Below are 144,179 nucleotides of genomic sequence, written 5' to 3'. Positions count from 1 at the left end.
CCGGTCGTGACGCTTATGTCCTTAAACAAGTGATGATTGATTCGAAAAGTTGGGGAGGTAGTCCTTTCTGCTCTACCAGCCAGTCTTCGGATTGATGATACCCAAGCCTACATCCGTATGAACTGTATTTCAGCCACAGGAGTATTAGTGGCAACGGCCCCTGGGTGGCAAAAATAAATTGTAGCCCACACCTTAAAGTGGCCTTCACACCTTGTGTGTCTGGCGACTTAAAAAAAAATGAAATTGCTGTAGCATTTATCATGATCTTTAACGACTATACATAATATTCGTTGATCACAAACTGTACAGATACGTGTGGCCCTTCCGAAATTTGGTTGACTTCAGACGCACCAATGAACGTACTAATCCGTTCATATGGAGATGTATTTTGGGCCAGAGAATGGGTCGTATATCTTGACGACATCTTTGCCAGAAGTCATGGCGTCCGCATTACCCTTTACGAAACTCTCGAAAGACTCAACGAAGGTGTGAGCTGCATGTGGCTACTGAAAGGATTAAATTACACAAAATTTCATATCCAAGTGGATGCTTTTACGGCGGATGATATGATATTGATGTTTATCAATGGACATGACTCACTCGTCAATGCAACCCCAGCTTTAGTTGTACATTCAGGTTCTGGAGCACGGAGGAGCATTTTAGGAGACTCAAAAGATTCAAGGATGACGATTGTTGTCAAAAGTAAAGCAGCAAGGTCTATCTTAACACTTTTAAAGTTCAAAGTTACAGCACATGACATCAAAGGTAGGAACCTCATACATGTTGCAGACGTTAATTTGTTTTGTTTTAATGGCAGAATTTGGGGACTTTAGATGGCAACAGACTTACCACGTAAATTCATTGTTTTTGATGAGAAACGTGAACATGCTCGTAAAACTATGTAAACAATTTAAAATTACCTGGTAGGTCTGCTGCCACCTAGCGTTCAAAAGTCTCCCATTGACGAGTTAAATTTGCATCAGGGATAAAACTTATTATATGTTCCACCTATAGCACCGATGAGTGTCGAGTGCGAAAACATCATGCTTGGTGTTGGTGTTGGTGTTGGTGTTGGTGTTGGTGTTGGTGTTGGTGTTGGTGTTGGTGTTGGTGTTGGTGTTGGTGTTGGTGTTGGTGTTGGTGTTGGTGTTGGTGTTGGCTTTGGTGTTGGTGTTGGTGTTGGTGTTGGTGTTGGTGTTGGTGTTGGTGTCGGTGTCGGTGTCGGTGTCGGTGTTGGTGTTGGTGTTGGTGTTGGAGTTGATGTTGGTGTTGGTGTTGGTTTGGTGTTGGTGTTGGTGTTGGTGTTGGTGATGGTGTTGGTGTTGGTGTTGGTGTTGGTGCTGGTGCTGGTGTTGGAGTTGGTGTTGGAGTTGGTGTTGGTGTCGGTGTCGGTGTTGGTGTTGGTGTTGGTGTTGGAGTTGGTGTTGGTGTTGGTGTTGGTGTTGGTTTGGTGTTGGTGTTGGTGTTGGTGTTGGTGTTGGTGTTGGTGATGGTGTTGGTGTTGGTGTTGGTGCTGGTGCTGGTGTTGGAGTTGGTGTTGGAGTTGGTGTTGGTGTTGGTGTTGGTGTTGGTGATGGTGTTAGTCCTTGTCATTGTTGCGTCGTCGTCGTCGTCGTTTGAGTTGTACTTTTGATAGCTCTAATTGATGTTGTTTTTCCAATTAATCATTGCAGAATGCAGTCAGGACGAGTACGCATGCGCATCTGGTACAAAATGCCTGGATCGTTGGAAGGTTTGCGATGCGTTGAAGGATTGCCCTTTCTATGGAGAAGATGAACTGGACTGTGGTAAGCTGCCAATAAAGGGGTACAAATTTGCTTGACAAAATTAACAAGATCACTTGATCTTCAGCTCATTATTATCGTTACTGTTACCGTTACCTTTACCTTTACCTTTACCGTTACCGTTACCGTTACCGTTACCGTTACCGTTACCATTACCGTTACCGTTACCGTTACCGTTACCGTTACCGTTACCGTTATGGTTACCGTTATGGTTATGGTTATGGTTATGGTTATGGTTATCGTTATCGTTATCGTTATCGTTATCGTTATCGTTATCGTTATCGTTATCGTTATCGTTATTGTTATCGTTATTAATATTTTTATTTTTATTATTTTTATTATTTTATGCAAGTCGCCAGACACACATGGCCTGGAGGCTACTGGCAGGTCTCTCTAATTCTAGGATACCGCTCCTCTACAACAATACAAAATTCCACGGCCAGATTAATTACCAGAACGAAATATTGGACGTAACACCCACACCATTCGCTCTATATCCATTGCCTTCCAATCCACCAACGTATGTTCTTCAAAATCATTTGTAAATTCGTTCATAATTTGGCCACTATATCCAAAGACCTCGTAGCCCTTCGTTCTTCTTCACTTTCATCAGATACCCGACGCATTCGCTCTTCTTCCAGCTTACCCTGGGACCGACCTGCGCCCTGACACAATATTATTATGATGACTATGTATTTTCTTAAGGAAAAACAATTGACATGCAAAGCGTAACAGTCGTAATTAAGTGAATGCTTGCGATCTAGAAAAATGTGTAAACCCTTATTTACAAGTGTTGCAGTGAATGTATCATGGGAATGGGTTATCAAGGTGTGGGCTACAATTTTTTTTCAAGAGGCCGTTACCACCTACTCCTAGGGCTGAAACAGGGTTACCCCTTTTACAGTCCATACAGATGCAGGCTTGGGTATCATCAGTCCGGAGCCTGGCCGGTAGAGCAGAAAGCACTACCTCCCCAATTTTACTTAGCAAGCGTCACGACCGGGGCTCAATTTCATGGCACTACTTACCGTAAGCACAGAATCGGCGCTTACGGAAGCAGGGAATTCTGTGCTTACGGCAAGCGTATTTCACGGGTTAGCGGCGAATTTGGGCTTCTGTGCGTGCGTACTTCACGTTACTAGGCATTCTATGCTTACGTACAAGGGTAGCGCAGAAATTCGGCGCTTGCACGTAAGCGGAGAATCGCGATCGTAAGCGCAGAATTCGGCGGTTTGCAGAGCCATGAAATTTGGCCCGGGATTTGAGCCCACACTTAGCTGATCATACACCGGTGCTCTTAACCGCTCGGCCATGACACGCCATAATAGACCCCTTGCAGCTATTGTCCAATGATTGCCATCTTTCTGAGAGTGTGACGTCATATGGGGTCTGTTTTAGGGACTGAAAGTGTAAATCTTGCCCATGATGAGCATTACACTTATGTGGTAATATTATATTAAACACTGGCTCCTTCTTAAAGGCAATGGACACTATTTGGTACTTTACTCAAAATAATTGTTAGCATAAAACCTTACTTGGTAGCGAGTAATGGAGAGAGGTTGATAGTATAAATCATTGTGAGAAACGGCTCCCATTGAAGTGACGTAGTTTTTGAGAAAGAAGCAATTTTCCACCAAAATATTTGAATTTGATTTCGAGACCTCGGAATTAGATTTTGAGGTCTCGAAATCAAGCATAGTACACAACTTTGTGTGACAAGGTTTTTTTTTCATTACTATCTAGCAACTTCGACGACCAGTTGATTTCAAATCTTCACAGGGTATTTTGTGCATAATGTTGAGATACACAAGTGAGAAGACTTGTTTTTGACAACTACCAATAGTGTCCAGTGTCTTTAAATTATTTAAGATTCCATTACTCAATTAGTGAAGATTTAAACCCTCAAATTACATGCGTCCAATGATTGTCATTTCTTCTGTTTCAGATTATTGTGGTTCGCCAGTCATTTTAGTTGGAACAACTCCAGTTTATTTTCCGCCACCAGGCTTTCCATACTACTCTCCTGAACCATTAGCTTGCATGTGGGAGATCTGGGCTCCAGACTGGGTATCTGTGGTGGTGTCCACACAATATTTTTACACAGAGATCAGCCATTACTTTGTTTACATTGAAGGCACCCTTCTTGATGGACACGCGGCGTCCTTTCGACTCAGTGGCAACACACAACTGAGGTCAACTTCATTTACCTCATCGAAGACAACTTATGTCTTCTTTACACCTGTTTCATACGTTCATTCAGGGGCGTTTTCTGTACAATTTCAAGGCTCCAATGGTAATACCACTGATTGTAATAAACACATTATTAGAGTTCAATTGTTATAAACATGGTCATATTTAATTTAATGTTTGGGAAGTGGTGTTATAGATGCAAAGAGGTTAACCCACCTTCGATGACTTGCAGAGTCGGATGCCTTCGTGGGAAAGTGCTCGTGGGGCCAGCGGCGCTCCGTGCCCCACGAGCCTGCAGGGAAGACACGGTCGATCCTGATTGAATGTACAAGTAGTATTAACACAATGCAAAAAAAAGAAGCATTTCATGTATTCAGCACGTTCATATTATCGTCACTGTTTTCTGAGTTAACCCATTTTCTATTTTTAGCCGTTTTGGGGATTGCAGATTTACAAAAAATATTGTAAAAAAAAATTACGCTTTTATTGGGTTATAGACTTCTACTTCGTGAAATCAAGAATTTATATCAAAACATAAGACAACATTTCGATTTTCTTTGTTCGACGAAACTTTCATTTCCTAAAAATGGTGACGACATTGCACATTTTGGTTTCTATTGAATAGATACAACTTCCTGCCACTTGGAGTATGACTTTGATTGTAGGAATGGGATCTGTGTCGCTCTAGAAGCAAGGTGTGATGGTTTTCCTGACTGCCGATTCGGTCCAGAAGACTTATCATCAGCAGACGAAGAGGATTGTGGTGAGGACCATAGACATTTTTGGGCACATACCCATTGCGCAAGCGCTAACTGTTGTATGAGGTGCATGCTGGTCTAGCCAGAGAGCGCTCGCGAGACCAGCATGCACCTCATTGAACGCCTACAGCGCACGTACTGAATATTTGCATTAAGGTCTATAGTGATCAAGTTGCAGTATTCCTGGATGCTCAAAAGCTTAACTGATTGTACAAATGGAATAACATATCTGCAGCACAGTTCATCCGGAGTACATGCCTTTGATTTCGTATAACTCAATACATATAGACGTTTGACTTTAATATCGAGCGCCACCAAGAGTTTGTCCAGGTATCAATTCTTTACACATAATACACACTCATTGTTATCCTCCTGCAATTTCTTCCAGGTGCTTGTGGTGTGGCCAACATTCCCGTTGGAAGTGAACCAATTAACTTCAACTTAACCAGCTACCCAATCGGCTATCCACCGTCTCTCGACTGCAACTGGAAGATCGTTGCTCCGGAATACATGTCATTAGTACACGTTGGAATAAGTGATTTTTCGACAGAAGACGGGAAAGACAAAGCTGTCCTTATGGGCATCAATCTCTACGGAGACGCTGTGTCATTTGTGCTGACTGGATCCATCGATAAACTGATGACTGTAACATTGAAATCATCGGAGGAAGTGTTCTTCAGCTTTAAAAGTGATGCATATGTTAGTGGGCGAGGGTTTCTACTCGAACTTTACAGCAGCATTGGTAAACTCTCTTTACAAATTTGTAAAAATGTATCTTATGGTTTTGCCCAAGATCAATTAATCAATTAAGATAATATTAGGTTTTCCAACAAATTTACATTTGCCCCATTGGTGTTTGTGAAGCGCAACTTAATACTTATTTGTTACAAAACTAAATAATACATAAATATAACTCCCCGTTTTTGAAGGCATCGTTGATGTATCTTGCCCTGACCCTGATGTCTTTGATTGTGGAGACGGCTCTTGTTTGAACACAAGTGGAAGATGTGATGGTTTCGAAGATTGCCAAATCAGTGGAGCAGACGAGTTTGATTGTGGTAAGAACTTTTCCCTTGTATTAAAGCCATTGGACACTTTCGGTTATTAAACAGTATTGTCCAAGGCCCACACTTCGTGTATCACAACTTCGATATAAAAATAACAAACCTGTGAAAATTTAGGCCCAATCGGTCATCGGAGTCGGGAGAAAATAACGGGAAACCCCACCCTTGTTTCCGCACGTTTCGCCGTGTCATGACATGTGTTTAAATAAAATCTGTAATTCTCGATATCGAGATTTGATATTGTTTTAATGTTTTCTCAAAAAGTAAAGCATTTCATGGAATAATATTTTTAAGAGAAGTCTTTCACCATTATCTCTGTAAACCATGTAAGCTATTTATAAATATGTGATTTTTGTTTCTGTACCGAAAGTGTCAAATGGCTTTAATTCGAGGCTACAAGAGTAGTAGACTGGTTCCCTGACTCTGTCCACAAGGATACAGACATGCAAGTACTTGCTTTTCAGATACAGTGATTCCATTGGACAGGATACAATGATATCATTAGATAAAATGTGCAGTGATGTTAGCTTTCCTTTTCCTGTGTTTTGATTGGTCCGATGTGATGTGGGTGTAGCTGACAAACATCACCTCGGACCAATCAAATCACAGATATGAAAAAACAAGATAACACGCCATTTTGTTCAACATATCACAACATCAAGATACTATAATAGATGTTAAATTTGCATCGGGGATGAAGAATCCCACCCGAGTAACATGCCTGTGATATTTTTTCACAGAACTCGGGGGAAGTACTGAGTATACAGTGCTAACACACATCGGAGTAAGGGTAAAAACCCAAAATTAATATTCTTTATCCCCGATGCAAATTTTCAAAACATCTATTATATCGTTGCGGTACCCGCTGCCAAAACACAGGATTCGAACTGCCTCTAGCTACCGGGCAACCTCGGTAGTCTAGTTGGTAAGACACTTCTCTAGAATTGCAAGAGTCGTGGGTTCGAATCCCACCCGAGTAATACGCCTGTGATATTTATTTCCACAGGACTCATCGGTGTATGGGTAAAAAGCGATAATTAATGTCAAGATACTAATTATCGCTTTTTCTAATTGTGTTTATTCCTAGACAATGTGGCATGCCCAAGATCTTTCCCGTGTCAGAATTCGTTAGCCTGTATCCACATGTCCTCAGTCTGTGATGGCAAATCTGACTGTCCGGATGAAGATGACGAAACACCAAAAGCATGTGGTATGTTAGCTTCGGAAATTTTTATAATTATGATTTTAAACTTTGCATGGTGGAAATACGATGTGGAGAAGTTTTAGGTAACACCCATGTAATGCAACTCTCAATGGGTTTGGGTAGTTCTAAAAAAATAACCGTTGGTTTCAACTCAACGTTTACGATCAGAGCATGACACGATCACAGCATACAGATCGTAGAGTCGATTCTCCAGAAGACGATCAGAGCATACTGATCGAAACGTCGAGTTGAAACCAACGGTTTATCAGAACCACCCCAACTCATTAGAGATAGTCATTACATGGTGTTACCGCAAACCTTTCCATAACTTTTATAATATTATTTTTTAACTTTTTATTTAGGAACTTAAAAAGTAGGGCATGTTTATTTCCGGTTTCCAGTTCTCCTAACTGCTCATTTTGTATATTTATCTTGACATAGCTGACCGATGTCCAACAATGTGTTCTTGTATTGTCTCTGATGATGGCTATGTCGTTCAGTGCATCTCGGGATGGAATCAGGAGACTGTAGGTGACATTGTTGTAAGAACGACACACCTGTAAGTACACACAGCTCTCATATCCTCTCTTTCGTTGAAGCTTATTTTTGTCGTTGTTTGCAAAAAAAAACCTCTTTTGGTTTATCTTCATAATTATTACTGTGATGCTGTTTGTGTTGTTTTTATTGCCTTTTCGGTTGTTGTTGTTTTTGTTGTTTTGCCGTTGCGGTTGCTGTTGATTTTGTTGTTTTTGTTGTTCTTTAAGCCATAACTCTCTTATTAAAAATTTTCTTGATTTTCTTTCCCACAGCAAACTTGCCAATGAAAACATAATGCAACTGAGTACGGGAATCTTCAAAAGTTTGTCTTTCTTGAAATCACTGTAAGTCGCTCGCTTATATCTCGTGTCCCTATATTTTAATTAACTTAACTTTGTAATTTCATGCATCTTCTGCTTTCAGCCACTTTTACACTTATGCTCATTGTGTATTTTATCCAACCAGAGTTCTGACAAACAACAGTTTACGGGACTTAAACGCCGGTACATTCTCCGGACTCTTTAATCTCACTTCCCTGTAAGTCATTTTGCTCATTGAAGTTGTAATATATTCAGCAAAGGTCCTTGAGATTCTTGCAAGATTCATCTTTACAAACTGAAAAATCACAAAAACCTCTTCTCTTGTAGTTTGTGTATTGTCATTATGTGGGAGTCATGGTATTATTGTATATTTCCAATGTATTATTGCATATTTTACTTGTATTGTCTTATTCTATAACTGCTTGTAATTTTTTGCATGAGTTTTTTTGCTGATTTTAAACTCATTTTTAAACCTTGATGTTTTTTTTCTGTATATTTTTTTTTTTTACTTTTTAGGGATTTTGTTTTTAAATGTTTCTCTGTATTAAGCACCATGGAACATTGCTTTCGATGGATTCGGCGCTATATAGATGTTTACTGTTATTATTATTATCATTGTTATTATTATGTTTATTATTATGTTTATTATTATGTTTATTATTATGTTTATTATTATGTTTATTATTATGTTTATTATTGTATTTATTAACATGGATTTATTGATAACGATACCTCAAGTAGGATATAAATTCAGCATTTCATTGAAATAAATATCTGTTCCGACCCCACCCCATGTTTCATCACCACCTCTCTTCCCAAGCTCCCAATGTATTTTGCCAATCCTAACCCTAGCCTTTTTTTAATTACGAATCCAGGGACCTCTCACAGAATAATATTTCCATCTTCCAGAATGACATTTTCGAGGATCTTCTCAACTTGAGAACATTGTAAGCAAACTATTATGAGTTCAAGAATAGTTAAACTTAAAAAATAATATTAACAAGAATGAGTGTGGAAAGATTTACCACTTCGTGAAAACGGTGAAGACAATTCGTGAACATGGCAAAATTCACTTTAGTGGCAATGTTAATGTTATGTTGCTTGTTTAAGATGTTACAAACTAATAATAATAATAAATTAATAATAATAAATGAGACTTATAAAGCGAATTTTTTCAAAGGTACAATGCGCTGGAATAAAGAAAGCTACGAAAAATATTGAATGTATGTTCGATGTAGACTGCGTAAAACAATTTTGAAAGTTCATTTAAAAGTTCATTGAACAATTATTTCTAAAAATAAACAAAAATCCGAAATAATAAAAAAATATCAAAGGTATTTATCCTTATTTTAATGTCTCGCCAATAGGTTGGTTATGGATAATCCATTGCTCTTAATAAATAGCGGAGCTTTCAACTCATTGAGCAACTTGACGGAACTGTAAGTAAATACATTTTGTTTATAGCCAAACAATAGAGGACCAATAACCTTCAAGTTATGAGATGTTTTAACCAATGAAAACAGGCAACAGGGCCGATATTACAAAGCGTCAAAGGCACTGGACACTGTTGTACTCAAAATATATGTTAGCATAAAAAACTTACTTGGTAACGTGCAATGGGAGACTTTCTGGGACGATAGAGGTCAGCAGACTTACCGGGTAAATCCATTGTTCTCAGAATTATGCGCATGCTCAGAACTACGTAAACAATGGAAATTTACCCGGTAAGTCTGCTGCCACCTAGCGTTGGAAAGTCTCCTATTGAGAGCTGTTGTATAATAGTATAACACATTGTGAGAAACGGCTCCCTCTGAAGTAACGTAGTTTTCGAGAAAGAACTTCTTACTTTTTATATAAATAATACGTTAGGCCTGAATCCTTCTTTAGGCATCTGAAAGCTCGCTATAGTTTGTGCACTTAAAGGCAGTGGACACTATTGGTAATTACTCAAAATAATTATTAGCATAAAACCTTTCTTGGTGACGAGTAATGGGGAGAGGTTGATGGTATAAAACATTGTGAGAAACAGCTCGAGAAAGAAGTAATTTTCCATGAATTTGATTTCGAGACCTCAGATTTAGAACTTGAGGTCTCGAAATCAACCATCTAAACGCACACAACTTTGTGTGACAAGGGTGTTTTTTCTTTCATTCATATCTCGCAAGTTCTATGACCGATTGAGCTCAATTTGTCACAGGTTCGTTATTTAATGCATATGTTTAGACCCACCAACTGTGAAGGCTAGTCTTTGACAATTACCAATAGTGTCCACTGCCTTTAAGGTTCGTTTTTTTCTTCATTATTCTCTTGCAACTTCGATGTCAATAATGGAGTCAAAATTGTTATAGATTTATTATTTTATGCAATTTTGGGATCACCGAATGAGAATACTGGTCGTCAACAATTACCAAAGGTGTCAAGCCGTCGATTTCACCAAACTCATCCTAACTTAGGATTAATCCTAGGACTTAGGACGAGTTCAGTTCCGTATCCTTTTACGTTAGGACACATTGAAAAATATCCTAAAGTTAGGACGGGTTACTCGTCCTAACTCGAGATGGGATTAATCCTAGCGTTTCGTGAAATCGGCTGCGGTGCCTTTAAGATTGATCTTAACTAAGGAAAGTGTTTATAAAGTCATAATTGCAAATCATTCAACTCTGAATGATATTGACTTTCATTTTTGTTACAGTTTTTTGATCCGAGGTAAATGGGCCAATGGAGGGTCTAGATTGATGATCGATCCTGGGGCTCTTGAAGGTCTGCACAAATTGGATAAATTGTAAGTCTTTTACTTTTTGTCCATATTTCATTATGTTCCGGTTAATTCAGTCTATTACTATAAGAGCCTGTGTGCTCTGTGTTTTGCTTTGAGTGTTTGTGGTGTGTTTCTGGAGATATTTATAGGCTAGTGAGTTTGAATTTGCGAGTATTTAATTTTAGCTAACTCCTTTGAGGTTGGATTAAAATTGTCTTGGGTAGCGCAGCCGTTCTATGCGAAGATGGTGGGAATTACACAGAGAGTGGATGGCTTGTAGGGAAACAAGGTCACGATCATAGAGTTATATATAACTCTATGGTGACAATGTACTTTCCTGATATTCAGTGTCAACCTCGCTACCATGGGCAGCGCGCCGTATAAGGCGCTAGATCTGCGTACGTCTCTATGATCGAGCATTGCATGCTGGGAAAAAAATGGGGCGGCGAGATCGATCACCCCTGGGAACAAGGTTGACGCATTGTTCTTTGTAACGGGCGCTTGCTCAGAACTGCACAAACTGTATATACTTTTTTTGCAAATACGTATTGCGCAAGCGCTACTGTTGAATAAGGTGCATGCTGGTCTAGCTAAAGGGATACCGAGTATTTACGATAAGGTTTCTGACAATTTTGCCAAGCGTTGAAAAGTCTCCTATAGTATAAACTTAATTAATTTGGGTTTTATTCAGAGCACATCTAAATTCATTTAGTTGTTTGGAGCACATAATTTTAATGCAAATCTACAATTGAGTTAATATTCAATTGTATTCTAGATACGTCGATGACTACCGCTTGTGTTGTAGATTTGATGAAGAAGTACCATCCAAAGAGTTTGATTACTCTAAATGTACAACGACTGAGTTGCAACCACCGCTAAACATCTGCGGCAGTCTGATGCGTAATGATCCACTACGAGCGTCCTTGTGGATTCTTGGGTTGAGCGCCCTCATCGGCAACTTCATGGTCATCATCTGGAGATGTAGACGGGGCAAAGAATTACGCGAGAATGAGACGCACTCATTCTTGGTTCTTAATTTAGCTATATCTGACTTGATGATGGGGGTTTATATGTTGATTATTGCAATTGCTGATATCATGTTGGGTAAGAATTATTCCAGTGTTGCTAAGGAATGGCGGTCTAGTGTGGTTTGCAAGATTGCTGGGGCAGTATCAGTGATGTCTAGTGAAGCATCGGTGTTTTTTGTCACCGTCATCAGTTTGGACTGCTTTTTGAGCATTGTGTTCCCCTTCAGTCGTGTCACCATCAGAGGAAAGATAACCAAAGTTCTTGTAGTTGTAATGTGGCTAGTGTCTGCATGTATTAGTATTATCCCGACTGTATTCAGTGGTGATACTGAATCCAAAGTCTACGGTTTGTCTGATGTGTGCATTGGTCTCCCCCTGATAACTAAGGTGTCTAGTTATTCATTTGTAGATAACTCCATCAGTAGTGTGTTTGGTGCAGATTCAATCGCTATACCGGTACCTGATGCAAGAGAACCGGCTTGGATCTACTCAATCGTCTTGTTCCTTGGCGTCAACCTGTTTTGTTTTATCGTTGTGTTGAGCTGCTACATAGCAATCTTTGTCAAAGTAAAACGCTCGTCTAAGCTGGTGAAGGTAACGGCTCACAGACAGAGGGAAGTTAAGATGGCGGTGAAAATGGCTCTGATAGTCGGTACTGATTTCGCATGTTGGATGCCTGTGATCATTATGGGGATTCTATCCCAGGCTGAGATTGTAGAAATTGGTCCTGATATGTATGCCTGGATCGTTGTGTTCATCCTCCCCATAAACTCCTCCCTAAACCCGTATCTGTACACTTTCTACACTAAAATTACAGCACAGAGCAATTTAAAGAAACCTGTACCAAAGACTGAAATGAAATGAAAACAAACAAATCCATTGATACGCTCGACACTCACACTTCTGAGAATAATCAGTCCGTAAAATAAATTTCTTACGAGAAAATCAACTCGGAGTGCTCCTTTAATCAACAAAATTGTTTGTGTTAATATCAAGACCTAGGAGTTGCCACGCCATTAAAGCCATTGGACCCTTTCGGTACAGAAAAAAAAAAGTTCACAGATTTACAAATAATTTACAGGGTTTACAGAAGGTAATGGTGAAAGACTTCTCTTGAAATATTAGTCCATGAAATGCTTTACTTTTTGAGAAAACGGTAAAACAATATAAATTCTCGTTAACGAGAATTACGGATTTGTTATAAACACATGTCATGACACGGCGAAACGCGCTAAAACAGGAGTGAGTTTTCCCGTTATTTTCTCCCGACTCCGATGTCCGACTGAGCCTAAATTTCCACAGGATTGTTATTTTATATAGAAGTTGTGATACACGAAGTGTGGGACTTGGACAATACTGTTTACCGAAAGTGTATAATGGCTTTAAGAAATAATATAATTGAATTACTATAAACTTGGTGTATTGTGGGTAGTTGAAGGAGTCAAATGATCGTCGACAACTATAGCTGTGCATGTAAAGCAGCCACTTAGAAACCCAATCTACTTACACTGCAAAATATACCGTACTACCTTTAATAGATGGTGTGGTAGGAATATTTGCCATTTCGTGGGTTTGCGTTGCTTTAGTTTACCACGCGATTGGCGAATAAAAAGTAATATAAGATGTTATAACGTTTGCATTAGGAATGGTATCTCTTTCACGACACATTATTTGAACGTCACTTATTTTGTTCAAGGTGTACGTCTGCACTTTGCCAGTAGGGTAAACTACACTGTGTTTTTGAGGCGTTGTCAAGGAATTTGTAATCCAAGGGAAAACAAAATAGTGTGTACTTTAGGTTAACATTTTCTTAGTAGAAAGAAGAAACTGGTAAAAAAAACACCAGAAGAATATCTTAATTATTTCCACGTGTATTAGAATAGTTTTACCGTTACAACGCAATAGCAACATACACACAAACAAACGTCACAAAAAGCATTAACAAACATCCAACCTATAGACAAACAATAACCAAACACCCCAAAACAACCAAACGAATGCACATGGTTGTTTAATTATGCTGTAAAAAACAAGCGCCCAACAAAGAAACAAACAAATAAACTTCTCTAAAACATAATAACGAATCATCATTTTGGTACAATCACATGTATAACACATACATTCACAACTACTCTCGACATGCATTCGCTCCACTTGCCTGCAGCACTTTAATCGTGAATTTCTGTCTTTTTACATTTTAGCCTATATATTCAAAGGCCTTTTTTAAGTATTTGATGTAAACTAAATTGGTTTTTTTATTATTAATTGAAGTTTAACATGGTACAGTTGTAGACTTTTGAGGTGTGGGACACTATTGAGAAGAACCAGTGTGGTCTCGACGTTTCGAACAGTCTCGTCTTCTTGTCTTCATGAGAATGGCGAACGTTTCAAACTTTAAAAAGTAGTTTCAAAATATTTTCCGTGTTTTTATTGTATAATGATATATTGTAATATTTTAAATTCAAATTATTATGGCAAACTGCCATTACGCATAAGTTTGGTATTTTTTAGGTTTGCGAAGTGGCACCCAGACGTCTACTAGGTAAACACAGTCTTGGATGTGTTCATAATGAACTAAATGGAATCTCACCTGGGTATGTCTGCTGCCACCTAGCGTTCAAAGTAATAAAATCGCAAGCTGCTGCTATTGTGGCGCTAAAAATTTCGAAATTGTGAATTATTTTAATTTGATTGCTGTTTGTCTGTACCGTAGTATATGCCTTGTGCTCGTCACGAGCCTACGGAAGCTTAAAGTGGCCGTCCACGAATCTACGTTTACGAGCTAGTCGAAGACAGACGCCATCTTAGAAGTTGTGATGCTTTTCGTTTAAAAAGGGGACTTCGATCTGGTTTTCATCGAACAACAGTTAGCTAAGAAACGCAGATGTCATTCGTTAATTTTTCTTCCATGTAACTCTATGGCCCTCGGATCTGTGGGCCTGTTTAAAGAATGGTCCCGCTCCCATCGAAATCTTTATACACTACGCAAAACTACAAGTAATTATTAAAATTGTATATTCTTACAGACATTGTCTTTCTTCGTCGCCGTGGGCTCGTCATTTAAATAAACATATTAATAAATAACTACGCAGTTTTTATGACGTCATGATTTACAATCCATGTCACACTATACAACCAGTAAGCGTCGACTCACACGTAATTGTTTACGTCTTGATCAGCAGTAGGGTTATCACACCGGCTAGAACGATCAATACGTCAGACGTTGTCATGGATCCGCCTGTAAAAAAAAAAAAATCATTTAAACAAATAATTAAACGAATCATTTAAAGACAGTGGACACTATTGGTTATTACTCAAATTAATTGTTAGCACACACAAAACCTTGTTAACGAGTAATGGGGAGAGGTTGATAGTATAAAACGTTGTGAGAAACGACTCCCTCTAAAGTGACGTAGATTTCTAGAAAGAAGTAATTTTCATCGAATTTGATTTCGAGACCTCAGATTTAGAACTTGAGGTCTCGAAATCAAGCATCTGAAAGCACACAACTTTGTATGACAAGGGTGTTTTTTCTTTCATTATTATCTCCCAACTTTGATGATCGATTGAGCTCAAATTTTCACAGGTTTGTTATTTCATGCATATGTTGAGATACAGCAAGTGAGAAGACTGGTCTTTGACAATTACCAATAGTGTCCACTGTCTTTAAAGGCAACGTATTTGGTTTTTGGAACAGTTCGAGAGTTTTAATAATTTATATTAGACATTCAATACAACTAACATGTACGGTTTTCAGAGAAGGCTAACAGAAAATTGGCCAGAAGTGCCGCCCTATAAAAATGATGCACCCCTTGTATCCTACCCATTAAAAGTTATTCCTACTGCACTGAGTGTTAGGCCGTATCCGAATTGGCGGCTACGGCTACGGCTACGGCTGGATCGCCGCGTCACCATGCATTGAAGTACAGGACGCCCTTAGCAACACCCCAGGCAACGGTCGTAGCCGCAGCCGTAGCCACCAATACGGAAACGGCCTTAGTAAAGGTGTGCAGAGGAGGTGTGGCAGGAGATTCTGACGCCCATTATGGAGAATTGTGTGTACAAACTTTCTCTGATAGCGCCCTCTGTTGAATCATCCTCCGACAGCCCGTGTTTCCCATTATGGGGAACATAATCTCCAGGGATACGACATGTGTGCCTCTAACCCACTTTTGAAATAAAAGAAACGATACTTACGACTTTCGCACAATTCACCGCTGAAAGCTGTCCCTTCGCAGTCACATGTTTTAGTGTAGTCCTCCAATCGGCACACACCGTGTACGCATGGGTTGTCAAAGCCGCATTCATCTACGATTATGAATATTGATAATTGAATAATATTATGTATAAAACACATTGATGACAACCATCTCTGGTACCCCCTTTTTGGTATTTTGTTGTCAGCAAATATAATATTAAGGAATAATGGCGTGTCGTGGCCGAACGAAGGCTGTACATGACGCAAGCTCTTGTGTTTCTGATTGACAGAGTGTAGGTTGGAGTCTCGGTCTGGACACGTGTCCTTCAGCAAGTAACAAACCATTATTGCCGTGTCCTTCGGTTGGGACGTAGAGCTGTGGTCCCGTGTATTGTGAATGCACGTAAAAGAACTTAGTTCACTTATTGAAGGTAGAGGGGTGTGCCTTGGTTGATCGGCTGCATATTGAGCCACAGCACCTTGTAAACCAATACTTGGTGCTATAACGATTTTTTGTATACTCCAATACCTTACAGATGTTGAAGCGCTTAGAGACGGACAAGTGCTATTATAACAAGCCATTTTGTTATTAATATTTACATAAAAATAACGTACTTCAAAATTGGAAGGTTTTCAAACTGTTGTTTAAGGCTAGACACACGTGGATGTTTTGGACGCTAGCGGCAGCAAACGCTATACTATTTTGACACCTAACTATGTGAGTCCAAAACAAGACCACTTTATTTAATAGAGGGTTGAAGCAGTATACATGTCAAAGATATTGTTTACCACACGTGACGCGTGTTCCATCAATCAAAATGATAAGGATCCATTTGTGCGGTTAAAAACAAATTAATTTGATTCCACTTCGAGTTTGGTGGAATCTACTTACCCTGCATCACAAAGGTTGTCTCTGCAGACTCGCTCTTGACAACCGGGCTGTTGTCATTCTGTGTGAAAACAACCGAAACCAGATGTAAACCATACCGCATCCCAGAACGTATCCTGTTGAGGGAGTAGCTACTCTTCGTTTTGTCAATCTGATAGATGCGGTCTGGTACCCCGTCTTGACTGACGGTGAACTCGTAGAAATCGACGGGTCCCTCTGACGATGTCCAAGTCAGTAGGGCCGTTGAGTTACCCGTTGTTTGCAGAACTGCGTCTGAGGGGGCGTGTGGTACTAAAGAGAGAGCGTAAACGCAATAATCGATTTATTGTGGCACTGGGTTTAATCAACGTCACAATGACGTCACATGCAGCCCCGTTCCCAAACAGTATGTAATTTGAGAGACTCGAGTTGTAAGTCAAGTTTTGTGATGCGCACTGCCCGTTTTCAATATTACTTCACGACCGACAATAAGACTCGTATGTGTACGAGTCAGCGGGGAATTCATTTGAGACAGCGGACCAGTCTGTGTTGTAAGAAATCCCGCGGATAAACGACCTTGCCTTGGCTACTCAAGCTTTAAATATGTTTTCAGGTGTGTTCTCTTAGACGCAGAGGCAGGATTTTAACTATTTGCTTAAATGCAGAGTGACGTTTGAGACCAGTTGGCTTATTCTAATTCTCACTTTGTAATATCCCAACCATGATGCTGAATTAACATAACAAACCTGTGAACATTTTTGCTCAATTTGTCATCGAAGTTGCAAGAAGTAATGAAAGAAAAAATACCTTTGCTGCACAAAGAAAGCCATCATCAAACATTCTACTTACATGTCCATAGCGTCGCCACAATGTTGAGTTGCACCGTGGTATCCCCTTGAAGAACAGCATCTACGCGTACACCGTACTCCTCAGCCGCGTTTAATTCCTCAAACGTATGAGACGCTCCAGCCTCTGCGTCCACCAGGACGACACGAGAGGGCGTACCTAGCGGATGCTCTAGGGTGACTTTGTACTGCTTGATATTATCGGCTGGGTTGGGTGGGTCGGACCACGTGATTTCGAAGGAGCTTGATGTCTTTCTTCTGATCGAAGCATGGGGTAACTCTGAAAACGAATATTATGCAAAACGGGAAATAATACTTCGGGCTGTATGCCATTTTTTGCAGTGCAATCGGTAGTTTTTTTCAAATTTGTTGTTGAGTTCGGTTTATAACTTTAAAAGTTTCCTTTATTTCCTTCCTTACACTTTTAATCTACCTTGTATCGTCAGCAGCATAAGAGCAATGTCGAAAAAATTGTTAGCCGTCAAACTTTCAGTGGCCACGCCCATTTCCTGGACCAAACCAAGATACTGGGTGCGCTCGTCATCCCTGGTCATCCCCGGTGCGTTCGAGTAGCTTTTGACGTCATTCCAGGGGCTCATCCAGGTCAGCCCACATTTGGGCTTGTGGAGTGGGTCACTTGGGGCTACCCTCAGGTAAACGACGTCACCACGAGAGCGGTGTGTGGTCGTTCGTTTAGCTCTTGACAGGGGCTCACCCAAGTGAGCACCGCGGGGTAGACCCAGGGAAGCTAAATTTTATATACAGTATAATTCAATAACTTACTGATGTTAACGGCAACAGATGGAAGCTGCACAGGCAGTGACCCAATGCTTTTTGTCTCACCCTTCTGTGTGTACAAAACCACAGAATTCACCGCTAAGTCTGTAATCGTGTAACTATACATCGTGGTGGTCTTAGCGATGACTTGACTGTCGATGACGGTAATTTCTGAACCATCGGTGATGGCGAAGACTAGGAGATAGTTGTCAAAGTCGCCGTTAGTGGCGTTCCATTTGCATTCCATGACTGACTGTCTGAACACTTGGATGGTGAATCCTGTTGGCTGAGGGGGGCGCTCTTTTAACAAGAAATATACAAAAAACTGTAATAATTGCAGGGATTCGCAGGGATTCAAAAACAATTATCTTTAAGTGATGTATGCAGCCACAACCAGATCCCAATTGCATAGAGCAGATATAAAAAAGAGTCAAGCACAATATAATTATGCTTACTAGAATAAGGTAACCAGCTAAACTACCATGTCACATGTACAATGTGTGACTGGTACCCTACTCATTTCTGCTTAGAAGACAATTGGTAAGCATTTTTTTGCTGCTGAAGCAGCTTTATGAAATTGGGCTTTTGTTTTATGCTTGTTCTCACCCATATACACCCTTACTTTGATGTGATCTTGAACAACAGCTTTTATTCAGTTATGTTTTGAAGGATTTGTAAACCCTTAAAGGAACACGTTGCCTTGGATCGGACGAGTTGGTCTATAAAAAGCGTTTGAAACCATTTGTTATGAAATGTATATGATTAGAAAGATGTTTTAAAAGTAGAATATAATGTTCCACACAAGTCAAAATTGCACGGTTTTCTTTTTACGTCGCGAACTATCACGGTCGGCCATTTATGGGAGTCAAAATTTTGACTACCATAAATGGCCGACCGTGTTATTGGACGATGTAAAAAGAAAACCACGCAATTTCGAGGCATATTTGTGTAGATCATTGTATTCTACTTTTACATCATCTTTCTAACCATATGCATTTTATAACAAACGATCACAAAACGCTTTTCAAAGACCAACTCGACCGATCCAAGGCAACGTGTTCCTTTAAGAGACCCAGTTCATTTCTGTATAAATCCTCACAAAATGCCCCCCCCCCCGAAAAAAAAAAAATCATTTATTTAAATGTGGGCTATCTTTTTTAATGATAAATATAACTTAATCAATACATGACCTTTAATTTGACCTCTTTGTGTGAATGGAAGTAGGTACAATTTGGTACAAGGCGTTTGTGACCTTAACAAGACAGTGACTGGAGTTGAACCCACCTATTTGTACGAAAGTGATTGCAGCGGATGCGCTTTTGACCACGTGGTGGCTGGGGTAATTGGGCGTGTTCACAACAGACACAAGTTGAAAGCCGATCTGCGTTCCCGATGTCAGATTCTCAAGCACGAACTTTGAGCTCGCGGATGGGATCGGAAACACCATGCCTGCCCTGCCGGCTGTGGTTACCGTTAGCTCGTAGTAATCGACCGGGCCTTGGGCTCTGGTCCAGGTTAGTGTGGCTGAGTTATCACCCGTAAGCTGCAGGACGGCGTCCGTTGGTGAATGTGGCACTAAAACCAAAAGATGAGAGAGTTACAAAGTAGTGGCAACGACAAGGACAATCTGCCGCTAGAGATACCCCCATAATGGGAAATTAACGTGTGTTGGAGGAGGATTCAAAAGAAGGCGTTATTCGAGGTAGTTCGTACACAGTTCGCCATATTGGGGGGACAGAATCTCCTGCCACAGCGGCATTGATGACAAGCTGTGCATGCATGGTTACGATCTAAAAGAGCCTGCACATGACGTCACAGGCTCATACAGTGCCCTCTCTTGGGTAAAAATAACGATAACCAGTCATTGGCTGAGAATTTAACAAGTGTGTTCGGTCTGTTGGCAATGACAGCTGGTGTTGTTGATGGTGTCACTGTCATTGTTGTCGTTGTTGTTGTCGGTGTCGCTGTTTCTGACACTTTAACTGTCACTGTCACTGACATTGTCGCTGCTATTGCTGTCGTTGTGGCTGTCGTGTCGCTGTTGCTGTCGCTTTTGCTAAGCTGTCACTGTAACTGTCAGTGCAATTGCCATTGTAGTTGTGGTTGTTTTGTCGTTGACATTATTGTTGTTGTTAAAGGACAGGTTAAGTAAGGTTAAGCTTTTTGTAATGTTTTTATCTCTTTTTATGATGGTGTTATAATATTATAGTGCATGGACCGTCTGGGCAAAAGTTTATAATCAATGCACTGGCAATACTTACACGTCCAAACCGTTGTGAAGATGTTTAAATCCACTGAGATATCACCGATTAGAACTGCACCCAGCGACACGCCGTACTCCTCAGCCGCGTTTAAATTTTGAAAAGTGCGCGACGCTCCAGCCGCTGCGCCTATTAACAACTGAATGATGGTTGATCCTGGTGGATGTTGAAGTCTGACGTCATATTGCTTGATGCTGTAGGTTGGGTTGGGAGCCTCTGACCATGTGATCTTGAAGGACGAGTCGGTTCTTTCGTTGATAGTTGCGGGAGGCAGTTCTGTAATTAATAGAAGAGAGAATACTTTGGTGCTTTTGGAGTGTCGCTGTATTGTTGTTGTTGTTGTCATTGTTCTGGGGGTTTTTACGCGCAGCAGGAAGGAATTGCGCCATGTAAATGCCTACACCAGTCGACTCGCTTGCCGAGCAACATTTGTTTTTTCTCCCACGGACAATAATCAGTTTGGTAAATTGTTTATACTTTCAATCCTTTTTCTATCTGTCCTTTCGGCCTTTCTCCAGTGTTCTATGTCGAGGAGGTTTAATCATGGAGCTTTAACCCACACCTGTGACGTCATGCTATTGTTAAATCGCTCCATTATTTTGCACGAATGGCGCGATGGGTACATCTATTCACCCATTGTGCATAAAAGAGTTAGGGAACAAGGTAAATCAAGTCAATGACGCCATGGACCATATATTATTTTGTTTTTAATGGTTTTTAACACAGGTTAATAGAGCTACACATGTATTGCAAAATGATCGTTAACACTTTCCACAAGTGAACAGCTACATTATTGAATTATTATTTAGCTGAGATGTTAAAAAATAATTACAGAACTACAACAGTAATTTAAGCAGGTCTTAAAGTCAGATAAATCAATTTCATTTTAACCAGTATTTTTGTTTTTTGTTTTTATTAATTCAAAATGCTTAATTTATCATACACAAACATGGTAAGTGAGTAAAGTCCCTAAAATTTAAGATTGCAAAGATACTTTTTTCAATATCATCATGAAATAACAGGAATTCAACTGAAATTGTTGATCATAAAGGTAGCTTAAATTTGTTTATTAAAAACAAATCTGAAACTACAGGCTTGTACGCGGGTAGGTCACTTGATTTATCTTCACCTTTTGGTTTTTTTGTAGACCGAGAAAGTCGGCTACAACATCATCTGATAATCTGTTTCTATCACTAACTTGTCTAAATTTACTTTAAGTCAAGAAACAAAATCACTTATCTGCTGCCACTTTCGCTCCCGATCTATGATGCCACTATCGAAGGAACGAGAATATTTCCTAAATGTTGGTCTTCGTCCATTGTTCACACACCACCAGTGGTGTTCACTGGAGTGAACAAGCTTACGTAATACATACAAACAATTGACTTAAAAATTAAACAATATCGCGCCATTCGTGCGAAATAATGGAGCGATTTTAACAATAGCATGACGTCACAGGTGTGGGTTAAGTCGCATAATGCCCTCGGTGAACGCGCCATTCGACGAATGGCGCGCACCTCGGGCATTATCCTATACATAAACACAATGGGCTTTCTATCATGGAGCTAACACAATGGGCGTTTTGGAACAGTGATGGTACTTTTGTATTTAAACTCCTCAATTATGTAAAATGTTGATTCGTGTTTGTATATAACACTTACTTCTGAAGAAAAAAAATCTTCTAGTGTTTTTTCAATATCCTTATAGACTAATGATTCTCTCTTCGGTGTATGTATGTGAGAACTCATGGTTTCAATTCAGTTTGCAGAGCATGCAAAACAACAATACAGGCTATAATTATATAAATAAATTATAACAAAAACAAATGAAAAAGCAAAATATCAATTTAATGTTGGCCTTTACTTTAAAACTCACCTATACATGAACTCATTCCGAAGAAAGTCAGGAAAACCAACCCAAGTATTATCAATTTCTTGTACAGTGCCATCTCAAACTAAACAAGTTCACGTGTATGAAGATTCAATTGCAATGCCTTTACTAACGCCTATTGCACAAGTTGATAATAGTCTTATGCCGCCACATTCAAACTAGCAATAGTTCAGAGTTATCCTCAGTAGTTTTATTCCCATAAAATGGGGTACCTTCTGATGAGCAAGTACTGCACAACAATGAACTTGACTTTGTGTTTTGTTTCTCCGTGTCTTGTCTCAATTGTCAGTATACGTTTTATTTGTTTGTTTGTTTTAAAAGGGAGCAGGGCTACATCAGCCTTTTGTCGACGAGGCCTTCGTATAGCGCAATAAGCGGAGCGACTGGAACGAGAGACCATGCGCGTGTGTCGAGTGATGATCGAGTGGCAAAGCCACCTTCGCCACTCGCGTGCGTGGTCTCCCGTTCCAGTCGCTTGGTGATCGCGGCTCTCCAAGCTACGAGGACCTTGACAAAAGGCTAGGTTGGAACCCAGGGTGACAACGGACTTGACTTTGTGTTTTCTTTGTGTGTGTTTTGTCTCATTTTTGTCTGTCTGTGTATTGTTTGTTTTAAACTAGAGTAGGGCTACAAAACAGTGCAAGGCCGCGTTGTTGTAACAACACGAGATTGTAGCATTCCCACGATCGATTTAATTTACAAGGTTAAAGCACAAAATATAATATATAGTAGATATTAGTTTTGGCATAGAGGATAAATAGATAATAGTTTGTGTTACCCTTACAGCAAAGCGTAATAAGCACCACACTCATCACTTTCCCAAATTCTATGGAAAAAAAGTCCAAAGGCGAATCCCTCGGGCTGATTCGAACCCACGTCCTTTATATTATATATAAAAACAACAAAGTATTACTTGGCAATAAGCCACGTTCTTAGCAATGCATTCTCCTTAACCCACATAGAAACCCTATTTGTTTTTGTTAAAGGGGATGTGACCTTTTAGTAATTACTCACAACAAAGTGCTCACAAAATCTTACTCAGTAAAGAGCACTAAAAAACTGTTGAACTTGAAAAAAATGGAATTTGATAAAAGGCTTAAGGCATGACACCTTTCTCAGGCATCTGAGAGCACAAAAGTCGCAACAATGATTTTATTTCTTTCATCATTTTCTTGCAACTTCGATGACAAATTGAGCCAATATTTTCACAGATTTTTTAGTTTGGCATGATGTTGGGATACACCAGGGCCCATCTCATAAAGCCTGTAAGCACAAAACTTTGCTTAGCATGAAACTTCTTCCTTGATAAAAAAAAAACAAGATTACCAACCAAATTTACATTTATTGCATATTGCTTGTTACTGGTATTCAGCTGTTGTGTGCTTATCGTAAAAATCACGTGAAATTTGGTTGGTAATCCTGTTTTTATCAAGGAAGAAAATTCATGCTAAGCAAATTTCCGTGCTTACATGTGAAATTTGGCTTATGTGAGGAAGTAGGCCTACTGGTCTTATACCAAAAGTACAGATTCTGAAGTACTTCGAATAAGAAAAAACTATGTGTAAATCTCTTAATGTGAGTGTTGGCTCTGAAAAGAGCCAGTCAGGTCTCGACGTTTCGAACAGTATACTCTGCTCGTCTTCACGAGAAACCATGCAAAGCTTCAAACAACAAGAACTTCGAATATTTAAAGAGGTTAAAATAAAACGCTGCACAGTTGTATTTTGGGTGTGGATCGTCTCGCTGTATTGTATTTGATATTACTCTATTTCGAGCGAAGGTCAATGCCGCAGTACCTGGGGCCTTTCTCAAACCCCGGCTTGGGCTCCGGCTCAGGCTCCGCGTGCTGATATCCGTGCAATACGCGCTGCTCCAAAAAGGAAGGTTACAATGCAAGCTGCGTACACAGCACGCGGAGCCTAAGCCTGAGCCGGAGCCCAAGCCGTGGTTTGAGAAAGGCCCCTAGATAAACAACTCACCAACATCAACAAAATGGTTCAATGAACATAATATAAACTTGTACACGGACGAGTCCATTGTTAGTGGATCACAGTGAATCAACAATAACAATGCAGTCCATCTAAATAAACTTCCATTATGAATTGAATTGAATTGAATTGAATTGTTTAATCGTCAAGTATTAAAAAAAAAATACATGAAATTTAAAATACACTATAGGAAACTTTGAAACGCTAGGTGGCAGCATACTTACCAGGTAAATGTCCATTGTTTACGTAGTTCTGAGCACGCGCACATTACCGAGAACAATGGATTTTACCTGGTATAAAGTCTGCTGCCAAAAGCGTCCAAAAAGTCCCCTATTGTACAGCAACATAATTATAGTAATATTAAAATGTAGAAATTGCACAATATATACTAATATATCACAGAAAAAAATTATAATAAAAAAAAACATAAAAGAGTGGTGTACCCCCTCCCCCAAATTTAAAGAGGCCAAATTTCACACAGGAAATACCAGTAACACAAATTAAAACACAGTACAAGGCTGTAAGCATACAGTGCAAAATGTTTAATATTCCAAAATACAAACAAATACTCTCAGAAGACTCACATCTTATTACAGTAAAGGGGAAACTATTTTCCTTGAACTGTTATCCGTTCCTCAAATTGATATTTCAACCTTTAACTGCCCACGTCTTCTGCAACTATACTTACTAGTTTAAAATACATAAACATGTGCTACAAAAGTAAACAGATAAATACATATTATTAAGAAATACCTGGATATGATCACCTGAATAATGACACACAAAATTGCTTGTCAACAATAATGATATTCTGTAAATTTACCCTTACCCCCCCCCCCCTAACCTCCTGGACACTAATGGTAATTACCCAAACTAGTTTTTAGCATAAAAGCTTACTTGGTAACGAGCAATGGAGAGCTGTTGATAGTATTAACATTGTGGGAAACGGCTACCTCTGAAGTAACGTAGTTTTTTTTAGAAAAAGTTCATTTCTCAATCAAATTATATAATACTACTTCAGCTGAAGCCTTTTATTAGGCATCTGGAAGTTTGTGGAGCAGAGTGTTTTTGTTTCATTGTTCTCTTGTAACTTTGATGACTAATTGAGTCACAATTTTCACAGATTTGTTACTTTATGCCTATGTTGGGTTAACGGAGTGAGAAGACTGGTCTTTGACAATTACCAAAGGTGTCTATAGTGAATCAGGAGTAAGTGTCCGTGTGGTGTCAGTTTTGCTCTTTTGAGAGGGAAAGTCAATCTATGTCACTCGTTTTTTGAGTAGTTGGAACGAACTTTACTCTAAATCGAGTTAAAAGTACCGTCTTTCACTCTAAAAAGTGTTGTCCGCCATGGCTCTTTGCAAGAGTGGCATGGCTTCCCGCCACATTAGAATGATTTACGACAGTTCTTTCGAAATCGAGGTGCACCACCAACGCAGCGAGAACGCTAGTACCAAACAGACAGCAATAAGTGCCCCAGCTATATCCAGGAGATTCAACTGAACCCATGTCATGTTACCACGGTTTGACTGCAGGTGTTCATGCCCATGCGTCATCACGTGCTCGATCCAGAAGGCTGCCCTCTCTAGAGGGCGCAATGGCGGGCTCCTGTATATTGCCGAGGTCCGTTCGGCATTTTTCTTGTAGCTGCAAGTTTAAATTTGAAAGAAAAGGGAAGATTTGATTGGAACCTCAGCCTGCTTGTATTAACTCTCAGCGACTGGGACAAGTTTAACCAAGCCTCATATACACGTGTTTACACACCTCTCTCCAGGCGAGTCCTTTGTTTAGTTTGTGAGTGTCTAGACTGGGCAATGATAAAGACAGGTACATGTACCCGCTACTCAGATCCAGTGATTCCATTGGATACAATGATATCATTGGATAATGCCAAAACAGTACACTCCTTTCACGTCCGCCATGAATTTGACTGCGTATCTCTATTTGAAATTGAATGTAGGTCAAAGGTGATTGTACACGCCGGCTGGAGGCAGTTCTCTCTCGTTATTCACGAGCCTAGAAGTGTGACGTTAGATGTTCAGGCTAGTGTGTGCCATGCTTACTGGTATACTTTTAGCAATGGAACAATGCTACCCCACAAGGCATGCTTTTATTAGAGTGGTACCCCACAAATAATTTCTTCAGGCGACCTGATTATATATAAGCCTGTAAAGTACAACATCCTGCTACCCATATGAAGCAGGTTACCACCCGAAACAATGACATTTTTCCTGGTAAGTCTGCTGCCACCAAGAGTTCCAAAGTCTCCAAATATTTACCTTGGGTTTGTGGCCACCTTCATGATTTTCTCGTACAGCGTATCGGTCGTAACCTCCAGGATGCCTCCGAAATGCTCTGCCATACCGCGACTGCGCAGACGGATCATATTGTCCAGCTGGTCAGCAAATAGTGGTATGCCAACCAATGGTACCCCGTGGTAGATTGCCTCATAGGCACCGTTCGCCCCACCGTGATAGACGAACAATTTGGTCTGGTTGTGTCCTTTCGGAGAGAGAGACAGAAAGGGTGTATTAAGACAGTTTCGTATCTACTTCTATAAGATAGTCTTACTGCCAGACACACCGGGGCAAACCCCTTCTCTTTTGTGATAAGAGTGTGTACTAAAGGGTCATTTACGTGCGTGCGTTGATAGTTGCTATACCAACACACGGGACCTACAGCTTTTACGTCCCATCCGAAGGAGGAAAAAGCAGTTGTTAAAAGTTTCTTGCTTAAGAATAAGGACACAAGTGTCACGACTCCCGAACCCACACTCCCTTGACCAGGTCAAAGCTAGAGTTCGGTGACGGTGCTCTTAACCGCTCAGCCACGAAACCTCCCTCGTTGCTTTGTTGTTGCTTTGAAAACTCATGCAATTTTGTATGTAATTATTAGTCTATATAAAGTGTATTCCACACCTGGATCTTTGCGTCACACGCTGCTAAAACACATCGGATTCGAACTGCCTCAGGTACTGGCCAATCTCGGAGGTCTAGTTGGTGAGAAACTGCTCTAATGTTGCAAAGGTCTTGGGTTCAGATCACAACCGAGTAGTCTGCCTGTGATTTTGTTCACAGGACTCGGGAAAGTACTGAGTATACAGTGCTTTACACACATCGGTGTAAGGGTTAACAAAAAATTAACATTCATTCTTGTTTCACTGTGCAGTAAAACTTACCCAAGAGGTCATTCTGCGGGATCCATTTAGACAAGAGCGTGTTGTTACCAAGTGTAGCTGGTTGCCGTTCGACCATATACTTCCAAATTACTCGAAAGGGTAACCTCGCCAGGGCACCAGCGATCATGTCGGCCATTTTGTCGTCCATGTGGTTGACGAGGGTACTGAAAGAAAAAACAAGCACGCCCTCATCGCCAGATCCCTGCATGAATGCTTCAAGTTCCTTGGAAAGAAAGTGGAAACATTAAACATGGCACAAAAATATTTCAAGATTTGAGACTCGAGGTCATCATAGCCGCCTTCTTTTAGGTAAACCGCTGAGTGCAACAACGGACACGCGCAGATTGTGTACGCACGACGCACTGCATTGACCAATGAACAACCTCCTTTTGATTTATGGGAGAGGGTGCCCTCTACTCATTGAAATCACAGAGTAGGATATTGGGAGAGTTACGACAACTTGCGATTAGAAGCCATTTCGTTCCCCAAGAAACGCATGGGCGAGCACGGGGTGCCAGACTAGTCTGCCCATTGGGTTGTGCTGCATTTGGAGATAAGATGGCGTCCAGCAACCATGTGACCAAAGAAAACTGGTCCCTCCATGTCGCAACTCTCTATTAATACACAGCTCTGTGAAATCACTGGTTCTCTAAAACCAGTACCTGTATTTATCCTTGCGGATAAAGACAGAGGACCAGTCTACAACATTGTCACGTTATTTACCTGGGAAAGAGGTTGAGCTTCTCTCGTCGACACCCCTCCGCAGAGCACGATGTTCGGCTGCAGGGGTCGAGGGTACTCAAACAGAAAGTCCTGATTTACAACGTAAAGAGAGGCACCCGCCATGATCTCGCGGTTGGACAGGCTCGACCGATTCCCCCACGTATCTCTGATCACGTCTAAATTCTTCAGACTGATGTAATCGTATATGAGCAGTGAGAGGCAGTGCATGAGGAAGTTCTTCACCCGTTGAAGGAACGGCATGGAGTCCGTGTAGTGCGTCATGAACTCCGGAACATAGCTCAGGGGCGAGGGGCTGTTCGCCCAGCGGGTGTACCGGGTGCCCAGGAAGGTCGAGCTGACCACGTTTACGTAAGGAAGACTCAACATATCGTGAGCGTAAACGGCACACCACGGGGTGAAAGTATCACATACAACCAGGTCAAAGTTCATTGCAATCAGGCGTTCTTTGATATCTTTTAACTCTGCGTACCTCTTGTCGGAAGCCTTGTTGTCAAAAATATGCTTCCTGAAAGCCGAGATTTCAGGATCGTAAGGCAGGAGACCGAGCCACATCTTTGCATACCATGTGAATGACGAGAGCTCACCGGTGAGACTCAACTTTCCGAAAATAGTTTTGATGGCGGTTCGCTCCTCCGCCGTTATTCCGCAGTCGTATATTTCAAAATGGAGAATGTCTCGATGCCTCGTCGTGTCGACGTGTGTCAGCATACACTCACCGATGAGGACTGTTACGTTGTGACCTTTACCGGCCAGTTCTCCACCTTTAAAGATACATGGACATGTTTGGTAATTTGTCAAAAGTATTCTCACTTGGCATATCCCAACATCAAATAAAAACAATTTGGGCTCAATTTGGTCATCGAGTTTGCAGTAATTTTTGCTTAACAGCTTTATGAAATTGGTTCAAGATCAGTTCTGGCCCGGAAGTCTTAAAGGCGCATAACAGCTTATGGGGTTTTGGGTGGGTTTTTTTCAAACCACTTGGATTAACAAGGAAATAATTAAACAATTCATATAATAATTTAAAACCGATCATACAAAGATCAAAATGGGACTGGTAAAACAGGCACAAAAACCACAAACAAACAAACAAACGAACAAACAAACAAGCAAGCAAGCAAGCAAACAAACAAACAAACAAACAAACAAACAAACAAACAAACAAACAAACAAACAAACAAACAAACAAACAAACAAACAAACAAACAAACAAACAAACAAACAAACAAACAAACAAACAAACAAACAAACACACAAACAAACAAACAAACAATGATGTTGAAGGCAAACTTGAACCTCTCACCTATGAGGCTCAGCGTCTGGTAATGGCTCATGGCAAACATTGAATCCACTACCAGTATGTTCTTGCTGTCTGCGCATGGCATGTTGATGCAGCTCATCACCATGGCAACGAGAAGTAATCGCTGACCCCAAGGCGAAGCATACCCGGATTGACGTCCAGTCATAGCCTTCATTCCTTTGCGGGTCTGAAAAATGAATTGCAACAAATCGTTACGTTCCAAAAGAAATATGGCATTTTTGACTGCTGAGTCAAAAGCTCGAATTGGGCTCTAACCATCAAGACCCAATTTCATAGAGCTGCTTAGCGGCCGATTTTTGCTTACTGTGGAGTTAACATTTCATAGCGCTGCTAACCGTAAGCACACGAAAAAGCTTTAACTTGATGCCTCTTTTTCGCGTTACCATAGTTAATCGTGTGCGTAGATTGGATCGGCCACTTGCTCAATTTAAATGTGCTAGATTTATAGCAAATGAGCGAGCAAGGCATGCTGGGGGAATTGGCTAGGTGAGATCGATCACCGCTGGAACGAGGTTTAAATCGCCCCTTTTAGACACCTTTAGAAGTGGTGGCCGATGAAGAAGCAAGACCTGGGCCCCTGCTATTTAGATCCAGTGATTCCATTGGTTATAATGATATCACTGAATAATTGCAGTGACTAAAAGCTACCGTAGATGGGTTTGTTTTGATTGGTCTGTGGTCACCTCGAACGACCAATCAAAACACAGGTATGGAAAGCTTACTTTCAGTCGTATGCATGCTGTGTCCACACGTGTATGTGTTATACAGTACATGCATGTGCATGGATTTAACATGTAATGTTGGTGTAGAATTTGACTGCGTATCTCTATGGGTGCGATCGTTTAGCTTCCCCGGGTCGACCCCGGTGTGTGGCGGTTTTTCCCCCAGGACGAACGTGTGCAGATAATAACCCACGTTCGTCCTAGAAAAAGACCGCCACACACCGGGGTCGACCCAGGGAAGCTAAACGACACACCCTATGTGAAATGAGTGTAGGTCAAAGGTGACTGTACACGCCGACATGGAGGGCCGGTCTCTGGCGTTATTCACGAGCATGGAAGTGTGACGTCAGATATTCAGTATAGACATGTACCCACCCGTATGATTTAGCTTTCATTGACTAATACCCTGAATGTTTTAATCAATGAAGCATGTAGCTATAAAATCAAACATTTTTATTGACCAATGATGTAACCTTAAACTAATCCACGATGCAAATAATATTATTCAACTTTTATACAAATATCCGTTACATGCGACATTAATCATTATTGGCAAAGACCAATATTCTTTACTTGGTGTATGCATAAAGACTGTACACGCCGACATGGAGGGCCGGTCTCTGGCGTTATTCACGAGCATGGAAGTGTGACGTCAGATATTCAGTATAGACATGTACCCACCCGTATGATTTAGCTTTCATTGACTAATACCCTGAATGTTTTAATCAATGAAGCATGTAGCTATAAAATCAAACATTTTTATTGACCAATGATGTAACCTTAAACTAATCCACGATGCAAATAATATTATTCAACTTTTATACAAATATCCGTTACATGCGACATTAATCATTATTGGCAAAGACCAATATTCTTTACTTGGTGTATGCATAAAGAAAGCAAACACGTTAAAATGTTGGCCTAATAAACATATTACATACTTTTATATTAATACTCGATTGGTATAGCGCCTAAGTTATCTCTAAGCACTTTACAAAAATTAGTAATAAATATTATAGGAGTCTCTTAAAGGCAGTGGACACTATTGGTAATCACTCAAAATAATTTACAACCAAACACATGACAATGGGAAACTACACAACCATACACAAGTCAGTAGGACACTTTACAACCATACACATGTCAATGGAAAACTACACAACCATACACAAGTCAATGGGAAACTACACAACCATACACAAGTCAATGGGAAACTACACAACCATACACAAGTCAATGGGAAACTACACAACCATACACAAGTCAATGGGAAACTACACAACCATACACAAGTCAATGGGAAACTACACAACCATACACAAGTCAATGGGAAACTACACAACCATACACAAGTCAATGGGAAACTACACAACCATACACATGTCAACGGGAATCTACACAACCATACACAAGTCAATGGGAAACTACACAACCATACACAAGTCAATGGACACTTCACAACCATACACAAGTCAATGGGAATTGACACAACCATACACAAGTCAATGGGAAACTACACAACCATACACATGTCAATGGGAAACTACACAACCATACACAAGTCAATGGGAAACTACACAACCATACACATGTCAATGGGTAACTACACAACCATACACAAGTCAATGGGAAACTACACAACCATACACAAGTCAATGGGAAACTACACAGCCATACACAAGTCAATGGGAAACTACACAACCATACACAAGTCAATGGGAAACTAAACAACCATACACATGTCAATGGGAAACTACACAACCATGCACAAGTCAATGGGAAACTACACAACCATAAACAAGTCAATGGGCACTTTACACCCATACACAAGTCAATGGGAATTGACAAAACCATACACAAGTCAATGGGAAACTACACAACCATACACATGTCAATGGGAAACTACACAACCATACACCAGTCAATGGGAAACTACACAACCATACACAAGTCAAAGAGAAACTACACAACCATACACATGTCAATGGGAAACTACACAACCATACACAAGTCAATGGAAAACTACACAACCATACACAAGTCAATGGGACACTTCATAACCATACACAAGGCAATGGGAATTGACACAACCATACACCGGTCAATGGGAAACTATACAACCATACACAAGTCAATGGGAAACTACACAACCATACACAAGTCAATGGGAAACTACACAACCATACACAAGTCATTGGGAAACTACACAACCATACACAAGTCAATGGGAAACTACACAACCATACACAAGTCAATGGGAAAGTACACAACCATACACAAGTCAATGGGAAACTACACAACCATACACAAGTCAAAGGGAAACTACACAAGCACACACAAGTCAATGGACACTTCACAACCATACACAAGTCAATGGGAATTGACACAACCATATACAAGTCAATGGGAAACTACACAACCATACACATGTCAATGGGAAACTACACAACCAAACACCAGTCAATGGGAAACTACACAACCATACACAAGTCATGGGAAACTACACAACCATACACAAGTCAATGGGAAACTACACAACCATACACAAGTCAATGGGAAACTACACAACCATACACAAGTCAGTAGGACACTTTACAACCATACACAAGTCAATGGGAAACTACACAACCATACACAAGTCAGTAGGACACTTTACAACCATACACATGTCAATGGGAAACTACACAACCATACACAAGTCAATGGGAAACTACACAACCATACACCAGTCAATGGGAAACTACACAACCATACACAAGTCAGCGGGAATTGACACAACCATACACAAGTCAATAGGAAACTACACAACCATACACATGTCAATGGGAAACTACACAACAATACACAAGTCAATGGGAAACTACACAACCATACACAAGTCAATGGGACACTTCACAACCATACACAAGTCAATGGAAAACTACACAACCATACACAAGTCAATGGGACACTTCACAACCATACACAAGTCAATGGGAAACTACACAACCATACACAAGTCAATGGGAAACTACACAACCATACACAAGTCAATGGGAAACTACACAACCATACACAAGTCAATGGGAAACTACACAACGTTACACATGTCAATGGGAAACTACACAACCATACACAAGTCAATGGGAAACTACTCAACTATACACAAGTCAATGGGCACTTCACAGCCATACACAAGTCAATGGGAATTGACACAACCATACACAAGTCAATGGGAAACTACACAACCATACACGTGTCAATGGGAAACTACACAACCATACACCAGTCAATGGGAAACAACACAACCATACACAAGTCAATGGGAAACTACACAACCATACACATGTCAATGGGAAACTACACAACCATACACAAGTCAGTAGGACACTTTACAACCATACACATGTCAATGGGAAACTACACAACCATACACAAGTCAATGGGAAACTACACAACCATACACCAGTCAATGGGAAACTACACAACCATACACATGTCAATGGGAAACTACACAACCATACACAAGTCAGTAGGACACTTTACAACCATACACATGTCAATGGGAAACTACACAACCATACACAAGTCAATGGGAAACTACACAACCATACACCAGTCAATGGGAAACTACACAACCATACACAAGTCAATGGGAAACTACACAACCATACACATGTCAATGGGAAACTACACATCAATACACAAGTCAATGGAAAACTACACAACCATAGACAAGTCAATGGGACACTTTACAACCATACACAAGTCAATGGGAATTGACACAACCAAACACCGGTCAATGGGAAACTATACAACCATACACAAGTCAACGGGAAATTACACAACCATACACAAGTCAATGGGAAACTACACAACCATACACAAGTCAATGGGAAACTACACAACCATACACAAGTCAATGGGAAACTACACAACCATACACAAGTCAATTGGAAACTACACAACCATACACAAGTCAATGGGAAACTACACAACCATACACAAGTCAATTGGAAACTACACAACATACACATGTCAATGGGAAACTACACAACCATACACAAGTCAATGGGAAACTACACAACCATACACAAGTCAATGGGCACTTCACAACCATACACAAGTCAATGGGAATTGACACAACCATACACATGTCAATGGGAAACTACACAACCATACACCAGTCAATGGGAAACTACACAACCATACACAAGTCAATGGGAAACTACACTACCATACACATGTCAATGGGAAACTACACAACCATACCAAAGTCATTGGGAAACTACACAACCATACACAAGTCAATGGGAAACTACACTACCATACACAAGTCAATGGGAAACTACACAACCATACACAAGTCAATAGGACACTTTACAAACATACACATGACAATGGGAAACTACACAAACATACACAAGTCAATGGGAAACTACACAACCATACACAAGTCAGTAGGACACTTTACAAACATACACATGTCAATTGGAAGCTACACAACCATACACAAGTCAATGGGAAACTACACAACCATACACAAGTCAATGGGAAACTACACAACCATACACAAGTCAATGGGAAACTACACAACCATACACAAGTCAATGGACACTTCACAACCATACACAAGACAATGGGAATTGACACAACCAAACACCGGTCAATGGGAAACTATACAACCATACACAAGTCAACGGGAAACTACACAACCATACACAAGTCAATGGGAAACTACACAACCATACACAAGTCAATGGGAAACTACACAACCATACACAAGTCAATGGGAAACTACACAACCATACACAAGTCAATGGGCACTTCACAACCATACACAAGTCAATGGGAATTGACACAACCATACACATGTCAATGGGAAACTACACAACCATACACCAGTCAATGGGAAACTACACAACCATACACAAGTCAATGGGAAACTACACTACCATACACATGTCAATGGGAAACTACACAACCATACCAAAGTCATTGGGAAACTACACAACCATACACAAGTCAATGGGAAACTACACTACCATACACAAGTCAATGGGAAACTACACAACCATACACAAGTCAATAGGACACTTTACAAACATACACATGACAATGGGAAACTACACAAACATACACAAGTCAATGGGAAACTACACAACCATACACAAGTCAGTAGGACACTTTACAACCATACACATGTCAATTGGAAGCTACACAACCATACACAAGTCAATGGGAAACTACACAACCATACACAAGTCAATGGGAAACTACACAACCATACACAAGTCAATGGGAAACTACACAACCATACACAAGTCAATGGACACTTCACAACCATACACAAGACAATGGGAATTGACACAACCAAACACCGGTCAATGGGAAACTATACAACCATACACAAGTCAACGGGAAACTACACAACCATACACAAGTCAATGGGAAACTACACAACCATACACAAGTCAATGGGAAACTACACAACCATACACAAGTCAATGGGAAACTACACAACCATACACAAGTCAATGGGAAACAACACAACCATACACAAGTCAATGGGAAACTATACAACCATACACAAGTCAACGGGAAACTACACAACCATACACAAGTCAATGGGAAACTACACAACCATACACAAGTCAATGGGAAACTACACAACCATACACAAGTCAATGGGAAACTACACAACCATACACAATGGGAAACTACACAACCATACACAAGTCAATGGGAAACTACACAACCATACACAAGTCAACGGGAAACTACACAACCATACACAAGTCAATGGGAAACTACACAACCATACACAAGTCAATGGGAAACTACACAACCATACACAAGTCAATGGGAAACTACACAACCATACACAATGGGAAACTACACAGCCATACACAAGTCAATGGGAAAATACACAACCGTACACAAGTCAATGGGAAACTACACAACCATACACAAGTCAGTAGGACACTTTTAACTGAGGAGCAGTCTTATCTCTTAGCATTGCCAAGGACTAGTCCTAAGTTAGGACTACCTTTGTGAAATCCACTCTCAGTGTCTTTAAACAAGGTGGTTTAAAACCTAATATTGAGGTACAAACACTAAAAAATAATTATTACAAATTTGAAGAGGTGAAGTCATTCCAGAGTTGAGCATGCGGAAATTACCTATCGCCCCATGATTTACTACTCTTGGAAACATGTAGTACATGTACAAATTAGCATTGTAATAGACGATCGATGAGATCGCACAGGAGTCTAAATAATTTCAGTAAAAAGTTGATTATTTTGACGCTTACCTTTCGTGGAATTAACTCTTTAGTGGATGTGCCTTTCAGTTGACTGCTTCCCTGGTCCAAAGCTAATGTAGTAGTCCCGGCCGATGTTGTACCTTCCCCGGGTAGTAGTTAAAAAGTGGGACAGTTCTTTTCAGAACTGAGAAGTCTCCCCTCCCGAATTCTGAAAATCTACTCCGCGGTAGTAGAGTATTATATAAACCAAGACAATTTCTTAGAGGAGCACCAAGCAAGTAGATACTCAAATGGTGTTACCGCAAACCAAATTGATATAATGTGGCCAGATTTTGTTTATTTAAAGCGTTTCGTTGAAGGACTCTTGTTCGGGGTGTGTCAATTTTCAACTGAAGGTTATGCAATATTTTGCACTGCATCATTCAACCAGCAAAATGTTAACACTAAGGCGGAAACTAAGATTTGTGGTCAATAACGTCTTCAATTTGCATATACTTCATGCGTATGAGACCTCGTAAAATTCGCATCAGTGGACCCAGTGGGCAACTCATGCGAACACAGCCCTAGCTGACGTCAAAATTTGCATCGCATTCGAATGGCAGGAAGTTTTTGAACCGGGCTTAAGACGCCACCTTACCGCTGCACTTGAGTATGGTATATTTTATCAGCCGGGAAGTGGATCTATTCAAGTCAAATCAACAATTATTTCCATAATGGTGAGCAGGGCTCAATTTCATAGCGCTGCTAAGCACACAAATTTGCTTAGCATGAAATTTTTTCCTTGATAAAAAACAGGATTACCAACCAAATTTCCACATGATTTTCAGGATAATCAAACAAACAGCTGCATACCAGTAACAAGCAATATGCAACAAACGGAAATTCGGTTGGTAATCCTGTTTTTACCAAGAAAGAATTTTCATACTAAGCAAATTTGTGTGCTTAGCAGCTCTATGAAATTGGGCCCTGAAGTGACATTGTCAATCAGAATTGCGCTAGTTTAGAGCGGTACCAGTGAGTTTCCAGTTATGGTATGTTACGAGACCCTACGTAATACATGTGCACACGCTGTCAATCATTTTATTTGTGTAAGTCCGTTGACCTACTGTGGGCGGCGCTTATCTGTTATGAAGGATCTAGAATAATCTAGTGTAGTACTTTCTAGAAAACCACACACAAATCCTTTAAATACGGGCACTGAGAAATTTTCGGGAGGACACATTACGCAAGACTGGTGGAAGCTACGACTTCTGTGACTGTGATACAACTCGTTGAAGGAGCTTGTGATAGAGTTCGCGTTTGACCGAGTGCAGTTAAAGAGCGTATTTAGATTCCGGAAAGGACATTTTCGAACTTAGTCTACAGTTCGGTTTTTGGGGGCCTTTTCCCCATATTTTGTGGCGGGTGTCAGATTGTGTACCCGTTGTAGTTTCGTCTTCTTCTGGACATTGTATCGGAGTGAGTTTACCCCGTGATAGCTCATAGTCACATCGGCAAAGAACTTATTTATCGCCCCTGGAGCTGATCGTTTAAAGCCAGTGTTTGTGTTCCTCACCGTATCTTCTGTTGCTGTCGACGTATTAGCCCGTAAGATACTTATTTTGTATAAGAACCATTTGTTAATGTACATTTGATTTAATCAATCATTGTATATTTGTTAAACCGAATCGGTAACTGAAGTGGTTGATAGTTTTATCATTAAATCGCTTTGTTTCTGCGTTCTTATACATCAGTGTCACCTTGTTTGATTCCTTTGTTGCATCTGAGGAAATTCAGGCTTTTTGAGTGATTTATATTCACGGATAGTTTGGAGTTTTTTGGATCGTAACAGGTAGCACTTGAAGACTGGTCAAATCCGCTCGTTAACCTAGAACAGGTCAGCGCCTTAGAAGCATGTGGACAATACTGGTAATTGCTCAAAATAACTGTTAGCATAAATCCTTACTCGGTAACGAGTAATGGACAGCTGTTGAAAGTATACGACCATGTGCGAAACAGCTCCCTCAGAAATAACGTAGTTCAGTTGTGTCTCACTAAATTTGAATTTGATTTCGAGACCTCAGAATTTGATTTTGAAGTCTCGAAATCAAGCATCTATAAAAGCACACATTCTCGTGGGACAATGTTTTGGGGATTTTCTATTTGAGCGAGCAATTACCTCTTTAAAAACTATTTGTACCAAACATGTCCAGTGCCTTTAAGTTACTTTCTAGTATCTTTTTGGACGAGGTCAGCAGCAGCTGGTTACATAACATTATGAGAGGGATTTCCGGGAGAAATTCCGGCTCCAATTACGTTACGGCTGGGTGATTATATGATACAATAAACTTTAAAGCGGGATTTGTGCGGAGAGAAGGTCTCAGCCCATGCATGACAAGCCTTTAACGCAATTCTTTACAATTCTTTTGTGAACTCCTTCACACACAAAAAGTGCCGAGCAGCGCTCATCGGGAGCCTTGCGGTGAACCAGTTACTAACAATGAAATTGGCTGGTCACCATATTACAGCGAATTTCTAAGTTTATTCCCAAAGTATTAGGCAAAATAAGAGTGTTGTCTGATCACTCATACACGTCCTTCGTCTGGGAGTCTAGACCGCCTTATCGCTCCAGCATGTCTGCATTTAAGACCTGCCTCCGTACTCTCTTGGTGTTTGGTTTGGTTCTTATTCCAAGCCTTAATGCTGAGAACTTGCTTGGAGATGGGGAAGAGGAGGGACTCCTCGTGAACCAGGTTCGTGAACTTCTTGCAGAGCTCAAACAAGAAGAGACAGCAAGGGGAGTGACCGGTGGAGGTAAGCACGAGGCCTGGGTTTATAATTGGGATGGTTCTCAGACTGTTGCATGCTGTTGTTGCTGCTGCTGCGCCTGCTGTTGTTGCTGCTGCTACTACGGCTGTTAATAATACTGCTGATGCAATTACAGCTGTTGCTGCTGTTGGTCCCTGCTGTTGGCGATAGAGCTGCCCTTCAACTGCCCATGCTGCCGCTGCTGTTATTTTGATGTTTTTATGGTTACTGTTTTTGTTTTCTTCGTCGCTGCTTATGTTGTTGTTTATTTGTTTGTTTGTTGGGGTGTTGGGTGGTTTTTTGGGGGTGTTTTTTTTTTGGGGGGGGGGTTAGGGGGGGGGTGTTTTGTTAATATTTGTACCCCAGTGAGAAAATGTAGAAAAGCAGGCTTTTTGTTGTTATACTTGCAATTTGGTTTAGATACAAAAATGAAAATAAAATTAAAATAAATACAGATACAAGTACAATAATATACAAATTAGCGTGACATCATCACGTGGTACGAAAAACCCAAATTACACAACATTATTTACTAATTTATTTATTTACTTATTTATTTATTAACTTATTTATTTATTTATTTATTTCAGACCGTCTGCCTGCGAGAATTGCTGCACTCAACGAGAGGTATTGTGAATACATTGCTTCCAAAAACATTAGGGGCATACTGGCCATGTACCAACCTGATGTACTTCGTGTGCTTAATGGCATTTCGTCCACCGGCCTTAATGGTAAGTATAATAGACGATGTGACCTTTGACATCACATGTTTACAAAAGAGCCACAGAGCCTGTTCACAAAGAGTTAGGACTAGTCCTAACTTAGGACTAGTGCTAGGAGATATACAAATTGCATGGATAGTCCTAAGTTAGGACGAGTAACTGGTCCTAACTCGAGATAAGACTTGTCCTAAACTCTTTGTGAAATCCACCCCTGGACTTCCTGTAGGCAAGATTTGTACACAGCTCAATGGACAAAATTATGGAGATTGCACTGTCTAATTCTTATCAACTTTTGATATGATGAAAGGGGGCTCATCTGAAAACTTGTCAAATTCTTGGATTTATGTGGAAATTATGACACAAAATGTCAACTTTCCCAAAGGACATGTGTAGTATCTTGCCTGCCACTATACCCAAAGAATCCACAAGGTCACACTCATTGTAATGAAAGTTCACATGGTCTATTAATTTGACCCTCAATTTGAAAGGAAAATAAATCTACAAAATCTGAAAATTGTTCAGAAAAACGTTATGTGAAAGTTTGTTCTATTAAAGATACCGGACACTGTGTTTAATTGCTCAAAAATAATTAGCACTGCATACTCAGTACTATCCCGACTCCTGTGACAAAATAAAATATCACAGGCATATAACTACTCGGTTGGATTCGAACCCACGACCCTTGCAATTGTTAAAATTGTATTTAACAAATCCCTTTAGTCTTTAAATTTGTTATCGTATTTCTTAAAATAAACCAAAATTGTAGAGATTTGAATTGAACATTTTTGTTTTTATATTCCCCTTTCTTTGTTTCCTAGGATACGCAGAAGATCTTGAAGGTTGGGTTGAGTTCGTGGACCGCGCAGAACTAAAAACTGAAGTGCTGCTATCTCTTGATAAAGGAAACAAGTTTGTCTACGATAGGAAATCGTTCGCAATGTACGCCACCGGCTATCCACAGCCAATCTACTCCGGAACGTGAGTTACTATTATTTTTATTGTTATTATTTATTATTTTTTATTAAGAAACTTGACACCTTTCAAAGACCAGCCTTCCCACTTGGTGTATTCAACATAAATGCACAAAATTAAACTGTGAAAGTAGCTCAATTGATCGTTGAAGTTGCGAGATAATAATGGAAGAAGAAACAGTCACCCTTGTCACACGAAGTTGTTGCTTTCAGAGGCTTGATTTTGAGACCTTACGCATGAGGTCTCGAAATCAGTTTAAATATTTGTTTGAGAAATTACTTCTTCCTCAAAAACAACGTTACTTTAGAGGGAGCCGTTTCTCACAATGGTTTATACTATCAACAGCTCCCCTTTGCTCGTTACCAAGTAAGTTGCTATGCCTGCAATGGCACTGGGGTGGATTTCACAAAGGTAGTCCTAACTTAGGACTAGTCCGAGGCAATGCTAAGAGATAGGACTTGCCTAAGTTACCACCAGTAACTCATCCTAACTTAGGACTGGTCCTATCTGTTAGCATTGCCTAGGACTAGTCCTAAGTTAGGACTACCTTTGTGAAATCCACCCCTGGACACTTTTGTGTGACATTGCAGTTTTCAACCTCGTTCCTTGAGGTGATTGATCTCCAGGTTATTTTCCGAGCTACCTTGTCGCCATTTTGTTTTACACCCTTCATTGCTGTTCTATTACTAACGTATACATCTCTATTTACATTTTGCAGGTATTACACAGTGTGGAAGTTGACCAACTACGGATACAAAATCGCTATAGAGTTGAAAGTAACAAACTCTGAATAATACTTTGACCTTTCACCGATGACCCTTGACGTTTCACCGATGACCCTTGACCTGTCACCGATGCTCCTTGATCTTTCACCGATGATCCTTGATGGTCACCGATGATTTTCGGTTTGCTTTCTCGTGACGTAGTCAGGCGTTTTCATTTTGGGGCGGGGCAAGTGGGACAAGAATTTTAAGCAGGGGGAGGGTATAGTAGAACCGAACTTATCAATTTTGTGTAGTTTTGCTTCCTTTTTTAAATTTTGATTATCATCAAATTTTGTTGTTATGTAGCTTCAAACAAGCAATATTTATCAACAATTTTTATTTTTGCTTATTCTACAATATTGACCTTTCTATTAACATACCGGGGTGTTTTTTGTTTCTTATTTGGGGGTTCTTCGACAAATGCAAATGTTTGTAACGATGAAGTTGAATATAATAAAACAATGGTTGTGGACTCCCTATTTTTTCAAGGAAATTGTTGTTACTTGTTGGTGTTTATGTTAATGTGTTTGCTTGTTTTAACTTAATTTCATTTGATCGGGTGTTCGTTCATGTTGCCTCAACGTAAGGTCATGTAGACTTGATCAAAATAACAATTGTTTTGCCAACCTATCTCCACTTCTTTGATTTGATCGCCTTGATAATACTCTTAACAAAATTATATTTGTCGCCCTTTTTTCTTGGAGTCCAGTTGGTTGTTTTTCATGCCAACCTGTTGTCACGCCTCCTTGCTAGGTGCCCTGCCCATCCCCACTTCTTTGATTTGATCGTCTTGATAATACCCTTAACAAAAATTATATTTGTCGCCCTTTTTTTCTTGTCCAGTTTCTTGAAGTCCAGTTGGTTGTTTTGCATGCCAACCTGTTGTCATGCCTCCTTTCTAGGTGGCCTGCCCATCTTCACTTTTTTATTTGATCGTCTTGATAATAACCTTAATATATAATGAGTATGGGTAGATGGCCTTAGCTTTCGATACAAACCGGACCTTCTACAGAGGCATAAAAAATTCACCGTGGTCAAGTGGTTGGACTGTAGGACTTGCAATCACAAGGTTGTGGGTTCGAATCCCCCAGCTAAACGCTGATTTCACTAGACTAGAATAAATATTGTCGTCTAGTTACTGAATCACAATTTCTTGATTGTGTAACTCATAATCATAGACGTTTAACCAGAGAGATTGGCTGTTGCAAGCTTGGTGTTTATATCCCCTTGTGGGAGTTTGCCGAGTTCCCTTGATGGGAAGATCATCTAAACAAACAAACAAACAAACAAACAAACAACAAGTAAAAACAAATACATATCCATTTGTAGAAAGAAAAAAAGAGGGGAAAGGGATTAAGGGAAGGATCCAGAAAAAGGCGGGACACTTATAGCCAATCAAAGTTTCTTTTTCATAAACAGTTGGTGGCTATGGACCAATAGGAGTAAAGTGATGCACGAGGACAAATGATGTGCAGTATGAAAGGATGGATTACTGGACCATAAAAGTGGTAAAAGCATCTTGTAAAAGTTGCATAGTGTGATTTAACCCTAAAAGGTGGAGTTGAAAAAAGTGAGAATTTTCAGCAATAATAAACTGTCTGTCTGATTCCCAGGGAAGGTATAATTAATTGAAGGTTTTTAGAAAGGGTTTTTGTTAAGGGATAGCCTTGGAATGAATATAAATGGTCATTAATAGGGGGGAAAATTCCGTCTCCATTTACGTTACGGCTGGGTGATTGTAAGGTACAATCAATCAACCTTAAAGCAGGACTTGTGGCGAAGAATGTCTTAACTCAAGCATAATAAGCCTACCGATCATCAAGGATAAAACCGATTCTTATGCGAATTCCTTCATAACAAATATCCCCAGCACTGCTCATCATTGTCCCTGCGGGGAACCAGTGACTGACAATGATGTTGGCTGGTTACCATTTTAGGTTGTGTCATAGCGAATTTTTAAGTTTAGCTCCAAAGTATAAGGCTTAAGGTGCGAGCAATAGTTGATCACTCTGCACTCTGCAAGATCTTCGTCTGGGAGTCTAGACCGCCTTGTCGCTCCAGCATGTCTGCATTTAAGACCTTCGTCCGTACCCTCTTGGTGTTTGGTTTGGTTCTTATACCAAGTCTTAATGCTGAGAACTTGCTTGGAGATGAGGAAGGGAAGGGACTCCTCATGAACAAGGTTCGTGAACTTCTTGCAGAGCTTAAACAAGAAGAAACCGGCAGGGCGATCAGCAAAGGTAAGAACAACGCATGCATTTCTATTAATCTGGGTCACGAGAAAAATAATAGTGAAAAAACGATTACACATTTTGCGTGACATCGATTAAACCAAAAATAAATAAAACACTCGCTGAGGGATTAACTCCAAATGCGATACAAATTAGATTATTTACTTCTCATCAAAATGTCATGTCATTTCAGACAGAAATATGGAGATTTTTTAAGGGATGTTTTTGATGCTATCATCGTCATTAGACCGTGTACGTTTTATTTAGATCTGTGATCTTCACGATTTTATTTTAACAATTCTGTAACTTTAATATTATTGTTGCTGTTACTTCTCTGTTGCTGTTGTAGTTGTTGTTGTTGTTGTTGTTGTTGTTGTTGTTGATGTTGCTGCTGCTGTTGTTGTTGCTGTTATTTAGTTTTCAGTGCATTTATTTCAAATCTGTCATACAAAACAATAATATCATAATGTACATTTATGTCGAAATTACACAAGCAATATAGTATGAGGTATGATTGGGTATGCAATACTTCAAAAATTAGCAGCAATTTAAAGACAACATTTAGGTGCTGTTGGCGTTGCTGTTGTTGCTGTTGATGTTACTGTAGCTGTTTATAATGCTGTTGATTTTGCTGATGTTGCTGTTGTTTTTGTTGTGGATTTTCTTGTTCATCTTCTTGTTGTTTTTGTTGTGCTTATTCGTGTTGTTCTTAGTTCTTGTTGTTGTTTGAATTTGGGATGTTCGGGGTGCTGTTGCTGTTGTTGTTGTTGTTGTTGTTGTTGTTGTTGTTGTTGTTGTTGTTGTTGTTGTTGTTGTTGTTGTTGTTGTTGTTGTTGTTGTTGTTGTTGTTGTTGTTGTTGTTGTTGTTGTTGTTGTTGTTGTTGTTGTTGTTGTTGTTGTTGTTGTTGTTGCTGTTGTTTATAATGCTGTTGCTTTTGCTGCTGTTGCTGTTGCTGTTGTTTTTGTTGTGGATGTTCTTGTTCATGTTCTTGTTTTTTTTTTTTTTTGCTTATTCGTGTTGCTCTTAGTTCTTGTTGTTGTTGTTTGAATTTGGGATGTTCGGGGTGAGTTTATCTATTAAGAGGCTCAATTTTTGCTTATTTTTTTTTTATTAATTTCAGATCTTGTGACGGGGACCATTAAGGACCTGAACGACAAGTACGCCCTTCTCATCGCCGAGAATGACGCTCAGGGTGTCGTGGACATGTATTCAGATGAAGTAATCCGTATCGCTGGTGGACAATCCAACACAGGGATTGACGGTGAGTACTCTCATTAGGGCACTTTGTTGACGCTTGGTGGCAGCAGACTGCTAAATAAAACTGGCACTGAGCGATAAACTCCAAACGGGAAATTAGGTGGGGGGTTTTCATATGACATTTCAGACAGAAGTTATTTCAAGGGATGTTTTCTACTATAATCATCATTAAACCGTGTAAGTTTTATGTAAATCTGTGATCTTTACGATTTGTTATATTGCCATGGCCCAAATTTCTTGTTACCAAGTCATGCCTGTTAAGGCACTGGACACTGTTGTGTGACGTTGCAGTTTCAACCTCGTTCTCGGAGGTGATAAGTCTCCAGTTTTTTTCTTTCTAGCTACATTATCGCAATTTTGTTTCACATACTTTATTGCTGTTCTATTCTCCAATTGCTTGTTACCAAGTAAGTTTTTATGCTGACAATTATTTTTGAGTAATTACCAATTAAGTATCCACTGCCTTTAATCATCGTTACAGGACTCAAGGCGGAGTACAACAACTGGATAACAGGGGTGGATCGTGTTGAGATCAAATCCAAGGTGGTGCTACCTCTGGATGAGTACGCAGAGTTCATCTACGAGGAGAAAGACGTCGCAATGTATGGCCCTAGCTCCACTGAACCACTCATCTCTGGAATGTAAGTTTGTATAGCCCCTTTTCACACGAGAGTAATTTAGCAAGGATCCCTTGCTAAATTGTGTTAGTGAAATTCTATCAAAAGTACCTATTGTTTCTACCTTCTAACGGTTCTCTTGCTTAGTCTCGTCAAACATTGCTTTATTCAATGTACATGCACTATAAAAATCCTCTTTTTTTGTCTTTTTTTTTTAGACAGTATGGAAATAAAATTGTTGATTGAATTGAAAATAATAAGCAAAATCAAAATGCTTTATTGTTTCGTTTTTCTCTACTAATTTATACTTCTCTGTTTTTCCTTTTATAGGACTTTCATGGTGTGGGAGTCGTTTGGTTCCACTTACAAAATCGCTATAGAGATTTACGTCCCAAAGTAAACGACAAGTTTGGAAAAGGACCTGACCTTTGACCTATATCACTGATCACACTGACATATCATAAATGATTAATTCCGTGTTTATTTTTATTTTCTAAAAGTGTTAATTGTTTTACATGGAAAAACCTCCCTGCAATAAAAGGGCTTCTTAGTAGAATGTAAAATTAACAGTTTATTTTCTGTGGCTCAGTATTTTCATTTTGGGGCGGGGCAAGTGGACACAGAGAAATGTTTAACTTTCTCGGTTACGATTTAAGATTACTCTGTGCTTATTTTTTTCTTTCCGTTACGACAGTTTGTCATGTTTTCACTAATTAAGTTGTTATTATGTACGTGTTTGTTTTGGGGGATGGGGTTCTTTAATGCTGTAATCCAATTAAATGTTGCCCTTTTTGATTTGCATAAAGATATGGTTGTATAAACCAGATATTTTCAAATAATAATTATCGCTACTTGTTGGTGTGAATTTTATTTGTCAAGTTGTTTTACAGTTATACTTCATCGCCTTGGCGGCTAAAATCACGTGACCGTGACGTCAAGAAACAACTTTCTGACCCACGTAAGCTCGTGAGCCCCTGACAAGAGCTAATCAAACGATCACTTTCGCCCTCTCGTGGTGACGGCATGCACCTGTCACCCCTAAGTGACCCAAATTAAACGAACGCACCCTGTGTATGTCAAATGAATGTAGGTGAAAGGTGATTATGGACTGGAATATGGACTGACGTAGCACCGAAATGTGACCTTAGATGATTTAAAATTAAAACATTGGGCTCCCTTAATCACTTTCAGTGTGTCGTACTGCCCAGATACAAGACTTATTTTATATATGGCCCTCCTGAAATCACGGCAGCTATTCGCAAAAACGGCAACGACCAACCTAGCCTCTTTTCAAGGTCTTCGTGGCTTGAACGCTTCAGAAACAGCAGAGCGATTGGAACTGGAGACTACGATTCGCCACTCGCGTGCGTGGTTTCCCCTTCCTGTCGTTTTGTATCGCGACTCATACGAAGCTGTCTAATCAACAATTGGCTTGACGTAAGGCTACGACCAACAACCAGGCTCGGACTGGCAGATAATTTTTGATTGACGGACCATGTCCCCATTATCAAGCCTGTCTGCGTCCCAACTCTTGGAACCAAAAGCTTTCCCTCATTGCAGTCAGCTTAAAGGGGCATGCTAGGCTCCACACAGCAGCATCTCACTAGAGTTTGTGTACAGAATCGCTTGGCTGGGCCTAAATTCATAAAGCTGCTTTAAGCACAAAAATTGGCTAAGCACATAATATGCTTGCCAGAATAAGTTTACCATGCAAAGTACTATGTCACTTGTACACAATATAGATGTGGCTAAGCACATATGCTTACCAAAATAAGTTTACCAATGCAAAGTACGATGTCACGTGTACACAATTTGTGTCTGGTATCCTGCTCATTTCTGCTTAGCAGACAAATGGCAAGCAATACCTTTTGCTCCCAGCAGCTCCATGAAATTGATACTCAATTAACAATCGCTGTGTCCATGATAAATAATAAGTGTTGAAGTTTCAATTCGAATACAATATCTGCACAGAGTTACTCAATGTTTCATAATGGTTCATTTTAGGTTTCCATGCCATGCTTCGTTTTTTTAAAGGGGAGGGCACCAAGGCATTTTCTCATTGGGTAAGGGTACCCTAATATGAGGAAATTGTAATGGGGCATTTGAAAGGGACCAATGCATTTTCTCCTTGGTAAAAAGGTCACCAAAGTATGAGAAAATTGTAAAATTCTACTGGAGCATTTCAAGGGCACCAATGCAATGACCAGGGGCATGGAGGCAATCGCCTTGGTTGCCGTCTTGAAGTATCAGGCATGGGTGTCTTTGTAATAATACCATGGAGGTAATACAAAAAGTGTACCCATGATTGTCGATGATAAAAGATCTGCAAAGAGTTACTCAATATTTGTGGGGGTTTTTTGTGCCTTTATGCCCTTTCGCAAGAGCAATATTTAGCAATGTTTACAAAATGAAGCAATGGCGAGAAGATTTAACAAGGGAACTTGTACTGACAACATTTGTTGTCCTTTCAGTTTACACTAGTACATTTTTGTGAGACCTATTTGTTGTAATTTAGTAAGGGATCCTTGCTAAATTACTGTCGTGTTTAGCAATGTTTACAAAATGAAGCAATAGCGAGAAGATTTAACAAGGGAACTTAGACTGACATGACATTTGTTGTCCTTTCAGTTTACACAGGTACATTTTGTAAGACATATTTGTTGTCATTTAGCAAAGGAGCTTGCTAAATTACTGTCATGTGAAATTGGTTGAAGTAACACAAGTTTTGCGGCCATGATTGTGGCTGTGCACATTTTGTAAGCGTCCATTTTGATTGATTGGATGTTCATTATACAGGTGTATGGGGTGTAAGGCCTACACCTTTAACCCACTCTACTCTCAAACGCCAGCTTGGAAGGTCCAACCATGTCTAACAAGGCCTGATCAGCCAGTGATTACCAACGACTTGGGTAAACAACTGACAATTACTTTACAGCCCAGAGCTGTCACTACCTGGAGTGTCCCCTCATGTTAAACCAATGATTGACATGTGTCAAAAGTCTTACCTATCCATGTTGACGGGCCATTAAGAAACTCGGCCTTCTTAGCACTGTGGTAGCTGCGCGTGGCCGGGACATGGATAAATAGCTGGAGGGGTGTATAGGGTGGGTGAGTTGTGAAGACACGTGACGCAGGGCTGAATTGCGATTCTGTGCTTTAGGGGTGATGGCAAGGCATGGCGAGGGGGAGGGGAAATTCATGCAGTACTTTTGTTTATCAAGTGAGAAAGTTTGGCACACATTCTGAAAGGCAGAAATACCTAAAAAGAAAAAAAAACTGGCACTTTCTTTTATGTTGTGTGGATAGGGAGTCTATGCGGTGAATTGCTCATGCTGTGTGTGGAATGGGACTGCAGTTTGTCCTATGTGGTTCTAGTCACAGTTCTCATGGGACTTGTCAGCACAGTAGCTAGTGTTGCTATGTGGAACAATTTAATCTCCAAGAAATTCTCTTATAGTTTATTGTCTGCTCACCGGATAAACTAGGTTTATATATATAGGACGCATTTTTTTAGCCCACCGCATTCATGAAGCATTCTTGTACGTACAACCAAAGCTACAACCTAAACCGGTGGAGTACCAACAAAACGACGAGTAAAGAAAACACGGTTAGTGTCTGCGGCCAACCAAAGTGAGCAGCCATCTAACCGCCAAAGTCCACGTGTGTGGATGATCCAAGTGACCAAAATCTCGGCTTCGATTTTGTCTTCGATCGTGGTTGAATTTTGCATCGGGCAGAGCATGTTCAGAAGAGGTGTATGATACTAGGCCTACCGCCAGCCACAACCTAAGACTACTTGACCATCTGATGAACTGAGTTTCTGTATTATCGCAAGCATCACCGGAGTTCAGCATCCATTGTGTATACAGTTGGAATACATGTACCTTAGGACTTTCAAGTACACTGAATCTTGAAATGCCCATGATTTTGGGGGGCTCGGGAAGAGTTCATTACCGATTGTTACCTTCATCTTGGTTCAGTGTCGATGAAATTGACTCAATCAGCCTCAGATACATTTTGGTGGATCAAGCAAGCTAAGATTTAGGTAACACTAGACTTCACCGCAGCGCAATTAGCGTCACCTGACCGAAGAAGAGAGAGAGAGTGAGACGTCAGTGGAGTATTTTAATGAGCTTTGGTTTTTAGTGACTGTTGCCGAAAATAAAAAAATGGCAAATCCTATTTTCGGAGGGTTGTTCCTCATCTATGCGTTCCTGACCAGTGGCACCACCGAGGCTGCTGGGTGTGAGGCTATCCAGCTCCCCATGTGTTCCGGTATGAAATACAACATGACCCAAATGCCGAACCTCCTGCACCACAGCGCTCAGGAGAACGCCAAACTCTCAATCGAACAGTTCCAAGATCTGGTCAACACAAACTGCAGCGATCTCCTCTTGTTTTTCCTCTGTACGATGTACGCGCCTATTTGCACCAAGAGCCTGGAGTTTGAGGTTGAGGCCATACCACCGTGTAAAGGAGTCTGCGTTGAGGCGCGGTCGAAGTGTGAGCCGACCATGCTGAGGTACAACGTAACGTGGCCGGACTATCTGTCGTGTCAGAACCTCCCGGAGTACACGAGAGGCGTGTGCCTCACGCCGGAGGCGATTGTGGACACGATGCCAGGTAAATATTATTTGATTTGTAAGATTTGAAATTGCATGGTGTGGTGGAACTATGGAAGTATAACTAAGAGAAGTTTGCGGTAACACCATGTGTAGTGTTGGTGGTTCTGAAACAACTTTTTTTTTTCAGAACCGACACTACTCAAAAGAGATTTTCACATGGTGTTACTTTTACCGCAAACCTCGGAAAAGTTTCCGTTTGGCGCCCCCACTTTCTCATTCGATATTCAATAATATTTTACCCCAGTTACCATGCACAGTTTCAAATTCTTTGATGTGGTTCTCGCTTCCATAAACATACGGGAACAAAGCAATATTGTCTACCTGAAAATTTCACTATTGTGTGTGCTTTCAGATGCATGAGAAAGGCTTCAGGCCTGAAGTCTTTAAATCAAAATAACCCTTTTCTTGAACCTCAAAAACTAAGTAACTCCAGCAGGAGCCGTTTCTTCCTGATACAATGTTTAATTTTCATAACAGCTCTCCGTTGCTCACTACCATACCAAGTAAACGTTACTGCTAATATATATTTTGAGTTATAACCGAGTGCCCAGTGCCTTTAAAGGCAGTGGACACTATTGGTAATTACTCAAAATAATTATTAGCATAAAACCTTTCTTGGTGACGAGCAATGGGGTGATGTTGATGGTATAAAACATTGTGAGAAACGGCTCACTCTGAAGTGACACATTTTTCGAGAGAGAAGTAATTTTCCACGAATTTGATTTCAAGACCTCAGGTTTAGAACTTGAGTTCTCGAAATCAACCATCTAAACGCACACAACTTCGTGTGACAAGGGTGTTTTTTCTTTCATTATTATCTCGCAAGTTCGATGACCGATTGAGCTCAAATTTGCAACGGTTTGTTATTTTATGCATAATGTTGAGATACACCAACTGTGAAGGCTAGTCTTTGACAATTACCAATAGTGTCCACTGCCTTTAACTGTTAGTATAAAAAAGAATAACCTCTTAATGAATCTCAAAAAACTAAGTTACTCCAGGAGGAGCCGTTTCTTACAATGTTTAATTTTTATAACAGCTCTCCTTTGCTCAGTACCAAGTAAATGTTACTGCTAATATATATTTTGAGTTATAACCAAACGTGTCCAGCGCCTTTAACTGTTAGTCTTTTGACTAGTCAAAAGTGCATTAAGAGCTTATGCTTAGCAAAGCTTACACAAAGGGAAATCCGTGCGTACATCAATCACAAGGGTACTTAAGGTATTGACGAAGGTCGAGTACAACAATTAGCACAATACCTGTCACTCAATCAAGAGACGTCCCACTATGGGGTAGGTTTTTGTTGAGGGAGATTAGGAGGTGAATTCTTCTGTGAGTGTTTTCGATTTTCTTAAGACCTTTCTTGGATCCCCTTAAGAAAGTAGAGGTTGTTTTTAAGACGTGTGAACTATCATGAAGGTTTTAAATGGGTCATTAGAAATAATGAAGTTTCGTCCAATCAATCAGCAAGGCGTGGTTCTTGTCAGTGTATTGATAACGATCAAATTATTGGCCAGAGGTTACCGATCAATCACCCTGATAAATAAATGTCAATGGAATGATTAAGGTCAAACTTTCCATTAAATTGAAAAAAAATATTACTTTGTTCAAGAAAAATATATCAAGAAATGATTGTCATTATGGCGCGCTTCTCGTCATTAAAAGCAAAAGGGTGAAGGTTTTGAAAGAATGCATTTTTTATTTTTACAATCTGATTGACGGTATTTTCGAAAGTACGGCCTGGCCTGATGATCGGCTCCTGTTTGAAGTCCCGTACCAAAAACAAAATGTCAACTTTCCCATAATGACCAGTGCAGTATCGTGCCTGCCAGAAAATACAAAGAATACACATGGTCACACTTATTGTATACAAAGGTCACATGGTCTATACCCTCCCTTATAAGTTATGATAAATCTGCGAACATTTAATATTTTCCATTCGTAATGCCAATGTTGTGGGCACCCTTTGAGAGAGTTTACATTTCAAATTCGAAGAAAAACACCCGATATAATTCCAACGATGTGACACCACAAGGTCTGTCTTAAACCGCGTTCTGACAAAACCGCGGATGTATTTTTTTTATAAACATTGCAGCCCAGCGGCTCCCTTGTTCGAGCCTTGAAAACCACACAAAACATCAAAATTATCAATTGCCGCAAGGTAAACATGGAGAAAACACGTCGTAAAACCTCCATGGTAAAACTAAAATAGAACTTCAATCGCAACCACAAGCAAGAGTAAAAAATAGCAAACAACTAAACCGCTGTATACTGAGTACCGATTTATTGTCGACCACAGATTTACCGTTACAATTTTTTAGGGAAAACAAAAGAAGAGGTTTTGTTTCTCAATCAAAATGTTTACGAGCTGTTTTTTATCTTACAGCAAGCCGTAGTGTTTCTTGGAAACTATAAACACTTTGCTAGAGTGTTGCATTTCTCCAACCAGCGATTGCCTTTAAAGAGAACATAAACCTTCTGTATTGGACCATGATTGGACCGTTCAATTGCCTTAAAGCCATTATACACTTTCGGTAAACAGTATTGTCCAAGTCCCACACTTCGTGTATCACAACTTATATATAAAACAACAAACAACAAATTTATATTGTTTTACCGTTTTCTCAAAAAGTAAAGCATTTCATGGACTAATATTTCAAGAGAAGTCTTTCACCATTACCTTCTGTAAACCCTGTAAATTATTTGTAAATCTGTGAACTTTTTTTTTTTTTCTGTACCGAAAGGGTCCAATGGCTTTAAAGGCAGTGGACACTATTGGTAATTACTCAAGTTAATTATTAGCATAAAGCCTTACTTGGTTCCTAATGAAAAGAGGTTGGTATAGTATAAAACATTGTGAGAAACGGCTCTCTAGAAGGAAGTAGTTTTCGAGAAAGAAGTGATTTTCCGCGAATTTGATTTCGAGACCTCATATTTAGAATTTGAGGTCTCGAACTCAAGCATCTGATCGAGTTAGGATGAGTTACTCGTTACTCGTCAGAACTTAGGACGAGCCTTAATTAAGTTCTAATACTTCCTACCAGTCCTTACTCTTTGTGAAAGCAACCCAGTGCATTTAATTATGACGTTCGCCATCCTCTACCAGTCTGATTGCTGCTGTTCACAGTCAGCAAATAGACGGTCAAACCATGTCAAACCCCAGTCCCTGTCTGTGACGAGACAGTCAATGACGATTACATCAAATTGCACCAGTTGTTCGCCACGATAACTACGGTATAAATAGACGTCACCAATGACCCACTAAACAGCCCCACACAGACACATTCCCAATCCATTACAGAAATTACTTTTGACATTTTATTGTAAACACAACTGTGTTCCCCTGGTGGGGAGCTAGCTAGGACACTGCTAGGAGTAAACTCAGAAATCACCGGGATCCGGTGAAAGCACCGGATGCGAGCTGAGTCTACCAACGGTGCACTCGTACCCTTTGACGGCGCTGGTGTTTTCAGTTCAGCCGAAGGAATGCGAGATACGTGTCACACATTCATGTCACTCAGACATACATTTAACTTCCTGAAATGAGTGTCACCAGGGCCCGATTTCACGTGACACTCCTTCGAGCCATGGTCGATTTCTACCTCCATGCTCTTACCTAACTAAGCTCAAACAGCTAGTCTTCCAAAGTCTTTAATCGACAGTTCGTCAAAATCATCGTTGAGTCTCCCTTTAGTGTTTTTAGAGTACACTGTTCTTATAAACGGCATGCGTTCCATTTTTCCATATGTTTAAAACCCATAAGTAGTTCATGTTTCACATAAAAATGTAGGTCAAACAGAACCACCAACCGTCCCCAGGGCTTTGAACATTCTGGGTAAAGCATTTATTTCAACCTAACCTTTCTCCTCATCACTCTCCGAAAAATACTCTCAACATTTTGTTTGGTACCACTCTTTTTCAAGTGGTTTAAGAAGCACTCGTGATATGTGACAAATTGTTTGCCACAAGGGACTCGTAACATCTGTTGGTGGGTGTTTTCAGTCGCCTAGACGGGGTAGACCTCCAGACCCGCCCCGGTGCCTTAGTAAACACCGACCGCACTCAAGCGATTCTTCATTATTTACAACTGACACTAATTGTTGATGAGCTGATAATGGTTTATTTATTGTGATGGCTAGCTGCTGGGTGGATGACGGGGGGACCTCCCCCGGCTTAGACTTGTTCAAGTCCTTTCTTTGCGGTTGTCTAGACGAAGGATCTAGAGTCTGAAGCGTGACAGAGTGATTGTTGAGAGTTACAAAGAAGCAACTCAAAAGAGATACAAACTCGGTCTGACATTGTATTCGCTTACGGGCCTATTAGAATCACACAAACGCTAGAGAAGTCAGTTACAAACCAATGGACAGTGAGTTACAATTAACATAACAATATTCCATTGGAGTTCATTCCTATATAAAGAGCTCAATCGTACGGTACAACTTTTTTTAGCAGAAGATACTCAATAGGGGCTATTAAGAAAAAGTACACTAAGTAGAGAGGTTGATGAGATTTTTAAATTCTATGAGCGAATCAGTTATTGGTGACGACCGCCAAAACGCACCCCATAAGAGGGGGCTGTTTCTGGCTTGTGACGTCATGTGAATCATGTATAGTTATCATTTCCAAATGCACTTGCAATCGTTGTTTATAAGCACGTGTGTATGTACGCAATATTTTATCTTGTATGTACGTGATAACTATGGTGTACGTACACAATGAGCGTGTACGTACTCAATCCTATCATGTACGTGTGGTAACTTTCATGTACGTACATAATAATAATGAGGATTTTGTTGTACTCATGTGGCGGCACTACGCTTCCTTACCATGGCAACAAGAGAGCAGAAGGTTTCTACATCTCTCACGACGGTCGAGTGTTTAACCCTAACAGCCCTCCCAGGTTAACAAGGTCTGACATTGGAGGCCATCCATCAGACATTTAGACGCGAAACAATGTGAACGTTTCCCCCTCAACATGGTGGTGAAGATTGATACAGTTTTTTTGAAAAGTCATCAATTAGAAGAGATGATTTATATCCGGAAATCGTGTGTCGGTGTGACCAAGTTAAAGTCACTGCCGTCGATTTCACCAAACTCTTAATAATATTTTTAATAATATTTATTCGGGCAATCACATTTACAAACACATGTACATACATTAGAAAATATTTATGAAGACAAAGTAAAACAACAGTGGGGTGCCCAGGAGAGCATAAAAGTAATTTTTTAAACTATCACCAAAAGGCTATGTCTCCTAAACTAAGGATTAATAATCTTAGGACTTAACACGAGTTTAGTTCAGTATCAGAAGACGTTAGATGGGACGCATTGAACCAATCCTAAGTTAGGACGGGTTACTCGTCCTAACTTGAGATTCGATTTATCCTAGCGTTTCGTGAAAATGGCTGCGGGACACTTTTGGTAAAATGTCAAAGACCAGTATCCCCACTTGGTGTGTACCAACATTATGCCTAAAAAAATTGGTCATCAAATTTGCAAGAGAAATGAAAGAAAAACACCTTTGTTGCATTACTTTGTGTGCTTTCATATACATGTACATATTAAATGGCTTGAGCTAAAGTATTTTATTATTTGAGCGAGACATTACTTCATTCTCAAAAATTACGTAGCTTCAGAGGGAGCCGTTTCTCATAATGTTTTATACCCAACAGCTCTCCATTGCTCGTTAATACAAAATAAGGTTTATGCTAACAATTATTTTGAGTAATATAACCAATAGTGTCCAGTGCCTTTAAGCGGGAAGGAGGGACGTATCTGTCAACGGTTTGCGTGTTAAGCACCAACTGAATATACTCTTTCATGTGGTCTTTCTGAATGTGGGGTTGGTCTCTGGGGCCATCGCGTTGGTGTGTCTCTCTTTTTTAACCACAGTTCCATTGCGAAATGTTTTTTGGAATACAATTTCTGCATATTTGAATTTGTTGTATATAGACAGGAAAGTCTCAGCTAATCTCAGTTGATTGTATTTGCATATGATGCAAAATTTCAAATTGTATAGGAAGTTACCGTGTTGTCACTTAGCTTGTAGTCTGGTGCCACGGCACATGTGTGTCAGCCTTGGCAGTGTTCGGAGCTGTCATATCAATTATGGACTGTGCATAGGCCACCAGGCTATTATTATTAGTCATTTTGGCACTTTACCAATTATTTGTATCCTTCATTTTTGTTTTTCGCAGATGAAGAAAAAGATCTGAGTACAGACCAACCGTCGAAGCCAAAAAGAACAGGTATGGAAGAGCAGCTATATTGCCCAAAAACTGCGCATGCACTTTGGCAGGCCCTCTGTCGACAACATAAAACCATTCGGCAAAATAGTTGCGATGTTCGATACCCTTCAATGTCACGATATAATTATCATTCTGATTCCAATTTGAATTCCGTCAAACAGTTTCTTTCAAAGAGCACCGGATTCAAGCTCTGGTGTTTGATCAGTAGAGTGTGGGTTCGAATTCCGGTCGTGACACTTGCTACATTGGGGAGGTAGTGCTTTCTGTTATACCGGCCAGGCTTCGGTCTGATGATACCAAAGCCTACATCCGTATGGACTGTAAAAGGGGTAACCCTGTTTCAGCCCTAGGAGTAGGTGGTAACGGCCTCTGGACAAAAATAATTGTGGCCCACACCTTGAAGTGGCCTTCAGACCTTGTGTGTCTGGCGGCTTGCATAACAAAACAACAAATATACAAAAATAATAAAAAACAGTCTCCTAAACCTCGTTCCCAGGTCGATCCCAGGTCGATCTCGCCGTGCCATTTTTTACCCAGCATGCATTGCCCACTAAGACGAGAGGCGCGCTGACCATTCACCACTCGCGTGTGTGGCCTCCCCCTCCAGTCGCTTAGAATCGCGGCTCTACGTAACTATCCAAGCCCCAAAGGCACTGACAAAAGGCTGAGGTGGTGGTGTTGTTGTAGCGAGGCTGATTTTTCCTTATCTCTTACAATTTTGTTTTTCAGGAAAAAGCTGCAGGGGATGCGAGAATAACAAGATATCGCAAGGGATCTTTATAGAAAAGGCCTACGAATATGGTAAGTCACCCAATGTTGACATTGGTACGTCCTTTTAGGAACGTTCCAATGGTCACAGATGCGGGGGCAGTTGTTGGTGCCTCACGGCCCGAGCTGGCACGCTTCGGGTCACAACGTCTCGAGCCGAGTTCGGCCCGAGTAGCGTCAACTATAATATATATTTAGGAACAGTGAACCTCCTTTGGAGGTATGCCCTGTAACCCCCCCCCCCCCCCCCCTATGGGCAACGGTCATGGCAACCTTTAAGCCTTGCTGAAAACGGTTGAAGTTCCCACTCAGACGTAAACCTACACAACTAAAAACGGACCCAATTTGTGGGGTCCTGCATTTCTTTCCTAAAGAATTCCCTTGTGGGGTCCAAGTTGAACAAAATCCACATCTTGTATGGGTCAGCGGTCAGATTATTCCATAGTGTAAAATACCCCACTAGGGCACTCCCATAAACCCAGGTTCAGTGTGCGTGACGTATGTGGTCTTGTAATACGTGGTTTTTTTTTTTTTCGTTTTTTTTTTTTCACTTATCTTTAATTTTAGTTTTTTAATTTACCAGTGGTACGTGCTACGGTGGAATCTTTCGTAATTGTGGGTGAAAATCTGATGTACACGACCATCATTGTAAACGACGTCTTGAAATTTACGGATATCAACATTCCGATTGGTGAGGTAAGCCGCTTCTTATTGTCGAACAACAAAAACCGTCTTTCCGTTATCTTGTATTTTCATTCCTGCCATCTTTAGGTCCACCCCATCTTTAGCCTTTCCTTTCTGTTTTAGAAATAGACCTCATGCATTGACGTCATACAGCCGCCATCTTAGAGAAAAAACGGTGACGAAACAATCGAGACGCACGGATTTGTACGCGCGGCGCACAGGATTGGCCAATGAACAACCTCCTTTTGACCTCTAGGTGAGGGCGCCCTACTGAAATGACGTCATGTGCATAAGGTCTATTGCCAGTCGGAAATTGCATAATGTGTGACTCACGTTACATTATATTTTATGTCACTACTTTATAAGACGATCAAGTGTGTTTTCAAGGGAAACTTAAGAGAACCGTAGACCTACATTATAATGTGTTGCTTAGAAAATGGAACATTATACTGTGTGACTCATGTTACATCCTAATTTGTTCACTGTCTACATCTGTTACCGGATTCAGGCATAGAGTCGAATATGTACGTCATAATGTGTAACCTTTAATAGACAAAAGTGATTGAGCGCGTTTCGTGACTCACATTACATTTTTTGTATGTCACTAGGTTCATCTGTTACCGGATTCAGGCATAAAGTCGAATATGTACGTCATAATGTGTAACATTTAATAGACAAAAGTGATTGAGTGCGTTTCGTGACTCACATTACATTTTTGTTTTATGTCACCAGGTTCATCTTGTAACGAAGAATTCGTGTGTGTGTCCGAGGGTAACGCCTGGATTAGAATATGTCATAATGTGTTACCAAGATCTGGAGAATGGACGTCTTAGACTACAGGAGGACTGCGTCGCTCAGGAGTGGGACGACGATTCCAACTGGCCGAGACTCGTCAAGGTAGGGCGCCCTTCAGGGTTGAATCAGGGGGACGCAAATTTGAATTATGGTTTTGCGTACGTGTGAATGTTATACAAAAAAATGCACAGCGTAGACTTATTTTTGTATTGTCATGTCATTTTCATTAGCCTGCACATCTGACGTCCCATTTTGCAGCTCGTGAATAATGCACAATACCAGCCTTGCGCGCGTTTAGATCCATACAATTGTACCTTTGATTTGACATTTTTTCACATGGAGATTCCCAGTCAAATCCCACCGGTACATCTATACAAAATTTTAATGTACAAACATTTTGCACTCTACATGCGAACGACTGAAAGTACAGCTGGCCAATAACCTTGGACCCACCAAAGCACAGATACGTACGTCATTACACGTTTATCCATTGAAGTCGCCGTATACAATGAAACCATTGGGTATGTAAAACCAGTGCCTCGAAGTGTGACGTCAGATCATGTTCAGACTACCCATGTCTTCCCAATGTCAATTATAGTTTGGACACCCTGATTGTAAACTATTTGTTTGTTATCTCCAGAAATGGAACAAGAAACTCCGTAAAGCTGAACGTCTGAGCTCAGAGAGAACGAAACCCACCTCTCCCACCAGCAGCAGTAGTAAACGTCGACGACGCTCACGCCCTGTGCCCACTGAAGCTGAAGCGCCCTCTTCTGACAGGAGGGGTCGGGGAAGAAGCCGGTGAGTGTTATGGCCTTGTCATACGAAAAAACTTTTACAGGCAACTTGGAGGCAACTAACTGCAGTTTTATAGACCTTGTTTACAATAAGTGTGACCTTGTACATTCTATAATATTCTGGCAGGCACTGTACTACACTGGTCCTATGGGAAACCTGACATTTTGTGTCATAATTTCCACATAAAACCAAGAGTTATGAAAGTAAAAGCTGGACAAGTTTTGAGATGTGCATCCTTTAATCATATCAAAAGTTGATAAGAATTAGACAGTGCAATCTCCATAAAAAATAAGATTTTATATTTTCTTCCATTGAGCTGTGTACAAATCATGCCTGCAGGAAGTCTGTGGCTCTTTTGTAAACATGTGATGTCACAGGTCACATCGTCTATAGGTCCACCTCGGTATTTCAATGTGTAACGATCCCCCAAGAAAAATAATATTGAGCACTCAACTGTGTGAATGCCATTTCTTTTTTGAGATTGGCTGGAGCTATGTTTCCTGTCAGTTGATGCAATGATGTGACATGGCTCGAATGGATTTGACAGTTGCAAGGGACATTGTCTCCTTAAATCCCTCAAAATGTTTGTTTGACATGACTCCTTATTCATTTTAAAGAACTAATCGTGCACTAAAACACCTACAGTGTGTTGCAATAATATTGAATAGTGATTAAGAATATAAATTGCCGTTGGAAGTACATTCAGCGGATCAGACGAAGCATACGTTCCGCGATTTTGTAGAATCACAAAACTTGGTTCAACAAAATGGCGGACCATTGACATGTTGTCTATTTTAATCATAATAATGTAACTTCCTCTTCTCCTCTCTCTATGGTTTACAAACAGGTACGAAAGCGAGGTTGAGAGTGTCTCCGACATCCCGTGGTGATGGGACCCATTTTGAAGTCACGTGACTGAGTTGGTGATCGCAATCATTATGACGTCATTTTTATGCTACGCTGCTGGAAAGTCATTGCACACACGGCAACCAACCTTTACGAATTGCTTCTGCCAGATAAATACATTGTACATGCCGTTTCAGTACATTGGCGTTAACTTCAATCTTTAATCTTGACAGCTTTGCTTATTACATTGTTGTTTTTTGTGCTGTTGTCAATATAGGCAGATTGAAACCATAATACATAAAAAACTGTTTGTTAAAAATCCTTTTAGGCTAGTTTGGTTCGTGTCTAAACCAGCACACAGAGTATATTATTGTTATTATTGTTTACGTTCAATAAAAAAATATTGTTTTTAATCAAGACTATCCACAAACATTTTTTGTAAACCCCACGTTTCCAGAGCCCCCTTTATGCATGACGTGAGAAAGTGAATTTGAACGGGCAATCATTTTGAGCTGTTTAAACACTTAAAAATAATAACAATGATAGGCATGACATTGTCTTGCGCTTTAATTTTATGAAAAGTTGTTTCAAAAGATATTATGTAAATAATCTAAAAACGACTTGTTTATAAAGTGACTGAAGTCATTTCCACGAAGAATTAATTTTTCGTAAGTGGAAAAAAGGAATCCGTGTTTTTTATTTCAAAATTAATGCCCGAACTTTCGAATGTCCTAAACACTGTTTGAGGTTAAAGACAGTGGACACTATTGGTAAATGTCAAAGACCAGTCTTCTCACTTAAAGTATCTCAACATATACATAAAATAACAAACCTGTGAAAATTTGAGCTCAATCGGTCGCCAGAGTTGCGAGATAACTATGAAAGAAAAAAAATACCCTTGTCGCACGAGGTTGTGTGCTTTAAGATGCTTGATTTCAATGCTTGAAATCAAATTCGTGGAAAACAACTTCTTTCTCGAAAACTATGTTACTTCAGCGGGAGCCGTTTCTCACAATGTTTTATACCATCAACCTCTACCCATTACTCGTTACCAAAATGAGGTTTTGTGCTAATAATTATTTTAAGTAATTACCAATAGTGTCCACTGCCTTTAAAGGGCCTACATTTATTCACTCTTAAAATGAATGGCAATACATAAACACACTTTTGGTTAGAAGCCTATACAGGTAAAAATATATCAGTTGTTATCCCCCAAAAATTTAACCTGAGATTTCACCTAGTAAGTGTATCCCAATTATGGATTATTCTTTCTGTTTGGACATTACCACTACCACTCCAGATTTTATGTGGACGTGGCCAGCACCATTTTAAAAATTATTAACATTTCATGATGTTTCAATTTCATTTTTTCGCAACACCACTAGGGTTGAAAAACGGTTTTCAATGTTGTCTTAAGTGGTTGTGTTATTCTCTTTTAGGGGGAAATTATACCATTCAATAGGGAGTCTGCATAACTTTGGCTGTTTTGTATGATAAAAACAAAAGTGTTAACAAAACTTATAAATAATAATCTTTAACATTGTATTCATTTTAACATAATGTTTACGAAAGTTTGTATGCGATGTTTATTGGAGTATTTTGCGATCAAATCGCTATGCATTATTAACCGTCTGTTCACTGTTTTAAATGATTTTGTTTGTATCTTGTTTCGGGTTTAACCCCCTGTATAAACTTAAGGGTAGGCCTAGTAGTGGCATTATCTGAATCTGAATCTAAATGAGAGACTTTGAAACGCTAGGTGGCAGCAGACTTACCAGGTAAATTTTCATTGTTTACGTAGTTCTGAGCGTGCGCACATTACCGAGAACAATGGATTTTACCTGGTAATACCGCTTCCACCAAGCGTCCCGAAAGTCTCCCATTATAGTCAGTAAAGCATCCTAATGGAAACATCCCACCATTTTTTGTAGAGACTACAATGAAGTTTCAGTTTTAGACTTGAGGGAAAACCCCAACAAGGAACCCACACAGCAGGAGGGGCTGAAAACCAAATCTACATACAATGCTCCAGTCCGGACTCGAACCGGGGTCCACAGAGGTAGAAGGCATGTAGACTAACACACTGAGCCAACACTGCCCTTCTCTGACTTACCAAGGACTTGTTCCCAAAGCTAAGATCGGGCTCTGGCTTAAGGATCCAGTTTGGCTCCGTCGTCAAATTTTGAAGCAGTGTGTTCGATCACATGAATCTGCGTTGTTGAGACAAACAAAATGGCCGCTTCGTGACGTAGGCTTTCGTGTACGTTTCGTGGGTGAAGCAGAATTAAACACTCTTTTTCAGTTCCATCAACACCACGCCATGGTCGAATAATTATGTCATGAAGTATTTTAGAACTCTTTATTTTGTATAGTTCGTAAAGGCCTACCAAATAACAAGTAGCCTACCAAATATTATGTGTTTGAAGTGCTATGTTTATGTAATAAATGATTCATTATGCTTATTAACAAAACTTCTTTGTCAATGACAACTTTATTGCTTAACAATTATTTATATCATTGTCAACCTTTCTTTAAGGGGAGGAGGGCACTTCTGGTAAAGCGATAATGATTATGTCCCCCGTCTTCATTGCGCTTATTATTCCCATCATTGATGAGAGGTGTTCACGAATTTTGTTTCATGAAGAGGGTCTAAGTTGAGCAAGGTTTCGTTTCCACTTTTGTTTCTACGGGTGTTAAAATAAGCAACTGCGCCCTCTGTTGATGAAATGATTCGGAGTTATAAACACACTTGCGCCCTCTATTGTTGAAATGATGTAGCGGTTAAAGTTCACCAATCTTGACATGCTAGTTCGACGTGGAACTTGTAGTTTTGTATCGTGAATTTCCTCTCTGTTTAGTGTTTTTATGGTATAGTCACAAAATACAGATTGATGAGTGTGTTCTCTTTGAGCTGTTGTAAGAATCACATTATTTGGGGGTAAGTATGTTTCGATAATTTACATAGACCATTTCATTTGAGTATTGACTGAATTGAGAAATACGCCCAGCAGATGTCGATTGTCATGATTGTGTAGCAATAGCATTGTCATCATTGTGTAAAATAGTGTGCTGACTGTAGGTGGTCACTGTTTGGGGTCCTACTAAAAGCCGACAACGCCGACAACAAGTCCAGAGCGCCGCCAACACGCCGCCAACAAGTTTTAAATACCTCAAAAATGGCAAATAAACCATATACATTTTAGAACTATGTGTGTTTTGTAGTATAAACATAAATTTAATGGAAAAACTTCACGAAAAGTGTGAATTTTTAACCAGAAAAAAAACTTAACGTTCACGGAGAACGGTCGGACGCCATCTTGGCTTAAAATCGTGTTTGGACCAGTCCATTATGATGCGGGTGAGTCAGACTTAGCAATAGAGGGCGGGCCTCTGCACTGTGCACACAGACCTTTTCGCAAATACTGGGGCGCGCGCGTAAAGCTTGGAATTAGGTGCATTGTGGTCTAGCTGGTAGCAAAATTTGATTCGTATCTATCCCACAATGCACCTCATTCAACAGTCTGCGCTTGCGCATTGGTATTTGCGATAAGGTCTACTGCAGTGAAGGTCTTCACATGAAGCCCGCCCTCTGTTGTTGACAAGTGCTAAATCTACCCGTATCATAATGGTCTGGTCTAAACACGGTTTTTAAGCCAAGATGGCGTCCGACCGCTTTCCGTGCAAGTGAAGTTTTTTTCTGGTTAAAAATTCACACTTTTTGTGAAGTTTTTACATTAACTTTATGTTTATATTACAGAACACATATAGTTTTAAAATGTATATGGTTTATTTGCCATTTTTGAGGTATTTAAAACGTGTTGGCGGCGTGTTGGCGGCGCTCTGGACTTGTTGTCGGCGTTGTCGGCTTGTTGTCGGCTTTTAGTAGGACCGACTGTTTGTGTAGGTGCACCATGGAGGAAGAAAAGAATTTCATGATCATGGGCCAATTTCATAGAGCTGCTTAAGCAAAAAATTTGCTTATGCACGAAAATAGCTCGCTTATTTTACACATGTTACTGGCCAAAAGTTAATGCCCTCATTGCTTGTGACTGGTATTTAGCTGTTGTTTACATATTAATAGCAATGCCAATTAGCATAATAATTGTGTGGAGTCTTGGCCGGTAATCTGATTTTACTAAGCAAGGATTTTTTTGCTTAAGCAAAATTTTGTGCAAAAGGGATATCTCTGCAGCTGCTGCTCATTATCATTAGCCTGGTACGTCATTCCATGTCTTAGGGAAAATTTTTACGACCTCGCCACCAATTTCTGGCCTTTTTCCTTTTGACACCTGAGCTGAGGATGCATTTAAGGATTTAATCAAATCATGGAGGTAGATTTAATTTTAATCAATTGGGCCAGAGTAAACAAATTTACAAAAAGTGGTTTTCATAGGGGACCGGTTTTCAAAAATTAAAAAGTGGTGGCGGCATGGGTACGGCAACTTTTCCATACTTTTAATTAAATACTCAATATATTAAGAAAAGTTGCTGTATGCTGCCGCCATTTTTCTTTGTTTAAAAAAAAAAAAAATAGGTACTTTTAAATTATTGTATTTATAATTTACCTGCAATTTCGATTCAATCTTAAAATAAGTTAGATTGCTTTTTCTTTGGAAAAATGAATGAAAATGGGGTGGCAGGAACCAGAAATTTTATCCCTCAAAACAGAAAATCTGGAACTAGCTATGAAAACAAGCGTAGTAAATTTATTAATCTTTTAACTTTCAGATAGTTGGTTGTGACATGGTTGTGGTGACGTGTCATAAGATTCACTGAGCTTAGCACTGTGTGTGAAAAAAAAACAAGCTCTCAACTTAACTCAAGTCGTCATCGAGGGGAGCTGTAGCAATCTTGTTTCTTGGATTTATTTCTTGTTGAGATAAAATCTGATCAGGAAAGATGCGACGAGCAGGAAGTAAGTTCTAAAATTGTTAATAAAAACTCTCATTGGCATTTTGATAACAACTTACTTGGTAACATTCAAGCAATTGAGAGTTGTTGATAGTATGAAACATTGTTAGAAGTGATAAACGTAGTTTTTGAGAAAGTTGTAATTCCCCACTAAAATATTTGAATGTGAGAAAGACTTAAGCCCTGAAGCCATTCTTATGCATCTGAAAGCAGGCCTGTGTGCTTTGTTTTAGAAGGGCAGGCAACGGCACCAACCAATGCATTTTCTCCTTGGTAAAGGGCGGCACTTTATGAGAAAATTATACATTTCTACGTAAGTGTTTCAAGGGCACCAAGGCAATGACCAGGGGGCATGGAGGCAATTGCCTTCGTTGCCTCAATGAAGTATCAAGCTTGGACATACTTTTTAAGAAAGAGGTTATTTCTCACTAAAATATTTGAATCAGAGAAAGACTTCTGAAGTGTTTCTCAGCCATCTGAAAGCATACAATTGTGCAGAAGAATGGTGTTTTTATGTCATTATTGTCTTGCAGCGCTGATGACCAATTGAGCTAGATTTTCACTGGTTTGTTATGTTATGCATATTTTGGAATACATCAAGTTAGAAGACTGCCGTCGATTTCACAAAACTCTTCCTAACTTAAGACTCCCAACCCTGCACTGTAGCATGCAGACCTTAAGATTAATCCTAAGTTAAGACGAGTTACTCATCCTAACTTGAGATAAGACGAGTTCTAACTCTTTGTGAAGTCGACGGCTGGTCTGTGATAACTACCAAATGTGTCATTGCCTTTAATTTGTATTAGTCTGTGAACATTTATGATTACAATCTTACCAATTTTGTTTCTCTTGATTTCAGTGGAGTCGGGTGGTAATCACATGTACCAGTCCGATTACAATGCGGTTGATGATGAAAATGAAAGACTTGTTGTCGGACTTCATGATAAAGTTTCAGCTCTGAAATCGGTTAGTACCTCAGGAACCAGACCTTTGTAGAATGCCCCAGCCCTGTTAAAGACTTCACGACTTCCGTTGCTTACTGTAGGGTGTAGTACGTTGGGAAAAGGTGTATACCTCATTTGCAACATGTATGCTGTTCTCATTAAAGTCAGTGGACACTATTGGTAATTGTAAAAGACTAGCCTTCATAGTTGGTGTATCTCAACATTATGCATGAAATAACAAACCTGTGAAAATTTGAGCTGAATTGGTCATCGAAGTTGCGAGATAACAGTTAAAGAAAAAAACACCATTGTCACACGAAGTTGTGTCCGTTTAGATGGTTGATTTCGAGACATCAAGTTCTAAATCTGAGGTCTTGAAATCAAATTTGTGGAAAATTATTTAGTTACCAAGCGAGGTTTTATGCTAATAATTGTTTTGAGTAATTACCAATAGTGTCCACTGCCTTTAAGCTTGGAGGACATAAAGATATTATCAAAAATCACAATACTAGTTCTTGAAAGATGACGATATTATGTCGGTTTCGTTGAAGAGTCGCAATGCCTTTCCTAATCAAGACGATCTTGCAACAACAACTAGCTACTGTATTACCAAACCTAGAAAGTCACAGACCCAACCGCGAGATTCCCCAATATTGATCCCGACCCGACCGAGTTTCTTCAAAAAGACTATATCAAAGCCTTTAGCGTTCATGCAATCGGTCTCATACCACGAACACTACAGAATGTAACACATATTATGGTTGCTAAACTGTGTGTCATAGCTATTTCACTTAAAGGGTCTATGTAACTTGTGTAGGACAAAAAACACAATGTCCACAGATTTACACTAAACTTACACAGTTTGAAGATAATGATAGTAGAAAGCTTCCCTGAAAATATTACGTGCTGAGGTGCTGTAGGTTTTGTGAAATGAGCAAAACAATGTCATGGAAAAAAAAATTTGTCTCATGAGACGAAAATTATTTTAATCATTTCGGACATATTTTCATGACATTGTTTTACTCATTTCTCAAAAACTACAGCACCTTAGTAAGTAATATTTGAAGGGAAGCTTTCCACTATCATTATCTTCAAACCCTGTAAATTTAATGTAAATCTATGGACATTTTAAAAAGGTACCCAAATCCTTTAAACAAAACTTGTAACCTTTTTTTTCTTTGCAGTTATCGATTGACATCGGAACAGAAGTGCGAGACCAGAATTCTTTTCTGAAACAGATGGTGAGTGTAGTTTAATCCAGAACCCAGTTACATAAAGCTGTTTGGCAGAAGAAAAAAATACTTAGCAAATTTATATGTTGAGTAAAAGGTGGTTTGGGGCACCAATCAAAACATCCTAAAATTTATGGACTCTTGGCTGGTAAACAGTTTCTGCTAGGCACTATTTTTTTCTGCTGAGCAAGTTTTTGTACTGCAGCATCCTTCTTATTCTTAAACCACTTCACGCCCGACAACATATTTTGGATGAATTTTTGTTATTGCCCTCAACAACTTCAGACTTTCCTTCCAGAATTGAAACTTGATCCCAAAGACTTGAGACTTGACTTGACATTTTCCCCGAAAGATTTACTGACAATTATTTTTTATGTTTTCTCATTCAGGATGATGATTTTGATTCGACTGGCGGTTTTCTGAACTCCACGATGGGCAGGCTCACTAAGATGGCGCGATCAGGACACAACTGCTACCTGTGCTACCTTCTCCTTTTCTCCTTCTTTGTGTTCTTCGTCATCTATCTCATTATCAAGTTTAGATGATGACAGTAGAGGGCGACAAACAACCATATAGCAAGTTCAAGTGTGCACCATGTTTTAACTAAAGGTTGACTATTTTGACTTGAACCCAGGCTGGTCGACCAATGGTTGATTACTGTGGTCGACCATTTGGAACCAGCCTACACTGGTCTCAATAGCCTGTTCAATGCTAACAAGTGTTAAAGCGAAGAGGGGAACCAGTGACACTTTAGCGAAAATCCGTAAGGCAACGGAGTGTTGAATACCATGGTACCAATGGTTAACTTGGGCGATATCACGATATTATCGAATATCGCGATACTAATTTGGAAATGATTTCGATATCGGATCGATTTGGTTTTAATCGAAATATCGATATATCGCGATATCGATTAAGTATCGCAATATCGCGATGTATTTCTTAGCTGAGACATCTTGCACCCCATAGGTTTGGAGTAAAACCAGAAGAACATGTCATTAGAACACCTCTCTTATGCTATGACTGTCGCTTCTACAACTTTCACTGGGAGTTTGAAGACTGATGATGTCAAATTTAATTAATCCCGATTATATCGAATATTGCGATATATTGTCAGCGATTTATCGTGAATAAAATAAATCGGTATCGCCCAAGCTTACCAATGGTTGACTAGGCTTCTGAACGAGTCGTTCGAGTGAATGCGTAACTGCCCATGTACATTGCTGGTCTGTAGTTGACTAAAATGTGCACACTCAAACTTGCTCCTAGAACTGCAGTTTTTGTGGCTATGGCTGGTGGTTGGTACATTAGCCATGTTGATCTAGCCACTGTTGCCATGATCTTGGCTTAAGGCTGTAGCCTTTGTGTCAAACACAATCTTAAATCACTGTGTCCGTGGCTATGGCTGCTGGCTACAAGTGCCATGTTGGTCTAGCCACTGTTGCTGTGGTCTTGGCTTAGTCACAGCTGCAGCCTTTGTGTTTTAAAACACAACTAAGGCCGTGTCCGAAACGGCGACTTCGGCTACAGCTGCGGCTAGATCGCGCGCGTCTGCCTATTCTTCAACACTGGTAGACGCGCTGATCTAGACGTAGCTGTAGCCGAAGTCGTCGTTTCGGACACGGCCTTAGAGTCTCTTTGGTCTTGGCTACTGCTCGTGGCTATACATCGTGGCCGACATGATGATCTAGCCAGCGCAGCTGTACTACCCTTAGCCATAGCTACAGCCATTGTGTCAAACACAACCTAAGTTTCTTAGGGCTTAAGTGTGTAAACTTATCCCTAAAATGTGTGGATTTGATATTAAAACTGCCTTGATTCCAGAATTCATGTATTAATGTGTAAATAACAGATGTAAATATACAAATTTAACTACCAAATACTCTACATTGGGCGTATTTATTTTAATGTGACTAATATAAAGAGGTCAATGTACTATTGTTTGATTTTTCCCTGGCCATCTTTTTTTTCCAGATTATTTGTTAACGTTGGAATTTCTCTGTTTTGGGTGGCATGGTTGACTAGTGCATAAAGCGCTCCCCTCTCACCACTGTGGCCCTGGTTCGATTCCTGGATAATAGGGCCATATGTGAGTAGAATGTGCATTGGCTCTCATAGGATTTTTCCTTAGGCCGTTCAGTTTTTCCCTCCCTGCGGAAATATCAACCACTTTCGATCTAAGGCTGTGCTCCTTGGTCATTGGTTGATTTAGCATGGCTGCCAAGGGCACCCTCAGATGCCTGTGGCTCAAACATGTATTAGGCTGTCCTTTGCATTTCAGCTTCTCAACACACTGATCCATTGCATATTGACCAATCTCAACCCATTGCACAACCAAACGTCAGACATGCATGCGCGTATGCTTGGTGCGTTCGCATGTGGTCAAGTGCAGAATGGCATTGGAGAGGCTCACATGTTCTTTGCTCACGTGTTCTTGCTCACAGGTGTGCCGTGGACGGAGCCTAATGGATTGGTCTATTGTGAGTAAGGCAGATTAGCCTCCAAAATTATGATTACTACTATTATTATTATAAGAAAGGTAAGACTTATCCTCAGGATTACAAATTTGCTTTTCCTCCTTGAGGCGAAGGCTAAGTGCTATTCTTTCTCTATGGCCTTCACACTTGTTAGTCTCATCTCAAAACTTTGTCAGCTCAGTATATTTTACAATTCCTTATTTCAACAGTTGTTAAAAACAAGGCTAAATAATGGGTGGGTTCGTTTAGCTTCCCTGGGTCGACCCCGCTGTGTGGCGTGTTTTTTTTCCAGGACAAACTTATGCAGATAATAACCCACGTTCGTCCTGGGTTAAAACTGACACCCACAGGGGTCAACCCAGGGAAGCTAAACGAACGCAACCTATGTTATGGACGTCAATTTGGTATTATGAAGAATTTATTTGTTAATTTCATCCCATTTTTTGTATATTTAAACTTAAGTGACACATGATTTTAGTGATTTGACTAGCCATAGTGTGAGTTATTTGTAATGCGCTCAGACATCACTACTTCTCTTTTGAACACCCCTGATAGTCGTACTCAAGATAGGTGCCATCCATAGACGATGTGACCTGTGTTTACATTTAAACCGCCCTGTATTGAAAAAACACTGTATACATCATGTTTTGCCGGGCAAAACGACACGTAGTCATGGTAAGATTGCATACACTTTCTAGCTGGCTGCCAAAACACAAAGGTTTTGCCCGGCGGTATGCGTGCGAATCATGTTATGGTTTTCGTGTGACGTCAGAGGTCACATCGTCTATAAGTGTGGTTGTTTAATAAGTGATGTGGTGATGTTGGCTAGTGGGATCGGGTATTATTATGTTGATATATATATACTCCTAATAAAAGATGTACAGACATTTTAAAGAAACAGTTTTCTGTATTGAGTTTGAATTTATTTGTTATCAGGAAAAATAAAGAAAACGTTACACATCTCTTGATCACCCCCCCCCCCCCTCCTCAGTTGATAGAAATAGTCCAGTCTAGGGTATCAATGACTTTGACTCCCCTTTTGGTGCGAACACTTGTAAAAGAAACAGTGAAATAAATAACACGGCCATACCTAAGTAATATCAGGGAAATTTGTGATATTTATCCCAATGATTTACACATAAAAAGGCCGCCTTTAAAGAAGTCATTGGTCAAGGAACCCTGGAGGGACTGGTTGAACTTGAAGATTGTTTTTGTTAGCGGTATTAATCCGCAAGAGGGCGCCATCTAAAAACTTAGGACAGACTTGGAAGCAAGTCTAGTTCTGTCAAACTTCTTAAACTTCTACATGTATTTACATTTCGGCGTAAGTTTCGGCTGCTGTTTTTTCCCCAAATGGAATACGAAATCCTACAATTTCACTTTTTACATAATTTATATATCATATTTGTTTTTATGACATTTTGTGTTATCTTTAAAAAAAGTGTACATTTAGATTACAAAACGAAACAAGGACTAGTAGCTAGTTTAACTTCTCAAGTCACATGTCATAATCCCAGACTTGTCAAAGCCGTTTGCTTGAAAAGACAAAGCAAAAACATGGTCGATGTTCTTAGGGAACCAGACTGGTCACTGAAGAAGGCGGACTGCAATGGAATAATGTCTATCGTCCGGAAACTGTGTGGATTATTTTGCTGAATTTACAAGAACCGCGACAAAAACAGGTGAGTTTTTGACTTTTTTTTGACTTTGCAAACTGCCTCTTATGTTGTAGTGTAGAGTAGGAATTCACGGTGGTTGTAAGAGCGTGATAATGTTTGGTTTTGTCAGCCAAACCATGGGCCAATTCATTGGTTGGAGATCGATTTGTGCTACTGTACTACCGTGCCGTGACGACGGCTAGTGATTCAGACCGGCCGAAGAGCACAGACGACATTGCCCGGGCACATTCGAGTCGGCGGCCCGGGCAACGGGGGCTCGCAGAGTCGTGCCCCTCTACGGCGGAAGGATGGCAAAGGAGTTGTTTCGTCGGTGTGTTGCAAATTTTCCATTTTCCGTATCCTGTCACAACTTTCGGGAAAATTTTACGACCTTTTTTTCGCACCTGAGGATGTATTCAATTGATTAGGCTGTGGGAATAAATTAGTATATAATAATTTAGGATAAAAATAAAGAAAAATGGGAAAATGAAATGTATACCATAAATACATGTACCAACCAACTTACCAAGAAGAAAAAAGAAAAATTTCAAGACAAAATTTAAGCACATTGACTCCTGTCTGAGATGGTTATTGTGAAATGCGCTAATTGATAACATGTTAAGTTACAAATTTTAGTTGTTATTATTATAAATATTATTAAATTAACAAAAGTAAAAGATTAGTTTTAGAATCAGACAATTTTATAAACACAAAAACTTAGCGTGAAAATTTGTGTGGAATTGTTCCTGCCAGGATTAATTAATGTTTGTGGGGGGGGGACTAATGTAATCCTCTGGAACATCAAAATAAGAAGAAAAAAACCGGTTGTACTTCCGGTAATTACTAATAATACATTGCCTGTGTGTAAATTAAAAAAATGCTTTTCAAAACATTAAAAATACTGCAATTTTTAAAGAAGCGTTACAGAATTGGTTTTGCTAGCAAAACAGGTGATAGTAGTGTAAGCACTTCATGTAATCCACCATACACATAAACTGACAAACCTGTAGACGTTTGAGATTGATCGACCTTCTGGGTCACTAGAGAATAGTGAAAAACTTATTAAAAATTTTGCATTGCATCAACCAAAACAAAAATGAATAAAACGCTCACAGAGCGCTAAACTCCCAACGCGCAATTAGGTTATTTATTTCTCATTCAATATGAAATTTCAGACAGAAATATTTCAAGGGATGTTTTCTACTATCATCATCATTAGACCGTGTAAGTTTTATGTAAATCTGCGATCTTCATGATTTTTGTTTCTTACTAATTCTGTAACGTTCCTTTAACTGAGTTATGTAGCATTTTATTCAGGTAATTACGGAGGGGCAGCATGTGCCCTTTAAAGCCATTGGAAACTTTCGGTAAACAGTATTGTCCAAGTCCCACACTTCGTGTATCACAAAATATATAAAATAACAAACCTGTGAAAATTTAGGCTCAATCGATCATCAGAGTCGGGAGAAAATAACGGGAAAACCCACTCTTGTTTCCGCACGTTTCGCCGTGTTATTACATGTGTTTAAAATAAATCCGTAATTCTCGCTATCGAGAATTGATATTGTTTTAATGTTTTCTCAAAAAGTAAAGCATTTCATGGAATAATATTTCAAGAGTAGTCTTTCACCATTACCTTCTGTAAACCCTGTAAATTATTTGTAAATCTGTGAAATTTTTTTTTTCTTTTTTTCTGTACCAAAAGTGTATAATGGCTTTAAGTGACATCCCTCCAACTGGTTCTGCATCATCCCCAATCAGTTTCTTAATGGAACCCCCCACCATTTTTATTGTTCAGATGGTCCGACCGTCCTATAATAATCCATTAGCACTCTAGACCAATGACATACAACAGACTGCTCAAATTTAAAACAGGGTGTCCAAAAAAATACCCAGACACCCATCTGACCATGCTATATGATTTGACAAACACTATTATCTTGATGAACAAATTATGCATTTGTGGGCTACCTACATGTAGCTCTGTTAGCTTTTACTGACAGCTCTCCAACTGATTATGTATCATCCCCAATCAGCTTCCTAATGGGACCCCCACCATTTTTATTGTTCAGATAGTCCCATAATCCATTAGCACTCTGGACCATTTAGCACGCTCACTTTCTCCTTCAATTTGTGGTCCTTTCTCTACGCTTCAAGTAGGCGTACACGACACGGTCAGACACGTCATTATATACTGTTCAAACTGACACACTGTGTCGTAACTAATTTTGCTCTCTATTTGCACTGTAAATTGGCTAGGCAAATCTAATATCGTCCTAGTTGGTGATTGTGTGTAATGCACACGTTTGAGTTGCAAAGCCTGCTTCCTGTTATTACATGAGATGATTGCTTGGAGAAATATTATGTTTACGTCCTTTAAAGGATTTGGGTACTTTTTCAAAATGTCCATTAGATTACATAAAACTTACAGGGTTTGAAGATAATGATACGATAGTGGAAAGCTTCCCTTCAAATATAACTTACAGAGGTTGACCGTGCTGTAGTTTTTGAGAAATGAGTAAAAAAAATGTAATGAAAATACGTTTGTAATCGATTAAAATAATTTTCGTCTCATGAGACGAAAATTATTTTCATGACATTGTTTTACTAATATCCCAAAAACTTGACATTGTTTTACTCATTTCCCCAAAACTACAGCACCTCAGCACGTAATAGTTTCAGGGAAGCTTTCTACTGTCATTATCTTCAAACTGTGTAAGTTAAGTGTAAATCTGTGGACATTGTGTTTTTTGTCCTACAAAAGTTATACATGTACACCCTTTAAGAAGTTGAAGGGTAGGGTACAATACCGGTACGTCAGTGAAGTTCTCCTGACACAGTCTCCTGACGGTGACTAGAGCAAGCTAGTCAAAAATGTTGAGACCAATTTAAGGACTGACTCCGCGGTAGTGTACAGTTAATTATGATCCTGAAGTAGTAGTCACAGCCTATTTTTATACCATCCGCCCTGGTAATAGTTAAAAAGCAGGACAGTTCTTTTCAGAACTGAGAAGTCTCCCGAACACCCGATAAATCTACTCAGTAAAGAAAGACAGAGCTCTAAGAACAAACTCTACACATGTACCTGGCAAGTAGACACACACACATGGTGTTACTGCAAACCATATACAGTATAAATTGTAGTTCCTTGGTTATTCACATTGACCTTGCATTGGAAGATGTGCACGACCACAAATATGAGTACCGGTACATATTTTGTTTGCTTCCATTTTATGGCGTCAATTTGTAAGTTCGTACAAACCTGGATGAGAACAAATAATTTGGCATAAAAACAAAGTTGTAGACCACATTAGCTAACATGAAACCTACAAAGGAAATAGTGTGATTGAATAAAAGAAAAATGGGTGAATTTGGAATTTGAATATGGGCACTATAAAAAATAATAATATTAATAATTATATTATTTTGGCAAAGTTGGACATAAAACTTTGAAATAAATTTTAAAACTTGCCTCAAACAACAGTGAGATGCTCAGGAGAGCATAAATGTTGTTTTTTCTTAACTTACTCTCGCCATTAAACTGTCTCCAAAATCTCAGTAAAAGCTATAAAGGTTTATAAGGCCTACAATTATCCAAAAGATTTTTTTTTTAAAACCAATTAAAGATCTATAAAAAATCACATTAAATGTATAAGGCCTGAACAATTTGAAAAACATTTAACAAAACAAAAATAATACAGTGAGACATGAAAGAGAGTCTTTAATAAAAATGCTGAATTTGGAAGGGAATTTAATCCAATTTTCACAGCAGCCAGGTTTGTTTTCGGAGCATGCCATCAATAAATAGGCAACATTAGCGATAGTGTGCGCTGTGTGTACATTGATTATTTGTACAATAAGTACCTTCCACATGTACTCCATCTTCCGTTGCTAGGTTTCATCACTGGCTATGATTAGCTCTGCACACTTATACTTGGTAATTTATTGACGTGCACAATATAGAATACTACTCTAATACGTACAAAGCCCTACGTATTTGATTACTACATGTAGTACGTTTTAAGGTCACTTTAATAGTTGACCCAGTAACTTTGCAGATAATAATATAATCATATTATTTGTAAAAACAAATATGTTGTCTTCAAGTACGCGCTAATTCTCCAATCAGATTCGCAGAATGGAGTGGTGATAAAAAGCTATATTGCACGGCTAATATCACTACCTGCGTCTTGTGTGTTCTATGGTCACGCACCAAGTTTGCTTGAAGATAAATACGCTATCACAAGCGCGCTCGTGGAAATACGGAAAATATAGCACGACTGTATCCCATATCCAACTTGGCCTTCGACCTCTTTGGATATGGGGCGCAGAAGCGCTATTTTTCCGTATTCCACTCGCGCTTGTGTGATAACTTATAATGTTGACTCTATAGTGCAATTCCTGGAATTCGTCAAGTGGAACGTACCCCTGAATTCAAGAGAATGGTATTAAACTATTACATTATTACAGGTACCCCTTGGGTAGGTTTCACAAAGACAGTCCTAACTTGGGACTAGTCCTAGGATTCTTTAGAAGGCTAGTCCTAAGTTAGGACGAGTAACTCGAGATACATGTTAGGCTAGTCTTAAAGACAGTGGACACTATTGGTAATTGCCAAAGACTAGCCTTCACAGTTGGTGTATCTCAACGTATGCATAAAATAACTAATCTGTGAAAATTTGAGCTCAATCGGTCGTCGAATTTGCGAGATAATAATGAAAGAAAAAAACACCATTGTACATGAAGTTGTTTGCGTTTAGATGGTTGATTTCGAGACCTCAAGTTCTAATTGCTTCTTTCTCAAAAACTATGGCACTTCAACGGGAGCCGTTTCTTACAATACCATCAACCTCTCCCCATTACTCATCACCAAGTAAGGTTTTATGCTAATAATTATTTTGAGTAATTACCAATAGTGTCCACTGCCTTTAACGCTATGTGAAATCCACCCCAGGTCACTAGGCCATAAAATTGACTTACTAGCGTTGGACTTGAACTTTGACCTCCAGATTAACATGCCGATGCTGTACACATTGTACCAACTACATGTAAGCCGTCTAGCCTTAACGTTTGCGGTCTCCCTACATTCGTCTGAGATCTCCCTTCCTGTTTCGGTATTCTTATTAGCACGGATGGCATTGGGTGATAATCCCTAATGAATTTGATTTGACCATCAAGGTCTTCTCTTTGTGTTGTGAAGCAAAGTGTAGCGCAGGAATATATTTTACATTCATGAATGCCCAGGCAGGATTCTTCTGTGGGGGTGTGCGATGCACAAGCGCGTTCTCCCTTGGGCAGAAACTTTTGGTAATTACTCCCCAAATAAATCGGCCAAAAAATGAAGCACTCTACAGCTGATGATAGTGATATACTACACTGAGAAACAATTTCCTTCAAAGGAATTTTGTTTTAGAGAGAGTGATTCAAAAACATTTCAATCTAAGAAAGATTTCTGCATGAAATCTTTCTTAGATTGTGATTCGAAAGTAACCGATCCGCTCCTGATTTTCGACAATATCTTAAAGGCAGTGGACACTATTGGTAATTACTCAAAATAATTATTAGCATAAAACCTTTCTTGGTGACGAGTAATGGGGAGAGGTTGATGGTTTAAAACATTGTGAGAAACGGCTCCCTCTGGAGTGCCATAGTTTTTGAGAAAGAAGTAATTTTCCACCAATTTGATTTTGAGACCTCAGATTAGAACTTGAGGTCTCGAAATCAACCATCTAAACGCACACAACTTCTTGTGACAAGGGTTATTTTTCTTTCCTTATTATCTCGCAACTTCGATGACCGATTGAGCTCCAATTTTCACAGGTTAGTTATTTTATGCATATGTTGAGATACACCAACTGTGAAGGCTAGTCTTTGACAATTACCAATAGTGTCCACTGCCTTTAAATGCTACCTCCTTTTGAAATGAAATTTACACAGGTTAGTTATAATGTATCCATGGGATTAAAAAACAACCAAATGACTCCAAAAACCAAAGGTCTACATGTGTACGTACTTTGCCTTGAACAATGATGTGAAATACATGTAAGGTCTTTTGACTGATCAAGATTTGTTTCTTTGTACAGTGCCTCAGCCGAACTTGTAAAGTTGTGGTCCAGAATGCCTCGACAGTTTTGACTATTAATCTTGGGGAAAGCCTCCGTATCATGCAAACCACGGGGAACTCTGAAATGTAAATGTCAACCTGACAGTCCGATTCGTCTTAACCAAGGCTTTCGGGATTATTTAAAACTCTCGGGAGATAGACAAAATGACAGCGTGCGCAGGTGGGGGAAAGAAAAGATCATCGATTCGGCGGCGGGCAGAGTCAGTGAGGTGGCGGGCAGAGTTAGGTGAACTGGAAGGCAATGAAGGCTGGATTTTAATTTTTAGATACAATGAAACTGAGGCCTTTTGAGAATTATTTGATCAACAAAGTTAATTGATTGATAGAAAACAATTTTATTAGTGTACAATGTACTATACGTAGGGGGAATGAGTAAAGGAGAATGGCTTTTTGTTATCAAATGTGAAGTGTAAACATTAATCGCTCTCTCGATGCAATAATGACATCAACTGTGTAATCCTTAACTCCACACGTAGTCCAGCGTACATTGTCTAGTAGAAACTATGCTTTTTTTAAACATAACTTCTAAAGTGGATTGTCCTGGGAATCTCCCCCATGCACTTATGGACCAATACTCAACAATTTTGGCTGACAGAGCAAATAAAATAATGTGTGAAGTACATATGAGGCCTGAAACTACATTATTTCAAGGAGCACAAAGGCAATGACCAGGGGCATGGAAGCAATCGTCTATTTGTGTCTCTGCGAAGTAGTAGGCTTGACACTCAGGCCTGATACTTCACGGAGGCAACAAAGGCGATTGCTTCTGTGGCCCCTGGACATTGCCCCTTGAAATGCTCCAGTAGAAATTTACAGTTTCCTCATAGGGTGCCCTTTACAAGGAGAAAATGCCTTGGTGCCCTTGCCCTTTCAAAAACGAAGCATACAGGCTTGGACACTACTCGTGTCAAACATTTCAAGGGGCACCAAGAGCCATGGAGGCAATTGCCTCTGCTTTGCCTCTAGCTGTGAAGTATTTAGGCCTGCTTTGAAACATTTCAAGGGGCTCCAGGGCAATGACAAGGGACATGGAGGCAATTGCCTCTGCTTTGCCTCTAGCTGTGAAGTATTTAGGCCTGCTTTGAAACATTTCAAGGGGCTCCAGGGCAATGACAAGGGACATGGAGGCAATTGCCTCTGCTTTGCCTCTAGCTGTGAAGTATTTAGGCCTGCTTTGAAACATTTCAAGGGGCTCCATGGCAATGACAAGGGACATGGAGGTTGTTGCCTCATTTGCCCCTGTGAAATATGTACATTGTATCACGCCTTTGTGCCCATTCTTGTGGCTTGCATAGTTTCCAGACTGATCCAAAAAACTTGTTTATTCACTTTTAGATAAAGTTGGGAAGAAATAATTGGTTCTGAGGCACGTTTAGGACGTGCAAAGAGTTCTCAATAAATTAAGGAGAACAGTTTACTCTAGCTGTCTTCATATTTCTTTTTAAAAAAAGAAGTAAGACAAACATAGATTATCTTTAAATTATTACACTTAAGAACCAAAAACACAAATTATGGAAGCCTAATTGACTTGAACTCTTCACGAGTTGTTTATTTAGCATCCAATTAAACATGCATTAAATTTCCTTCTGGCAGTGATAGCATTACTGCATGATACTCATCCATTATGTATGGCAAGATTCTCCGCTTTCTTCCGATGAATACAAACCTGTCTTGCTCCCCATCAACTTGCATTCAACGCCTACTCTCTCTCTGCCTAACTCTCTTTCTGTTCTTGTGTCTTGACATTTCGAGGACGAGGAGTAATGAGCCACAAAGGTGTTGAGAGTCAATAGATTCCCTTCCTATGAAGGATGTTAGAGCATGGAGGGAGGGATAAACACTATGGTTGCTTTATATCAAAAGGGATGGGGTGAGGGGATCGAATTACTATTAGAGGCGACTGTTGGTTGTCACTCGATTGGGGTAGCACTTGGGCTTGGTCCCCATTGGTGGTTTTAAAGTTTGAAATTGTAGTTTGAATTGGAATGCTGAGGGGGAGTATGTTGGAGCAAGGAGGGAGGAATAAACACTATGGTTGCTTATGAAAGGGAAGGCGTGAGGGGGTCGAATTACAATTGGGGCTGGCTGTTGGTTGTCACTCGATTGGGGTAGCACTTGGTCCCCATTGGTGTGTTTAAAGTTTGAAATGGTAGTTTGGATTGGAATACTGAGGGGGAGTATGTTGGAGCAAGGAGGGAGGGATGAACAGTCACCATGGTTGGTTATCAAAGGGATGGGGTGAGGGGATCGAATTACTATTAGAGGCAGCTGTTGGTTGTCACTCGATTGGGGTAGCACTTGGTCCCCATTGGTAGGGTTTAAAGTTTGAAACGGTCTCGATTGGGATAGTTTGGATGGGAATACTGAGAAGGGGAAAAAACCACAGGTGCTCAAAATAGATGGGTGTTCAAGAGAATCATAGGACAAACCCTGTTACAGGTATTGTTCTCCCGATTTGGTTATACATTGAATTTAGTATCTTCCTTCGTGGGTTTAAAGTTTGAAATGGTCCCGATTAGGGGAGTTTGGATGGGAATTCTGGGGAGGGAAACAAACAGGGGCTGGATTAAGATATTTCAGACTTTTATCTGAATTCGTGAAGAAGTAGATGAGGGATGGGAATTAGAAAACAAGAAAGTGGAGGTGTTTGTTTTCACGTGTTGGCGTTCAATTTAATATAATCATTTGTGAGTTAGTCCAAGTAGACTAACGTGGGCGCTGCCGACTGACTGAAGTCTTGCATATTATACATGTATTGTGACCCGTTAAAGTGCTCAAATGTTTGAGGATTTGCACGGTCTGTTGTGATATATTGAATAAAGGATGAGGAAGACCAATAATAAACATGGCTGCTGATGAATCATGAATTTTTATGAGGTTGGGTTATAATATAAAAAAGGCTGGAGCAGATGCAATGACAAGTCTTTCAGAGACAGGTACCAGGTACATATAGTGGCCATCATGTATGGACTATTTTAACCCTAATTTGCTGAATGTATTTTATGTAGACTACAATTAGTCAATTTATTTTATTTTATTGTATTTTTATATTATATATATATATATTTTTCTTGGGGGGGGGGGGCAATAATGAAAGTGTTGTGCTTAAGGATTCCGGGTTTAAGACCAGGACTCAAACCCACACTCTGCTGATCAGAAACAACAGAGCTTGAATCCAGTGTGATTGACCGCTTGCTTACAACTCCTACATGTAGATTATGGTGTCACCACAAACCTTTGAGGTTATAAACTAAGGCCTATTTCCTACGTTTTAGGAGATTGAGGAAAACAAGTCAGCCGCCCGGCCGGGGCTGTACAACTTATAGATTTGTGGCGTTCTTCTCAAATCCCTTGATTTGGAAGCGGCTTTCAGCTTAGTGCTCTCGTGGATGTTATAAGCCGTGCATGCTTTTCGTTTGTAAAAAAAAACCCATAATTCTCATATGTCAAAATGCAAACCTTATATTTTACTAAAATAAAATCCTTTGTGAGGATTGAGTTTTTATCTAAATGCAAGTGAGTAGGTGTTCATCTCGACTGGATTTTCTTATGGTGAACAACTCCTACACACTGTATTGTACAAACATGTAGTATTGAAAATCCTTCACAAAATAATAGTGTCTAAATGTAAATTTGTGATTACTGCACAGTCAAAATGAGCCTGATGAAATATAATAACACATTTTTGAAACATTGAATTTGATAAACCTTTGACAGGTTTGGCTGTAGGGTGTTTTTCTTGAAATAGTGAGAATGGTTAGAAGTGTGACTTTTTCAAAACAGAAACGTTTTTTTTCCTGGTAAAGGCAAAGTATGTACCTTATTTTTTTTTTTCGTTCCCTTTAAAATACAGTAGGAACATTTTGGACCAATTTAACAACATTAAAACACCATGACAAACTTGACACTATGCCAGAGACGCTGATTAACACCCAAAATCTTGCTGGCAATTTCACACAGATTCGTTACAGGTTTTCACTGGCCAGATGGTTATTGAAGTGCCAATCTCAGCTCATTTATTAAAACAATGCTTTTACGATGTCAGGGTAATGGGCAATCAAAGCCCTAATAAGGAAAACAGTCTCTAATCTCTGATGAAAACAAGTGCTCAGTTTGTCTAATGAATAACTAAGTGCTGTTGCTTGGATTGCAAATTGCACACTGTACATTACATTGTACTTGTCCTATAAAAAATAAGTCTGGTTCAAAATATTATGCAGTGCACACTGTGTATTAAAGGGAAGGTACATGTTTGGTAATTGTCAAAGACCAGTGTCCTCACTTGGTGTATCCCATCATAAGCATAAAATAACAAGCCTGTGAAAATTTGAGCTCAATTGGTCATCGGAGTGGCGAGAAAATGATGAAAGAAAAAACACCCTTGTTGGATGAATTTGTGTGCTTTCAGATAGGAATAAAAGACTTCTACATGTAGCTAGAAGTCTTTTATTATTTGAGTTAGAAATCACCTCTTTCTCAAAAACTACGTTACTTCAGAGGGAGTCGTTTCCCACAATGTTTTATACTAATGCTCGTTACCATTTACCAAGTCAGTTTTTAAGTTAATATTTGTTGTGAGTTACCAAACGTGTACCTTCCCTTTAAAGCCAATACATTTTATAGTTTTTTTAGCCATTCAATTAAATTTTGTACAATAATTCAATAGGTGGTCGTGATTTTGAAATATCGCCAAAAATTTGAAGTAAATACTTATGTCCATGCAGGACTTAAGAATAACCCCTTCAATACGTAATAGGAATAAACAATCTCAGAAGCGGTACCTCAGATTCAAATTTTCGGGGCATACTTGTAACCACATTACTTCAAAGTGAAATGTTTCTCAAAATGCTTCTATCGAAAGTTGCAGTAGGCTTACATAATCGTACGTATTTAAACTGCAGGTTTTTATTGACATTAATAAACATATCTTCCCTTTAAAGACTATTGACCAGTCTTCTCACGTGGTGTTTCTCAACATATGGGCGATTCCATGGTTAGTCGCATTACACTTTTTAGTGTCATTTCTTGATCTTGGTGCTAGTAGTTCTATGTGAGATATTATTTCCACTAAGTTTATAGACTGATTTGTACTTGACACCCAAGGCTTTTAAGTGATGATATTAAAAATGTTGTGGGCGTTGTACTCTGGATGTTATAGCTTTGTAAAAAGCGGTTAGTCGCATTACACAAAAAGGACATGATAAAAAATACACTTGTCTCAATTCAAAAGTTTCCTCAAACTAAAAAACTTGCAAAGGTTTTACTACATTTAGCACACATCTCTTATACATTAGTATCCAACAGGATACTTATAAATAGTCAGCAACTTGAACTTTTAGGTTTACGTGGCAAAACCATGGTTAGTCGCATTACGGTTAGTCGCATTACACGTTTCCACTCAATTTAGCCACGCCTACGTGGAGCCCAAGCTGAGTTCTTATTTAGCAAAATTGGGTTCATTCCTTGTCAACAACTAAAAATAAATTGGTTTCGTATGTTAGCTATAACTTCTAAGGGGAAAGAAAGTTGTGACAAAAACTTGATTTTTTGGTGTCATGTCCATGTTTGCTTGGAATTGCCCATATGCATAAAATAACAAACCTGTGAAAATTTGAGCTCAATCGTTCGTCTAAGTTGCGAGATATTAATGAAAGAAAAAAAACATCCTTGTAGCACCATGGTCACACGAAGTTGTGTGCTTTCAGATGGTTGATTTCGAGACCTCAAATTCTAAATCTGAGGTCTCAAAATCAAATGCGTGGAAGATTACTTCTTTCTCGAAAACGACATCACTTCAGAGGGAGCCGTTTCTCACAATGTTTTATACTATCAACCTCTCCCCATAATTCGTTACTAAGTAAGGTTTTATGCTAATAATTATTTAGAGTAATTACCAATAGTGTCCACTGCCTTTAACATTTTACAAATGCATACCCAACGTTTGACAAAACATAAAAAGTCCCTAATGGTTTTAGGAATCCGTATCTTTCAAAATCTCTTCCTCACGACGTTTGAAACATCCTTATTGTTTTAGCCCAGAAAGCCGGGGCAATTCAGTCATAGTCCCACATCCCTCCGACCGCCGTAGGGAAAATAAAATAAAAGCTCTTCCCGAAGCATTGAGGAAATAAAAAAGTAGCGGCGCTCGCTCGTTGTCGTTGCTGGGGTCCCTGCAAGCCTCAGCCATGGCATTTCAACAACCCCCAATCAGCTCTAAGATAATCAATACCCTGTATGCACGAGGGGGGAGGGCTTAAAGGAGTAGTCTGGTATCGCATTTAAAGGGGCAGTTGTATTTAATCTCATTACCTTCAATCTTGTCTAGCCCCGCTTGTGTGACTCAGGTAGAGGATCAAGGCCCAATTTTGTGACTCTGCTCATCGAATTAGCAAAGAATCGGCACTTACAGAAGCATGGAATTCTGTGCTTAGGACCAGCATATTGCACAGGCTAGCGAGAAATTTGGCTTGTGCGCGTGCATACTCCACGTTACTCTGCTTACACCGCTACCGCAGAAATTTAGAGTAAACCCTCCCTTTAAACCACTGCGATACGATATAATATTTTTGGCTAAAAACTGCCCTCCAAGTTTTTATAGTTTTATTTGTCCAAATATCTACCTCTCCCCCAATCGTTGATGGTGCAGACTCTACTCTCAGACTTATACAACCTCCACCCCTCCTCCCTGGGGACATAAATGGCTTATAGCCACCAGTATAAAAACATAAATGCTCACAAAATGCTTTAAAACGTACACATTGTTGTCAAATTGAGGAGGCATTCAACGACGACGAACAAAAAATATGCCTTGCATTCCTCAAACCTTGCCCTCGTGTGTTAAACGCTCTCAAATTTCCTCCGAGTAAACATTGCAGACTTTGGCTGTTTTCCATTTGCCGAAGGATTTTTAATATCATATTCGTGCAATTTGCAAGCAGGAGGTGGCTGACAAAAGCGGCACAGGTTCGTAGGAAATTTCTGGTGTGACTTTGAATAATTATTGATTTTTTTCTCCTGAATTTTATATTTGTGTTTCCATTTTGATGGCTGGTTGAATATCGTATCCTCGCAATGCGAGGGCATTGGTTAACAAAATCGACAATGGTTCGTAAGGCATTTCTACATTGTAAGTGTGACTATGAAAAATCCGTGTGAATTTTGTTATGGCTGTTTCCGTTCTTCAAAGGATTTTCAAAATCATCTTAGAGTGCAGTTTGTGAGGACAGTAGTTGACAAAACCGGCAAAGGTTCATAAGAAATTTCTATCGTGACTTTGAAATATGACAATTTTTCTGAATTTTTGATGGGTTTTTACAATTTTGGATGGCTGTTTTTTCATCTGCGCAATTTGCGTGGACAGTGTGGTTAACAAAACCTTGCAAAGGTTCGTAAGAAATTTCTAGTGTGACTTTGAAAAATTATATTGTTCTGAATTTTTGATGACTTCATTTGAAGTGGAGTCCTTTACATTTGAATCGTGATAAATTTGACGAAAAGTTGCTGTTAATAAAGCAGCTTTTGTAGTTAAATGTTTGTTGCATGGTGTAACCCCACTTCCTAATTTGTTCTGGGAATCTAGATGATTAGTAGCAAGAGGATTTTTTAATTTAATGTTTGTGTGGGAGTGTTGCTTTGAACTACATTTTTTTTAATTTTTTTTTTTATTTTTTTTTTTAATACTTTTATTTGGGTTTGTTTGGGAGGGTGTACAAATGTATATAGAACAGAGGAACAATGATCTAGAAACATTGGGAACGGAGGACTACATGTACCCTCTACCACTATCGACAATGGGCAGTTTGAAGGTGGTTGAATTAACTCAACAGTCAGTCGGAGTGTAAAATTACATCATAAATGTGTGCTGTATTAATGTACAATGTAACCTGAGTAGTTGAACAGATTAAATTACACCAACGCAGGTCTTGGGACTTGTGGGAATTTTTATTTTTTTAAATGTCGTTTCTAAAGTGCTTCACATTTTTTGTGTTAAAAAAAATTGTGGTACACTGCACCTCAATATTGATTTTACATTTTAAAGCAGGCCTGGAATTTCATCTTAGAGAGGGCAAGGCTGTTTCATTTTGAAAAGGGCACTTCCCTGTCAAGTCTATGGGAAAGTTTTAAAGGGGCACCAAGGCCAGGACAATGGAGGCTATGACCTTTGTGGCATGACATTTTGACCTTACCAAAAGATGCAGTTCTCTCTGGTGCACCCGTTAACAGGCTGAATTTTCTGGACCCTCGCACAACGCTTAATGAGAGTTTTTCAAAGAGCACATATAAGAGTCTAGTAACGAGATTTGATTCAAAAAAAGAACCGTAGCATTGTAAACGTGAATGGAAGAAAGTTTCTATACTATTTTGTACCTGTCACTTCTTTAAATAATGATGATCGGAAAGACCAAGAGGCTAGTGTTATAAAAAAAAAGAGTATTTCCCAATCAGTGAGAGTGAGGGTTCGAGTCCTGGTTGTGGGACCAGGGGTCAATTTCACAAAGGTAGTCCTAACTTAGGACTAGTCCTAAGCAATGTTAAGAGATAGGACTGGTCCTAAGTTAGGACCAGTAACTCATCCTAACTTAGGACTTGTCCTATCTCTTAGCATTGCCTAGGAATAGTCCTAAGTTAGGACTACCTTTGTGAAATCCACCCCTGTCTCCTTTAGATACTCAATATATTTCTACCAAAACCTGCTCCATAGGTTTCTTACCAAGGGTTTTTATTGGCATTAATTTTAACACTGGTTACCAAACAGGGACCAATTCCCTTTAAAGGAAAGCATTGTTTACATATAAACCTATCACTATCTGTTACCCTTGTGATACATTGTGTATAATCTACCTGCTAACCAAGAGTGGTTACCAACTGTGGACCTTCCCTTTAAAGGAACACGTTGCCTTGGATCGGTCGAGTTGGTCTTTGAAAAGCGTTTGTAACCGTCTGTTATAAAATGCACATAAGTAGAAAGATGTTGTAAAAGTAGAATACAATGATCCACACAAACATGCCTCGAAATTGCACGGTTGTCCTTTTACCTCGTCGACTAACACGGTCGGCCATTTATGGGAGTCAAATTTTTGACTCCCATAAATGGCCGACTGTGTTAGTTCGCACAGTAAAGGGAAAAACACGCAATTTCGGGGCAAATTTGTGTGGATCATTGTATTCTACTTTTAAAACATCTTTCCAACCATGTATGCATTTTGAAAAAACCGGTTACAAACGCTTTTTATAGACCAACTCGTCCGATCCAAGGCAACGTGTTCCTTTAAGAGTGATTGCCCAACTACATTTACAAGTACCTTCCCTTTAAAGGAAAGCGATGTTTACATAAATCCGCCACTATCGGATACTCTTGAAGCATGATCCGTCTCCCTGATAATATGAAGCTGGTTAATCAAGCATGGTCCATTAGTGAAGCCAGGCTTCAAATCACCGCATCTATTATATGCCATTGAACCTAAACACATGCTAAATGAAAACATGGATTGGAGCACTCTTCAACCAATATCATAGAGCTGCTTAAAAGACACTGGACATGTTTGGTAATTACTACAAATATTAGCATTTAAACAAATTACTTGGTAACAGGCTCGAGGGAACAGTGAAGAATTGTTTTCTTATTGACTATTACAATAAATAATGTTTGAATATGACAACATAGCTTTGAAAAGAGGAATAATCATATTAATTTTGGTTTTTACCCATACACCGATGGGTGTTAGCACTGTATACTCGGTACTTTTCTCGAGTCCTGTGAAAAAATATCACAGGCATGTTACTCAGGTGGGATTCGAACCCACGACCCTTGCAATTCTAGAGCAGTGTCTTACCAACTAGACTACCGAGGTTGCCCGGCAGCTAGAGGCAGATCGAATCATTTGTTTTGGCAGCGGGAATAATCATATTACCAAGGTATAACAAAACAATTGCCATGGACCCCGTCACAGCATGCAACAATTGTATAATGTACAGCAGCCTTGGATAAATGCATTTTAAGGAACATTTCACTTCAAAGAATTGCTGTTATGGAAAAGCAAACGCTTTTTATCCAACAAATTTGAATAAGAATCGATGCCACATAAACACTTCTAAGATTGCGTATTTCTTAGCGATTATTCTTCCTTTGTTGACATACAGTATTCGCTACGGATTGTTGGTTATATCTCAATTTCATTGTATAAAACTACATTTTATATTGGAATAAAACAATCAAACAATAAAAAAAAAAGGGTATACTTTGCTTTAAATTTTTGGACTTTTGAGAGGAGAAACAAGACTTTCTCTTAATTTGGCCTTTTGGAGTCAATACATTGGTTCAGATGGGTGAGTCACTAGGGTATTGATGGAGTGATGACCGATAGGGGCAGATCATCAGATCAGGGGGATTAGCAAGAACAGGCTCCTCATACTTTCCCCGTGGGTGGGGAAAGGATTAACATTTTAAAACCAATAATAAATTGGGTTGGTTTGAGCTGCAGACTAGTCTTGGTTCCAAGACCATTGGTGTTGCGGGGTCACACACAACCAACGTTCCGATCTACGTACGCACGGCAAAAACTGTACACGTGTAATGAACAAACGTTCTTTTTCTCTGTATATCTGTATCTCACCATGGTCTCCCCCCAGATATCAGAGAAAAAGAGCGTCCGCTAACGTTCGTTCATTACACGTGCACAGTTTTTGCCGTGCGTTGGAACGTTGGTTGTGTGTGACCGCGCAACACCAATGGTCTTGGAACCAAGACTAGCTGCAGACTGTCTCTGGGCCAAGTTTCATAGAGCTGCTTAACGGCCGATCTTGTGCTAACTGCCCGAGTTTCTATGTCATAGTGCTGCTAATGGACCCTTCCCATGAAATATGCTAATTACATTCACGCATGCGTACAGACCCTGTTGGTTGGCAAACGCCATAGAGTTGTGCACTAAGCAAACGCGCAATCGCGTCTGTGTCACAAAACAGCGTGATGTTCCCTCATTTTGCCAACCAAAACGTTAGTGCGCACGCGCAATGTGCAATTTACATATTTCATGGGAAGGGTCTATTGTGAGCTTGCTACCCTCCAGTGCCTTTTAAAATGAAAATGAATGACGTACACAAAACAATGGAAATCCAAAGCTTGCCTCCAAGTTTTCTTGCTAACTTGTGAAATCAACTGCCAGCGTGGGGCACATTGCCACCTATATACATTCAGGCGAGGAATTTCACGACGGAGGCCACGGAGGCCACGGCATCTGTTGCCCTTGTCTTGGCCTTAGTGCCCTTTCATAAATTCCCATAGACTTTAAGATTTTCCAATGGAATTGCCCTTTTCAAAATGAAAATGGCCTTGCCCTCTCACAGATGAAATTCCAGGCCTGTACATTATTGTACATGTACATGCCTTGAATTTCGTTCTTGAAGGGGCACAGCAATTTTCCTGTGATAAGGGGCACTTCTGAAAAAAAATTGTATTTAAACTTTGAGACAAGGGCAACACGATTTGTACAATATTATTTAATTTTTTATTGCATTCCTTTTTATAAAGCTCTTTTGGTCTTGTTTGTGTTGCAGAGTTTTTGTAAAATGTAATTTTATTCCCCTTTTTGCTTGTGAATTTTATATAATAATTTTTGTATAAATTGTTGTTCTCTTAATGATGTCCTTTTAATCTTTTTAAAATATTGTATCATAGTTGCAATTCAGTTTTTATGCTGTGATGGCTATTGTCAATAAACCTTTTATCTATCTATCTATCCATCTACACATCAAAAGCACAGGGCAGCTTGGCAATTTGTGTTATTTCAAGGCCTGGAATAACTCCTTGGGCTGAAATGTGGTTACCCCCTCCAAAGTACAACCTGTAGGCCTGGTATCATCCACTAATAGCATGACTGCTGGTAGCGCAGAATGCACTACCTTCCCAACTTTCTATGAAGCAATTATGGTTTATAAGTGCCTTGCTCCCCAATTTCTAGAAATATCTGATTTTGGCGTGCCAGTGTAGTCACTTTAACAGTTCTGGATAAAATCACTCTCTGATTGTATTATACACACATGTACTCGGGGAATTCCAACTGGCGATCTTAAATTCCATTCACACAAAGTCTCCACATTCCCCTGTCACATTTAAAAGCTTCTAAAATACTTTTAAAATCGTTCCCACTGCATCAAGAAACCCCCTCACCAAGATTCTAAACTCTTTCCTGTTCATTGTATTTACTATACTCCTCGCAAACCCTCAGTTCTCGAGTCTACTGTACTACTTGCGAACCCTCAGTTCCCGAGTCTAATACACTCTGTCAATTAGAATTTACTTTGAATTGGAAGTGACAACTCTAAACCAATTTATTGTTACTGTTCCACACGGATGTAAATTGAGATATTCTAAGTAGTTTATCAGAGTTGACTCGAAGCAGGCAACATTAGAAACATCTGTGATGTTCACTGTGTGGTTGAGAACGGTCCTGTAGCGGTTAAAACTGCTGTGTGCCAGTGGCTACATGTTCACTAAAGAAATATTTTGTTACAATTTTTTTGTTCGGGGTTGGGAGATGGATCGGGACTCTGACAGGCTGTTCGTGTAGCTAAAGGCATTTCTGTCAACTCCGGGTTGTCAGTGTTTTAACAGGTCTACTTTTAAAGGCAGTGGACATTATTGGTACATGTAGTTAATCAAAACAATTATTAGCGTAAAACCTTATTTGGTAACAAGTAATGGGGAGCTGTTGATAGGTGTGGGCTACAATATTTTTTCAAGAGGCCGTTACCACCTACTCCTAGGGCTGAAACAGGGTTATCCCTTTTACAGTCCATACGGATGTAGGCTTGGGTATCATCAGCCCGGAGCCTGGCCGGTAGAGCAGAAGGCACTACCTCCCCAATTTTACGTACATATAGCAAGTGTCACGACTGGGATTCTAATCCACACTCTGCTGATCAAACTGAATCCGTTGCTTTTAACCGCTCGGCCATGACACGCATTGCTGCCCTTGGAATGCTCAGTAGAAACTTACATCTTCCTAATGCAGTAAGATGCCCTTTACCAAGGAGCAAAACGTCTTGGTGCCCGTTCCCTTACAAAAACGAAGCAGTACATTGTACATGTACATGTAGGCCTGCCGATGATTTCACCAAACTTCTAAGGATGAATCGAAACATACATTACAGGCCTGCACCAGCGTCTGTCTTTAGGGACCAGTCTATTTCATACGAGCTGCCTACGCACTGTCATTTTTTACCTTGTGTGGGAGGACTGATTGCATGTCGACATGAAACACAGTCTGCTAACCAGGGCCTGGATAGTGTACTCGATACCAAAGTTAATCAACTTGTTTTTCAGAATTGTAGACTTCCATCAGGGAGAAAAGTTATTGAACCATCCTACGTATTTTTGATATTTTTTATTAAATTCTAAGCATCCAAGGATTTAAAGGCAGTGGACACTATTGGTAATTACTCAAAAAAGTGATTAGCATAAAACCTTATTTGGTAACGAGTAATGAGGAGCTGTTGATAGTATAAAACATTGTGAGAAACGGCTCCCTCTGAAGTAAAGTAGTTTTCGAGAAAGAAAGTAATTTTCCACGAATTTGATGTCGAGACCTCAGAAACAGATTTTGGGGTCACAAAATCAAGCATGAATAAATGAAAATTTTTTTTTTTTCCTTTCAATTTAAAAATGAGAACTCAAAAGGATTTCATTTTTCCTTTTCAGATAAGATACTGAATTTGTAAAATGTGTGTAATTTTGACCAATGCTGCAATGTATCATATAATTTTTTTTCTTACGTTACATAAAAAACATTAGGAATCGATGAACATGCTCTTGCATTGCAGCGCCATGTCCATCTGAATACACCGCGTGTCATGTTTTGCTTTCTTAATCATGCCTCAAACCGAAGCTCTCTCTCTCTATCTATTGACAAGTGGAAAAGGCATTTTTAATTTGGATTCACGGCATCTTTTCTTACTGCCATGCCGGTCTGTATTGATTTACTCAATGTACCGGTAATTTAATTACATTCATTTACTGTACATAGCTACTGGAGCTCGCTGTGGTTGGTGGCTGCTGGGGGTAATTCATCAGCTGCGGGGGTGGAGGAGGGGGGGGGGAACAACCATGTGATGTGGAGGGGGTACCCTGTGTTAGGAGAGGGGTACATTCATTTACTGTACATAGCTACTGGAGCTCACTGTGTTTGGTGGCTGCTGGGGGTAATTCATCAGCTGCGGGGGTGGAGGGGGATGGGGTGATGGAGAGAGGGGGAGGGGGGACAACCATGTGATGTGGAGGGGATCTACTCTGTATTAGGGTGGGGGGTGGGGGAGGGAATAATTATTCATGTACTGTGTATGGCTGCTGGAGCTTGCTGTGGCTGGTGGCTGCTTGGGGTAATTCATCATACATGTACATCTGCGGGGGTGGAGGAGGGGGGGGGAACAACCATGTGATGTGGAGGGGGTACCCTGTGTTAGGAGGGGGGTACATTCATTTACTGTACATAGCTACTGGAACTCGCTGTGGTTGGTGGCTGCTGGGGGTAATTCATCAGCTGCGGGGGTGGAGGAGGGGGGGGGGACAACCATGTGATGTGGAGGGGTACCCTGTAGTGGGGGGTGGGGGGTACATTCATTTACTGTGGCTACTGGAGCTCGCTGTGGTTGGTGGCTGCTGGGGGTAATTCATCAGCTGCGGGGGTGGAGGAGGGGGGGGGGACAACCATGTGATGTGGAGGGGTACCCTGTAGTGGGGGGTGGGGGGTACATTCATTTACTGTGGCTACTGGAGCTCGCTGTGGTTGGTGGCTGCTGGGGGTAATTCATCAGCTGCGGGGGTGGAGGAGGGGGGGGGGGGGAACAACCATGTGATGTGGAGGGGGTACCCTGTGTTAGGAGGGGGGTACATTCATTTACTGTACATAGCTACTGGAACTCGCTGTGGTTGGTGGCTGCTGGGGGTAATTCATCAGCTGCGGGGGTGGAGGAGGGGGGGGGAACAACCATGTGATGTGGAGGGGGTACCCAGTAGTGGGGGAGGGGGGTACATTCATTTACAGTACATGGCTGCTGGAGCTCGCTGTGGTTGGTGGCTGCTGGGGGTAATTCATCAGCTGCGGGGGTGGAGGGGAATGGGGTGATGGAGAGAGGGGGAGGGGGGACAACCATGTGATGTGGAGGGGATCTACTCTGTATTGGGGGGGGTGGGGGAGGGGGTAATTATTTATGTACTGTGTATGGCTACTGGAGCTTGCTGTGGCTGGTGGCTACTGGGGGTAATTTATCAGCTGCGGGGGTGGAGGAGGGGGGGGGGGAACAACCATGTGATGTGGAGGGGTACCCTGTAGTGGGGGGTGGGGGGTACATTCATTTACTGTGGCTACTGGAGCTCGCTGTGGTTGGTGGCTGCTGGGGGTAATTCATCATCTGTGGTGTGGGTGGAGGAGGGGGGCGGGGTGGGGTTGTGGAGGGAGGAGGGGCACAACCATGTGATGTGGAGGGGATACCCTTTAGTGGGGGGTGGGGGGTACATTCATTTACTGTGGCTACTGGAGCTCGCTGTGGTTGGTGGCTGCTGGGGGTAATTCATCAGCTGCGGGGGTGGAGGAGGGGGGGGGGAACAACCATGTGATGTGGAGGGGGTACCCTGTGTTAGGAGGGGGGTACATTCATTTACTGTACATAGCTACTGGAACTCGCTGTGGTTGGTGGCTGCTGGGGGTAATTCATCAGCTGCGGGGGTGGAGGAGGGGGGGGGGGGAACAACCATGTGATGTGGAGGGGGTACCCAGTAGTGGGGGAGGGGGGTACATTCATTTACAGTACATGGCTGCTGGAGCTCGCTGTGGTTGGTGGCTGCTGGGGGTAATTCATCAGCTGCGGGGGTGGAGGGGGATGGGGTGATGGAGAGAGGGGGAGGGGGGGACAACCATGTGATGTGGAGGGGATCTACTCTGTATTGGGGGGGGGGGTGGGGGAGGGGGTAATTATTCATGTACTGTGTATGGCTACTGGAGCTTGCTGTGGCTGGTGGCTACTGGGGGTAATTCATCAGCTGCGGGGGTGGAGGAGGGGGGGGGGAACAACCATGTGATGTGGAGGGGTACCCTGTAGTGGGGGGTGGGGGGTACATTCATTTACTGTGGCTACTGGAGCTCGCTGTGGTTGGTGGCTGCTGGGGGTAATTCATCATCTGTGGTGTGGGTGGAGGAGGGGGGCGGGGTGGGGTTGTGGAGGGAGGAGGGGCACAACCATGTGATGTGGAGGGGATACCCTTTAGTGGGGGGTGGGGGTACATGTACATTCATTTACTGTCATGGCTACTGGAGCTCACTGTGCTGTGGTAATTCATGATCTGTGGTGGGGGTGGAGGGGGGATGGGGTTGTGGAGGGAGGAGGGGCACAACCATGTGATGTGGAGGGGGTACCCTGTGTTAGGAGGGGGGTACATTCATTTATTGTACATGACATGGCTGCTGGAGCTCGCTGTGGTTGGTGGCTGCTGGGGGTAATTCATCAGCTGCGGGGGTGGAGGAGGGGGGGGGGACAACCATGTGATGTGGAGGGGTACCCTGTAGTGGGGGGTGGGGGGTACATTCATTTACTGTGGCTACTGGAGCTCGCTGTGGTTGGTGGCTGCTGGGGGTAATTCATCAGCTGCGGGGGTGGAGGAGGGGGGGGGACAACCATGTGATGTGGAGGGGTACCCTGTAGTGGGGGGTGGGGGGTACATTCATTTACTGTGGCTACTGGAGCTCGCTGTGGTTGGTGGCTGCTGGGGGTAATTCATCAGCTGCGGGGGTGGAGGGGGGTTGAGGAGGGGGTACTGTATCATCAGCTGTGTATGATGATTTGTACAATTGTGGTTTTTTTTGTGCTATAGATTTGTGTTGTGAGATAATAATGAAAGAAAAAACACCCTTAAAACACAAAGTTGTGTGTTTTCAGATACTTGATTTCGGGATCTCAAAATGTAATTTTGAGGTTTTAAAATCAAATTCGTGGAAAATTACTTCTTTCTCAAAAACTATGTTACTTCAGAGGAAGCTGTTTCTCACAGTGTTTTATACTACATGTATCAACAGCTCCCCATTACTCGTAACCAAGTAAGGTTTGATGCTAATAATTATTTTGAGTAATTACCAAAAGTGTCCACTGCCTCTAAGGTACATGTACGAAGTGAATATGAAATCTACAACACATTACCATACAATCCATAATGTACAATGCACCTTTGTGACCACTGACCCAAATAACATGTGGGAAGTCACCTTTGAACATGTGTACATGCAGGCACTGCAGACTGGAACTTTCACTTGAAGAAAAAAAAACGGAATGTTTTTGTGTCTAGCAATGGCGTGGCATGACATTAACAGAGTGGCACTGCTAGGCTTTAAAGGCAGTGGACACTATTGGTAATTACTCAAAATAATTATAAGCATAAAAACTCACTTGGTAACGAGTAATAGGGAGAGGTTGATACTAAAAAACATTGTGAGAGACGGCTCCCTCTGAAGTGATGTAGTTTTCGAGAAAGAAGTAATTTTCCACGAATTTGATTTTGAGACCTCAGATTTAGAATTTGAGGTCTCAAAATCAAGCATCTGAAAGCACACAACCGTGTTTGACATGAGTGTTTTTTCTTTCGTTATTATCTCGCAACTCCGACGACCAATCAAGCTCAAATTTGCACAGGATTGTTATTTTATGCATATGTTGAGATACACCGAGTGAGAAGACTGGTCTTTTACAATAACCAACAGTGAGAAGACTGGTCTTTTACAATAACCAACAGTGAGAAGACTGGTCTTTTACAATAACCAACAGTGAGAAGACTGGTCTTTTACAATCAGATTCGCAGAATGGAGTGGTGATAAAAACCTATATTGCACGGCTAATATCACTACCATGCGTCTTGTGTGTTCTATGTCACGCGCCAAGTTTGCTTGAAGATAAATACGTTATCACATGCGCGCTCGTGGAAATACGGAAAATATAGCGCGTCTGCGTCCCCATATCCAACTCGGCCTTCGGCCTCGTTGGATGTGGGACGCAGAAGCGCTATATTTTTCCGTATTCCACTCGCGCTTGTGTGATAACTTATAGTGTCCAGTGCCTTTAATATTGAGTGGATTTGTGACACTAGAAGACTCTGTATACTCCGGGGGACTGTGCACAGGATACGGAATCCTCGTTGAATTACTGCATTGTACGATGTTAGAAAATTCAATTTATTGCACAATAGTGGACGAGACCTTTTGAAAAGGAATTTGTGTGCAGCACATGTCGTTTTATTCCTGCTCTTTTAAAATTCACAATACATACATGTACCTATAGTACGTGTTCAATATAATACTGTACATTTCAACTTTGCAGAATGAATTCATGTGTACATGTATACACATGTAGCTTTTCCGCAACATGCGAAAGGTCCATTATTATTATTATTTTTTTAGTTTTATTTTTCTCCACAAAGTCAATAAATTCACGTTTTTGTTGGTTATCCACAACCATGCAAAAGGGCACATTAATATTGTTATTATTTTAAATTATTATCATTTTGTTTGTCTCCACAAATTCAACAGAATTACACACAAAAGAGAAACATCAAAATCTAAATTGGACACGGTTCTCCGATTTTTGGAGGAAAAGGCTTCACTGTGGAGGAAAATGTAAATTTTTATACAAAATCAAAAAGCCATTGGAAATAAAAAATATACAAAAATTCTAGACTCAAGATTACAGAGGATGGCTTCCTTGTTTAGGCTTTACAATCTGCGGAATTCAAACTGACTTGCCATCCCTCGTTGCCGAACCGAATGTTCATTCTGGAACATGGTTTTATCTTACAGGATTTTTTGTGTGAAATTTGTGCATACTGGTCAAAACGCTAAGAGAACCCTGATTTCTTACTGCACTTCATCCTACGCATTTAATTTCAATTCATTATAATTTCCCCACTATACATTTTCCCCCATGTCCTTTTGGCGGTCGCGCCGGCGTCGTCGGCTGAAATACCAAGCCTGCCAAAGTAGACACTTCAATTTAATCATAAGCCACTAATCGCAGTCTTTCTCATTTACCTAATGAACTTACAGTGTGTACCTCACCTCAAATCCCTCGACTGCAAAATGGATCGCTATGCATCCTTAGTGTTTACTCAGCGAGGCCATGCTAATTAAAACACACGTTTCTTGTACAATATGCATTGTTAAAAATTCAGATCAATAGATTTTTTTATTAAGATTTGTCTTGTCTGTACATAATGAGAAAATCCTCAATTGTTTCTTTGAAAAAGTAAAATTATCTTATGCCAAATTATTGATTGCAAACCAATTGCTACCCAAATTGGTTTTGTGCAAGCTTCATGAAGAGGCCATGCAAATTCAAATTTATGTTTTGTGTGTATACATAATGTAAGTTTACATTATTCCCTGTTTAATCTGGTCCCTTAAACAAATTTAGCCACAGAAGAGTTAGGCCTACTATGTTAAAATGTAGGAAAAGTTTTTTTTTTCAGGTTTCACAAAGAGTCGCTTTATGTCAGTGTGTCCGGATCACGTGAAAAGCGCACCCATTTCCTATGAACTAAAAATATGTAATTCCAGTTGGGTGTTCAAATATGTATAGGACATCTCACTTCTTAGATTTCATCAAGAGACACGTACATGTATCTTTTACTCATTACTATGGCAATATGCCAATATATTTAGACAATATTATTTTTTTCAAGACTGATGATGAGAAACTAAATTAAATTTTCCTGTGGCCTCAAGCATCATCCAATCCTGTATCTCTACAGAGTAGAGAGGGATCTCAGGAAAATACAGCCTCGAGGTTCATGAATATTCATTGATATAGAACTGGATCGGGGGGGGGGGGGGTGAGGGAGGACGAGAGGGTCTTAGTGTCAGTAGAGATTCAGAAAAGGAAAACACTGCGGAAAGACTGGCCGTGAATTTCAAGTGGCTGTGTAAATTTTGCTGGAATTACATTTACACAGTAGGAGATAATGGAGGACAACACATTCAAGTTATGGTCAGAAATGCTGTAGAGTAGAGGTTGAGTTGAAAGTAACACTGGACTGAAGGTACGAGGACAGCAATTTAAGCCTTGGGCTGGCCAGTAAACTCATAAGTGACTGGACAAGTCTGGTGGTCTTTTGTCTTTCAATTGAAAAATACATTGTAACCCTTCTGTGTCATATCTTTAAAGCCATTTGTCCCTTTTGGTATCAGTATTGTCCAAGGCCCACACTTCGTGTATCACATCTTACATGTATATATATAAAATAACAAACCTGTGAAGATTTAGGTTCAATCGGTCGTCGGAGTTGGGAGAAAATAATGGAAAAACCCACCCATGTACAGTGTATCCGCACGTTTCATGTTTTAAAATAAATCGATATATCGAGAATTGATATTGTTCTGTTTTCTAAAAAAGTAAAGCGTTTCATGGAATAATATTTCAAGAGAAGTGTTTCAACACTAGCTTCTGTAAACCCTGTAAGTTATTTGTAAATCTGTGATTTTTTTTTTTTTCTGTACCGAAAGGGTCCATTGGCTTTAAATACGTTTCAATTGTGTTGTAGTAGAAAGGACTACATGACAAAATTCATGCTATGTTCTCTTATCGTGCATGTTTTTAAAATGAGATAAAACAAGTTTTAAAATGATTTACATACATGTATAATATGAATATTCAATGATTTAGAACTGGATACTGGAGAAGGACGAGAGGGTCTTAATGCCAGTAAAGATTCAGAAAAGGAAAATACGGTGGAAAGAGATGAGATGTTTTCTTATCGTGCATGTTTTTAAAATGAGATAAAAAAAAGGTTTAAAATGACTAACATACAATATGAATATTCAATGATTTAGAAATGGATACTGGAGAAGGACGAGAGGGTCTTAGTGTCAGTAGAGATTCATAAAAGGAAAACACGGCGGGAAAGACTGGCCGTGAATTTCAAGTGGCTGTGTAAACTTGGCTGGAATTACCTGTTCACAGTATTAGACATTGGTATGATGGAGGACACTTACGTTATGATTAGATGAGACTAATGCATGCTTGTGTATGTACCTGTATTGGTGTATGATTCAAACAAGCTAAATGCAATTTGTCTGAAATATCAGCATGAAGAAACAAGCCAAAGCAGGCCAACAGGGTGACATTTTCGGGGGAAAAAGTTGTAAATTTAAATGCTAAAACATATCTTATTTTATATTGACAACATGTTCCTTCTTGACATACACAAAGAAGGGTTAAAATTATCTTTAAAAAAAATGTTCCTTTTTATGTATTTTCATTAAACATCTCGACATTAAACCCCTTTTTCTCAGTTTTGTAAACATTATTAGAGACACATTGCTGTTGTATAATAAACAGACAAATAAAAAATATGTTTGTTTCTTGGTGATATACACGTGATGTGATGCCATCAAGTAAAATGAGTCAATTGTAGACCCAGGTCATTAAAAAAAGAGAGAACATAATACTTACTGTTAAAACCCCATGCTGAGTGCACATGTACCACCTTTGGTTGAAAAGTTATAAAAGTAGAAACGCAAAGAGATGGGATGGACTCTGATCACAGCAGGGCAATGTGGAAAGACTATTTCAAAGAGCAAACTGTGCAAAAAGTAACATCTTGATTATTTTGTCTGTTTCCTCCAGGCCAGATGGAGCCAGGAGCAAAGGTCCGCGCCCTCTTCGATTTCATCGCTTCAGCCTCGGACGAGCTACCCCTCCATACTGGTGACATCATCACACTAAAACAGAAGGTGGACCATGATTGGCTGATCGGATCATGCAACAACCAATCAGGGACCTTCCCTGCAAACTTTGTTGAGTTGATCGTCGGGGAAGGTGGCGGCGCCACGGAGGCGAAGGGGAGATTTGCCAAAGGTCAGCAGGTCATTGCCATAGAAACATTCACAGCAAACGCAGATGGGGATCTGCCATTCCAGAAAGGTGAGATGGGATGATAATAAATTTATGATTTGTGATAGGACAGTTGGATTAATGAAGAGTTATTGGCTCATTGACTGTTCACATTAACATAAGCCTGGAAATAACATGCAGCATTTTCGGTAGTCATTTTGATGGGAAGTTTGCAAGGGATAGTGAATAATGACTTTTTATTCTACATAGATTTTAAATACGCCATTTGTTTTTCCAACTGAATGAATCTTTTGATTTATTCACAGGAGATGTCATTGAAGTTACAAAACAAATTGATGACAATTGGTTGGAAGGTAGACTTGGCAACTCTGCGGGAATATTTCCAGTTGCTTACATTACGGAACAGAAGAGTAAACGCATCAGTACCACAGGTGAGTTTAACCCTGCATCTGAACCCCTCCCCCCTCACAAACCGCTGACTCCTAACCCCTGAACCCTTAAAGGAACACGTTGCCTTGGCTCGGTCGAGTTGGACTTTGAAAAGCGTTTGTAATCGTTTGCTATAAAATACATATGGTTGGGAAAGATGGTTTAAAAGTAGAATACAATGATCCACACAAATATGCCTCGAAATTGCACGGTTTTCCTTTTACCTCGTCGACTAACACCGTCGGCCATTTATGGGAGTCAAATATTTGACTCCCATAAATGGCCATGGCCGACTGTGTTAGTTCTCAAAGCAAAAGGAAAACCAAGCAATTTCGAGGCAAATTTGTTTGGATCCTTGTTTTCTACTTTTAAAATGTCTTTCCAACCATGCATTTTATAACAAACGGTTACAAAAGCTTTTTATACTGCCAACTCGTTCGATCCAAGGCATTGGTCCCTTTAACTTATAACTCCTAACCCTTCATAATCCTTTCCCTAACCTTAATTCAAATCCCCTAACCCTCACCCCTCGCCCCTTACCCCTCCTAACCTCAACCTAACCCCTAACCACTTATCCATATTCTTTAACCCATAAACCTCACCCAAAACCCTGACCCCCTAAACTACATGTAACCCTTCACTTTCAAACTAACCCTCGCCCTAACCCTCAACCTACTTGGAACCACTAACCCCTTTTCTCTAACCCTACTTCTAATTCTTTCACCTGGCCTAAAACCCTGTCCTCTAATTTTCCCCGACCCCCTAACCCTCACCCTAGACCTTATCTTTAACCTGAGTGTACCCTTACCCTAACTCCTAACCCATTCCAGGTTATGTTGAGGTCTGATACCTAACATTGAAAATAGGCTTTAATGTCTTGCTTTATCAATCAATAAATTAAATACTTGTTATTTCTTCTTACACCTTTCTCAAGGTGAGACCCTTCAAGCACGAGCTCTAACAGACATCTCAGGACAACTCAAGGATGAGCTCAGCTTCAAGAAAAATGACATCATTACAATTATTGAGAAAATTGATGAAGACTGGTACCGAGGAACAATTGCCGGGAAGACGGGAGTCCTGCCAGCACTCTGCGTTGAGATGCTCAACTCCGGCGGACATTCGGAGGCGGGGTTGTCTGCGGCCACCGGGGAAAATAATATTGACTCCGGCAAGAGCCTCGGAAATACATTCCAAGGAGGGGTTAATGCTATCTCACCAGCCCCAGCAAGTTCGAAGATAGTCACAGACAGTTCCAGCATTGGGGAGACGCCATGGGCGAGGGCGCTGTTTCCGTTCGCCGCGGAGAATCCAGGTGAGATCAGCTTCATTGACGGTGACCGCATCACGCTCCTGAGGAAGATCGACGACAACTGGCTGGAAGGGGAAATCGGCGGGAGCTCGGGAATCTTCCCGAGTAACTACGTCCAGATTCAAGTCGACGTTCCCGAGGGGTATGTACCGCCACAAAAGAAACAGACGAACTCGCTGAGCTCTGCGCAGAAACCGCAGAGCTTACCCGTGCCCTCCGGTAGCGCTAATAATAACAACTTGAAAGCGGGCGGGTCAAAATGGAAGGGAAAACGTGGTAAGATTCTGTTTGATTTCAAGGCGGAGACGGATCAAGACCTCGGGGTGAAACAAGGCGAGGTCGTACAAATCATTGAGCAAGTTGACGGGGATTGGTTCGAGGCAAAGCATCCGTCCGGCAGGACTGGCTTTGTCCCTGTGAATTATATAAAAATCATGGAGAAGCCGAAAACTCCATCGTTTAAGAGACCTGCCCCACCACCACCCAAGCCGGCCCCATCTGATGCCCTCATGCAAAACGGGAGCTCGTCAACTTCCGCAACTGAGGATCTTCTTGATATATTTTCGTCGGCGCCAGCAAAACCTTCTTCCGGGAAGCCAGAACTGAAACCCAAACCGCCTTTACCACCCAAGACGACGAATGTCTCGTCGGACAAACCGAAAGCTCCGTCAGCAATTGACGACTTGCTCTGTTTTGACCCTCTCGGTGACACAACCGGCGATTCGTCACCACATATTCTCCCTGACGTACAGCCTCTCAAACCCCAAGTACCCCACCATGATCAGGTCGGGTTCAAGCTCGGCAGCGGGACATACAGGAAGATAAACTTATCTGGACAATTATCACCTCCAGAGGGCGCTTCCCCGATTCAGCCGACGACCGCCAATCCCTTCAGCAATACCAAACCTAGCAACTCCACAGCAGTGAATCAGAACAAATCCCTGATGGACATGAGTCCGATTGACAAACCAGAATCCTCAATTTTAGCACCACAGAGTGCACCTCTCTCCCCGCCACTTGTACCCCTGAGCCTGCCCCATGCCACGGGAGACTCCAAACCATCATTCCAGCGGAAGATGAGCTATGAGTCGCTGACAACTGCCAAGCCATTCAGCGTAATGACAGCAGCTCATATTCACAGTGTGAATCGACCTGGATCGTCAGGGTCCGTCGCTTCGCCAGCCTCACCAAAATCTCCGAAGGTGAAGTCGGATCTTTTGACGCTTTCACAAGTCAATCAAGACTTGGATCGAGCTCTTGCCGGAGAGGAAACCACAGAGTGTGGTCCCTCCACGGTACCAAAATTCAACCCTTTCTCGAGAACCGATTCAGAGGATGTCAAACCCTCAGAGACACTGCCACCTGTTCCGCCTCGCCAACCCTCACCGAATCCGTTCTCGGCCGAGAATCAATCCACCGCGATACCCACGCAGATAACGGCGCCTCCGCCCTTACCACCCCGTCAGCCCTCGCCGAATCCATTCAAAGCAGAGTCGCCTCCTCCGGCTTCGGCACCTCCCCCTCCAATCATCACTGCCTTACCTCAAACCATTCAGCACCTGACCCCGACCCCTGCCATCAAACCCCAGCTGCCACCCCCACCCTCAGATCAATCTCCTTCCCTCATACCATATTCTCGTCCACCCATGAACCTCATCCGCGACGACAGCATGGCGTCAGACTTCTCCGACGACTACCTAATGCAGAACATCAACTTCAGTATTCGACCGCCCTCCAGCTCTGATTACCAGGCACCTACCGCTTTCAAACTTCCTCCCCCACCTACCAAATCAAAACTGAAAAACCCTGCTGTGTTGGAGTCGCCGAAAGCGAAGAGGTTTAACACCAAAAGCGCTGTACCCAGACCGCGAGGCAGAAGTTCCGATGGAGAAGGAGGTTCTACCCCGCCGCTATACAGCCATCCTCAAGACTTTGAACTCCCACCGGGTCTAGATTCTCAAGGTAAATGTAGCTAGAAATATACTTTTGGAGTTGAATATGGATAATTATTGGATGCTTGTCAGCGTCATTTCAAATATAATCGTTTCCTGCCTATTTTTCCAAAAATTGTTGGTGTCTACATGGAGTCGCCTAATACAAACACACTTTCACAAATGCACGTTAACTATTTCTGCCATTTGGGGAATCCATTTCTTTATGTAATTATTTTTATAATGATGGTAGAAAGCTTCCCTTTAAATGTTAATTGCTGAGGTGCTGTAGTTTTTGAGAAATGAGTAAAACAATTTCACGAAAAATATTTTTCGTCTCAATGAGACACAAATAATTTAGTTTTGCATGTACAGCGGATTTACCCCGACTCTCCTGAAAACATTGCTCTGTTATTTTCACTTTTTTGTTCAAAAACTTGACGACTAATGAAGTTGTATGAAGCTAAGACTTCTACAGGTGATTTATATTCATCTTCATTCACAGTGAGTAGGGATTCGTTTCATAGTAAAAAACTTTCACAGGACTCGGGAAGGTACTGAGTAAACAGTGCTAACCCACATATGTGTATGGGTAAAAACCAAAATTAATATTCTCCCAATGCAAATTATCATCTCTTATATCGTTGTGGTACCCGCTGCCAAAACATAGGATTCGAACTGCCTCTAGCTACCGGGCAACCTCGGTAGTCTAGTTGGTAAGACACTGCTCTAGAATTCCAAGGGTCGTGGGTTCGAATCCCACCCGAGTAACGTGCCTGTGATGTTTTTTCACAGGACTCGGGAAGGTGCTGAGTATACAGTGCTAACACACATCGGTGTATGGGTAAAAACCAAAATTAATATAGTAAAAAACTTGATCAACAAAAGGTATCAAAACCCTTTAAGAGAAAATGCCATTTCATAGATACTTAATCATGGCCTTCTACATGTACATAGGCTTCCAGTTCACTCTTAAAAAGACACTGGACACTATTGGTAATTGTCAAAGACTAGTCTTCACAGTTGGTGTATCTCAACATATGCATTAAATAACAAACCTGTGAAAATTTGAGCTCAATCGGTCGTTGAAGTTGCGAGAAAGAAAAAAATACCCTTGTCACACCATAGTCACACGAAGTTGTGTGCTTTCGATTTCGAGACCTCAAATTCTAAGGTCTCGAAATCAAACTCGTGGAAAATTACTTATTTCTTGAAAACTACGTCACTTCAGAGGGAGCTGTTTCTCACAATGTTTTATACTATCAACCTCTCCCCATTACTCGTAACCAAGAAAGGTTTTATGCTAATAATTATTTTGAATAATTACCAATAGTGTCCACTACCTTTAATCTCCGCTTCCTTAATCTTTGGTTCTCTGAGCAGATCACGATCAATTCCAGCAAGATCTTCAAAGCTTCCAGGCCAGCGTCCAGCAGATGTTTGATCCGAGTAAATTCGGAGAGGATGATTTCACCGGGATGCCAGAGAGGGAGCCCCCACTGCCGCCAGACGCTACTGCCATCACGACGGACCAGAGCGCGTCTCTCTTAGACGGGGACTTTGATGTCTTCTTTGGTAAGTGTAAAACCAGTGCTCAGTTTCATATAGCACCCAAAATGCCTTATTTTATTGTTATCATTGCTATTTGTTGTATGTGTTTTCAATTTTATTAGCAACTTTTATTCTTTTTATTTCCCTTGAAGATTCGCCTCAACCCACCACTGAATTCGACTCGGCACCGGTTGAAGATATCCTCGGTCTTGGCATGGAGCCAAGCCCAGCCACAGAGTCAAAGGTCAAGCCAGTAAGACCACCTCCGGCTCGACCAAAGGAGCCGGCCGCAAAGAAGAAGATGCCGCCCCGTCCTGCGCCTCCTAAATTTGGACCGGGACCGAGATCAGCCGAAGACGATATTCTGGCAAAACTGAGACCTGAAGGAAGTAAGTTGAGGGAGCTGACAGAGATGTGATTTCTCCATTTGTGACCCCTTTTTTTGTTACCCCCTCTCCAAAAAAGTTTTTTTATTTAAACTGTTATACTTTCATTAAAACATGAGATAAAACCATAAAGAAAACCCCAAATTGCTGAAATATTTGTTCCAGATTTTCAGCGATGTCACAACAACGCGACTACATGTGTACCTTTTGAAATGAAATTTCAGATGTTAGTTGTATTGTATACATCTACATTTATATAGGATGAAAACAATCGAACGATTTAAAAAACCAAAGAACCCTTTGCCTTTAAAGGCAGTGGACACTTGTGGTAATTACTCAAAATAATTATTAGCATACAACCTTCGTTGGGGACGAGTAATTGGGAGAGGTTGATAGTATAAAACATTGTGAGAACCGGCTCCCTCTGAAGTGCCATAGCTTTCGAGAAAGAAGTAATTTTCCACGAATTTGATTTCGAGACCTCAGATTTAGAACTTGAGGTCTCGAAATCAACCATTTAAACGCACACAACTTCGTGTGACTAGGGTGTTTTTTCCTTTCATTATTATCTTGCAAGTTCGATGACCGATTGAGCTCAGATTTTCACAGGTCTGTTATTTTATGCGTATGTTGAGATACATCAAGTGTGAGGGCTAGTCTTTGACTATAACCAATAGTGTCCACTGCCTTTAATCACATGAATTTTGTTTTTGTTTTTGCAGATATAAGTCAGGAAGAATTAGAAGTACAGGAGACTGTGAATGCCTTAAAAGGAAGTATTGCGGAGCTGAAGGTGATCATTGCGGTAAGTTATACTGCCCTCTTGTGAAATTTCTGTTCTGTCCAGTTCCACGTTTTTATCGTGGGCTAAAATTTTTACCCGTCCGCACTGAATACTTGACTCCACTTTTTTCTTCCTACACTTCATGCGCACAGAGAAACAGACTGCCCATCATTAGTTGTGCTGTGATTTTGATATGTGAGTCTGGGACTAGACCCGGTCAATGGCAGAAATGTGTCCAAACATGGGGCTAAAAGCTAGTCCGAAAAACAGCTTTGGTGGCAGTTACAGCTGTCGTTAGACTCGATGCAAAGGGCAGTGTACATGTATGCTTCAATGCATGATGCCATGCTGATTAATCGTAGCTATTTTCAAAGCCTCTAACAGGTGCTGAGTTTGTCAAAGGTCGAGCTGTCTCAAGTTCAGCTGGTCAATAAAAGGACAAGCTTTTAATTGTAAAAGAAAAGCAACTGTTTCATGTTGTAATTTTGTTTACAGAAACAACGAGAAGAGAAGAAGGCCCTTGAGCAGGCGTTACAGCAAACTTCAGACAATACGGAAATGCAGGACATAGAACAGCAGTTGACTGATTGCATCGGGAATATTGAGAATTTGCAAACAGAAGTGCAGAGTCTGGAAGGTAAACATTTAAAAAAAAAACTTTGTGGTTTTGAATATTTTGTTGCAAAGAAGTTCAGCATAACTAAACAAAATCATAACATTGCTTTTAAAGCTACAAACTTTTGCTAACAAATTGTGGTTTTATGCACAAGTGGTCCAGTTCACCGCACCCAAGCTCTGGTGTTGTCAGCAGCAGAGTGTGGGATGCAAGACTTGGATGGGATTCAAACCCAAAACCCTGTGTATTGTAGACCTCTTGGTGTGTCTTGGTTGAACGGTCTGGTTCACTGGACCCTAGCTCTGGTGTTGTCAGCAGCAGAGTGTGGGTTCGAATCCTGGTCATGACACCTGTGCCCCTTGAGCAAGGCACTTGACCATAACTGCTTCATAAAAAGTTGGGAAGGTAGTGTAATCTGCTCTACCAGCCAGGCTCCTAGTGGATGTACCCATGCCTAGATCCTTATGGACTGTGAGGGGGGTAACCCTGTTTCAGCCCCAGGAGTAGGTGGCTCATAGTGGATGATACCCATGCCTACATCCTTACAGGCTGTGAAGGGGGTTACCCTGTTTCAGCCCCAGGAGTAGGTGGCTCCTAGTGGATGTACCCATGCCTAGATCCTTATGGACTGTGAAGGGGGTAACCCTGTTTCAGCCCCAGGAGTAGGTGGCTCATAGTGGATGATACCCATGCCTAGATCCTTATGGACTGTGAAGGGGGTAACCCTGTTTCAGCCCCAGGAGTAGGTGGCTCATAGTGGATGTACCCATGCCTAGATCCTTATGGACTGTGAAGGGGGTAACCCTGTTTCAGCCCCAGGAGTAGGTGGCTCATAGTGGATGATACCCATGCCTACATCCTTACAGACTGTGAAGGGGGTAATCCTGTTTCAGTCCCAGGAGTAGGTGGCTCCTAGTGGATGATACCCATGCCTAGATCCTTATAGACTGTGAAGGGGGTAATCCTGTTTCAGCCACAGGAGTAGGTGGTTACTAGCCCTAGTGAAAGTTGATTTGGGTTGCCGGCCCAAATCAGGTAATTTTTACCTTCCGGGCTTGTGATGTTAGACGATCTCTCAAATTATGTTTAAAACAAACTAGAGTTGCATGCCTAAGCAGCTTATGTAGAATGCTTCGAAAACTTTATCGGCAAAATTAATCATGGGTATTACAATTTTAAAGCTGAAAATTATACTTTGTGTTTCAAATATTTTATTCTAAGCTGTGACATAAACATTAACATTTTACAGCTAAATTATGCTTTGTGTCAAATATTTTTTTTCTGAGCTATAAACCGTTTTATTTTATTTATTATTTTGTCGTCTTCCAACTTTCAGTGGCAGTGGGAGGTAGGTTTGATGTGTCCACATTTGTGTTACAGATTATACCTTAACTTGATAATTGTTCCAACTTGAGATTGCCCAACTTAGTTCTTGCCACACTTGAGTAACATGCCAAATGCGGTGTACACAAGTTGGGTCATGCCCAATTGGTGCCAAACTTGAGCGTACACAAATTGGGTCCGGCCCAATTGATGCCAAACTTTAGTGAACACAAAATGGGCTACATGTAAGCCCAATTGATGCCATACTTGAGAGTGTACACAAATTTGATGCCAAACTTTAGTGAACACAAAATGGGCTTGGCCCAATTGATGCTAGACTTGAGTGTACACAAGTTGGGTCATGCCCAACTGTTGATCAACTTGCTTTTACACAATCTGGGTCATGCTCAAAAAGTGTTGGAACAGTTACTCAATTTGGGATTCAACACACGTACAGATTTGTACATTAGTTGTAGAAGTGTAGAACCCATTTGTACATGTAGCAAAAGGTATAAACCTTAAACAGTAATCCAAAGTATCCCAATAGAGGTATATGTACTTGTGTATACCCCAATTGAGGTAGTTACCAGTAGTATCCATGTGAGGCATTTACTACCCGCATTGAGAGAGTATACCCCCTTATGGTGAATTTGTATAGTAATGTGTTGGTATTACCCTTACACCGATGTGTGTTAGCACTGTATACTCAGTACTTTCCTAAATTCTGTGAAGAAATCACGGACATATAACTCGGGTGGGATTCGAAACCCACGACCGTTGCAAAAGACCGATCCAGTAGGCTCTGCCCACGGAGCACGTGTGAGCGAGAACACATGGGGCTCGCCAATGCCTTTCTGCACAACTCTGCCGCGCGCGCCAAGATATGCGCATGCATGTAGGACCTTATTTGTCGGACCTTTGTTGCATTGTGATTGGTCAATACGCAATGGGGCGGAGCTTAGTGGATCGGTCTATTCTAGAGCAATGTCTCACCAACTATAGTAATGTGGTGGAAATGAAGATACCGGTATGACCAATCGGACACGCTCCGGGCACACAAGTGTTGAGCACTGCGCGCAAGTGTTGAGCACTGTGCGCTATTTGCTGCGGTTTCTTCTATGCCTAGATTGTGCACAAACAGACATCGCAGTTCGCTCGGCCCCAGCGGCCAGTCTATCCAGGACCGCTGGGATGGGCTAATCGCCAGCACAGATTCTTGTTCAGGAAGTACGTCATGCGTACAGTACAGTGCATAGAAATATGGTGCAGTGTGAGTGTGATGCATGATGGGACTGCGCATTATTAAACCAATGACAGTGCATGTTACGTTTGCCCATCCCAGAGCAAAACACAGCAGTTGGTAATTTTCAATAGAGGGGCCCCCCCCCCCCCCATTTTGTTTCGTCGGATTGGTCTGTAGAATTTATTTATCAAATAATAAACCACAAGGGAAACTTACTGGGCAACTTAGTTCTTCAATGATTCTTTTAAATGGAGGGTACACTTTTGGTCATTACTCCAAAACTTAATGACTGTAAAAATGTACTTGGAAGAGATCACTGGAGAGCTGTTGATACAATCGAACATTGTTGGAAATGAAACCCTTTGAAGTAATGTAGTTTTGGAGAAAGGGATCCTTTTCTACCACAAATTTGAATCTGAGAAAGGCTTTAACCTGAAGACTTTCAGACATCTAAAAGCACACAATTCTGTGCAGCAAGGGTGTTTTTCTTTCATCTTTTCCTTGCAACTTTAATGTCAATTGAAGCCCAAGTTGTCACAGGTTTGTTATTTTATGCATATATGTTGAGATACACAAAGTGAGAATCCTGGGCCCAATTTCATAGAGCTGCTAAGCACAAAAATTTGCTTAGCATGAAACAAATTTCCATTTGTTGCATATTGCTTGTTACTGGTATTCAGCTTTTGTTAGCTTATCCTGAAAATCACGTGGAAATGATGTTGGTAAATCCTGTTATTGTCAAGGAAGAAATGTCATGCTAAGCAAATTTTTGTGCTTAGCAGCTCTATGAAATTGGGCCCAGGTCTTTGATAACCAAAAGTATATCATGCCTTTAAAAGAAAAATAACACTGTCACTTTCCCTTGTGGTTTATTATTTAAAATTTGAAGTAAAAAGTTACATCCCTGTAAGGTGAACCCCTGTGAAATCAACCTTCCAAACGAAACTTTTGAAATGGAAAGAAAAATACCGGTTTTTAACATAGAAGGCCACTGGTACGATAAGAAGGTTTTAAAGGCACCGGACACTATTGGTAATTGTCAAAGACCAGTATTCTCACTTGGTGTATCCCAACATGCATACAATAACAAACCTGTGATCATTTGGACTCATTCGGTCATCAAAGTAGTAAGAGAATAATGAAAGAAAAATCACTCTTGTTACACAAATTTATGTGGTTTTTAGATGCATAATAAAAGACTTTTGAGGCCTTTAAGTCTTTTAGAATTTGAGTAAGAAGTTACCTTTTTTCTTAAAGGCAGTGGACACTATTGGTAATTGTCAAAATCCAGTCTTGTCACTTGGTGTATCTCAACATGTACATAAAAAAACAAACCTCTGAAAGTTTTAGCTTGATTGGTCGTTGGAGTTGCGAGATAACTATGATGAAAGAAAAAACACCCTTGTCACACGAAGTTGTGTACTTTCAGATGCTTGATTTCGAGACCTCAAGTTCTAAACTTGAGGTCTCGAAATAAAATTGGTGGAAAATTACTTCTTTCTTGAAAACTACATCACTTCAGAAGGAGCTGTTTCTCACAAGGTTATTTACTATCAACCACTCCCTATTACTAGTTACCAAGTAAGGTTTTATGCTAAAAATTATTTTGAGTAATTACCAATAGTGTCCACTGCCTTTAAAAGAAAAACGACGTTTCTTCAATGGGAGCCATTTCTCACAATGTTTTATACTATCAACAGCTCTCCATTGCTCGCTATCAAGTAACTTTTTATGCTAACAATTATTTTGGGTAGTTACCAATAGTGTCTGGTGCCTTTAAGGAATGAAAGGAATATGAGATTAAATGTTGACTTATCTTGTCGTGGTGGAAGTCTACAACGTATATCGTTACTGAAGGAGAGTCAAGTTTCATCAGGAGGAAGTAGATTACATGTATACAAGGCTTTTTTGGAATTTGTTTGTCAGATTAATGTACAATTGATGGTTGGGTCGTGTCTTTGTTTGGATCCTGGCCTGTAGCGAATGCTTGTCTGTTTTGTTTTATTGGTATTTATTATTAGTATTTGTCCAAAGTCTGACTGATTGTTTAGTGAATTGTTGTCTATTTGATATGGAAAGGTTTGCGGTAACACCATGTAGTGACTACATGTATCTCTAAATGAGTTGGGGTGGTTCTGAAAAGAAACGTTGGTTTCAACTCGATGTGTGGATCAGTATGCTCTGAGTGTCTTCTGGAGAAAGCTGTAGAAAGTTTTGGAGAAAGTTGTCTATTTGGTTTGCGGTGACATCATGTGTGTATCTACTTGCTAGTAGATTATGTTCTTCTAAGAACTTGTCTTGTTATATCAGCTTGTATATTATACAACCGCAAGTAGATTTTGGAATTCGGGAGACTTCTCCGTTCTGCAATAAAAGTCCTGCTTTTTAACTGCTACCTGGGAGAAGGTAGGAATTCAGCCGTGACTACTACTTTTGCTTTAGTGGATCGAGGGGATTTCTTGTTATTAACTTCACTACTGCGGATTGAGTTTTTAATTAACCTCAACCGTTTTGACTAGCTTGCTCTAGTCATCGTCAGGAGACTGAAGAGTGTGAGAGATATTGGCGTACCTATAGGATTCAGTTTATTGTCATTGTGCTTTTGTGGTGATATCTGTGGACTTCTGAATCTCTTACCGAATAATTTGTGGTTTAACAAAGACAAATTGACTAGAGCGGGATTTGAAGCAACGACCTCCAGATTAGCGTACCGGCGCTCTACCAACTGAGCTATCTAGCCTTAATGTTTGTGGTTTCCCTACTTAATCAATATCTTTGCTAGGGGTTTGCCCGTCAGATCACACCCAAGTGTTCAATATAACCCGGGAATAATACGGAATAATTTCCAACTATTGTTCAGACATCTATGAAATACTATCTATTACTTGGTAGTTTACTGCTGACTGAGATAACTTTGTTCTGCTTGATCAGTGTTTTTTGTAGTATTTGAAAGAGGATTTGTTCTCGCTTTGGCCTTTCTTGGCATTTAAAGGGGCTGTATTTACTGCCCACTGATTCATCCAGGCCAATCTAGCCCATCAACAACAAAATTTGTTTGGATTGATCAGTGTTTTTGTTTAATGGAAGCAGAGTTGTTCTCAGGTATGTTCGATTAAGGACTTTGAAACATTTTAGGAAGATTTTTGTGGAGGAGTTTCTTGTTTCATGTTTTGAGGAGAATCTGATACAAATAATGTTTTATATTGATTTGGGTAAGTCAAAATCTATACATTGCAATTTTTAACTGTTAACCTAAATAAAAGGTTTAAAATCAAATCTTTAAAGACAGTGGACACGATTGATAATTGTCAAAGACCAGTCTTCTCTTCTGGTATATCTCAACATAATATGCATAAAATAACAAACCTGTGAAAATTTGAGCTCGATTTGTCTTCGGAGTTTCGAGATAACTACTAAACGGTTCTTGTCAGAACCACCCCAACTCACTAGAGGTAGTCATTATATGGTGTTACCGCAAACCTTTCCATATGATATTTCTATCATGCAAAGTTTCAAATCCTACTTACTTCCGCTTAGTGGAACGAGGGGACTTCTCGTTATTTACCAATATCTACTCTTTCGTTTTTATCAGAACAACTTCAAGATGTCCAGCCGACACCCGTTCCGGAGTCCAAGATGACGATGGGAGACTTCCGCGAGAAGGTCATCGCGGAGTTGCTCAACACGGAGCGAGATTACGTCCGAGATATCAAACTATGCCAGGAGGGGTTCATGTCTGTGTTGAAAGATAAACAGGTACATGTACAGTGAAGAAGGGTTTCCTCCTCACATTTGGGGTGTGGGGGACAATTGTTTTTGTGCTTCTGCACTTTAGAATTGCCAATGCCATCCTCGTTTCCTGATTTTTGTTTAAGGATTGACTTTTTTTGATCAATTTAGAAGAAAAGAAGCTCCCCATTGAAAAGCACTACAACAGTGGCAATTTTGAAGTGCAGAAAAAAACCGATCGCGTTGGCGGGGGGGGAGGACTCTTGTAATAATCTTCACTGTAGACCATACATGTATGCATTGACGTCATTCAGCCACCATCTTAGAGCAACCCACTGAAATTACATCAAATACATTGGTCTATTCCTTAGGGAGATAAACTTGGTCTCAACATTTTGTCAACCTTGCTCTAGTCATTGTCAAGAGATATCTTCATCAAGAACACACCTGCTCTTTTCAGAGCCAACACTACTACAAATAGAGATTTAATATACCCACAAGTTTACTGTTTTTAGATACTTCTTATTGTTCATTGTCATTTGATATCATAAACATAAGTAGATTCATGAAAGTTCATACACTGCGCCGTTGTTTTTGTGATTGTCGTGAAATAATATTACCTTCCAGGAGATCATCAGCAAGATACTCATTCAGCAACAACTTGATGAAAACGAGAGAACGGGAGAAAAAAAATTGGTATACCCCACCCCCTTCTTCCTTACACCCCACCCCTCTTCCTTTACCACCCCCCCCCCTGCATCTTGCATCTTCTCTGCTCGCATCTCTAACCACGAAAATCAATTCTCGCTTTCTGCTTTTTATTTGTTGAGAAGTTAACTCCATCACGGGATAAATCCATTAAAGAATTTCTGAGTTTGGACACACAAAAATATTCTTTTCATTGAGCGAGTGTGTATCAATGAATAACTTAGGTCTTTAAACTTAAAAGAGGAGCTTTTAATTTGCCTGGGGAAGTCAGCATCCCTACTGGCTTGTGCATAATCCAATCAGGTCTAATGTTTGGAAAAAGGAATTACATGGAGATAACAGGTGTGAGTTGCCAGACGAAAAAGATGTGTCTTTTTAGGACCATTTAATGGACCATTCTCGTAATGCAAAATGCTTCTTTCGTTTTTTTCTTTCTTTTTTCTTCTTTTTTTTTTAATTTTTTTTTTATTACATCCGGAACTGTCTTTGGTCTGACTTATTATAAAATGTTTATGGCAATTTGATTTATTGGTTTTTGTCAGGTAACTAACAACACTTACAGCTCATTCTTTTGCAGGTGAAGGGTTTAGCCAGATCTGATTTATGCACAGTTTCTTACAAGAATAGTGTTTCCCTTCCTTATTTTTTAACTCTCTACAGAGGTCAGTTTTTAAGTGTAAGGGTCTTGTCACATAAAACAACTTTTACAGGCAACTTGGAGGCAACCAACTGCAGTGCATGCGACAGGACCACTTTGGTCATGTTGGTATTATAATAATAATAATAATTGTGGCTTCTTATATAGCGCACATGTCCGTCACTCAGTGACGCTCCTGGCGCTGTAACACAGTATTTCCTGCAAGATGTGGGACTGTTTTTGAATTATGAGACCTAATTCTTATAGCACCATGTAATGTTTTACAAGGTGCTGTGGCGCAATTTGCTGCCGATCGGACCAGGAACACCGGGGCGAACCCCTTCTCTTTTCGATAAGTGCACTGGGTTCTTTTACATGCGTTACATAACACATGGGACCAACGGTTTAACGTCCCATCCGAAGGACGAAGCAATGGTGAAGTGTCTTGCTTAAGGACACAAGTGTCACGGCTGGGGATTCGAACCCACACTCTGCTGATCAGAAACACCAGAGTTTGAATTCGGTGCTCTTAACCGCTCGGCCATGACACTTCCATGGAAAAAACTTCAAACTGTGTCATACAATCCCAAGAATTTATTTTTGTACATTCAAATGTGAATGGCTTTTTCTTCTTGGAGATTGCCTGGAACTGGCTCCCTGGAAATTGCAGGCTCGTGTGACCAGGCCCTTACACTAAAAAAAACTTACTAGAGCGGTGTAGCTGGTACTGGCGTCATCCTCGCTGATTACTCCTATGCACTGACTTCAAACCAGGGCTGTGTATTTAGAGAGTTGTGACATACATGTACATGTTGAGGGACCAGGGGTCGATTTCACAAAGAGTTAGGACAAGTCGTAACTTAGGACTAGTCCTAAGAGATATCAAAAAGGTACAGCTAGTCCTAAGTTAGACTAGTAACTCGTTCTAACTCGAGATAAGACTAGTCCTAACTCTTTGTGAAATCCACCCCAGGGGTCGTTTTCACAAAGAGTTAGGACACCTCTTGTCAAACTCAGCTTAACTTACACATTGACTTGGGACTAGCCGTAAGTTTTTAATTACTCCTAAAGAGTCCTAGGACTAGTCCTAAGTTAGGACTATCTTTGCGAAATCGGCCTGGGTTTTCTTTGGTCCCATTGATGCTAGATGCCATTTTGGGTCCAAACAGCACAACCCAATGGGCAGAGTAGTCCAGCACCTGGTGTTCGCCCATGTATTTTGGGGGGCTCTTTTGACACAAAATGGCTTCTAATCACAAGTTGTCACAACTCTCTCCATCTACGGCTTTGCTTCAGACATCGATCTGCCATTTTGTGAGTCAAATTGCATGTAACCATTCGGAGAGCAAGTTATAATTCAGTAACACACAAGGAAACTGACTCCCAAAATGGCCCAACCAAGACTGGTGATGGTGACGTCGGAGCCCAACTTTCATGGCTCTGCTTACTGGCAAACTTCTTCCCTAGCTGTGTAAGCAAAGAGTGCCTAGTATACTAGGAGTTCCCACGCGCACAAGCACGAATTTCCAGCTAGCCCATGAAATGGGCTTAACCTAAGCATGGAATTCCCTGCTTCCATAAGCCCTGATTCTTTGCTTACGGTAAGCAGATCCATGAAATTGGGCCCAGAGCTAGGAAATTGGGTTTTGAAACTGGTCTTGCTTTCTTGCCATAACTCTTAGACTAAGCTTTTAACACTCTGATCTTTTCTATGGGCAGGGCTCAATTTCACCAAGCATGTAAGCACAAAATTGTGCTAAGCAGTACTTTCTGCTAAACAGCTCTTTATGAAATTGGGCCCAGGTCACATCATGGAGGTAGAGTATTTTTGTCTATCTCCATGGTTACATTTTATTGCAGGTAAATAGGTTGATGCCAACTCGGTCCGGAAAAAAAAATATATATATATATACTCGAAGAATGGAGCATCATGGTTATTTTTCTTGCTTTGGTCTCTTGTTTGATTTGGGTTGGTGACGGGAACTCCTAACACGCATGACATTCTTAAAGCCATTGGATACTTTCGGTAAACAGTAATGTCCAAAGGCCCACACTTCGTGTATCACAACTTACATGTATATATAAAATAAACCTGTGAAAATTTAGGCTCAATCGGTCATCAGAGTCAAGAGAAAATAACGGGAAAACCCCCACCCATGTACCCGCATGTTTCGCAGTGTCATGACATGTGTTTAAAATAAATCCGTAATTCTCAATATCGAGAATTGATATTGTTTTGCTGTTTTCTCAAAAAGTAACGCATTTCATGGAATAATATTTCAAGAGAAGTCTTTCAGCACTACCTTCTGTAAACCCTGTAAGTTGTTTGTAAATCTGTGAACTTTTTGGGTATTTTCTGTACCGAAAGGGTCCAATGGCTTTAAGTCTGATTTCCGATTTTGTTTGTTGCCCTGGAACAATTTTGAATCAGGCTTGTCACAATAAGGTTACCAGGCAAAGTATCTTTTATCAGGTATTTAAAGGGAAGTTACACATTTGGTAACTTCTACAGGTTTGTCAGTGTATGTATATGGTGGATAGAGTGCTTACACTGCCAGCAACTTTTTTGCTTGCAAAATCAATTCTGTAATGTTCCTTCAATAAAACAATTTATTTCTTTTTTTGTAGACTAAAGGCTTAGAGCTGGAGATTCTTTTTGGCAACATGGAGCAAGTCATCGAGATATCAGATAAATTTCTGAAAGATCTTGAAGAAACGATTGAGGGAAATGCTCCGGAAGATCAGTTTATTGGTAAGAACTTCTTCATTTGTAACATCCAATTTTTCATAAAGCTAGCAAAGAGTGGATATGTAGCTATTTCTCTCCTGCTTTTATTTATCAATATAAACCACAAGGGAAACTGATTGGGTAAATTTTGAAATGATTTTTGGGGTTGAACAAAGATTTGACTAGAGTGGGATTCGAACCAACGACCTCCTGATTAACGTACAAACTTTTAGTCTTAAATTTTGTTAAGGGTACCATTAAAAAGGTCTTGAATTGTTTTAAATTCTTTCTTAAAAGTGTGCAGATACACTGGGTTTGTTTATTTATTAATTCATTGGATTGCAGCAGGCATTACACAATTCAAGGCCAAATAAAATAAAAAAAAGTTGATCGTCCCCGCCAGCATCCTTTTTTTTGGGCCGCATCTGTTTTTAAAATTTTTTTATCCAGCTTTTAAAAAGGACTGGCCTAGGAGCTTTTCCCGAATCTAACTTGATGGTCTCGAACACTTGTTTCCGTCTGTTTCATAAAACAATATTATTGAATGCCTACCACCAAATCTTTTAAGTGTTATCCGCCCCTGTTAGTGTTGGTGTTAACACAGGTCCTCATGCAACTAATAGGTATTAATAAGTTTGCGGTTGATTCAAACTGTAGAATTGGTGGCCTGTTTGATTTGAAATACTTAGCGGCCATCTTGAAAAAAAATAGTAAATAGTAAATAGTAAGGCCCTCATCCTCCTCTTTTTTGAAAATTCCGGACGATCAATTGGTATTTTTTGTTGTTTGGCCCAATACAAAAAAGAACGTATTTAGCCCTGTTACAAAGCTGTATCACAGTGCTTAAAAAACAAACAGAATAACATGCACAAAATTGAGGGGAAACAAATTAAGGAGTTGATAAATTACTCGTAAGAGCTTTCCAGAAGGCATTCAGTGATAAAGCATGATGAATGTTATGAGGTAACTTATTCCACGTAGTGGGCCCAGCAGTGTAGAACCCATGGTCACCAGATAATGTACGATTGTGTGGGATATGCTTAGTGTGGGGGTGATTAGAAATCTATGATATTGAGCATATTGCAGTCCACTCCTTGCCTGAACGTATTTTTATATATTTTTTTGTCTTGGTTATTTGATTGGTTTCAGGTCAGTGTTTCATGAGACACAGTAACGATCTACACAAGGCGTATGCAGAGTACTGTAGAAATCACGACGACGCTACAACGCTACTTGAAAAGGTATGTCTGTAAAACCTGGGCTCATTTTCTCAAAGCACTAAGATTCATCTTAAAGATGCTATGTCAGATTTTTGGCCCCAAACATTAAAACTAGATTTTTTTGAGTGAATGGTATTTCAAAGAGTATCACCTGCTCTAACAAAAAAAAAGTTTAACTTTTACTTTTAATGGTCAGGAACCATGTCAAAAATTGTAAACGTTTCTTATAAAACACATAAGAATTGGTCACGTGATATATTGTCGGTAATTTTGAGCACTTTATTTCACTGCTGCTAATAATTGGTGGACTTTTTCGAGCAATGGCTCAAATGAAAGCTTGTAACTTTCTCGACCCCAATCAAAATACCTATTGAATTTTATAAAATCAAAATGTTGGGGTCAAATTGGCCAAAAATCTGACATAGCATATTTAAAGGGAAGGTAGACATTTGGTTATCACTCTTAAAATTAATGGCAATAACAACTTTTGGTTTTCAGTTCATTTCTGGGCCCATTTTCATGGCTCTGCTTACCGTAAGCGCAGAATCGGCGCTTACAGAAGCAGGGAATTCAGTGCTTATGGCAAGCGTATTTCACAGGTTAGCGGCGAATTTTGGCTCCTGCGCATGCGTACTCTACGTTACTAGGCATTCTACGCTTACAAGGCTAGCGCAGAAATTCGGCGCTTGCACATACGCGGGGAATCGTGAATGTAAGCGTAGTATTCGGCGGTAAGCAGAGCCATGAAATTGGATCCTGATTGCATAACTTTTTATTCCTTTTCAGTATGAAGAAAATGATGAAGTACAAGAGTATATCAACCAAGGACTGGAACTTGTCAGGTAAAATTCTAATAAATATCAAAAAGTCAAACCTCCCTCCAAAAAGAATTGCCACAGCTTGATCCAGAGTTTTGAGCTTGATTTTTTTTTAATGATTAGAAAGCTGAGCTTTGGGAAAGTTCCCTGAAAATAAAATCAATCTGTTCATCTTATTAAATGTATTTTCTAAGAAATACAGCCAAATACTCTCGTAATGTTGTTTACGTTTCGACTAGTTTCTCTTGTCATCCTCAGAATGAGGCACCACCAGTCGGTTGGTGGCGCTGTTGCCTGCTTCGGCCACTGGATGGTGGTTTGGCCGAGTGTGTCCTCCCCCGGGGTGGAACTTGGGGGTATAAGGGGGTCCCATATGTGTGATAGTTCATACCCTGCCTCGTCTCTGTACAGAGTAGATCGTCACCTCCTTATCCAGAGACTTTCCCAGATCCATCGTCTATATTTGTCACCCTCTTTATGTAGAATTGCGCTGTCCGCCCAATTCACCACGTGATTGTTGTCCCTAGCATGTTCTGTTATGGCCGATTTGGTTTCTCTTCCTATTGTGGATGTTATTCTTGCCCTATGGTGCCGGATGTTAGTTTGTTGACTTCTGTTTTGTGTTCCTTGAACCGAGTACCAAATTTTCTCCCCGTTTCCCCGATGTAAGATAGTGAAACTAATTGAAACGTAAACAACATTACGTGAGTATTTGGCTGTGTTTCTTAAAAAATACATTTAATAAGTTGATATTTTACCAGCCTGATGAACTTCTTTCATGACAATCTGTTCATGTTCTGATTTTAAAATTTTAAAATCTCTGATTATGGAAACTTATCCCATAAGTTAAATGTAATTCTACATATCTCCCTGATTGTCGTACAAAAACTCCCTAGCCTTCTTATTTGAATTTTGGTCTTGGATCCTTAAGTCTCCTGTTACAGAACCGGGGTTTTTTTCTCACAATTTATGTTTCATGTTATATCCCTTAACAGGCAGAGTACGAATTGTTGGGATCTAGCGTCTTTCTTGATCAAACCCGTTCAAAGGATATTGAAATACCAACTTCTCCTTGGTGAGCTAGACAAGGTCAGTAAAAAACTTGTTACTGTCCTTAACGTTTGTTTTAAGTTTAACGTTTTCCTTGCAAAAATTTGCTTTTTATTATGTATTGTTGTTCTTGTTGTTTGATATGTAATATCACTTTTGTTCATTGTCTTTTAACTAGCCTCTTGTATCCTTAATGTATTGATCTAACAGTATGTGTTAATGTTCCTTTGAAGATGTTTGTACTTTGTTTCCACTGATGATGACTAAACGGAGTCTTAGAGCTCCACTCACAAAAAAAAGGAAAACTTGTTCAGACATTTCAAAGTGAGAAAATAGAACAAGCTGTTGCAAACTGCTGCCCAACAAAAAGGACCAAAGGGATAAAAGCAAAAAAACAGTTAATGGCATGATGTTTCGACCCTGGCAGAGAGCCAGGGGTAGATGGTGAACAGGATGACAAATGGGGGTGGTTTGGTTTTGAGGTAAGGGGCTGGTTGGACCACAAGAAGATGGAAACACTAAGGCTAAGATTGAGGGTAGGAGAGACGAAGAAAAGGTAATTGATTATTGAGTGAGGCAGTGGAAACTATTTGTAATTACTCAAAATAATTATTATCATAAAACCTTTCTTGATTACGAGTAATTGGGAGAGGTTGATAGTATAAAACATTGTGCGAAACAGCTCCCTCTGAAGTGACGTAGTTTTCAAGAAAGAAGTAGTTTTCCACATTATTATCTCGCAACTTCGACGACCAATTGAGCTCAAGTTTTCACAGGTTTATTATTTTATGCATATGTTAAGATACACCAAGTGAGAACACTGGTCTTTGACAATTACCGATTGTGTCCAGTGTCTTAAAAAAAAGGAATACATATATAACTTTCTCCAGAAAACGATCAGAGCACACTGATCGAAATGTCGAGTTGAAACCAATGTTCCATTTCAGGACCACCCAACTCATTAGAGATAGTCATTACATGGTGTTACCGCAAACCTTTCCTTATCGTATTTCCACCATGCAAAGTTTCAAATTCTACTTGCATATGTGGAGTTTTTTGAACGATTATTGGGCTGAGAGGTTTTTGTTTGTTCGTGTTTTCAGTATTCAGAGGAGAGTTATGCAGACAAACCCAACCTGCAGGAAGCAATACTAACAATGACGGAAGTAGCAAAGGCTATTAATGAATTCAAGAGGAGGAAGGACTTGGGTAAGTTTACTACATGTAGTTCTTTTTCTGTCAGTGTATCTCATTTAATTTGTTCTGGTTTTGAAGCCATGGACTCTCAGGAAAGCAAACTTAATCACTTGTACTAGCCAAGAACCCAATGGAGAGAGGACGAGGAAGGAAGTTGTAGGTTTAGATGTGGGAGGAAAACCCCAGAGAATTATTCCAGGGAAAACCCACACAGTCGGGGTAGGAAGTGAAATAACCTAAGCCACATACATGTTATGCCCCGGCGTGAGTCAAACCGGGGTCCTGGAGGTGGAAGGCTAGAAAAGATACCACTGCACCATTCCGGCCACCTGGGCCCAATTTCATAGAGCTGCTAAAAATTTGCTTAGCATGAAATTTCTTCCTTGATAAAAACAGGATTACCAACCAAATTTTCATGTGATTTTCAGGATAAGCAAAACAACAGCTGAATACCAGTAACAAGCAATATGCAACAAAAGGAAATTTTGTTGGTAATCCTGTTTTCATCAAGGAAGAAATTTCATGCTAAGCAAATGAGTGTGCTTAGCAGTTTTATGAAATTGGGCCCAGATCTGCCAATTCTTACGCCACATTCCTACATTATACTGATGTGATCCGTTATTTTGTTCATCCCCAGTTTAATCTCACTTCAATTTGTAAAAACTCCTTTTCTTCATTTATGTCTTTTCTAGTGATGAAGTACAGACGGACGCCCCAAGATGCAATAACGGATAAACTTGGGCGACTCAATCTACATTCCATAAGGAAGAAATCACAGCGGATAAACCAAAGGCTAACTCAAATGACCGGATTAACAACACAAGTAAAGCAATTTCTTAATCCTAGACGTGCCGTGTGTAATAAATATGCCATAAAGTCTCAATGTTTGGTAGTCGTGATACTTGTGTCCCTAAGCAAGACACTTAAAGGCAGTGGACACTATTGGTAATTGTGGAAGACCAGTCTCCACATTTGGTGTATCTCAACATATGTATAAAATAACAAACCTGTAAACAATTTCAGTTGTCAAAGTTGCGTGATAATAGTGGAAGAAAAAACACCCTTGTCACACGAAGTTGTGTGCTTTCAGATGCTTGATTTCTAGACTTCAAATTCTTTATCTGGGGTCTCGAAACCAAATTTGTGGAAAATTACTTCTTTCTTGAAAACTAGGTTACTTCAGAGGGAGCCGTTTCTCACAAAGTTTTTTACTATCAACCTCTCCCCATTACTCGTTACCAAGTGAGGTTTTATGCCAATAATTATTTTGAGTAATGATGTCCACTGCTTTAAAACTAAACTTTTAAAAATTTGGTAACGGTTATGTACACGCTGGAAGAACAATCCATAATTGGAATACTCAATCGCTTCTCAAATTAAAATGGTTGAAGATGATAACTTGTATCTTTTTTTCATAACCACATAACTTCGAAGTTGCTGTAGGCTTCTTCTAACCACAAGTATTTATTGCCATTAATTTTAGCGACTAAACTTATACCATCCTTTCCAATGTCTTCTAGACGGTTGACGGAGACTTTGATCAGGTGGAGAGACGATTTAGAAATCTAGAGAAGACCATTAGGATCTTTGTTAAGGATGTTAACGCTTACTTGGAGCAACTCAAGGTAAGACCAATCTAACCCAGAGACATCCACGCATGTGAGATTTTCTCTTTTTAGCTGATTTTCTCTTTTTGGGTTTTGATTTTCCTCTTTTTTTCTTTACTTTTTGTGTACAAAATTACAGGAATATCATCTTTTCCTCTTTTTTTTTCTTGCCCGGTTTTCTCTTTTCCTCTTCTTTCATGGATAGTTAGTTACTCACATGCCTGGACATCTGATTTCAAAAATTCGTTTTGGTAAAGACTGAAAACCCAAAGGCTCCGTTTTTAAGCGGGATCCGAACCGTGGTCCATAGAGGTGAATTAACCACTGAGTCAACCAGGGCTGAATTTCATGGCTCTGCTTACCGCCGAATTCTGCGCTTACGATCATGATTCCCTGCTTACGTGCAAGCGCGAATTTCTGCGCTAGCCTTGTAAGCGTAGAATGCCTCATAAAGTGGAGTACGCACGCGCAGAAGCCAAAATTCTTTTTGTGTACAAAAGTACAGGAATATCATCTTTTCCTCTTTTTTTTTCTTGCCCGGTTTTCTCTTTTCCTCTTCTTTCATGGATAGTTAGTTACATGCCTGGACATCTGATTTCAAAAATTCGTTTTGGTAAAGACTGAAACCCAAAGGCTCGTTTTTTAGGGGGATTCGAACCTTGGTCCCTACAGGTGAAGAAACCACTGAGTCAACCAGGGCCCAATTTCATAGAGCTGCTAAGCACCAAAATTTGCTTAGCATGAAATTTCTTCCTTCATAAAAACGGGATTATCGACTAAATTTCATTTGTTGCATATTGCCTGTCACTGGTATTCAGCTGTTGTTTGCTTATCCTGAAAATCATGTGGAAATTTGGCTGGTTATCCTATTTTTATCAAGGAAGAAATTTCATGCTTAGCAAATTTTTGTGCTTAGCAGCTCTATGAAATTGGGCCCAGGGCTGAATTTCATTGCTCTGCTTACACCTGAGATCTACACCTAGATCACTATTCATTGCAATTGCATACGGGCCAACTTTCTGCGCTAGCTCTGTGCCAAAGTGTGCCTAGTAACGTTGAGTACGCACACGCACAAGCCATAACTCTCTGCTAACTGTGAAATACGCTTGACTTAAGTGCAGAATTCTCTGCTCCCGTAAGCACTGATTCTTTGCTTACAGTAAGCAGAGCCATGAACTTGGGCCCTGGTCTGAAGCTCTTATACATGTAGACCTTATGCACATGACGTCATGTCAGTTGTGTGCCCTCACCTAGAGGTCAAAAGGAGGTTGTTCATTGGCCAATCCTGTGCGCCGCGCATACAAATCTGTGAGTTTTGATTGTTTCATCACCGTATTTCCTCTAAGATGGCGTCTGGTTGACGTCCATGCATAAGGTCTATATTCAACAAACTTTTGATTTATTTCCCCAGGATGCTACTTCCTCAGAGGCGGCTGTAGGGAGCGACATCTCGGACTACTACGCCAGTCAGTCCAATCTACATGAAGTCAATAAATATGAGGCTGTCCAACGACATCTTGCCAATAAACTCTATAAAGATTATGTGAGTATAGCGCCTCCTATATCCAACGCCATCTTGCCAATAAACTCTATAAAGATTATGTGAGTATAGCGCCCTCTATATTCAACGCCATCTTGCCAATAAACTCTATAAATATTATGTAAGTATAGCGCCCTCTATCATGTAAATGCCTGCAATTTTTCAATAGTGTAACACATCAGTAACTCATGAACATGAATCCTAACAACAGAGGGCTTACTCTGAGTACATTTTGTTCTTACAAAGTCACCACATCTTGGGGCCAGGGACCACTTTCTCACATCACAAAGATTCTTCCTCTGTACTGCTAAAGTGGTTGGTATTGTGGCATCACACTTTCTTAGAAATTAAGAGTGATTTGCATTAACAATCTTAGATTTTTGTGAAATTTATTCATGGCACCTTTCCCAAACCTCGGCTTGGGCTTTGTCTCTTGGTTTTGGCTCTGCAGACTCTATAGACCAATCCGACGCGCACAGGGCGCGCAAGTGTTGAGCACTGGGCGCCATTTGCTGAGGTGTCTTCAATGCCTAGATTGTGCACAAAAAGACACCGCAGTTGGTAATTTTCAATAGAGGGCGCTACCAATTTTGTTTCATCGGATTGGTCTATACATTGTGGACACATAGGTCAATCTTCAGGTTTATACATTTTTGAAGAAGCGTGAATTGTGGACGTGGTGGTTCAAACATGAGCAGAGGGTGCCAGAGCCGAGGTTAGGGAAAGGCCCCAGGTTAACTTGTCCATAAAGCGCGTAACACAATTTAAGTTAATGGATGATTGATTTCGTTTCGTTTCCGCTGTACATATTAAAATCATTTGAAACTAAACAGAAAGTGAAAGAGAAACACAAAAGTGAATGGAAACCTCTGACGATCTTCTTGGTTTCCTTTCTTTAGATGTTATTTGTACAGCAGAGGGTGATCTCACCACTTAATGGACTCCTCATCATGTTCCAAGGACCTCATAAACTCATCGCCAAGAGGTATCACAAGCTTCTTGACTTTGACAGCCACAGTAACAAACTAGAGAAGAATAAAGATAAAGACAGAATGAAACAGGTGAGTTCAATTTGACTATCTTTCAAAAATTCATTCAAAAGCATTCTCTTTTTTTGCGTATAGTCTCCTCTTTACAGGTAGTAGTTACATGTATCTTCAGGAACCCATTATAGGGTGCGTTCGATTAGCTTCCGCGGGCCTACCCAGCGGTGCTCACTCGGGTGAGCCCCTGACAAGAGCTAAACTTACGATCACTCACCGCTCTCATATTGACGTCATGCACCTGGGGCCAGCCCCAAGTGACCCACTCCACAAGCAGGGCACTGGGGGCTGACCCGGGTGAGCCCCTTGAATGAAGCGTGGAATGAAGCCTGGCCGGTAGAGCAGAAAGCACTACCTCCCCAATTTTACGTAGCAAGTGACACGACCGGGTTTCGAACCCACACTCTGCCGATCAAACACCAAAGCTTGAATCCGTTGCTCTTAACCGCTCGGACATGACACGCCACAAATTGTTTCCAAAAAGCAAGGGGAAGTACAAGACTAGTAGACATTGCATATATTGTACAGTGATCAAATATTTGGGGGAACAAGTGCCGAGGTACGTTTGTTCGCTTCAAACATTTTCCTTTTTCAGCAATCTTGAATGGTTCGCATCTGGCTTATTTTGATTGCGGCAATCTTTATAAGCAACGGTTATTTTTCAGGTTTTTCAATGACTATTTTCTCAACTTTGACAGCCTTTCAGACGGAATTTTTTTACTGGACGTTTGGTGCTGGTAAGAATGTTTGTATGCGTGAGTTTTTTTTTGAAATTGCGTTTTGAAATTGAAAAAGAACAAATAGCTTTGTTGTTTGAATTACCAGCGCAGTTACTTTACTTTTAAAGACACTGTACACTTGGTAATTGTCAAAGACCAGTCTTTTCACTTGGTGTATTGCAACATATGCATAAAATAACAAAACTGTGAAAATTTGAACTCAACTGGTCGTCAAAGTTGTTAGATAACAATGATAAAAAAAAATCTTGTCACACGAAGTTGTGCGCTTTCACATGCTTGATTTCGAAACCTCAAAATCTAATTCTGACGTCTCAAAATCAAATTCGTGGAAAATTACTTCTCTTGAGAAAACTAAGTCACTTCAGAGGGAGCTGTTTCTCACAATGTTTTATACCATCAACCTCTCCCCATTACTTGTTACCAATCAAGGTTTTATGCTAATAATTATTTTGAGTAATTACCAATAGTGTCCACTGCCTTTAAAGAAATATTATTTGTAAAAATGCCATGTTGTAACTTCCACAAAATTGCCGCTCAGAATAAAAGCAAAGAGAAGGAATTGGATGACAGCGATGACGACATGCCGATGGGCGGCACTCACAAACGTCTGAAGGAGAAACACCGAAAGGAGGTTCGAACCCGTAACCCTGGTGTTGAATGTCATATGGTGCAGATAATGTAGCTTGTACGTTGTGTGCGATGTGACTTGCATGCTTATTATTTCCACAGAGTGTGAGAGTCATTTATGAGACTTGTGGTTGCTACAGACCAATGTTGGATTGGAACCCGTAACCCACACATTACTCGTACTGGTGTTCATAGGTTTTTTTGTGTGTTGTATAATGCATTTTTGTTTAAAAGAACCCAGTGCACTTACAACTAGTCAATTAAATTGGGTCTAATGATGCATTTGCATGTTTCTTGTTCAGATGTTTGAACAAACTTGGTTTTAAGGCGAAGTATACAGTGTTTTTTCTGTAACTGTTCATTGTTTTAATCCTATATAAATGTAGATGTACATAAAAATATTATTAATATCGAAGTCTTATATAGCGCACGTACATCTACCAAACAAGGTACTCAAGGCGCTGAGTACACAATTAAACTAACATGTGAAAATTTCATCTCAAAAGGTGGTCACGTTTTTGCGATATCACCGAAAATCCATAAAAACTTATCCTTTTCAGAAACCATATTACATAGGATTTGAGGCATTGCATGGTGAGGTATCAATGTATGTCTGGTTTGCGGTAACATCATGTGTGTATCTACTTGCCAGGTAGAATTTGTTCTTAGAGAACTGTCTTGCTTTATTCTACTGCCGCGGAGTAGATAATGGGAGGTTCGGGAGACTTCTCAGTTCTGAAAAGAACTGTCCTGCTTTTTAACTATTACCAGGGTGGATGGTATAGAAAATAGACTGGACTACTACTTTAGCTTATAGGATCGTAATTAACTGTACTGCCGCGGAGTCAGTTCTGAATTGGTCTCAACGTTTCGACATGGTGTTACCGCAAACCAAACATACAAGGAACCATATTACTTTGAAGTGAAAAGTTTTCAAAATACTTCATACTTTTGAAAGCTGCTGTAAGCTTCCAACCAAAAGTTTTTATTGTCATAAATTTTAAGAGTGATAACCAATTGTGTACATTCCCTTGAAAGCACTTCCATACAATTTGGGACTTGTGCACTGTCCATAGTGATTTTGCATGGTACATAACTGTGTGGTGAAGTAGTTTGAGTAGTATTATAGCATGATACATGTAGATGTCAACTCTGTCAAATCAATGATAACATTCGGTTTGCATTGCGAGGTGTTTTTTTTTTATGACAGGAACTTGCTTGGAAAGTATATCGTACTACTGTTAGTCCACGCCCTACCATTTGTTCCCAGCATGCCTTACTCGCTCATACCCCCTTTAATTGGTTCATGAAAATGTGCTAGATTCTTAATGAGGTCTGTGGCCGATCCACTCTACGCGCCCGCTCAAGTATTGTATCGTGCAAACGTGGCATCAAGTCAAAGAGCAACTGGTCTCCTCTCATTATTCTTTGACCTTGTGATATGTTTAACTGGGCCCAATTTCATAGAGCTGCTGAAGCAAACAAATTTGCTTAAGCAAAAAAATCCTTGCTTAGTAAAATCAGATTACCGGCCAAGACTCCACTCAATTATTATGGTAAGTGAACAATAGCTAAATACCAGTCACAAGCAATGTATACTATGTCATGAAATTTTGGCCAGTAACATGTGTAAAATATAATCAAGCTATTTTCGTGCTTAGGCAAATATTTGGCTTAAGCAGCTCTATGAAATTGGCCCCATGCAGTTTAGGCTGACCCTATACAAACATGATTCATTTGAAATGGAACCGCAGCATTTTCACCTGCGCAAACCAAGCACCATACAAGCGCTGAACAGTTTTACCAAGCGTGTATGCGAGGTAATCACCCTTCTTGGGAGCGTTGTTTCTCAGTACATCTCAACCAGGGGTTAGTGTTGAGAGGCATGGACACGGTGTGCTGCTCATGGAAGGGAAGCTGCCAGGCACCAAGTTCGTAGGACGTTACGCGGGCGCAGGCCTATGCATTGAGTCCGTCAGACTTTATGCTTGGGTTCAGTGTGCGAGGACAATATGTGGATGGACCCCATGTGCGCGATTTTGGTCGGTGTTACCACAAACCTAGAATATTTAAAGACAGTGGACACTATTGGTAAATGTCAAAGACCAGTCTTCTCACTTGGTGTATCTCAACATATGCACAAAATAACAAACCTGTGGAAATTTGAACTTAATTGGTTGTCGAAGTTGCGAGATAATAATGGAAGAAAAAACACTCTTGTCACACAAAGTTGTGTGCTTTCTGATGCTTGATTTCGAGACCTCGAGTTCTAAACTTGAGGTCTCGAAATCAAATTCGTGGTAAATTACTTCTTGCTCGAAAACTACGTCACTTCAGAGGGAGCTGTTTCTCACAATGTTTTATACTATCAACCTCTCCCAATTACTCGTAATCAAGAAAGGTTTTATGATGATAACTATTTTGAGTAATACCAATAGTGTCCACTGCCTTTAAGTCTTTTCATGTGCAATTAGAAACCATGACAGATTTTAATCTGAGAATGGTTTTCTATTTTCCTCCCCCTCATCCAGCTCAAGGATGATAAAGATGTAGCGAAGAAGAACTACGAGGCCATGAATGTACAGTTGAAGGATGAACTGCCGAAGCTTTGTGACATGGGACTGTCTCTCTTCAAGAGCTGCGTCGTGTCGTTCATCGAAGCAGAGAGGGATCATATCAACTCGACTCTGAAGAAACTATATCCCCTGCTTGAGGTGAATATCATGCCCTGTTTTGATTCTCAGATAGAGCTGTTTGTTAGTAGAGTTGTGCGCTGGTTGTGTTTGGGTGGCTAGTCCATAAAGGCAAAGGTATACCTTAAGTTTTTGGAACCGTCGATTGTTTTAATCCTATATAAATGTAGATTCAACAATAAAACTAACGTGTGAAGATTTCATTCTAAATCTTCTCTCCACAGCTTTCCATCATCAAGACCAACTCCACCGTAGACATCATGAAGACGTTTGAGATCTCCATGATCCAGTCTTGAAGCTTCTTAAAGCAGCTCTACATTATGATAGTGACTTTATGATGTTTTATAATTCCACCTCCTCTCTCTGCAGCTTTCCATCGTCAAGACCAACTCTACCGTAGACATCTCGAAGACGTTTGAGATCTCCATGATCCAGTCTTGAAGCTTCTTAAAGCAGCTCTACATTATGATAGTGACTTTATGATGTTTTATAATTCCACATCCTCTCTCTGCAGCTTTCCATCGTCAAGACCAACTCCACCGTAGACATCATGAAGACGTTTGAGATCTCCATGATGGCCGCCATGGAGGAGATTCATAAATTCCCTTTTGTGCCCAAGAGTCTGGATAAGAAAGGAGACAGACGGTCCGTGTACGGAAGCAACTCAGAGCCTGTACCTCCACCAAGCCTACCAGTAAGTCTCGAAACTTGGAGTATATTTTTGCAAGTTCACCCCAAACAAGGCTAAAAGCCACAATGGGTAAGGGGCTACAAATTATTAAGGATGAAAGTAACTTGGGGGGGAAGCTGGAGGTGAGAATTGATATTCCTCTTAAAACAGTCCAGATTGTAGGCTGGAGGGAAACATCCACCAGGCAAGGAGTCCCAAAGAGATGCAGTACAAGAAATATAGCTGTTAGCCTGGTGCTTTGTTCTACGTCTCACTAAAGCAAGAGTGTGTTGGTGAGAAGAAGCAGAAAGTAATAATACTTGTGCCCTTGAGCAAGGCACTTAGACATGTTTGCTTCGTAAATAAAAACGTGGGAAGGTAGTTCATTCTGCTCTATCAGCCAGGGGTCGATTTCACAAAGAGTTAGGACTCGTCTTATCTCGAGTTAGGACGAGTAACTCGTCCTAACTTAGGATTAATCTTAAGATCTGCATGCTACAGTGCAGGGTTGGGACTCGGTCTAAGTCCTTAGATTAGTCTTAAGTTAGGAAGAGTTTTGTAAAATCGACAGCTGGCTCCTAGTGGATGATACCCAAGCCTACATCCTTACGGACTGTGAAGGTGGTTACTCTGTTTCAGCCCCAGAAGTAGGTGGCAACGGGCCCCTGGTGGCAGTTATATGTAGCCCTCACCTTGAAGTGTCTGTCTGTGGCCTTTTGATGTTAGGCAATCTCTCTCTAAAACAAACTGTTTTTAAGTTGAAAATTTGTTTTCTTACTTTTCACAGAAACCCCAGCCAGCATCACAATCAGACAAGCAGAAAATCAGCGTTAATTCTCGTTACCCTAGCAACCGCGTATTCTTGGTCTCAACGGATTTCAAAGCTCAGCAGCCGATGGACATCTCTGTGAAGAAAGGGGAACTCGTTGGGATCATCAAGGAGCAGGACCCAACAGGTAGCGGCATAAGGTGGTACATCGATAACGGAGGTAAGTTGGGTGGCATGGTTGGCTTGTGCATAAAATATTACTGGAAAGCTCCATTAAAGAAAGAGTCTAGAATAAGACATCCTTTTCATCTGACAACTCACACCCGTTATCTCCATGTAATTCCTTTTCCAAACAGTATACTTAAAAAACATTGGTGTTTGGGCATGTTGGGTAAAAACAAATTATACTCTATCCCCTGTTTTTCTCCAGCTTCCCAGGGGTTTGTGCCGTCGTCGATTCTTAAGACAGAAAATGACGCTGCTGCCCCTGCTGCCCCTGATGACGACGAGGATGAATGGGATAACTTCACACAGATGCAACAACAAGCTCAGGTAAAGATCTACCGTACCCCATGTCTTTCCCAAACAAAAACAACAACAACAACAACAAAACCTAACAAGCTCAGGTAAAGATCTACCGTACCACATGTCTCTCCCAAACAAAAACAACAACAACAACAACAACAACAAAACCTAACAAGCTCAGGTAAAGATCTATTGTACCCCAGGCCTCTCCCAAACAAAAACAACAACAACAACAACAACAAAACCTAACTTTTGTGCCCAGATAGTAGTTAATGCTGATATGTATGTATGTATGTAATAAACAGGACAGTTCTTTTCAGAACTGAGAAGTCTTCAGAATTCAAAAAATCTACTCCGCTGGAATAATTCGTATTTTCCTTTGTGTTAAACTAATTGTTGTTTTTTGTCTGCCGACAGTATTATTATGCCGAGTGGGAGTTCGCTGCGACCGGATTGAACGAACTTTCCTTGGCGGAACGAGAAGTCGTGCAACTCATTTCCGATAAGGACATTGAAGGGAACTCTGAGTGGTGGCTCGTCGACAAGAACGGCCAACGTGGTTACGTTCCTTCCATCTACTTAGCCAAGATTGACTAGATGTGATCAGCGCCTGGTTTTATGGCTCTGCTTACCGCCGAATTCTGCCTTACAATCACCATTCTCTGCTTACTGTGCAAGCGCCGAATTTCTGCACTAGCTGTGGAGTATGCACGTGCACAAGCAAATATTCCCTGCTAACTCGTGAAATAGGCTTGTCGTAAGCATGGAATTTACTACTTCCGTAAGCACCAATTCTTCGCTTACAGTAAGCAGGGCCATAAAATTTGGGCCAAGGATTTAAAATGTTTGATTCTTAATTGGGCATTGTGCTTTCATCCCTCCTGCTTGGTATTGTCGTATTAAGTTAGATATAGTTCTTAGTTGGGCAAATATATGGTTGATACTGCCTTTCCGCTACTCATCTATATAAGACTAAGTGGTTATTTAAACACTGAATGAGGAATTCTGTATTGGGTATGATTCATATTTGGGTCATTTTAATGATTTCTTTGATGCTGAGATAGTCCATTCCAGAGTTGACGGCTACAGCTACATGTATGGCTACAGCTGGATGCCACTTCATCATGCATTGAGTGTCCTTAGCAACTGTTTTATGTAGCAGTAGCCGCCAATTTGGAAACGGCCTTAGACTAGCTTTGAAAACGATGAAATATAATGATAGATTCCTAGTTGGGTAGGATAGATATTCTGGCCATGGTAGTGACTACCCAAGCTATCTTGCCAAAAAAACATTGACATTTGCCTGCAGCGGTATTATTAAGTGAAAAATAGTCTGGTTTCTTTTTGTACAGTGAATAATAGCATCCATTAGTGGTTGTGAATACAGGGACCATGACCAAAATGGTTACAGTTAATGATATATTCTTAACAAGAACGTGTACCTTGGAGCCGATTGTATGTGGACTGAAGCTACGACTATTTTGGGGAAGAATAACTAATGTGTATATTTCAGAACCAGGTGTCGATTTCACAAAGAGTTAGGACTAAGGTATAGGACTAGTCCTAACTTTGTGAAATCCACCTCTGGAGTTTCAGTTTTACGTCTCAAAAGGCATTTTAAGTTTGGACTGAACAGGGAAAGATTAAATAGAGCGGGATTTGAACCTGGGTCCTCTGGATTAACGTGCATGCACTGTACCAACTGATCAAGTTCAAATGCACACAATGATTAACTAAAGGTTGACTATTTTGACTGGAACCCAGGCTGGTCGACCATTGGTTGACTACTGTCCATTTGGAACCAGCCTAAGGACAATGGGGTTTTTTCATGGTCCAAATAGCCTGTTCCATGCTAACGTGTGTAAAGCACAGGGGCCAATTTCATAGAGCTGCTTAAGCAAAAAAATTTGCTTAAGCACGAAAATAGCTGGCTTATTTTACACATGTTACTGGCCAAAATTTCATGCCATGTACATTGCTTGAGACTGGTATTTTGCTGTTGTTTACTTAGCATAACAATTGAGTGGGGTCTTGGCCGATAATCTGATTTTACTAAGCAAGGAATTTTTTGCTTAAGCAGAATTTTTTGCTTAAGCACCTCTATGAAATTGGGCCCAGAAGGGAACCAGTGACACTTTAACGAAAAGGCGGAATGTAATGGATTGTTGAATACCATGGTACCGATGGTTGACTAGGATTCCAAACGAGTCGTTCGAGTTTGTGCGTCACTCCTAGCTTCAGAATTAATAAGTTGACAACAATACACACCCTGCCGTCAATTTCACAAAAAGTTAGGACTCATCTTATCTCGAGTTAGGACGAGTAACTCGTTTTAACTTAGGATTAATCTTAAGGTCTGCATTCTACAGTGCAGGGTTGGGACTCGTCCTAAGTCCTAAGATTGGTCTCAAGTTAGGAAGAGTTTTGTGAAATCGGCGGCCGTTTATTTTACTGTGTTTGCAGGTTTACAAAGAGACAACAAATCTTATGGTCAAGTTACTTTACGCTTTGTATGTTTGTATTTTTATATGCTATTTATTTTATATTATTTTATGCTAATGCTGCGTTGAAGATCACACTTTCTTTGAACAGTTTTCTGTATCCAAGTATGTCCTTCTGCCTCTTATGCCTGCAGCGATATTAAAATAAAAAATAGTCTGGTTCCTTTTTGTACAGTGAATAATAGCATCCATTACTGGTAATGGATACAGGGAACTTGACCAAGATGGTGGCAGCATGGTAAAGGTCTATGGAAGTGAAAGCTGGACCAGGGGGTAAATTATTTATAAAAAAACTCTTCGATAAAACATTCATGGGAATTGGATTTTTTAAACTTGTGGATGCAAGAAGTTACCTTTATTTGGACCTTTTAGTTGAATGGAAGTTTCTCAAAATAAGGCCACTATGGACGTTTTTGGTACAAGGTATCATTTGTTGCCGCTTTGGTTTTTTAAGTGGCAATCGAATGTAATAGTAAAACAAAAGAGGCAAATGGTTTTTAAATCAGGCAATCAACGAATGGGCGATTCAGTTTTAACATCAGTATTTGCTATTAAAGTATGTTGTGGACAACGAAATGCGTTATTTTGTTTTACAAATCTATTAATTTGTGGTACAAATCAAATGTACTATTTTGTAGTACCAAGCAAAATTATTACTTTGTAGTACAACTTAGTTTGTTACGCATATACTGTTTGTATTACAAATGTTGTCTTTTGTAGTACAACCTAGTATTTGTTATACATTTCATTGTTTTTGTATTACAATGTGTTCTTTTTGTATCAAAAATGTATTACTTTGTAATACACGTTGTATTACCTTGTATTACAAATGTATTACTTTGTATTACAGATGTTTTACTTTCTATCGCAAATGTGTTACTTGTATTACAAATGTATTACTTTGATTTTCAAATGTATTATTTTTGTATTACAAGTGTATTCCTTTGTGTCACAAATATATAACACTTGTTCTACTTTGTATTACAAATGTGTTACTTTGTATCACAAATGTATTACAAGTGTATAACTTTGTATTACAAATATTATTTTGTATCACACGTGTATTTTGTATTTGTTTACCCAGCAGGCAGGTCCCATTATTTGTACACTGTATAAACCAAGCAATATATCTTACCAGTCACAATTTTTGTAATAATTTGTATCTCCAGGGTTTGTAGCTTTAGCATGGCATGGACCAGTAGTGCGTAAACATGTGTAAGTTGAGAAATATTTTGAGACAACAAAAAGCAATAATCGATGTCTGTTATTCTGTCTGTGGTAGACTTAAGACTCTATTAGAAGCCACATCTTGGCTTTGGCTCCAGCTTTATCTTCAGCTTTGGCTTGAAGTCCTTTAGTAAATTTTAGAATTGGGCTTTATAACAGGTGGACATGGGCCAAATTTCATAAAGTCTGTAAAGTATAAAAAGTTGCTAAGCACAGAAAAAGATTGCTTTACATAAACTGGTCACCAGCCAAAATTCCATGAGGTTTATATTGATCCAACTGGTGCCCAGCTGTATTTTCTGAATTAAAAAAACCTACACATTTATAATCTAAATAAAATGTTTGTGAGTTAGATTTGAATAATCCACTCAGCTCACTTGCGGTCACAAAACACTCATCAAATTTTTGTTTTGACATTGTTTTAGGTCACACAATAAAAGAAAAACCACACAATTCAAGACATTTTTTGTGTAGATCATTATATTACAATTTAAAAAATAGCCCAAATTTTGTGTAGCCCAAATCGCCGATCCAAAGCATTGTGTCCCTTTAATAGTGAATTCAAAGGAAAGTGTTTGAGGTACAGACTTTTTGAGATAATATTTTAAGCATACTTATAACAATGGTAGAACTAAATGTAATTATTTCTTTTTATAAATACCGTTAAACAGTCTTATTTTATGTAAACTTTATTGCTATATAATATTTTATGTGAAATCATGAATATCTACTTAATGGTGAACACCAATTTAGAATAGTAGCTCTGTTAATTTCCCTATATAGTTGCTGTTATATATAAATAAGCGTGGCCCACAAAATGCAATAACTAATATCGTGGTATTATACATTCATATGCAAAAGGTTTATAAAGTGTGTTATGTTTATGTGTGTGTTAATTATTGTGTACAGAATACTTCCCGTCTATAGTAAGTATTTGAGGAATAAGTATCATGTGAAGTTGCTACTATAAAATATTTTATCTTGTGGAATTTGTGATGTTATTGGTGGAGTATTATCAAATTTATACGAAGTAGCAGATGTGTATAAATGAAAGTAATGAAATAATAGCTGTTATTTTGTCAAATAATAGCTAGTATACTGTCAAATAATAACTGTTATTTTGTCAAACAATAGCTAGTACACTGTCAAATACTAGCAGCTATATTGTCAAATAATACATAGATGTTGTGTTGTCAAATAATAACTATTTATACTGTCAAATAATAGCTGTTTACTGTCAAATGATAACTGTTATATTGTCAAATAGTAGCTATTTATTGTCAAATAATAGTTGTTACTGTCAAATAATAGCTGTTATATTGTCAAATAATAGCTGTTATACTGTCAACAAAAAAATAGCTGTTATATTGTCAAAATAATAACTATTATAACTGTCAAACAATAACTATTATACTGTCAAATAATAGCTGTTATACTGTGGAAATGTTTCGGTTGTGCTAACACATATACTATACTTGTTTGTTAAAGGGAAGACACATAGTTGCCGGGGAAATTAACGAATAAACGAATATAATAATAATATTGACAATGATAAATACTTAAATAGCACCACATCATTCGGTGCAAAAGCTGACAAGCGCTTTTACATAAAGTCAAGTGCAAATACAAGAGAGCTGTTGATATTATAAACATTGTGAGAAACGGCTCCCTCTGAAGTAGCATAGATTTTGAGAAAGAGGTAATTTCTCACTAAAACAATAAAAGACTTCTAGCCAGAAGTCTTTTATTCCTATCTCAAAGCACACAAATTCGTCCAACAAGGGTGTTTTTTTCTATCATCATTTACTCGCAACTTCGGTCTTCGAAGACTAATTTAGCTAACTTTTTCACAGGCTTGTTATTTTATGCTAATGTTGGGATACACCAAGTGAGAAAAGTTGTTGATGAAACAAATAAGTCTGGTTCCTTTTTTGATAAAGGAATCGTCGATTTTCATTACTGTTGTAAAACACTAGGAACGATAGACAAAAGTGGCGACATTGTGTTAACGGCAAAGGCATATGTCGGCTGTGATTGGTTGGTTGCATTTATTATAGCTGTGAATACATTCCTTTGAAATAATTAAATACACAAACAACGTGACAAGAGATGACTTATTAATTGCCATTCGTTTAAATTCAGCATGTAACTATTGACATCCCAAAAAATCATGTGAAATCCATTGATTATTGGTAAAAATATATTTTGTGCAGCATGTGTTCCAGTGTATAATACGCACAACATGTTTTTCACATGTGTGTCACGTGTCTCATTTGTCACAAATGCGTTACAGGATATGTCACACGCAGTTGGTCACACGAGTTACGTATGTGTCACGTGTGTGTTACTTGTCAAACAGAAGTGCATAGATACGTTAAAACACGATCCCATGCGTGTGTATTTATGAGATATTTCAAATAAATAAACTGCAGATGACTGCATGAAATGTTTCACTATTGGATGAATGCCATTGTTTGTTTCCCACATGTAGATGGACATGCCTATGTGCTTCATTGGTTGACCAACTGAACAACACAATATTTGTTTAAAATTGTTGTCTAAAAATTAAAACAAAATGGCAGTGCACGCTACACGCCATAGTTTATCTTATTTAAAAAATATTGCCACTATTTCTGCAGACACTGCCGACCAATCAGAACGCTTTATTTTTGCCCAATTATTTAGCGTGTGGTGGAAACAAATCGCCCCCGTTTTGTTAAAAAAAAACATTTGCTGATGAAAAAAAGAAGACACTATCAGACGAAATTTCTAAATACGATCGAAGTAAAACAAAAAAAGAGAGAGAGAAAAGAAGAAAGATGCAAAGCGCTGGCAGGGAAGGACAAGAAAGCTAGGGGCAGACGTATGGGACCGAAAAACGGGGGGGGGGGGGGTGGCAACACTCCCGGGGTCCCTGTCTCGCCTGTGTAGTTGCACTACTTTATTTTGTGTATGGATTTAGTACTTCTAGAAACTAGAAGTAGTATGGATTTGTGATGTGTTTTCATGCAATCCATGGATTGTGGTGAAGTTCGAACAATGAACCGGTTAACCTCAAACCCTTGGAAGTGATTGATAATCATCCACCTGCCAGGTGGCCTCGCCCAATCAGACCTATGCCTCGGCCTGTGCTGCCCCGTGGGTCACGAGGTGTCGAAGGCTACCCAGGTTGTTGATAATTTATCTTCGCCCTTAGACAGGCTTATTAACCTTGCATCATCACTCATGAAAAACTTTCTAGGATTCATCGATCATTGTTCTGCATTAACATTTTGGTCAACGCCTCCATGATGAATCATACATCAAAATTCTGGTTTTTTTTGTCCCACTCAGGGTACAAGGAGATAATAGCACTTGACTCGATAGGGCCGCCCCTAAATGCCTCGATCCTCACTTTCGGCGGTGTCGCGAGAGGGCCTTGTGCGCCCTCAATGTTGGCGTTGCCAAAATGGATGAATACATACGAGGTTGATATATTTATATCGCTCCCACGGTAATAAGGTGCAGCGCAGTTGAGGGGAACACTGAGAATGAGATTATAGGCCTCTTTGGCCATCTTCCTCACGTAGCTGGTGTGAAGGTAATGGAATGAGATTTAAAATCCGTCGAAATCCTTACTTCTGGAGACACATCACGTCTCATATTCCTATATATTATATTTATGTAGATTTTTGTTATACTGTTGATTGGTTTTTGTTCATATAAATTGCATTATTGTGAAAATATTTGATTAGTTCGTTGGGAATGTAACGTGAGGTTTCCATTTGTGTTGTAGCGTATGAATGCAGTTTTATTTTGAGACAAGCTGATTTCATTCACGATGCATTTAACATAAGTAACAGTTAGTTTTGTTTATCCGTGTGTAATAATTGACTGGTGCTTGTGCTATTGGTTTAATTGTCTTTTTTGTTGGCGTAAATGCTGCCTCTTTTTGTTAAGTGGCAGTGCGTGCCTCGTTATTTTTCATTTTACGCTGTGCCAAATTTTTATCAACGATTACGATCGGATGTCGATACAAAATTACAAAACAAAAACAATTCATTGGTTCTTTTATTAATACAAAAAATCTCAGAAAGATTTCTGTATCCTCCCAACACTGTTTTCATAAATTTTTAATCATTTATTTATAAAAAAGATACTAATTTTTAGATACTAATTTTTAGATACTAATTTTTTTAACTTTTAAAAATGAAAAAGCAGAGTCGGGTGAAAGAACTTTTTACCCACTTTTCAACATCGGTGACGTAGGCAGTAGGTTTTTTGGAAAAAAAATGGGGGGGGGGGGTGGTTTCGTTTCCAAAGTATAATCCTACCTTTTCAATTCAATAGCAAACACTATTTTCAACTGCAAATGATGTTTCTCACGATGGTCTTCAGACACTTCATGGTGACAATAGCCACTGGCTGTTTGCTGATGCAGTTCAACTTTGACCCTCACTCAGTTCAGGCTTGGAATTTCATTTAAGAAATGGCAAAGCCATTTTCATTTTGCAAAGTGCACTTCCATTGGAAAACCTTAGAATCACTGGCAAAATTTTGAAAGGGCACCAAGGCCAAACCTAGGGGCTACAAAGGCTGTGGCTACTGCATGTTATTCAAGGCCTTATAGATTTTCAATTAGTTTTGCATTTTATCGCATCCTTTGAAACAACTAGTTAATACTGTCATTGTATTAAAAATATTTTTTTTAAACTAAATAACACTACAACTCCTTTTAATGTAGAATAGAAAGCTTATCTATCATTTTTCTTGACGCACACATTTTATTTGGTGGAGAAGTCACAATTGCTTCTTTTTTTTTTTGAACTGGGTAGGCCTAGAATTGTCAACTAGGAAACTAATTGTGTAATATTCTTAATGCAATAAATGTTATTTGGTTGCTAATTTGTTTTTTTTTCCCCCTCTGAATTCACCATTGTAGCCCTCTTCACCCGTGAAAGATGGCGCCGTCCGTCAGACCCCTCGTTAAGCGAAAGATCGTCAAGAAGAAGCTGAAAAAGTTTAAGCGTCATCAGTCCGATCGCTACCACAGAGTGAAGGTAGGTACCGTCCAGGAACGGACTTTAATTTTTGGAGGCGCAGGGTAAATTTAACCCAAGTACCCTTATTCCATCACCAACCTACTCCTAGAGCTTTGAAGATGTAAGCCTATCTTTTCTGTCAGCTCATAGCTCCCTCTGTTGTAAATTTTATAAGAAAGCTTTTTTTCGGCCATATTTTCGCACTTAGAGTGTCTTTTTCTAAGTTCTCGTGCAAAATAGCTCTGTGTTCTTTGTATTCTCCAAAGGCCTTGTCACACAAGGCAAATTAAAGGAAACCAGTTTCAGGCAATCTGCAAGGAAAGTTAATTTTCAGTTAAGTTTTCTCATTATATTCTTGGAGATGCTTGTGTAACAGTCTTGTATTTTCCCTCGGTACTGGACAAAGTTTATCCTTTGAAGACAAAATTTTGAATAAAATTGTGTTTGAGTTAATAACTGCAAATGATGTTTTCTCACGATGGTCTGCAGACTCTGCAATGGTGATACTGCCACATGGCACTAGCTGATGCAGTTATACCTTTTGCCCCTTCAACAAAGTCTTTGTGGTCTAGCTCGGCGCACGTTTGGTTCCATGCCAAGACTCTGCTATTAGTTTAAAAAAATTCTCCACAAACCCACAGGTCTTTTACCTCAGAAAATTTACTGAATTAAGAATTGCCTCGTTATTGCCTCGCATGACATGGCCTTAAAGGCAGTGGACACTATTGGTAATTGTCAAAGACTAGCCTTCACTGTTGGTGCATCTCAACATATGCATAAAATAACAAACCTGTAAAAATTTGAGCTCAATCAGTCATCGAAGTTGTGAGATAATAATGAAAGAAAAAAACACCCCTGTCGCACGAAGTTGTGTGCGTTTAGATGGTTGATTTCGAGACCTCAAGTTCTAAACCTGAGGTCTCAAAATCAAATTCGTGGAAAATTACTTCTTTCTCGAAAACTATGGCACTTCAGAGGGAGCCGTTTCTCACACTGTTTTATACCATCAACCTCTCCCCATTATTCGTCACCAAGAAGGGTTTTATGCAAATAATTATTTTGAGTAATTACCAATAGTGTCCACTGCCTTTAAGAACTGAGGCTTGGGATCGCCTGTGGACAAGTGAGCCTATGGAATAAGGGTCGGAGAAATTTCAACTATTTTTTCTTGTGTTGTTTTTGTAGACAAACTGGAGGAGGCCCAAGGGTATTGACAACAGAGTCCGTCGTCGTTTCAAGGGACAGCTGAGAATGCCCAATGTGGGTTATGGAAGCAACAAGAAGACAAAGCACACGCTGCCAAACGGCTTCAAGAAGTTTGTCGTCCACAATGTCAAGGTGAGAGTTCGTTGGAGAAAGGGGAGGGGTTGGGTTGGAACCTTGGACCAATAGCATGTGGGATGAATACCTACTCATGATTTCTTCTCTGTAAACACAGTTTCTTGAAAATGCTGGGAATCGTATTATTATTTTTTACTCTCTGAAATATGTGTTAATTTGTTGCTAATCTTCTTATAAACTGGTACCACAGACTGCTAGAAACAGGCCTGATACTTCACCAACTGCCTCCAAAAACCCTGTTCATTGCCTTGGTGCACTTTGAAGTGTTCCAATGACATCAGCTTTGAGGGTCTCTTGACCTTCGATCGTGGCTCAATTCTAAATTTACTGCAAATGATGTTTCTCACGATGGTCTTCAGACTTCTAATGGTGATACTGCCTCATGGCATTAGCTGATGCAGTAAATAAACAGCCTGATGTAATTTGAGCAAGAAACACTTAAACCCTTTTCGAAACCACGACTTCAGCTTTGCATTCCGTTCTCTCGTCTGAAACCCTGGGCGCGTATAGATTAATTCGACAAAACAAAATTGGTAGGGCCCTCTATTGAAAATTACTAACTGCAGTGTCTTTTTGTGCAAAATCTAGGCATTGAAGATACCGCAGCAAATGACACGCAAAGCATGTGCAATTGTCAAAACAACCGCGGGGGCCAAGGTAGCCTGAGCCGAATCCAAAGCCAAATCCAGTCGTTTCGAAAAGGCCATATTTTCTTTTTGTAGGGAGCATGGCTCTCCCACCCATGCCCCGAATATTGTATACTGGGGCGTGATATATCCTAGATCTTTCTGTAGTATTGTGTTTTGTGAATAATCTTTTCATCTGAGAAATTAATGTAATTCTTACGGCTACACGTACAGTCGGCTCTCGTTATAAAGAAAGAGAACTGTTAAGTAGAGGTTCTGCTTATAAGGACTATGTCCTACAGTCCTAAATCTTATTTCTGCTTTGTGTTTTTCTGTTTTGTGTGCTATATTCAGATGTCATTGTGTTGTTTTTGCTGTAGTACTTTAGTGTATGCTCATCCATTTTAGTGAGAAGGCTTGCCTCCTTCCCATGCCTCTACAATACATAACCAAATGTTAAGACTTTACTAGGGAAATAAGCACAGTAGAAAACCACAGTTTACCTTTTTCCCTCAACCCCAACCCTTCAACTGTGGTAGGGTAGCTCTGTAGAGGTGCTGGTCACCTGTTCCATCTTGCCACTCACTGGCGATTTTCCTGTAAACCTTTTTGTATATTTATATACTGTGTGTAATTGCATAGTGTTGGCCAGACAGGTATATGGCTGTATTTTCGACATCCTGTTTTACTACATTATGTAAATGTTTTTAAATTTACTTCAATTTTTTTCTTTTTATTATCTAGTAAAGAGTTTTGTTTGGATTGTGCCAGTTGATGTGTAATAAAATAAATAAATAAATAAATATTGATAAATAAACAACTTCATCCCTCATTTACAGGAGCTCGAAATCCTCATGATGACCAACAGACGCTACGCTGCCGAGATCGCCCACGGTGTCTCCTCAAGAAAGCGCAAGACGATCGTCGAGCGTGCCCAACAGCTGGCCGTCAAGGTAACCAACGCCCACGCCCGCCTCCGCAGCGAGGAGAACGAGTAGATGGAAAAGTTACATTTTGGACTTCAATCGCAAATATTATTATGGAACACAGAGGGGGGATGTCAAGAGACGAAATAAATCTTACAAAGCTACGGTAGAAAGTTGTCTGAAGTGTGTTTTATTCAGTTGTCTTTCTTTGTGCTTAATTCTCCTATACCAGCCCTAGGTGTAGGCGACAACGTGCCTCTGGTGACCATTGATTTACCGGTAGGTCAGCTGTAGGCTTGGGCGACTAGTGTGGAAGTCGCAGCTAGTTGAAGTGCAACAAGTCGGGTAGACATAAAGAGTGCCTTAGTGTCTTTTTGACCCCCTGTTTTATCCAGGCTTGATACTTCACTGAGGCGATTGGCCCCATGCCCCCACCCCCCTGGTCGTTGCCTTAGTGCCCTTGAAATGCTCCTGTAGAAATTTTCTCTCAGGGTACACTGGCCTGTTGCCCTATACATTTCAGAAGGTGGTCAAATTTGTGCAATTAAGTCTATTGTATGCTTGAAAGAATATAAAGAACAGGAAAACACAAACTGATAAATATTACTGACAGAAATGCTTCTCAGATTCAAATTTGTG

General features: G+C 40.1%; 8 protein-coding genes and 3 non-coding genes across 15 annotated transcripts; 9 read left to right on the top strand and 2 right to left on the bottom strand.

Annotated features, from left to right (window-relative positions):
* Positions 1–12,606: 12,606 nt before the first annotated feature.
* On the bottom strand, positions 12,607–22,668 carry LOC139943089 (tenascin-R-like). Its single transcript, XM_071939905.1, has 8 exons — positions 22,468–22,668; positions 20,593–20,868; positions 19,616–19,906; positions 18,338–18,631; positions 17,559–17,834; positions 16,734–17,021; positions 15,841–15,951; positions 12,607–14,881 (listed from the first exon to the last, which is right to left on the bottom strand). Exons 1-8 carry the CDS (start codon positions 22,538–22,540, stop codon positions 14,808–14,810), a joined length of 1,683 nt encoding a protein of 560 aa, XP_071796006.1. The 5' UTR covers positions 22,541–22,668; the 3' UTR covers positions 12,607–14,807.
* A 2,654-nt stretch (positions 22,669–25,322) lies between these two features.
* LOC139943098 (UDP-glucuronosyltransferase 2C1-like) lies at positions 25,323–37,040 on the bottom strand. The gene is made up of 6 exons (XM_071939911.1): positions 36,728–37,040; positions 29,696–29,879; positions 28,372–29,153; positions 27,649–27,871; positions 26,750–26,972; positions 25,323–26,117 (listed from the first exon to the last, which is right to left on the bottom strand). The coding sequence occupies exons 2-6, from the start codon at positions 29,865–29,867 to the stop codon at positions 25,868–25,870; spliced, it is 1,650 nt and encodes a 549-aa protein (XP_071796012.1). The 5' UTR covers positions 29,868–29,879; positions 36,728–37,040; the 3' UTR covers positions 25,323–25,867.
* Positions 37,041–37,909: 869 nt separating this feature from the next.
* On the top strand, positions 37,910–47,115 carry LOC139943066 (uncharacterized). Of its 2 annotated transcripts, XM_071939877.1 has the most exons (4): positions 43,955–44,164; positions 45,277–45,417; positions 45,895–46,054; positions 46,361–47,115. In XM_071939877.1, the coding sequence occupies exons 1-4, from the start codon at positions 43,987–43,989 to the stop codon at positions 46,428–46,430; spliced, it is 549 nt and encodes a 182-aa protein (XP_071795978.1). In that variant the 5' UTR covers positions 43,955–43,986; the 3' UTR covers positions 46,431–47,115. The 2 variants fall into 2 exon arrangements, 1 of the variants encoding a protein (XP_071795978.1); XR_011786744.1 differs by lacking the exons at positions 43,955–44,164; positions 45,277–45,417; positions 45,895–46,054 and adding an exon at positions 37,910–38,266.
* LOC139943065 (uncharacterized) lies at positions 38,262–42,378 on the top strand. The gene is made up of 4 exons (XM_071939876.1): positions 38,262–39,472; positions 40,057–40,197; positions 41,007–41,166; positions 41,879–42,378. The coding sequence occupies exons 1-4, from the start codon at positions 39,292–39,294 to the stop codon at positions 41,952–41,954; spliced, it is 558 nt and encodes a 185-aa protein (XP_071795977.1). The 5' UTR covers positions 38,262–39,291; the 3' UTR covers positions 41,955–42,378.
* Positions 47,116–49,272: 2,157 nt separating the features above from the next.
* LOC139943219 (secreted frizzled-related protein 3-like) lies at positions 49,273–63,256 on the top strand. Its single transcript, XM_071940028.1, has 7 exons — positions 49,273–50,653; positions 56,853–56,903; positions 57,633–57,704; positions 58,255–58,367; positions 59,088–59,252; positions 59,791–59,951; positions 60,796–63,256. The coding sequence occupies exons 1-7, from the start codon at positions 50,200–50,202 to the stop codon at positions 60,836–60,838; spliced, it is 1,059 nt and encodes a 352-aa protein (XP_071796129.1). The 5' UTR covers positions 49,273–50,199; the 3' UTR covers positions 60,839–63,256.
* A 320-nt stretch (positions 63,257–63,576) lies between these two features.
* On the top strand, positions 63,577–70,695 carry LOC139943282 (BET1 homolog). The gene is made up of 5 exons (XM_071940107.1): positions 63,577–63,732; positions 65,523–65,709; positions 66,565–66,671; positions 67,834–67,890; positions 68,271–70,695. Exons 2-5 carry the CDS (start codon positions 65,694–65,696, stop codon positions 68,424–68,426), a joined length of 336 nt encoding a protein of 111 aa, XP_071796208.1. The 5' UTR covers positions 63,577–63,732; positions 65,523–65,693; the 3' UTR covers positions 68,427–70,695.
* A 1,264-nt stretch (positions 70,696–71,959) lies between these two features.
* On the top strand, positions 71,960–138,076 carry LOC139942821 (dynamin-binding protein-like). 4 transcript variants are annotated; one of them, XM_071939598.1, is made up of 25 exons: positions 71,960–72,040; positions 99,795–100,091; positions 100,328–100,453; positions 101,386–103,725; positions 105,078–105,269; positions 105,398–105,634; positions 106,354–106,436; positions 106,911–107,052; positions 113,190–113,353; positions 113,954–114,022; positions 117,300–117,423; positions 118,549–118,640; positions 119,406–119,461; positions 120,433–120,526; positions 121,591–121,696; positions 122,377–122,507; positions 123,205–123,309; positions 124,703–124,834; positions 125,731–125,892; positions 127,153–127,245; positions 129,773–129,955; positions 130,449–130,628; positions 131,392–131,593; positions 131,804–131,925; positions 132,316–138,076. In XM_071939598.1, exons 2-25 carry the CDS (start codon positions 99,800–99,802, stop codon positions 132,493–132,495), a joined length of 5,607 nt encoding a protein of 1,868 aa, XP_071795699.1. In that variant the 5' UTR covers positions 71,960–72,040; positions 99,795–99,799; the 3' UTR covers positions 132,496–138,076. The 4 variants fall into 4 exon arrangements, with proteins under 4 accessions (XP_071795699.1, XP_071795701.1, XP_071795702.1 ...); XM_071939599.1 differs by having other exon boundaries at positions 71,969–72,040; positions 99,800–100,091; XM_071939600.1 differs by lacking the exon at positions 113,954–114,022.
* A 995-nt stretch (positions 138,077–139,071) lies between these two features.
* On the top strand, positions 139,072–143,713 carry LOC139942889 (large ribosomal subunit protein eL32-like). Its single transcript, XM_071939696.1, has 4 exons — positions 139,072–139,206; positions 140,548–140,665; positions 141,833–141,985; positions 143,454–143,713. Exons 2-4 carry the CDS (start codon positions 140,567–140,569, stop codon positions 143,610–143,612), a joined length of 411 nt encoding a protein of 136 aa, XP_071795797.1. The 5' UTR covers positions 139,072–139,206; positions 140,548–140,566; the 3' UTR covers positions 143,613–143,713.
* On the top strand, positions 139,973–140,050 carry LOC139943532 (small nucleolar RNA SNORD35). The gene has a single exon (XR_011786827.1). It is a non-coding gene; the product is annotated as a small nucleolar RNA SNORD35 (small nucleolar RNA).
* On the top strand, positions 141,105–141,183 carry LOC139943527 (small nucleolar RNA SNORD35). The gene has a single exon (XR_011786822.1). It is a non-coding gene; the product is annotated as a small nucleolar RNA SNORD35 (small nucleolar RNA).
* Positions 142,317–142,393, top strand: LOC139943531 (small nucleolar RNA SNORD35). Its single transcript, XR_011786826.1, has one exon. It is a non-coding gene; the product is annotated as a small nucleolar RNA SNORD35 (small nucleolar RNA).
* Positions 143,714–144,179: the final 466 nt, after the last annotated feature.

Source organism: Asterias amurensis, chromosome 10 (assembly GCF_032118995.1).
Source record: "Asterias amurensis chromosome 10, ASM3211899v1".
Taxonomy (NCBI): domain Eukaryota; kingdom Metazoa; phylum Echinodermata; class Asteroidea; order Forcipulatida; family Asteriidae; genus Asterias; species Asterias amurensis.
This window is presented reverse-complemented; position numbering and strand designations above follow the sequence as displayed.

What these genes read in the sequence shown, in the direction of transcription:
- LOC139943089 (XM_071939905.1), bottom strand. Translation starts at nt 22,540, where the DNA reads ATGGCACTGTACAAGAAATTGATAATACTTGGGTTGGTTTTCCTGACT. An exon ending in ATCTGTTGCCGTTAACATCA is followed by an intron (nt 17,835 to 18,337) that starts GTAAGTTATTGA and finishes ATTCGTTTTCAG; the next exon opens with AGTTACCCCATGCTTCGATC. An exon ending in GACAACCTTTGTGATGCAGG is followed by an intron (nt 15,952 to 16,733) that starts GTAAGTAGATTC and finishes TCATAATCGTAG; the next exon opens with ATGAATGCGGCTTTGACAAC.
- LOC139943098 (XM_071939911.1), bottom strand. Translation starts at nt 29,867, where the DNA reads ATGAAGGCTATGACTGGACGTCAATCCGGGTATGCTTCGCCTTGGGGT. An exon ending in CCAGACGCTGAGCCTCATAG is followed by an intron (nt 29,154 to 29,695) that starts GTGAGAGGTTCA and finishes GTATCTTTAAAG; the next exon opens with GTGGAGAACTGGCCGGTAAA. An exon ending in AAGGTGGCCACAAACCCAAG is followed by an intron (nt 26,118 to 26,749) that starts GTAAATATTTGG and finishes TTAAACTTGCAG; the next exon opens with CTACAAGAAAAATGCCGAAC.
- LOC139943065 (XM_071939876.1), top strand. Translation starts at nt 39,292, where the DNA reads ATGTCTGCATTTAAGACCTGCCTCCGTACTCTCTTGGTGTTTGGTTTG. An exon ending in TTCGTCCACCGGCCTTAATG is followed by an intron (nt 40,198 to 41,006) that starts GTAAGTATAATA and finishes TTTGTTTCCTAG; the next exon opens with GATACGCAGAAGATCTTGAA. An exon ending in CAGCCAATCTACTCCGGAAC is followed by an intron (nt 41,167 to 41,878) that starts GTGAGTTACTAT and finishes TACATTTTGCAG; the next exon opens with GTATTACACAGTGTGGAAGT.
- LOC139943066 (XM_071939877.1), top strand. Translation starts at nt 43,987, where the DNA reads ATGTCTGCATTTAAGACCTTCGTCCGTACCCTCTTGGTGTTTGGTTTG. An exon ending in CGGCAGGGCGATCAGCAAAG is followed by an intron (nt 44,165 to 45,276) that starts GTAAGAACAACG and finishes TATTAATTTCAG; the next exon opens with ATCTTGTGACGGGGACCATT. An exon ending in ATCCAACACAGGGATTGACG is followed by an intron (nt 45,418 to 45,894) that starts GTGAGTACTCTC and finishes TCATCGTTACAG; the next exon opens with GACTCAAGGCGGAGTACAAC.
- LOC139943219 (XM_071940028.1), top strand. Translation starts at nt 50,200, where the DNA reads ATGGCAAATCCTATTTTCGGAGGGTTGTTCCTCATCTATGCGTTCCTG. An exon ending in GATTGTGGACACGATGCCAG is followed by an intron (nt 50,654 to 56,852) that starts GTAAATATTATT and finishes TGTTTTTCGCAG; the next exon opens with ATGAAGAAAAAGATCTGAGT. An exon ending in GTCGAAGCCAAAAAGAACAG is followed by an intron (nt 56,904 to 57,632) that starts GTATGGAAGAGC and finishes TTTGTTTTTCAG; the next exon opens with GAAAAAGCTGCAGGGGATGC.
- LOC139943282 (XM_071940107.1), top strand. An exon ending in AAGTTTCAGCTCTGAAATCG is followed by an intron (nt 66,672 to 67,833) that starts GTTAGTACCTCA and finishes TTTTCTTTGCAG; the next exon opens with TTATCGATTGACATCGGAAC. An exon ending in ATTCTTTTCTGAAACAGATG is followed by an intron (nt 67,891 to 68,270) that starts GTGAGTGTAGTT and finishes TTTCTCATTCAG; the next exon opens with GATGATGATTTTGATTCGAC.
- LOC139942821 (XM_071939598.1), top strand. Translation starts at nt 99,800, where the DNA reads ATGGAGCCAGGAGCAAAGGTCCGCGCCCTCTTCGATTTCATCGCTTCA. An exon ending in GGATCTGCCATTCCAGAAAG is followed by an intron (nt 100,092 to 100,327) that starts GTGAGATGGGAT and finishes ATTTATTCACAG; the next exon opens with GAGATGTCATTGAAGTTACA. An exon ending in ATAAAGACAGAATGAAACAG is followed by an intron (nt 125,893 to 127,152) that starts GTGAGTTCAATT and finishes ATTGCCGCTCAG; the next exon opens with AATAAAAGCAAAGAGAAGGA.
- LOC139942889 (XM_071939696.1), top strand. Translation starts at nt 140,567, where the DNA reads ATGGCGCCGTCCGTCAGACCCCTCGTTAAGCGAAAGATCGTCAAGAAG. An exon ending in ATCGCTACCACAGAGTGAAG is followed by an intron (nt 140,666 to 141,832) that starts GTAGGTACCGTC and finishes TTGTTTTTGTAG; the next exon opens with ACAAACTGGAGGAGGCCCAA. An exon ending in TTGTCGTCCACAATGTCAAG is followed by an intron (nt 141,986 to 143,453) that starts GTGAGAGTTCGT and finishes CCTCATTTACAG; the next exon opens with GAGCTCGAAATCCTCATGAT.